We start from the raw sequence: 144,179 nt of genomic DNA, 5'->3' as shown, positions 1-144,179 counted from the left end.
TTACCTAGGATCGACGATCTGTTCGACCAACTTCAAGGAGCAAGCTACTTCTCTAAGATCGATCTGAGGTCAGGTTATCACCAATTGAAGGTTAGAGATGAAGATGTGCATAAGACTGCATTTAGGACTCGTTATGGTCATTACGAGTTCCTAGTGATGCCTTTCGGGCTCACTAATGCACCAGCGGCATTCATGGATCTCATGAACCGTGTCTGCAAGCCATACTTGGACAAATTTGTCATCGTCTTCATAGACGACATTCTCATCTACTCAAAGAACCAAGCTGATCATGAAGAGCATCTTCGATGTATTCTTTCACTACTTCAACAGGAGAAGCTTTACGCCAAATTTTCGAAGTGTGAATTTTGGCTTCGAGAAGTCCAATTCCTTGGACATATGGTTAGTGAGTGTGGTATCCAAGTGGATCCCGCTAAGGTGGAAGCTGTCATGAATTGGCAAGAGCTGAAGACGCCAACAGAAATTCGCAGCTTCTTGGGATTGGCAGGATATTACAGGCGTTTTATTGAAAACTTTTCAAGGATTGCTGCACCCCTAACTTCTCTAACTAGAAAGAGTATTAAGTTTAATTAGGGCCCTAAGCAGCAAGAAGCTTTTGATATTCTTAAGCATAAGCTAAGCAATGCACCTGTGTTGACATTGCCTAAAGGAATAGAAGAGTTTGTAGTATACTGTGATGCATCACACACCGGGATGGGTTGTGTGCTTATGCAGAAAGGCAAGGTTATTGCCTATGCTTCACGTCAGTTGAAAGTGCATGAAAAGAATTACACCACCCATGACTTGGAGTTGGGTGCCGTTGTATTTGCACTAAAGCTCTGGAGGCACTATTTATATGGCATTAAATTCGTGATCTATTCTGATCACAAGAGCCTCCAGCACCTGTTCAATCAAAAGGATTTGAACATGAGGCAACGACAGTGGATGGAGACTTTGAACGATTATGATTGTGAGATAAGATATCATCCTGGCAAGGCGAATGTAGTCACCGATGCCTTAAGCCGGAAGGAAAGAGTAAAGCCAATTAGAATCAATGCCAAGAGCATTGAGATAAAGAATAGTTTGAATGAAAGGTTGTTAGCTGCACAGAAGGAAGCTGTGCTGGAAGCTAACTATCCTAATGAAAAGCTAGGAGTAACTGAAGAATAGTTATCCTACGGAAAGGACGGAATTCTAAGGTTAAATGGACGAATATGGGTTCCAGTTTATGGGGGACTACGAGATGTTATCCTCCAGGAAGCCCACAGTTCCGAATACTCCGTTCATCCTGGAGCTAACAAGATGTACCAGGATTTGAAGGCAAACTTTTGGTGGATAGGCTTGAAGAAGTCCATAGCTACCTATGTGGCTAAATGTTTGACTTGTGCGCAAGTAAAAGCTGAACATCAAAAGCCGTCAGGTTTGCTACAACAACCTGAACTTCCCGAGTGGAAATGGGAAATGGTGACGATGGATTTCATCACCAAGCTGCCAAAGACAAGGAAAGGAAATGATACGATATGGGTAATAGTTGATAGGTTGACTAAGTCAGCACATTTCCTACCCATTAAGGAGACTTATAGCTCCGACATGTTAGCCCAATTCTCTACATGGCGTGCCTGTGTCTATTATCTCTGACAGAGATACCAGATACACGTCACATTTTTGGAAAAGTTTCCAACAATCTTTGGGCACGCGCTTAAACTTCAGTACGGCTTACCATTCTCAGACGGACGGACAGAGTGAGCGTACAATCCAAACTTTGGAAGACATGCTACGTGCATGTGTGATTGACTTAGGTGGTAGTTGGGATAACCACCTACCATTTGTCGAGTTCTCATATAACAATAGCTACCATACGAGCATTAAAGCTGCTCCTTTCGAAGCCTTGTATGGTAGAAAGTGTAGAACGCCCGTTTGTTGGGCGGAAGTTGGAGATGTCCAGATGACAGGACCTGAAATAATATTTGAAACGACGGACAAGACTGTCCAAATTCGTGAGCGTTTGAAAGCTGCCTGAGATAGGCAGAAAAGCTACACAGATTTGAAGAGAAACCTTTTAACTTCGAAGTAGGTGATAAGGTATTGCTTAAAGTATCACCCTGGAAGGGAGTGATGCGATTCGGAAGGAAAGGCAAGTTAAACCCGAGATACATTGGACCCTTCAAGATAATCGAACGTGTCGGATCGGTTGCCTATAAGTTAAACTTACCGGAAGAGCTCAGTGGTATTCATAATGTTTTCCACATCTGTAATCTGAAGAAGTGTTCCGCTGATGAATCACTGGTTATACCGCATACAAATGTACACATCGATGAGAGCTTAAAATTTATTGAAAAACCTGTGTCGATCGAGGATCGACAGGTTAAGAAGCTTCGAAGGAAGTATAAACCGATTGTAAAGGTTAAATGGGATGCTCGTAGAGGTCCCGAGTACACGTGGGAGGTAGAGTCCGCGATGAAAGAAAAGTACCCTCATTTGTTTCAGTAAATCTCGAGGTCTAGATTTCTTTTTAAAGGGGTGAGGATGTAACACCTCGAAAATTTGTGTCCTATAAAGTAATGACACGTGTCATAAGTTTGCACGTGGTAATAAATCCTACAGAGGGACTAAAGTTGACAAACATAGAAAGTATGTGAATTCAAGGGTTCAAAATGTCAACAAGGGATAAATATACTTTACAGTAACCCTACATGATGCTCGTACCTTCAAACGAATGAATCATGGATCATACGGAACGAAATGTGGAAGAAAGTGAGAGATCACAAGCTATAGGGGTTAAATGTGTCAACATGTTTAAGTTGTACCTCTGAGTGATCCTTTAACAAACCCGAGGCTTTGTAACAGTAAAATATGCTCACTAGAATGCACGATATAAATTCCATCAGGTTCCGTAATAAAATGAGAAAGTTATGATCGAATTCGTACGTGAGGGGTTAAAAGCGTCAACATTGGAAGTTATGACTTTGCAGGTAGTAACAAACTAATCGAGGATTTATAAGTTGGGTAAAAGTCACGAGGCCCTTATACGTAAATAAGAAAGGCCCAAAGTGCAAAGTTACCCCTTCGAAACGCCAAGAGCCAGCTGCAATAATGCAAAAAGATTTGAAAAATCTTACAGCAGGTCTCAGGCGGGCCGCGTAAGAGTTACATTGAGCTTATGCGGGCCGCGTGGACAGTAGAAAGATTTGGTTCTGTCAGAGAGATTCAGGCGGGCCGCGTAAAGGTTGAAGGACCTTTGACGCGGGCCGCGTGAGATGGCCAGATACAGAAAATGCGGACAGAAGCACTGTTTGGTGTTTTAACCGACTTAGAGCCATTATTAAGCAGCATGGGCGCCCCCTAAACGACCCCTAGGCTCTAGGGACAACTGTTGATGATCTGGGATCCATTATAGACTTGTGTGGCAATGATCTAAGGTGTCTAAGTTACTATAAAAGGCCATGAGATGCAACCATTGTAACCACACCTTCATTCAACACTTCTGATCATTTCTGGAGCTCAAGTGTCTTCACTACTCATCTCTGGTCGTGCATAGGACTTCAGTAAGTGTGCTTAACCCTTCTTAGTTAAGTTTTTGCTTAGTTTTAGCTTAAAAGTCAATCCGTCGTAATTAACGATTGACTTAACGATTAATCACAAATGGTCCAGTGATTAGTCGAATCAAAGATAGTTATATGTTGGTAATTATATGTAACCTGTTTTATCGCTCATATAACTTGATAATAAGTATTATAACTGGTCTAAGCTTGTTTGATCCGACCATTTACTGTTTTGACCCGGTTCGGAACCGAAAGTCGCAAAACTTTGACTTTTGCTTTGACTTCAGTTCTGACCCGATTTGGTATGACTTAGATATGTCTTAGGACTCTCTTAGGACCAGGTTACATGATGGTATAACCCTCTGTGGCTGGTTCGTTGTTTGTCCGAGTCGTTTGCACATTTTCCGTTATATGCTTAAAGTTGACCATAATGCCCTTTTGACCTTAAAACGAGAATTTTGGATATGTGAAAGGACAATAACCTTAGTTACTGAATTCTAAGCATGTCCCTAAAATTTCATGTCAATCCGAGGTCTAGAATAGGAGTTATGCTAAATAGCGCAATTAAGAAATCTTTTGTAATTAAACGGCGCAATTAGCATAAAGCCTATCTAAACCCAAAATTCGACACCAAACCTTTTACACACTGATGTAAAATAATATTTTGGGATTTTAAAGATTTTTAATTATTTTTAACCTGCTCATAACCTACGGTTATGACCTTGATTCGGTGAATACCGAATATACCCTTTTCGGACATAAAATGAGTTCTACATGGTATTTTGACCCGAATCCAATCGCTACTGATTCCATATAATAAATAAAGTATTTTGAACTTTATAACCCGGTCAGAAAACTCAGATTTCCTGTATAACCCGGAAATCTCTTTTATAATCTTTAAAATGACCAAAATACCCCTACGGGGCGTATATTGGGATTAAACTCGTTATGGGCATAATGGAAGGTATCCTACTAATATCACAACCTCTTTAGAGAATATTAACTTAGGAAACCTGTGTAGGACTCTTACGGTTACCCGTTACGCCATTTACGCGTTCGGTTCGGTTTATGTAACTAGTTTACATAAATTAGCCGAAACGGGTCAACCCTTGTCGTTTTTATCTCAAAATCCAGAATGTGGTTGGATTACCCATATTAAACAAGCCTTCAAACTTGTCGGGTCTAAATCACATTTTATTCCGGTCTTCGCTTAATCGTGCGTTCGAACCGTATCTTTCTTTAATACTAACCGGTCTAAGTTTAAGCTTAATCAAAGACCTGTTAGGATTCTAATAGGTTATTATAAACCTTCGTTCCAGAATAGGAGACCCGGTAAAAGCTACTTGCATTAGCTGTTAGTGAATTATACTTGCAAAGGTAAATACTTTTAACTTATTTCCTTATACGGGCTTGGGGTACGGTATATAAAATACCGCTTGGTCGGGCATTTGATCTTAATCGATTAGTGGTTAAGTATTATCAAGATGACCTGTTAAAAATTTGATTTGTTTGCTTAAAGCCTTTGGGGGGTTAATGACCATGTCCCGGATATCCCTGGCATCATCTTACGAGATGGCCACGACCTAAGCACGGGGTGTAGGCGTACACCTGACAGCTGCATATGAAAAATGGTATCTCACTTAAGGATTAACCTTGTGGGTATTATACCTGTGGTGTGTCTATTAGTCTTTAACCCGGTCTACGGAACGGGCTACTGAACGCAAAGAAACATGTAATTCGTTTACAAGTATTATATTAAAAATAATTATCCCAAGTTATAAAAGTTTGTGCCACGTGCATTCAAATCAATTTTATTAAACCTTTTTCAAAAGTGTCGGTTGAATGTATTTACCAGTGTAAACTGACGTATTTTCCCAAAAAGGTTAAGTGCAGGTACTAAGCGCAATAGGCTGGCTTCCTCCTAGCGTCCACAATAAGTCTCGCAAGCTTGGACGTCAAACTGTTGAACATTATTTCCTATTTTATTTGATCCCCCTGTGGATTATTTCAGCTACTTGTGATACACGATATTACAATTATATTCAGTTGAAAAATATCTATCTTTTCTTCCGCTGTGCATTTAAATATTGTGTTGTTTGACTGTATTGTTGCCAACTACGTCAAGGTAATCCCCCACCGGGCCCACCGGTGAAACGTGTGGAAATCGGGGTGTGACACTCGACAAACCAAACAGGTCAAAATAAATAGTTGGTTAGATATGCTTAATGTTGTTATAGCGAAAATTGTAATCGTTTGGAAAGTCTAAGAAGTGATGGAATTCACTCAACAAACCAAACCGGTCAAAATAAATAATTGGTTAGATATGTTTATTGATAATGTTGGTTAAATTAGTCATGTTTAAAATGTATATTAAGTGATGTAATTCACTAGATATAGAACGGGTTAAAATAATGGTCGAAATGGTAGTGTTCGAAGTGACTTGAACGTCACTCGTTAAATTTGAGTTATAAAAAGCCTAAACCATGGAATGGAAATGATACGCTAAGATGGACAAGCCCGGGAATGGGTAATTATTGTTAGAAATCAATGACGATGAATTATGCAAGTATGTAACATGTTCCGTTACATCATGTAAATTTGATATTTTAGATAATTGAAATGTGTTTTAGTATAAGGAATTGTATTAGTTGAAATGATGGCGATCATTACTTAATTGAACGAAATAAAATAGCTTAGGAAACATTTGGAAGTCATTAGAAATGGAGAATTCCATAAATGAGCCAAACGGGTCAAATAAGTGTGTATTAAGTAGTAAAGATTTGATTTTTGTTAGTTTTTGGCAATAATGGATCATAAATGCATGAAGCCATAGATTTGGTAAAGAAATGCCGATGATCGAAAGCCCCGGATGTTGGGCGAATGCGCCATGAAGTTATTATAGTATCGATAGTTGAATTAGTATAAACTATGTGGGTCGATTAAGCTAAAATTGTAAATTTTAGACATTCGGTCCGTAACTTGAAATTGTGGTATAATAAATGTAATAGGCACATCGGTAATTAAATTGCAGATGTATAGGAAAAAGAATCACCTAAAACGGACCTTCGGATCAAAAGTTATGAGCATTTGAAGTTAGAATGGTAAAATTCGGAGCTGGGCAGGAAATGCAGGTCAAAAACCTGCACTTGCTGGAAAACCGTATCCCCCGCGCCACGCGACAGGATCATCTAGACCCGGCCCGACACGCGAGAGCCGTCGCTATACGCGACAGAATAAACGATGTCTGGCGCGACACGCGACAGACTAAGTTTTGAGATTTTATTTTATTTTTGATGGTTTGATGCTAGAACTTGTTGATGCTTATTTAAACAATGTCAAAACTAACTTTTAAAGTGGTTTTGACTCTAGGTGATGATGGGGTCATTCCGGATGGCGATCAAGCATGTTTTGAAGAACCGAACACGAACTTTTGAAGCTTCCGCGTTATATTAACTTTGTTTAGACAATGTTTATGATGTAAACAAGTAACTAATCATGTTTTGAAAGTTTAAACTAGTTAGTAGTTAACTAGTATGTGATCACTTTAAAACTTCGATTTTGTACTTGTGTCGAATTGAAGTACTCTTTATATAAGATCATGCATACTTTTATTAAATTCTAATAGAAATTAAGTGGTTGTTACACATATTTCAGTAATCTCTTTCCATGACCCATATTACACTAGAATAATACTCAAAACCCTAGTGTTTATCTATTTCTCACAAAACCCATGAATCGCCTTCAATGTGTTCATGAAATTTCCAGAATTTAGACTTGATTTCACATGTTGTTGTCTAGGTTTTACTCCTAGATACTATATCATCCCTATCTTAACCAAATAACAAACATGCATCATCAAATTTCAGATTTCCCAAATTCATGAGAATTTCAAGTAGAGAATTTTCATCAATTTTACATACCTTATAACCCCCTTGCAATGAGGATCACTAATCTCAGCTCGGATTTCGTTTTGGATCAGATTTGAACCTTCAATTTAGGTGTTTTGTGGAATTTAGGGTTTTGAAAAGCTTGGTCGCCCCCTCCTTCTTGTTTGGTCGATCTTACACACACAAGTGTGTCTGAGATTTTTAATTTAGTTTCAATTTAGGCACTTTTGGCCCCTCCACTTTCGTTTTTATTTTGTTTTAACTACTTACCTACACATAAGTCATCATCTAACTAGGTTAGTGTCATTCCTAGTTAGTTTATTTTACTAATTTATTTGCAATCTAATTGCAAATTTAAGAATTTATATTTTTAGGATGTTACACTGAGGTTTGTTCGTTTTTCTCATTTTAGTTCAAAACTTAAACTTTTTAAATCTGGATCCCCGTAGTTTCACTTTTATTGCCATTTTGGTCCAAAAATCAAATCACCTGATATTTGGCTAATAAAATCGGGTTATTTTGTCTTTTTCCTCAGGGGCAAAATGGTCAATCTGAATTTATTATAACATATTATTAATTAAATTATGATTTCCTATGAATTTATACAAATGTTACCCTGTCAGCTTCTTCAATTAGAAAACCCAGCCCCATCGGAACCCTAACCCCTTTTTGCTCCAAATTTAATTAGCACAGTTACTGATCAACACATTATACTTAGGGGTTTTAATATAGGACACACAACGAGTAGATTGCTTATAAAGATTCGTACCAAATGCGAGTTCTTGAACGGTCCACGGCTTCCAACGTTAAATTGAAACTCTGGTGAGGTTCCGGCAATCACGAAACAGAGGTTTGGGATGAGTTCTATGATGTAATGAGAACGGGCAAACTTATGAGGCTCGAATATACGATCTTTATACGAAATTCAGTCAAAAAACAATTTGCTTGAGATTTTGATTTGATGCCAAACATATAGTTTCTTTCCAAACTAACAGATTTGGTACGTGACTCGGGTTTGTTTTGAGGTCCCGGTACACGCTCAACCAAGAAGGAAACATGATTTTGATAGCATAACAGGTAAGGAAATTGAATCTTCAAGAAAATATGAAGATTCGCAGGATCTGTTAAGCAGTTTGATGAAATGGGTTTCTTTATAATTGCGGGTTTGCAACTAGGTTGAGTTTAGATTGGTGGAAAGTTTGACATTTGAAGAGCTTTTGCTGTTAGGGTTTGCGTTGGGATTAGGGTTTCTGCAGGTTATAACAGAGCAATGGTACTGGGAAACTGCAGTGTGTTTTGGGTGAGAGTTGAAGGCGAAGAATGTTGGTGAGAATTCTGCAGAAATCATTGTTTGATTTGGGTTCAAGATTTTTCAAGTTCATGGATTTCTCATTGTGCAGAGCAATCAAATTGTTGATTAGGTGGTGGTGTTAGAGAGAAAGAGAAGAGAGAGACAGAGGGGTGTTTAGAGAGAGAGAGAGTGCCGAGTTTTGTGGTTATTTATATATATATATATGTGTGTGAGAAGGGTAAGAAAGAATCTAAACCATTAGATCTGTAATCTAATGGTTGAGATCTTGATGACAATCTTGTAAATAGTATAACAATTAAAATAATTAATTTTCTAGATTAAGGGTATAAAGGTAAAATTAACATTTTTAATTTTAGAAAGTCACATGCAATCCACATGCAAGTTCCCTCTTTATTTTTTAAAAGCCAATAACTTTTTACACGTAACTCGTTTTTTTTAAAAAAAATTACACCATAATAACGAGTGTTTTTTAATCTTTAATATGAGTACCATATTAGTATACTTATATAGAGAAAAAAAATTACGTTCAATCGAATGTTTCAGTTAATGGTTTTTTTGTTTCAGTTCATGGTGTTATATAATTATTGTGTTATATACTTATTGAATGGTGTTATATATGTGTTGAATGGTGTTATATACTTATTGAATGGTGTTATATAATTACTGAATGGTTTTATATATGCGCTGAATGGTTGTTGCAGTGTTATTCGTAGTGTTTTTATAGAGATCTTTAAAATAGTGTTATATACTTATTGAATGGTGTTATATACTTATTGAAGGGTGTTGTATAATTATTGAATGGTGTTATATACGTGCTGAATGGTGTTTGCAGTGTTATTCGGTATTCCTATAAATTAGGGTGGCGGTTTATGGAAGGTTTTGAATTAATTAAATCAATGATAAAATTACTTGATTACCCTTTTCAATTAATTTAGATCTAATGGCTGAGATTCTTTCTTACCTTTCTCACACTTTTGGTCTTTTTTACAATAACCTTACCCTATATATATATATATATATATATATATATATATATATAGAGTAGGAGTTAGGTGGAAAGTGTGTTTTTCTTAGAAAGTCTAGGAAGCAATAAGAACGCGACATGTGGCATTGAAGGATTTTATCTAAAAGGGCATTTATGTACTTTCACAATCTATTTTTATTTTAGGAAATTATCTTCAATAACTAACTATACATAAATTTCGGAATTTTTTGTTTTCGATTTCTGATCTCACGTAATATCAATCATTCCTTCGTTTTCTAGCTGGAATCTATCAGCATGTTCTTGGTACTGTGTTTTAACAGTTTGTTCTTGGTGATGTGTTTTAATAGCAAGCAGATTCATACAGTTGTGTTTTATTATTCAGATTCATACAGTTGTGTTTTAACAGCAAGCAGATTCATACAGTTGTGTTTTAGTATTCAGATTCATACAGCTGTGTTTTAACAGCAAGCAGATTCATACAGTTGTGTTTTAGCATTCAGATTCAAACAGTTGTGTTTTAACAGCAAGCAGATGCATACAGTTGTGTTTTAGCATTCATATTCATACAGTTGTGTTTTAACAGCAAGCATATTCATACAGTTGTGTTTTAGCATTCAGATTCATACATGTGTGTTTTAACAGCAAGCAGATTCATACAAATGTGTTTTAACAGCAAGCAGATTCATACAGTTGTGTTTTAGCATTTAGATTCATACAACTGTGTTTTAACAGCAAGCAGATTCATACAAATGTGTTTTATCATTCAGATTCATACAGCTGTGTTTTAACAGCAAGCAGATTCATACAAATGTGTTTTATCATTCAGATTCATACAGCTGTGTTTTAACAGCAATTCAGATTCATACAGCTGTGTTTTAACAGCAAGCAGATTCATACAAATGTGTTTTACATTAGCAGATTTCGCCCCAGCTTTCGATCGGCTTCCGGTAACTGTTCCGCTTCAATTACAAACAGAATCACCCATAATCGCTTTGTAAAACACGCAGTACAATGAAAGCTTGATCTTACGTATATGGAACAAGGAAAATCTCTTATCTTCATCCATGATTTTAGGTATTTTTGGTATGATTTTGGGGGTTTCCGAATTTGGGTTTAGAGAGAGAAAGAGAGAGAGAGGGGGGGGGGGGAAATTGGCGTGTATTAAGGAGATGTGATATCTCTGACGGTTATTTTTGATTGGTTTAAAACACACATAAGGACGAAATTGCCCCTACTCATTTTAAACAATCTATTAAATATAGTTAATTATTACAAGATTGCCATTGATTTAATCTCAACTCTTAAACACACCAATCGGATGGACAAGATCGCTTCCTAGACTTTCTAGGAAAAACACACTTTCCGTAGGAACCCTACTCTCTATATATATATAGGGCTATTGAATTTATCACCCCCAACTATTGGCTATTGGTCGCTGTCACCCCCAACTATCACTTTAACACCTGTCACCCCCAACTTAACACTTAGTGTGTTCTGTCACCACGTCGTTAACTGATCACTAACTTTTGATTATGTTACTATACTTTTGGGGGTGTCATAGGGATCTTAGGAATGTTTTAGGGATCTTAGGACACCCCTAAAAGTATAGTAACAGGATCAAAAGTTAGTGATCAGTTAACGACATGGTGACAGAACACACTAAGCGTTAAGTTGGAGGTGGCAGGCGTTAAAGTGATAGTTGGGGGTGGCAGCGGCGAATAGCCAATATTTAGAGGTGATAAAATCCAATAACCCTATATATATTAATGCTTAAAATGACCATTTTGCCCTGAAGAAAAGGACAAAATAGCAGATTTTATGAGACAAATATGACTTGATTTCATTTTTGGACCAAAATGGCAATAAAACTGAAACCGCAGAGACTCAGATGCACAAGGTTTGAGTTTTAGACTAAAATGACAAAAGTGATCAAAACTCAGGGATCAAAATGGCAGTTTACTCTACCGATAATTAACAAATATATACTTAGAATTTAAATTAATTTTTATGTAACTATTAAACTAATTTTTTAATTGATGGTTGTAATACAAGATCGAGAACTTTATGTAATTATTAAACTAATTTTTTAATTGATGGTTGTAATACAAGTTCGAGAACTTATTTCCCATTAATGAATTGTGATCTCCACCAGTATCATAATATAATAATAATAATAATAATAATAATAATAATAATAATAATAATAATAATAATAATAATAATAATAATTAATATATGTTTTTATTAGAACATAAATAAGTTTCTATGTAATTATTAAACTATATTATAATTGATGGTTGTAATTTAAGATTCATAAGTTTCTATGAATTATTAAACTATATTATAATTTGGTTGTAATTTAAGATTCATAATTAAGTTATATCTCATTATGAATCTTGATCATCTTCTATTATTATTATTATTATTATTATTATTATTATTATTATTATTATTATTATTATTATTATTACAACAAAAAACAATTAATATATATCTTTATTAAGTTTGAAAACTAGTTCCCATATAATTAAATGTCATGAAAAGATTAGTCTATGGGTCATTTCACACCACATGCTAAATGAAAACATGACTATTTGGGCCGGGAGTTTGGACCAAGTGATTGAATGGGCCACATAAGTTTCAATGCAATAATATCTTAATAACCTGATTCGAACATTCGAGCATCTTAACACGTCAATCATTGTAACTTTCTGTTATCTGATAAGGTTAAAGTTTCGTGAAGAACAAGTCTTTTCACGAATGATAGGGTTAAATTTACTTATAACATAAGTCAATTCAAGATTGGTAACCATGCTTTTCGAAATAAATAAATGCAAGTGTCACCTGTCTTGTATCATGAAAGCTTTCTTTGTCAATATTGATTTATAAGCCACGTTGATATGGTATTTAGCTTTAGATTTTGAACGGTTATCTATAGTCAAGATTTATATAGCCACGTTTAAACGGTATTTAGCTTTAGATCTTGAACCGTTATCTATAGTCAAACTTTAGATTTATAAATTTTACTCGAACATATGTTTTATATCTCTTCCACCCCACCTACCATCACCATGCATGTCTTTTTAGAAAAGTGCCCATCAATGATCGGTCCATCACTATACATATTTCCATCTCCCCAGGGGCCATTTCTGCCCCACAGTGGCGGATCTAGGATTCACGCCAAGCCGTAATGTTTTATAAATAAGCCGTAACGAAATCGAAAAAACATCAAATTTTTCCAAAATTTACACTAAAAACGTCAAATTTTTCCAAGCCAAGCCGTAGCGGAGGTTACCCCCGGTAACCTCTAGGTCCGCCCCTGCTGCCCCACCACCTCTACGTAGCCGCCTGGCTCCACCATCTATTTGTGCTCGTTGACAGCGTCACAATGGTTGTGGTAGCGAAGATGGGAGTAATGGTAGATGGCGGTGAAGGGGGAGCTAGTGGTGTCGATAGGTGGCAACGACACGACTGGTAGTTGGTGAGACAGTGGAGGTGGTGGCGGCGGTGGTGGCCCCCCTTGGTTGGTGGTGAGGACAGTGATAGATTTCAATTTCCTTTGAAAAAAATTATTTTCAAATCTAACTAGTTCAAATTTTAGTTCATTATACATATTATTAATATGTCAACTTTCTGTCATAAGTATGGGATAATCCAATATATATTAATGCTACTATCAACTTAATCTAACTTTATTACTTCAAAGGAACCAATTACATCTCAATAAGAAACCTAAGAAAATTTGGTTGAATGTGTGCTCTTGGTTTGACTTCTTAACCCTCTTTACATTAACTTAATAACTTGCCTATGAAATATACATCATAACTCTCTCTTTTTTTTCTCTAATGGGCCATCAAAGAAGAAAATGTGAAAGTCTTAAATCTTAAATTAAATTGCCTTCTTAAATACTTGTAGAATATTTCATTACCATGGTGCACACTCCATGCATCAACACTTGTACCTCTAGCCTTTATGGGTTGTACAATTTAGATTAGTCATCACCGGTCAATTTATTATTTTATGAAAACCCACGATTCTCTTATCATTTATAGGTTGATGCCCACGATTTTAAAATGCCTATAGGTTTCTTTAATAAAATTTTCAACGTCTTTAAGGTGAATAAAGTCATCTTTGATGACATTCATTGTTTTGCTTCTACCAAGAAATTTGGTTGTTACTTTATATACAGATTTTAAACAAAAGTTAAATAATTAAAAGGAACCGAGAGAGGATTTTAGTGGAGATAAGACCACTTCTTTCGTTTGCATTAAAAATAGGGTGAATTGGAAAAAAAAAATTTAACATCCAACAAAGCGCGGTCACTCGGGTTCATCCATAGCCAAAAGGCCACCCATGCTCGCAATCGCAGACGACGCTGGTAACCCGGCCTGTCACCAAATTCCAGGAGAAACCCACCGCCCGAAGGCCTACTGTGGTAAGCCCGAACGCCCACTGTGGTAAACCCTTGGCTCATGCATGATGTTTTGTCACAAACGAGACTCCAACTGACAATCTCCCCTAGAGAAAGTCATTTGGATACCGCTAAAGCATTGCCTCTAACAAGTGGACAAACCCCTACCACATTTGCTTCATAGTCTACTTTTAATGTATGCTCTTAAAGCTTTAGAATTGTTTTTTAATCAAGTCGTACGAGGAGAAAACTTCTTATACCGTTCTAGAGGGGTTCTTTTTTTATCTACATCTATCCTGATGAGCTGTCTATCGAATCATTGCAATTGATGTTCGATCTCGAAGAGAAGGAAGAGATATTCGGAAAGTGGGGTTTTATGATCCCTCATCCACCTCCTTGCTAGATTTGGTATCTTAAATGTTATAAACTTACTTTGCTGTTCAATTAGGTATGATCATGCCTATCATATAAAATTTATGACAAACCTTGAGGGCCCTTTTTATTTTTTATTTTTTCCGAGTGAAGGGATGATCCCCACAAATCTTATCACGGTTTAATTAAACGAGTCTACTTTAAACTCATCTAATCTCAACCCTGGCTTGTTTAATTTAACACAGGTCAAGATCGGCTCGTGAAGGGGTCACCCCGTTTGTTATTTTTTAGTTATTTAATTACATATGATAATTTTTAAGCTCGAACTTTGTTTGAACAAGTCTAGCAATGCTGCTTGTGCAAATAAAGTCGAGGAAAATAATGAACTAGATGTTTAGTCATTGAAGCATTGTTGCCAAGCTCTACTACCGCGAAATAGAGTTTTGTAGCAACCGCGATATAGCAATCAAGATCCGGAAATTACAAAACTATGTCCTACTTTTTATAATGAATTCTCGCAAATTACGAATCTATTTTAGGTTTTTTATTTCTAGAAAAATGTATTAATGTCTATAGGAGTTATTATAATTTACAAAGATATAAGGGTGATTGTTAAATTGTAATTCATCCCTAGACAAGTTATGGTGTTATATACTTGATTTCACTTTTAATTTTAGATCTAACTTTAGAGACTTAAAAATAGGCTTTCTTGATGGACTTACTACACCTACTCATGAAAAGCCTAGACGTATTATTGTTAAGTCATTCATCCTGCATGAAAATAGTCCATTTCAATTGACAATTACAAGAGAAAAGGCCTTTCCTCAGTTGTTATATTCACACACATGTGTATAAATAGGGCGTTCCTTATATAAAGTTTATTTCCTTGCAAAACGCAATAAGCAATCAAAATGCAACACGTGTATTTTAGGCGATGAGCTTCCATATACAATTATCATGTTTTATAATCATGTATCATGTTATATAATCAAAATGCAACACACGTGTAGTTTAATCTAAGTTGGCCTTTTGAGTTCAAAATGTTGGCTCTCATAAATATATATATATATATATATATATATATATATATATATATATATATATATATATATATATATATATATAGGGGAGGGTTATCTTGAGAACGCTAAATATTGCGAGAACCGTGAGATCGAATGAAAAAAACAATCAAAACCAATTTTTTTTATACAAACCTCATTGTAATTAAGATACAACATCAAAACAAGAATTTATAACATCAAATAATTCATTTCTCACTTCAAAATCATTCTTTTTAGATTTTTTACACATGTGTAAATATAGCAGATTTACACATGTGTAAATTTTCTTTATTTATGAATTCACGTAAATTTAAACGTGTAAATTGAATTTCTAACATTGTATTCGAATAATAATGATAAGTGTAGAAAAAAATTTTGAATTTGAATTGTTTTTGACCAAGTTCTCATGGTTTTTTCATTTGTTCTCACGATTCTCACAAATATTTAGCGTTCTCATTTAAACCCTCCCCTATATATATATATATATATATATATATATATATATATATATATATATATATATATATATATATATAGGGATATGGTAAAAAGTGTTTAAAATGTGAGAAGGGTAAGAAGTGTTTTAAACCATTGGATATTTGATCTAATGGTTGAGATCAATAGGGTATAAAATGTAAATTGTGTTTTAATTAGAAGGGCCTTATGTAAAATTGAAGGGCAATAGTGTCTTTTCAAATGTTTCAAATATGGTAACCGTCTCCTACACAACCAAAACCCCATTATTCTCCTAAAAATCAGCAACTTTCCCCAATAAAAAATGGTAACCGTATCCTACACTATATGAAGATATAACACTATGAACCTTTGATAAAACACTATATGAAGATATAACACTATGAACCAGAAAAATTAAGATGTCTGTACAGAATATAACACTATTGATTGGGGATAAAACACTATGAACCAGAAAATCAAGATGTCTGTACAGAATATAACACTATTGATTAGAGATAAAACACTATAAACCAGAAAATTAAGATGTCTCTAGATTTTAAAACACCATGACTATGATTCAAGTCATGGTGTTTTATCTGGAATCCAAAAAACATTGTAAATCATCAAACAAACAGACGATTCAAGTCATGGTGTTTTATCTGGAATTCGAGTCAGATAAAACACCATGACTTGAATCATAGTCAATGTCTCCAGATGTTTAAAACACCACGCCATGAACAATGTCTCCAGATGTTTAAAACACCACGCCATGAACAATGTTTCCTGATAAAACACCATGACTTGAATCATAGTCAGTGTCTCCAGATGTTTAAAACACCACGCCATGAACAATGTATCTAGATGTTTAAAACACCACGTCATGAACAATATATGATTAAAAGATGTTGCGATTAAAAGATGATGAAGAATATAAAAGAATCAGATGTATAATGTTTCCTAAAATTTCTCCTAATTCAAAATTCGATTCATCCCTATAAAAACTCATCGCAAGTTTTTTTTTTTTTGGCAGTTATCTTTGAAATCAATTAAATGATAAGAAAGTCAAATTACTAATATACCCTTTTGAATTAATTAGGATAAAGGACACTTGTCACTCCTAAATTATTTCTCACACTTCTTACAAAAGTCCCACTTTGTACAGGATCCTCTACCTATATATATATATATATATATATATATATATATATATATATATATATATATATATATATATATATATATATATATATATATATATATATATATATATATATATATATATATATTTTTAACGGCCAGTAGGCCAACTGGTTGGGCTTTCGCACCAAATTCAGTGGTACACGAGAGACCCGGATTCGAAATCAGGAGACCCGGGTTCGAAACCAGGAGACCGGGTTCAAAATGTTGGCTCTCATAAATAATTGTTTTACAATCCACAATCAAATATGTACGGTTCATAAATCAAACAACTCCATAAAAGAAAAAAAAGTGTCAAACAAAAGATATCAAACATGGGCCCGGCCCATTGGTAAGATTATGGAATACCCATTTATTAAGCCTCACTGTGGAGCCCGGCCCATTTGTGCTTCGGGTCCGGGTGGGCCTGGTTGCTTCATTTCTTCCCCAACTGGCAAAACCACACCTGGAGCCGGATAGCTTGGAACTCCAATATATCTTGGCCCGTAATAAACGGGCTGGACTGGCTCGCCACCGCTTCGACCCAACACGTCATATGACTCCCCACCTGAAACGGGCCTCATTCCCGAGAACACTTGGCCCATATTTGATACTTGAGGCTGAAGCAATTGACCCGAAGGCCCAATAAATTGTGGAGCATATTGAGCCCGAATCGGCACAGCTTGAACTTGAACATTCTCCCGAGGGATCAAACCCGGTGGTTGCATGTAATAAACCGGCATCTCTGGCACCGGGGCCGGTGAGGAAGTCTGTTGTATATAATACACTGGTTGACTTGTATAATCCGCTTGCTTCATAATAACTGGATCATTAGCCTCGGCAAAATGCTCGATAACCGTTTCTTTCGGCTCACTAACAAGTGGAGCCGCGTTATCGAGTTTAGTTTTGACGGGCCGAAGGTTTTGGGCCAGGGGAGCCATCGTGGGCCCCAATGTCGACGAAGTTGAACAATAAGGAGAAGATATCCGAGGAGCTGGTGATCCTGGATCCGACACTGAAACATTATCATTAACAAAGTATCGGGTTTTGGGTTTCGAGTCATCCGGGTTATCCAACCCGAATAAATAATCCGGTACTTCCGAGACTATGGACGAGACTTCGGATCTTCCACGCTCCAGACTTGGGCCTCCGTTAAGCGCGTCTAGGAACCAGTGTTCGCGCTTAACGGAGCCGTTCAGCAGTGAGCTGATGCTGCTGGCTCGTGAGAGTGATGTGTCGGTAGGAAAAAGGAAGATCCTGAGCCGAGCTGTTTTGTGATTGTGAGCCAAGCGGTCGTACTCATCCATCATGTTTTCCACGTCTTCATCACTTGTGACTGTGATTAATGCGTCCAAGTCTTCATTTGGTAATTGGTACTTTACGCATATATCGGTTGTACCTGTCGAATATTCCTCGTGTTATAAATTTATAATTAATTAATTAATAATAATCCTAACGAACTAATAAGTCAAATACTGTATCTGTAAAATTTAAACAGCTTGCACACGAAAATATATTAAGAACAATAACAAACAAGATTAATATTAATATTATCTAGTAAATTAAAACTTAAGGGTTTTTTACCTTGTTGTTGGAACATGGTATTCCTCCCTGAGAAGGGTTGTGAAAAAAATTCGCGGTTCGGAGCTCGCTCGGATTTAGCTTGGAAAAAGCTCGCACGATATGGATTGATTTGAAACTAAGCCGAGCCGACTCGGATCGGTTAGGAAGTGAGCCTAACTCGGCTCGGCTTGTAACGAGTTGATTTGGCTCACTTGGTAGCTCGGCTCAGCTTAGCTCGGATTATTTTTTTTAATATATTTATTTTTATATACATTATGATATATTATAAAAAAACTGATTATTATTTACATGTGTTTAAGACTGCAGGGAGTGGGGCGTTGATTAGGGCAGGGCATGGCGTTGCACCTTTAGCGTGGGTATTCAAACTGGCGTGGGGCGAGGGGGCAGGGTGACTTGGCTAGCTTTGGTTGGCTGCTTCAATGGCTTTGGTTGGCTACTTTAATTAAAAAAAACCAACATGGCTGGCCGCGCCAAGCTAAGCCACGCCACACCACACCTCTCATTTTTCATCATAAGCTTGTGGATCCCACCCTCGTCACGTGTCGAACAATGCATCAAACCCAAGCCGCTCCACTCCCCGCAGTCTAAGAGTGTAATTTGATAAGTATAGCATTTTTCAAGGTTGATTACCATGCTAATGAACTTATATTGTATTTAGTTAAAATTTAGAACTTATTTTGTGTTGTCAAACTTGATTTTGCTTGTAATGTATTAGATTGAGTTTATTTTTTATATGTTCTTTTGAACTATAATATAATATCCTAGACTACTAAATTTTCAGAGTTATGTATTAACTTTTCCTTTCAAAATCGAGCCAAATCAAGCTGACTGGAGCTAGCTCGATTTAGAACCAAGTCGAGCCCAAGCTAAGATTTCTAGTTGGGTTTCAAATCCGAGCCAAGCCAATCAGCTCGGTTTATAATCTAGCCTTGCCGAGATTGCCCTGGCTCGGTTTGGCGCTTGATCAGCCCTATCCCCGAGGTGTTTGAAAAAACTTTATATTTTTAGAAGTAGAATTTCAGTGAGTATGTTAGTTAGTTCTAAAAGAAAATATTAAAATTAAAATTTGTACATGAATCTTTATAGAGCTATAATTTCATGTTGGGTTCCAATATACTACTTCTTGGTTATCCTTATTGGGTTTTTCGATTGTAACTACCTTATCCATTTTCTAAATAAAACTCTTTGGATGGAGGGTGTGGGATAAAGCCTTTAGGGGCTTTAAAACGCCACGTCAGTGTCACGACACGACACGACACGACACGTCATGTCCACGTCAGATATGGGGCTTTAAGGCCCCTTCCCTTAACTTGCATAGTGTGGGATAAAGCCCCCCCTATTAAACAAAATTAAAAAAAAAAAGATTTCATCGGTTGAAAAGAGGTGGGCCCCACCTGCACCCCCTTTTTCTTCGGTTAACACAATGGCGAGAGACCCATGGCGCCCCCCGTTAACATGCTCGGTAAGGGTGGTGGCGCCCCATGGGCGCTATCGATGGTGAGGTGGCAGGGGTGGTGGCGTGGTGCCTCCATACCCTTCGGCCTTAGAGTAGTTATTTCTTAATATGATACCCTACTAATAGCTTTGTTACGAGTGAAATTATACTAGGTAAGTTTGCTTGTTTGTTTACTGGACAAAGGAAAGTAAGTTTACCGGAAAGCTTGGATAGTTTGTTGAGTAGGGAGGAGAAGGTGGTGTTGTGGCGGAGAACGGAGACTATGCGGGTGTCGCCACCAACATACCGGAGTTGGTTGTCATGAGGTCGTGGTAATATCTTTCCTCCAAAACTACACATGAACCGGACACGCGCTTGTGTGGTGGTGTCATGATGCACACGGTTGTTGTCCGCCAACAGATGATCAGAGCGCGGCGATGACACTTCCGAGTCAACGGCCGCGGAGACTTGCTCGGCAGTGTAGCTCGTGGTGGTCATTGTGGTGAACAAACACAGAATGTGGTCGTCTAAAGATTATATGGTTTATATAAGTTTAAGGTGGTTGGGGGCATCAGGACCTACCTCACAACTTGCTAAAGTGGTTAAACTCAACCAATATGATTAAAGTATATATTACTATTGATTATAAAATTATAAAAATATTTTAATATTAATAAACTACTTTGATTTATGAAAGTTTCTTTATTAATCTTTTGTCTTAAAGGAATTTTTTTATTATAACAAGAATTATTAATTTATTATTGTTTCACTATTTGCCACGCTAAATAAATTACAAATACAATAGAAAAAGTTTTTTTATTTTTTGCAAATTAGTGGAAGATATCGTCAACGGCTTTGAGGCTTCGACAACCATTAGTTTTTACAAGTTGGCACCGTCCAAACACAGGCAATAGGCCCCATATGTACATGGTGGTCATAGATAACAACGTCTTGATTTTGTTGTTTGGTTAGAGACGATTTTAAGAATGCGTCTCCACGCATTCGAATTATGTGTTAGTGAATTGAGTTGTTGGTACGCTACTTAAGATTAACACGTCCAAAGTTTAAATTAAGTTGAGCGTGAACACGAGCCTAGATTGAAGCTTACTCGAATAAATGATTCTTAGCTCGAGTTGTATATACCGAGTCTAAACAGACATATACCTGATAAATAAGGCTACTAGGTATGGGGGTCGTCCCCACACCGTCCTGCATCGGCGTCGGAGGGAACACCGTGCCGCCCCCCCCCCCCCCCCCCCCGGTCCCGTCCTCAACGGCCATATACCGACGTTCTCGACGGGCATAAAAGACAAAAAATGTGGGGACCAATTCTGCACTTGACCGTTTGAAAAAAAAAATTAATTTCAGAATTTATATTAATTAAAAAACGGTCATAATTCAAAAAACACCCCAATTCACTTCCATTTTTATAAATACTCACCTCTTTAACCATTCTTTTCATAACTTTTCACCCTCTTCCAACCCATTCTCTCTCACATTTTATTACCACTCTTCCCTTTTTATAAAAACTCATCATATTTTGTACCATTTTTTACCCGCTACCACCCCATTTCTCGCTAAAAAATTATCATGGCTTCACCCATTTCTTCCATTTCTTCAATTTCTTCTATGTCTTCATCGTCTTCGTCTGCGTGGTATTCATCATCTTCGGAAGAGGATGGTATTATGCACAACATGATTATGAACGCGGCTCAGGTGTTCATGGCGGCTGATGAAGGGTCGTCACAACGGCTAACTAGACGAGCAAAATATAACCGAGATCAAGAAGGTATTTTACTTTTTTTTCCTTATGTTTTATATAGATTTGAAAATGTATTTTATAATTAATTTCATTTATGTTTCGTTTTAAATTTATAGTCGGCCATGATAAACTAGTAGCCGATTATTTTGCCGACGAACCCGTGTACCCAGCCGAGATTTTTCGACGTCGGTTCCGCATGAGTCCTCCACTGTTTTTACGTATTGCAGGCGACATGGCCCAGTCTGATCCGTTTTTTACATTGCGAAACGACGCTAGGGGGCAAAGGGGTTTCAGTAATTTACAAAAATGTACGTCGGCCATTCGCCAACTTGCGTACGGTTACGCACCCGATGCATTAGACGAGTATATTAGGATGTCTGAAAGAACCGCACGTCGATGTTTGCACAAGTTTTGTGAATGGGTTGTCAAATTGTATAGCAAGCGATACCTGCGGAAACCGAACGCAAACGACGTTCAAAAATTATATCAAGCATACGAACAGAGACATGGTTTCCCAGGAATGCTCGGGAGCATTGATTGCATGCACTGGCCGTGGCAGAACTGCCTAGTTGCATGGCAAGGTCAGTATACTAGGGGAGATCATGGACATCCGACTATTATTCTAGAGGCTGTTGCGTCACAAGATCTCTGGATATGGCATGCTTTTTTTTGTCTACCTGGTTCGCTCAATAACCTTAACATCATATACCAGTCACAGACATTTGAGGATGTAGTGGCGGGTACAGGTCCAGACACAAGCTTTACGGTTTCAGGGGTGGAATACAGGCGAGGTTACTACCTAGCCGAAGGGATATACCCAACGTACTCGACAATCGTTAAAACTATCCCGCACCCGACAGACGACAAAAGAAAAAAGTTTGCGAAGTTTCAAGAGGGTGCGAGAAAAGATATTGAACGGGCTTTTGGTGTTCTACAAAAAAATGGCACATCATTGAACATCCAGCACGTTCGCAAACACCAAAGAGGTTACGACACATTATGTACGCTTGTATCATCCTTCATAACATGATCATTGAAGACGAAGGGAGAGCGATATGCGAGTACGACGAAAACGCGTCTACTGGAAATTCCGTTCCAGTTAGTGGGGAACAACAAGATTTGAACATGCTCGCTTTACGTAACGAGTACACACATCATAACCTACAAGCGGACTTGGTGGAGTACATTTGGAACAACGCTCAAAACGAACCCGGCCACGACATGGAAGACGAAGACTAGTAGCTTATTTTAATATGTTAGGATATTTTGAAGTTTATTTTTTTAACTTTATTCTTTTTAAGTTTATGTTTTTTTTTAAATTTATTTCTTTAAGTTTAATTTTTTTTAAGTTTATGTAATGTTTTTTAATATAAATGAAAATATTTTTTTACTTTATTTGGTAAATGTTAAATAAAAGTTGAAGATTAAAAAAAAATAAAAAAACATAAAAGTGGTGAAGGACTATGACTAGGACCATCCTCCCATGACCTCTAGTTTTGGAGGATGATCCATCCTTGGGAGGACTATGACTTGTCGCCTACGTGGCGGATCATCCTCCAAGGATGGACCATCACCATACCTTGTAGCCTAAGTAACTAGTTGTGACAAGTGTCATGAGTTTGCGAGCCTAATATTCTTTTTTTTTCACTTCCTTTATTTTTATCTGTTCGTGTTTTATTTCTTAATTATAAAATGTGAATTAAAAAAGCAATAGTAATATAACAAAATATATTAAATTATTAGTTGATAAGTTATGTGAGAAATTCAAGATATGTAATATACGACTTTTTAATTTAGTTAGTGTGTGTATATATATATGTGAAATTATAACTATAAATCTTATTAATATAATAGAGTTAATTACATAAACGGGTTCTGTGGTTTATACCTAGTTTCGTCTTTAGGTATTAATTTTTTTAACATGTTTAGGTTTTATGGTTTTAATTTTGTAACACATTTGGATACTAACATCAAAATTATCAATATAATGACTAAAATACCCTTCCATTCTTTTTAATTTTATCAATGTAACACCTTTGTGTACTAACACCTAATTTTATTTAAGTTTAAATCAATTTTACAAAATATATTTTTTTTTATTTTTATCTTTTTGTTATATCTCTTAATTAACATAAAATCTATTTATTTTTTTATAAGTAAATATTTATATATATATTTTTTTAAGAAATGATGAATAATTTAGCACGATAGAAGTTGCTCAAAATCATAAATAATTAAAAATTCAATAGGTATAATAATAGTTGGTAATGTGCAAATAAATTATTATTATTAAGATATTAGGTTAAAACTCAGTGTATTACACTTGTTTAATGTATAAAACTTAGTTTTAATTTTTGTAATTTTAAATGTATGGGATTAAATAATATAAAACCAATAACAATAATAATAAAAGACTGTATCTCATCGGAACTAAAGTGTTTCCTAAGCACATAGATACACAAAATGTGCCAAGTAATTGATCGTGACAAACAAATCAGATTAGATTATAAATTTTTACGATTTTACAACAAAATATATTAAATTAGTTGTAGTTATTTTTAAACAGTTTTTCTCGATTATGCTACATATCTTGATATATTAATTTAACTAATTTTCAGATATTATATTCGTGTGTTTTCAAGATTGCTATGGATTTTAATAGATACCTATTATATCATTTGTTTCATTATTTAATTTATATTTTAAAGATTTTTTATATATTCATAATATTAGCCAGATATTTATCTAGTATTATTTAGTAATATTATTAATAAATAAAAAATGGAGCGGACGTTTTCTGACTTTTTTAATTTATATTTATAAATAAAAGATAAATAGATTTTATGTTAATTAAGAGATATAATAAAAATATGAAAATAAAAAAATAGATTTTGTAAAATTTGTTTAAACTTAAATAAAATTAGGTGTTAGTACCCAAAGGTGTTACATTGATAAAATTAAAAAGAAGGGAAGGGTATTTTAGTCATTATATTGATAATTTTCGTGTTAGTACCCAAAGGTGTTGTTAGGATCTGAGTTTGGATTGATTGTGTTTTATGTTTGATTTAAGATGAAAGATGAACAAGTAATGCAGCGGAATATAAATGGAAACAAACTTTGCACACAATCAAACAGGAGAATTGCTTTCAACACACATTTTCAACAAAGAACCGAATGATTGAATTTATTTCAATAACGATTACAATGCATGCATGTAACAAACTCCCCCTCAACCTGAGCTCACAGTGATTTTTCGTACAGGAAGAAAAGTGGTGAAGAGCTACTAGAACAGTACAGGGTACTATTCTATTTATAGGCACGCCCAAACCACTGAAGCATCTTGGCTGACGTCACCATGAAAGTGACATCTAACCTCCTAATAAACTCTAACAATTGATCTAATACTAACACTGCTTGTGCTAACTACTGATTACAATGCATTACATAAAACAACCTAAACTACTGCTTTATCCTTCCACTGTTGTGACTCCAGCATTACTTGGTAACTTCAGCAGTGCTTGACCCATAGCAGTAGATTGATCAACAGAGCTTTAATCTTCACTAGTCTTTGACTTGATCAGCAGTTGTAGGTCAGTACTTGTAAAGATCAGTGGATTGGAGGTCATCAGATGTTGAAACCACTTTCAAGGGGAGAGACTTGTATACATACCTTCTGCTTATATTGGATCCACTGCTCTGATCCAGTTTTGGCTTTAATTATCTGTTCCTCTGATAGGGTTCAATCCCAACAATCTCCCCCTGGAACAGATAATGCCAAAACCCTTTATTATTGTGGAACTTTATTGCCTCATCAACAGTTCCCTTATTTGCCCTTTGAGTTGTAACTCAAAGTCTAAGGCATCTGTGTCATCTTCATCCCTGCACAGTGGTAGATCAAGTAGATCCTGCAGATCTTCAACACTTAGGCCAAGTGCTTGTTCCCTTGAAATCTTTTTCACTTCTCCACTAGACTTGATCACAGTCAGTACATGGGTCTGTTTATAAGTTTTCCACTTTAGTACTTTTGAGTCTGGTGGGTTTCTTGGGAGATCTTTATTAGATGAGGAGTTTAGAGATGCTGGCCTGGTGATGACTAACTGAGTAGTGCTTTGAGCTTGAGCAAGTTCAGGAATATCAGCCATCATCTGTTTGTAAACCATCTTTATCACTTCATTTCCAACAGCTATTTCTTCTGTTATTTCTGCATCCATCTGTTTTTGCCTTCTTCTTTGATAAAGAAAGGCACCAGCTGGAGCAGTGGCTTTTCTGATTTGCAACTTTGGTGGTCTTGTTGAAACCTCTACTTCAGGATAGTCAGGTTTTTGAGGAATTTTTGGATTTTTCTTTCTTAATTCCTCCAACTTTTTGTAAGTGACCCTGACTTTGTCTTCTTTGCACCTCATCACTTGATTCTTTGACCCAAATTCAGCAGTGATCAATTCCTCTTTCATTCTCCTCAGCTCCAATGCCTTATCAGGTACATTCTTCTTATACTTTGCCCAATCAGGAGGAGTGTGTTTGACCTTGTTTTTAATCATTTCTTGAATCCTGGCTGCTTCACTTTCAAGCTCAGGAATGGTCCATTCTTTGTACATGTATTTTTCTCCCTTGTATTTCTTGTAAGACATAATGTTATCAATGTAGTCTTTTCTCAGGGATTCATCTGCTCTTTCTGATATTTGCTGACAAACATTCTTTGCAAATTGTTCCAAGGATCTGACTTGTGTGAGCAGGAATTGATAATGCCTTTGAATTTCTTTGTCAGATTTCCCTTGTGAACTCCTTTTAGAGATATCCTCTGCTTGTAGAGCCTTGATTTTCAAATATTCTTCAATATTGTTAGGCCTGGGATATCCTCCAACTGATGGAAAACTCCTTTTAGCAGGGTCATCCTCAAAGTAGAAGGATTTGATCTCTTCTCTGACTGCTGCAAGCTCTAGAGGATATTGGACACATGCAGGAGTAATGTCAGTGATTGGCTTTTGAACTTGGGCTGAAGAGAGAGGAACAGGGTCAGGTATAGTAACAAGTGACAAAGATTGTGAAGATGTTGGTGGTGGTGAAGGATCATCATCTTTCAGAATTAACCTTGTCCTTTTAGGTTGAGGAGAGGCTGATGATGTTTTGGATGGTTCAGTGGTGGTGATTTGAGTGGTGGTTATTGTAGTGGAAGTGATTGAAGTGAGAGGTTGCTGACTAACAGTTGTTGAAACAACTGGTGTTTCAACCACTGTTGCCATTACAACTGGTGATGTGTCATCAGCTGTCTTCTGCTTTTTGACAGGAGGTGAAGGTGGTGAGATTGTTTTTGGTGGTGATGGTTGTTTTGGTGGGGCAATGGTTGTAGTGGGAGCAGTTGTTGTGGTTGAGGTGGTGGTTTTTGGTTTAACAACTACTGAAACCACTGAGGTACCAACAGTTGTTGATACATCAGGTGTTACAACAGTTGTTTGGGTGAAAGATTGATGTTTGGAGCTGTTGGAAGGTGGTTTGGAAGCAAGCTTTGTGGGTCTGGATGGTGTATGTTTGGGTTCACTCACTTTTCTAGTGGGATTCTTTCTTTTTGGCTCAGGATTTTTATCATCCTTTGGCTCAGAAGTACCCTGCTCATTCAGCTCCATAAAAGCTCTTTTCTCCTAATTCCACTTGGATTTATCCTTAGCCTCTCTATCCCTTTTTACACTTTCTTTTGCTTCAGCAAGTGCATTTGTGGTAACATCAATCTTTTTACTACCATCTGGCAAGGGAATGTTTTTAGTCATGCTATCTTTTTGTGGCTCAATGTACATGCCATCTTCATATCCCTTCTTCTTCCACTGTTTGATTTTTTCCCCCTTTTTAGCATTATCTGGTGGTGGTTTATCCACAAAGATAACAGTGGGAGGAGCAGTGCCAGTGGGGTTCAGGATGTGAGCCTTTATAGCCTTGAAATCAGCTTGGGTATCTTTAAACCTTGACTCCATGAGATTTCTGAACTTTTGGATTTGAATCTCATGCTGTTGATCAGCTAATTCTCTTTGTTGTTGGAGCAATGGTTGAAACAAACTCCACAGCTCATTTGCTGAAGGAGCAGATGATGGGGCAGCTGTTGGAGTTGGTGCAGCAGTGGGTGGTACCTTTTGAACTTTCAACACCTGTTGCAGCATGTCTTTGATTTCTGCAACAGATGTATCCAGTTTGTCAATTCTATCCGTCAATTCTCGGTACATTAAACCATCACCCAACTTAATGGGATCATCTGATTTCCCACTTACAGTGGTTGTAACAATGGTTAACTCAGGGAGTGTACTCCAGAAATCATCCACTGATGCCCCTTTGTCTGAGAACTGAGGACTTCCTTCAAAAAGAGAAACACTTTTTAGTGAACCAGTGAAAACTGGATACACAGGTGTTCCCAGAGAAGAAATTGCCTCCAAGGAAGTCTTATTGATGTAACCACTATCCAAATGCAAACCAGTGGGTTCAGCACTTGTAGTGGCTGCTTCACGTGGACTACCACCAAGAGTTACTTGTAACTCAAGGGGTGTAACCTCCTTAGGTGTTGTTGGCGGGTTAGAAATGACTGATACATCAAACCCAGTCACTTGTTGAGGTATGTTCTCATTGACAGGTGAGTGAGAAGGACTGGTTTATGCCTAGTTCAAATCAAGAGCATCCAACAATATTTTTGTTTGTGGGGGAATTGTGGAGGTGAGGTTGGTTGTAGAAAGAGAATTGGCCCCGGGCATTGGGTTGTGGATGATGGAAGCAAGTGATTCCAGAGCATCATATTGTGGTGTCCCTATATGTACAACCTATTCTTGTTGAGAAGAAGCAGGAGGAGTTTCAGGCATGGGTTGAGATCTTTCTACCATCTGCTGTGAGGAAGTAGCAGCAGTTGTTTCTTGTGACTTTTGTGTTGTCAATGTCACTGGCAGTTGCTCTGGGATCTCATTTTCCAGAATTGCCTTTTTTTGTAGGTTTGGGGGGTTTTTGAGTTTTCTTTTGTCTTGGCTTTTTGGTGATTTTAGGTATGGGTTTCACAACAGTTGTTTTGCTGCTGTGATCACCTGGAGCAGTGGGCTCAGCAGCAGATACCTGAGGAGCAGTGGCAGCTGCTAAATTCTGCTCAGGCACCTCTGCTTGTGTTTTGCAAGGTGTTGAAAGTCTTGTAAAAGTTTCAGCTGTTAAGTTGTTTATTTGAAAATAGTCACCTTGTTGGATCACATGAGCATCATCCTTACCAAATTTCTTTTGAAAATAATAACTTAGAAATAATAGGAAGGATTTTGGAGAAACATTTTTGACCAAGTCATCAAAGATTTCCTGGGAATAGTTAAAATTTTCATTTTGTAAAATGGCATATCCCAGGTATTGAATCTTTAATGGTATCTTATTAAAAGCAGTTGTTTTGTTTGAAACACACATAAGCAGGGTATGGAATAAAAATCTTGTTGCAGGAGGGAAATTACCTTTTTGTAAGGTATCCCTCTTCATTTGTTCTGCATACCCCTTTCAAGAAAATCAGTTTGATACTCGTTTTTGGGGAAAAAATTTTTACCTTGCTGATCATCAAGTTCAAATACCTCTGAAATGGATTGTGGTGTGATTTTGACTGTTTTACCCATTAGAGAGGAATTAATGGCTATGATATCTTCACCTTGTGTTTCAAGAGTAGCATTTTTCCAAAATTCTCTCTGGGTTTTCAGGTAAATCGGTGTGTCTGCTGTCAACATAGTTTTGTACTTTGAAGACGCCATGGTATCAATGATGGAGTTGTAGGTTTCGATGTTGGTGGGTTTTTTTAGTAGACCCAAGTAATTGTGCGGAGCTTTATATGGGATTTCAATGGGTGTTGTAGCCATTTGACTGGCCTTCTTGGAAGATGATTTTGAAGTGGATTTCACAGATGACTTTGATTTTGTCATTTTGAAGAAGAAGATCGGTAAAGGATTTGAGAGAAAGAGATGGAAACTGCTTTGAGGAAGGAATTTTTGTGAATTCGATTCGATAGTAAAAACCATGTTTGGGGTTTTGAGAAGGGTTTTACAAAAGAAAAAGTGAATGCTGACGTGGCAGTGGTTACAAAAGATCTGACCGCTATGTACTGTCCATGTGCCAACCACTGATGAAATGAAGTGTCACGGCCCCCGACCCGGTTTGACCCGTTTCAGGAGCCGCGGGACAGGAATCCCGTGGTTTTTAATTTAGGCGACAGCGGAAGTCTTTTTAAAACAGGATCTTTTAATAATTTAAACTGCTCGTTTCATAACTTAGGGATAAATTCCCGAAATTTACAATAATGTGATTTCTCAGGGAAATCTTTATTTTCAAAACATGTTCATTTATTTATTTACATTGAGCCACTTTTCTAAGCTGGGAGTGCTCCACGGCACTTTTCTTTGCTCATACCAGATCACCTGAAATATGTTTAAAAAATGTTTTGTTAACGGGGAAATACTGAGTGAATCATTCAGTTTACTGAAAACGACACATTTGTTATAATCTACAGTATTAAGGGGAATTACAATGTTTCTTATATCAAACCAACTACCCACAGTATTTGTCACTCGACCATCCATTGGCTAGCCCATTTGTCCAATGGTGTCTGTGACTGTGGTCAGATCACCCCTTGGCCACCCGTTTGTCCAAGTGTGACGGGAATAAGTAATGTATACAAAACCCCACATACCGGCTGTAACTTGGTGATTACATAGACTTAATCACTGAACTATAACTTTAAAAATAACTTGGAGTTTTGTAAAACAGTTGATAAAAAGAGAATGACTCACAAACTGTGAGAAAAGAGTTTATAAAAGGGGAATGACTCACATGGCAGATTTACGAGCAGAGTATAAGCTTTACTGATTAGCCTTTTAACCTAATTTAAATAACAATGCACACACAAACGGGATTAGTAACTAATTCAGCAGTTACGTCAATTCACGAGATTAAACCCTCACAACTATTATCAAGCGCGATACTTAATAATTCAATGGATTCACAACGAATGACAGAGCATAGTCCGAATTCGAACAGCACTCAAACATTCAAGTTGAAATCACAATGAATAACAAAGTACAAGCTCAATTTGAGCAGCACTCGGACAATCGTTGGATAGTTATAATCGATCGGACGTTGAATCGTAATAGCGATCGAGTTATTACCCTGATTGCGGCAGCACCTCGTGATCGTGTGTGTGTTTATTGTGATATAATGGCCTGATCTCGACGTACACAGAAGCTACTTACGTCGTTTTAACTCCCCTGTGCAAGTCCCAAGGTCGGCTATTTATAGCAAGTTTTGGGACTCCCTTACGGACCGTATGCCCTGACCCTTACGGTCCGTAAGCTAAGCAGTCTAATTATAGGCTGCCTAGGCTCGGGACTAGCCTTGGTGACTCAAGAATTTAACCAATCAGATCAAACCAACGTTTTAATTTAGATAATTATCAGCTAGGGTTTGCCCCCCTTGAGTTTTAGGGGCCCTGATCCTGATTCCGATCATTCTGAAAATTTTAGGGCTAGTGCAGAATTAATTGGGTGTCTCAATTAGGGTTTTCTTATTGACTAATTATTGTCCTAATTATTGATTTTAGTGGCAGTTGTTACATCCTCCCCACCTTAAGAAAAATCTCGTCCTCGAGATTTACTGAAATAGATGAGGGTACTTTCGCTTCATCTCTGATTCCAGTTCCCAAGTATATTCTGGTCCTCTCTTGGATTCCCATTTGACTTTTACTAGCACTAGTCGTTTGTGTTTGAGAAACTTGATTTTCCGGTCTTCTATTTGTAAGGGTTTCTCTACGAATTTCAGCTTTTCATTTACCTCTATATCTTGAAGAGGTACTACCAGGGATTCGTCTGATAGACATTTCTTGAGATTGGATACATGAAACACATCATGTACTCCTGCTAATTCTTCTGGTAGTTGTAAACGATAAGCTACTGGTCCTATTCGTTGGATCACTGGGAATGGTCCAACATATCTGGGACTCAGTTTTCCTTTCTTACCGAATCGTACTACTCCTTTCCAAGGAGATACTTTTAATAGTACTTTGTCTCCGACTTGGAATTCTAACGGCTTGCGGCGATTGTCTGCATAGCTCTTCTGACGATCTCTAGCAGTCTTCAGTCTTTCCTTGATTTGTGATATCTTGTCAGTAGTTTCTTGCACAATCTCTGGTCCTGATAATTGACTTTCTCCTATTTCTGCCCAACATACGGAAGTTCTGCACTTGCGTCCATACAGTACTTCGAATGGAGCAGCTTCGATGCTCGAATGATAACTATTGTTATAGGAGAATTCAATTAATGGTAAATGGCTATCCCAATTACCACCAAAGTCAATTACACATGCTCGGAGCATGTCTTCCAGGGTTTGTATTGTCCTTTCACTTTGTCCGTCTGTTTGAGGATGATATGCGGTACTTAAATTAAGTCGAGTTCCCATTGCTTCTTGGAAACTTGTCCAGAAACGGGAAGTAAAACGACTATCTCTATCCGATACAATGGAGAGTGGGACTCCATGTAAGGATACTACTTCATCTACATACAACTTGGCTAACCTTTCCATGCTAAAGGTTTCCTTCATTGGTAGAAAATGAGCTGATTTGGTTAATCGATCCACAATTACCCAAATAGCATCGTTACCTTTTCTGGTTTTGGGTAACTTAGTAACAAAATCCATTGTTATGAGTTCCCATTTCCATACAGGCATTTCTAACTGTTGTAGTAGTCCTGAAGGTTTCTGATGTTCGGCTTTAACTTGTGAACAGGTTAGACATATAGATACGTATTCAGCTATATCCTTTTTCATTCCTATCCACCAAAAATTATTTCTTAAATCTTGGTACATCTTATTGTTTCCTGGATGTACAGTATACCTAGATTTATGAGATTCTTCTAAAATCTTATTTCTTAATTCTCCCTCTTAGGTACCCAAATTCGTTTCTTGTGGAATCTCCAAATTCCATCCTTTCCTTGTTCTAGCTCCTTTAGGTAACCTTTCATTCCTTCGGCATCATCCTTGATGGCCGTTTCTTGAATTTTCTTTATTTGTTCCATTAAATCTAATTGTAGATTTAACCTAAGAGCACGGACTCGCTTTTGCTTTTCATGATATTTACGACTTAAGGCGTCTGCGACTACGTTTGCCTTTCCTTCGTGATACTGAATATCACAGTCGTAATCACTTAGGATTTCCATCCACCTTCTTTGCCTCATGTTTAACTCTTTTTGCCCAAATATATACCTTAAACTCTTATGGTCCGTATAGATAGTAAACTTACTTCCATACAGATAATGTCTCCAAATTTTAAGGGCGAAAATTATGGCTCCTAATTCTAGGTCATGAGTCGTATAATTTTCTTCGTGCTTTTTCAATTGCCTAGAGGCATACGCAATTACCTTTTTGCGTTGCATCAACACACATCCATATTCTAATTTTGAAGCATCACAGTATACTTCAAAATCCTCGGTTCCTTCGGGTAAAGCTAAAATTGGAGCATTCGTTAATTTGTGCTTTAGAATCCTAAAGGCTTCTTCTTGTTTAGTTCCCCATTCGAACTTAACTGCCTTACAAGTTAGCTTAGTCAAAGGTACAGCTATCTTAGAGAAATCTTTAATAAATCGTCTATAGTATCCAGCTAAGCCTAGAAAACTTCTAATTTCCATAACTGTTTGCGGAACCTTCCAATTTGTGATTGCTTCTATTTTAGAAGGATCTACGTGAATTCCTTCGTGATTCACCATATGACCTAAAAATTGCACTTCTTGTAGCCAGAATTCACACTTCGAGAATTTGGCATAAAGCTTTTCCTTTCTTAACAAAATTAAGAGTGTATGCAAGTGCTCACAATGTTCCTCCTGACTTTTGGAATAAATGAGTATATCGTCAATGAAAACGATCACAAATTTATCCAAGTATGGTTTACAGATCCTATTCATCATGTCCATAAATGCGGCTGGAGCATTTGTTAATCCAAAGGGCATGACTGTAAACTCATAATGACCATACCTAGTTCTGAAAGCAGTTTTAGGTATGTCATCCTCTTGCACTTTCAGCTGGTGATATCCTGATCTTAAGTCTATCTTAGAGAAATACCTAGCTCCTTGTAATTGATCAAAAAGATCATCAATCCTAGGTAATGGGCATCGGTTCTTAATTGTAACTTTATTCAATTCCCTATAAACGATACACATTCTCATTGATCCATCTTTCTTCTTCACAAACAACACTGGTGCACCCCTAGGGGATGAACTAGGTTGTATAAATCCTTTGCTTAGTAATTCATCTAATTGCTTTTTCAATTCTAGCATTTCAGTAGGTGCTAATCGATAAGGTGTCTTAGCTATTGGTGTAGTACCTGGAATTAAATGAATTCTAAACTCCACTTCCCTATCCGGTGGTAACCCAGGTAATTCTTCTGGAAAGATATCTGGGTATTCTGAAACTATAGGGATGTCCTGGAGTTCCTTACTTTTAGTGTTAATGATTACAGAAATCATATACACCATTTCTTGTTTCCTTGAATAACTAGCCAATTTTATTACTGAAATGAATTTCAGTGGCTTTCGAGGTCTATCTCCTGTAATTAGGATTACTTCTCCTGTGGGGGTACGGATTTCTACGGAATTCTTATCACACAGGATTCGAGCATGGTTGGCTATTAACCAATCCATTCCTAACACTACATCGAATCCGGCTAAATTCATAGGTAACAGGTTTGCAGAAAACTTATGACCTAACAATTCTATCTTTACTTCTTGCAAAACCTTGTCTATGTTGGCAGAATTTCCATCTGCCGTTTCAACAGTAAAGATCTGCCTAAGGGTATTTAGAGGTAAGTTAAGAGCTTGGCAGAATGCAGTATTAATGAAACTTTGGTTTGTACCAGAATCAAATAATACTTTTGCATAAACGTTATGCACTAAGAACGTACCCGCTATCACGTCTGGAATGAGTTCGGCTTCTTGAGTGGTCAGTTGGAATGCTCGTACATTTTTCTTAGTAGTTCCTTCGGTCGTTTTAGCTCTACTGTCTGCTGGTTTAGCTAACTTAGGACATTCAGACTGGAAATGTCCTGTTTCTCTGCAGTTATAACAAATTCTTGTTTTCCTTCTGCAGTCTTCTTCACGATGTCCTTTCGCCTTGCAGAAGTTGCAAAATATATTGCACTGTCCATAGTGTTTCTTTTTGCAATTTCTGCAGAAAGGAGGAGATGAGGATTGCCCTGTTCCCATCTTTTTGAACTTATTATTACTATTACCCACGCGAAATCCTTGGGTAATCTTCTGAGCCAATTCCTTCTTGCGATCTTCTTCTCTGGTGCGGACTAGTTCATCGGTTAAGGTATTAGCTAATTCCACAGCATCGTTAATCGTGCGTGGTCTCGCAGCTTTAACGATGTTACGGATTTCTCCAATTAATCCCCAAATATAACGGGAAATAAGTACCGGTTCTGGCGAAGCCAGGGAAGGTACCACTCTCGCATATTCGAAGAATGTCGAAGTATATCCTCGACAGTCTACTCCTAACATACGATGACTCAGGAACTTGTTTGCCATTTGTTCCTTCTCGTATTCGGGACAGAATTTTCTTTCGACAAGACTCTTAAATTCTTCCCAATTCATTGCATAGGCCGCCCTTCTTCCTTTTGCTTGTAGCACCGTGTTCCACCATTCTAACGCCCCTTCTTTGAACAAGTTTGATGCATACATCACTTGATCTTCCTCAGCACATTTACTTATTGCAAATACTGCCTCGGTTTTCTCTAACCAACGCAGTGTTGCAGTTGTCCCTTCATTACCTGCAAATTCTGCGGGTTTACAGGCAAGAAATTCCTTGTAAGTGCAACCAGGCGTTGCAGCTTTCATTTTCTTAGGGAGTGGGGCCTGTTGCGGATCATGATCATCATGATTGCCGCCTCCATTTATGCTGTTACTGCCGTTATCTTCCGGAGTACGTTTACTAGGAATTAATTGTGGTTCGGCAGGTTTCTGAACAGCAGCCACAATTTCTGGAATAGCATTGGCTATCCCTTGAGCAATAAAGTGCTCAATATCTTGTCTAGTTATATATTGATCTTCCTGATTTTGCTCAGACTGATTTACTTCATTAACTGGTTAACTATTAGCGTTTTCCATCTGCTAATTAGTATTAATAGGAATTATTAGTGTCTAATTATTGATAACAAAATCACAGATAAATACACAGATCATTATAACATGCAAATACAGCCAAAATTGTCGATGCCTCGACTTCTGTTTTGTTTTATATGTTATACCTGCTTCAATACACACTTTTTATCTTACATTGTTTTATTGCCCATTTTACAGAATCAGTTTTACTATATTAGTTATAATACAAACAAACTTTTCCAAACCCCTCCTATCTTTTGGTTCACTGGCAGTTTCAGTAACGACGCTCCCTCTCATCGTACTTCCAAGAAATCTGCTCCCCCATTTCCCGAATCCTATTCCCGGTGCCTATCAGTTCTTCACCAAACTGACGCAGTTCAGCTAAATTTTCATAGCTCATTGGCGGATTAGGGATAGGTTCTGGATTAAACTGTGGGAGAAAACTATAGGGACTATTAACTATATTTTGGAATTGCCAGTCATTGGTCCACCATTCCTCCATTTGGCCTAATGGTCGGGTGTGAACTAGTGGGTCTGGAATAGCTGGTCCTAGGTTTATTGGGAATTGGGCTGTAGCAGGATAAGAGAAGAGATTATCGTTGATAGGCTCTAGAACATCACAATTATCCAGTAGGCGGTCTATTTCGTCCTAGAATGTGATTTCCTCAGACTGTTTAGAGCTTTCTCCGATCTCTATTCCCTTTTGCTTTAAGTCTATCCCTATTTCTGCTGGCTTGGAACTTTCTCCGGTTTCTATTTCTTTTCCCATGCTCACACTCACAGGATTTTCTATTTTAGGGAGTCTCCTAGGTTTCCTTCGGCGCACCTTTCGCCACCCTACATATCTTCTCTTCTTTTTAGGTTTTGCTTTTTCCAGCGGTGGAGCTTGGAATTCTAGCGGTTCCTCTATGTCAGCAATGTAACCAGTGAAGTTGTGGGAGACTTTAATTGGCACAAGATACAGGTTGAGGTTCTGAAATGCTTCGGACATCTCATTCATGCTGTACGGCATATATGCAAAATGCACAAAATGCTAAGTTAAAACTTTGGAACAAAGCTTAACAAATAAACATTTTTATTGCACACCAATTTGTACAACATAACAGCAAGCAGAACACACTCAGATTTATTTATTTATTTACTGGGGAGTACTTCTTCCTAGATTTAGAGTTTAAAGATTTGCATTTTCTGCTACAGTAGCGAGCAGATACAGATTTGCCCATTTTTCATCTAAGTTATTTTCCCCTGGTGGATTGTTAATTTCCTGAATTTCCGGGTTAAACCTCACTCTCTTGGTTTGGGGTTTCTTTTTCTCTTGACCCTTCCTAATAATCAAATTCCTTTTTCTCTGGTGTAAGTGGGTTTTCATAATTTGCCTTACGGACAAAGATTCCTTCCTCTAACTTGACGGGAGATTTGAAGGAAGAGGTTCCATGTTCTTTAGGTGTACTATCTAATTTGCGGTAGATAGCAGAAATCTTTTGTTTACCCATACTGTAATTTTAACAATTAATCAGTTAATACACATATATTCACAGAATGACAATTTAAGTTTTCCTATGTACTTAAATTAAAATAGTGAGCTTAATCAGTAAGCTTAAAACAGTGGCTCTGATACCACCTTTTCCTGTCACGGCCCCCGACCTGGTTTGACCCGTTTCAGGAGCCGCGGGACAGGAATCCCGTGGTTTTTAATTTAGGCGACAGCGGAAGTCTTTTTAAAACAGGATCTTTTAATAATTTAAACTCCTCGTTTCATAACTTAGGGATAAATTCCCGGAATTTACAATAATGTGATTTCTCAGGGAAATCTTTATTTTCAAAACATGTTCATTTATTTATTTACATTGAGCCACTTTTCTAAGCTGGGAGTGCTCCACGGCACTTTTCTTTGCTCATGCCAGATCACCTGAAACATGTTTGAAAAAGGTTTTGTCAGCGGGGAAATACTGAGTGAATTATTCAGTTTACTGAAAACGACACATTTGTTATAATCTACAGTATTAAGGGGAATTACAATGTTTCTTATATCAAACCAACTACCCACAGTATTTGTCACTCGACCATCTATTGGCTAGCCCATTTGTCCAATGGTGTCTGTGACTGTGGTCAGATCACCCCTTGGCCACCCGTTTGTCCAAGTGTGGCGGGAATAAGTAATGTATACAAAACCCCACATACCGGCTGTAACTTGGTGATTACATAGACTTAATCACTGTAACTATAACTTTAAAAATAACTTGGAGTTTTGTAAAACAGTTGATAAAAAGAGAATGACTCACAAACTGTGAGAAAAGAGTTTATAAAAGGGGAATGACTCACATGGCAGATTTACGAGCAGAGTATAAGCTTTACTGATTAGCCTTTTAACCTAATTTAAATAACAATGCACACACAAACGGGATTAGTAACTAATTCAGCAGTTACGTCTCACGAGATTAAACCCTCACAACTATTATCAAGCGCGATACTTAATAATTCAATGGATTCACAACGAATGACAGAGCATAGTCCGAATTCGAACAGCACTCAAACATTCAAGTTGAAATCACAATGAATAACAAAGTACAAGCTCAATTTGAGCAGCACTCGGACAATCGTTGGATAGTTATAATCGATCGGACGTTGAATCGTAATAGCGATCGAGTTATTACCCTGATTGCGGCAGCACCTCGTGATCGTGTGTGTGTTTATTGTGATATAATGGCCTGATCTCGACGTACACAGAAGCTACTTACGTCGTTTTAACTCCCCTGTGCAAGTCCCAAGGTCGGATATTTATAGCAAGTTTTGGGACTCCCTTACGGACCGTATGCCCTGACCCTTACGGTCCGTAAGCTAAGCAGTCTAATTATAGGCTGCCTAGGCTCGGGATTAGCCTTGGTGACTCAAGAATTTAACCAATCAGATCAAACCAACGTTTTAATTTAGATAATTATCAGCTAGGGTTTGCCCCCTTGAGTTTTAGGGGCCCTGATCCTGATTCCGATCATTCTGAAAATTTTAGGGCTAGTGCAGAATTAATTGGGTGTCTCAATTAGGGTTTTCTTATTGACTAATTATTGTCCTAATTATTGATTTTAGTGGTAGTTGTTACATGAAGGACAAGTGTTTTATGAAAACCACTGATGGAACAAGATCAGTTATTGTAACGGTAATAATGAAGGCAGTGGGTGATTTTTATATCAGTGGATAAAGACACTGATTTTGACCAACAGTTCTTATCAAGGAAATGAGAGAACAGGGGTTGACTTTCAGCAGTGGACAACATTTTGAGCAGAACAAATGTTTGAACAAAACAGTGGTTATGGCAGACTTTTAAGGATTTAATGAAAAATTAACTTTTAGCTATTTTTAAGGATGGATTTTTGATTTTCTAAAAACATTTTAATGCTTTTATTCATAGAAAAACAGGATTTTGCCAGTTATTCCATGTGTAGCATGCCAATCCTAGAGATCAAGCTTTCAAAGGTGGATGTGTCTAATGCTTTGGTTAGCACATCTGCCAACTGATCTTTAGTTGGAACATGGTGCAGAGAAATCAAAGCTTTTTCATAGCAATCCCTCACAAAGTGATGTCTGATATCAATTTGTTTGGTGATTGAATGGGAAACTAGATTTTTGATGATATTTTCTGCTGCCTGCCTGTCCAACATGAGAGGAGTCTTTAGGGCAGTGATACCTAAATCCAGCAACTGATTTTGAAGCCAAAGCAGTTGGGATGTACAGCTTGCAACAGCTATATACTTTGCCTCAGCAGTGGATGTGGAAACAGCTGCTTGCTTTTTGCTTTGCCAAGACACTAAGCAACTGCCTAGGAATTGGCACCCTCCTGAAGTGGTTTTCCTTGTTTTGTCACATCCAGCAAAGTTACTATCTGAGAAACCTGAAAGCTCAATTTTACCATTAGCTGGATACCAGATACCAAGTGTGGGAGCACCTTTTAGGTATCTGAATATCCTTTTTACAGCAATAAGGTTTGACTTTCTAGGGGCTGACTAGGATCTTGCACAAACACATGTTGCAAACATGATCTCTGGCCTAGATGCAGTTAGGTACAATAAAGACCCAATCATGCTTCTATATAAAGTTTGATCAACCAAATCATCCTTCTCATCAGACATGACTATTTTACTGGTTGCAATGGGTGTACTGCATGACCTACAATCATTCATCTCAAATTTCTTTAGAAGTTCTTTGGCATATTTGCCTTGATGGATAAAAGTGCCATTTTGCAGTTGCCTTACTTGGAGACCAAGAAAGCACTGGAGTTCACCCATTGCACTCATTTCAAACTCAGCTGTCATGAGTTTTCTGAACTCTTCACACATTTTGTTACATGTGCTTCCAAAAATGATGTCATCCACATAAATTTGGACAATCATCAAGTCTTTCCCTCTCCATTTCAAAAACAATGTTTTATCTATTTTACCTCTTGTGAAACCAATGGAGAGTAGAAAGGTGGAAAGAGTTTCTTTCATACCAGGCCCTTGGTGCTTGTTTTAGGCCATACAAAGCTTTATTTAGCTTGTAGACATGATTTGGATTAAATGGATCCTCAAAGCCTGGAGGTTGACAAACATATACCTCCTCTTGAATCTTACCATAGAGGAATGCACATTCGATATCCATTTGATACACCTTGATGTTGTGGTTGACAGCAAAGGCCAGGAATAATGTGATAGCTTCAAGTCTTGCTACAGGGGCAAATTTTTCATCATAATCAATTCCTTCTTCCTGTCTGAACCCTTGAACCACAAGTCTGGCTTTATTCTTGACAACAATACCCCTTTCATCAGTTTTATTTTTGAAGACCCATTTTGTGCCAATAGGACTCACACCCTCTGGCAATGGTACAAGCTCCCAAACTTGTTGTCTTCTAAACTGTTGGAGCTCCTCTTGCATGGCTTCTACCCAACTGTTGTCTTTTAGTGCCTCTTGGTACTTGACTGGCTGATGGAGAGATAGGAAACCAGCAAAAAGACAAATGTTTTAGGATTGACTTCTTGTGAGCACTCCTTCATTGATGTTGCCAATGATTTGGTCAGGTGGATAACATTTCAAGAAGATAAGATCTCCTTGGTATGGAATAATGGCATTAAGTGGGGAAGGCTGCAGATGTGAATCATCTGTGCTAACCACTGCTGGTGACTTTGATGATCCAGCAGTGGCTTCAAAAGGTGGTGGAATATGAGGTAATGGTGTGGACAAATACTGACTTTTATCCACTGTTTGAGGACTTTTTCAACAGTGTTTGATGATGTGGAAGCAGGGGTTGATAGGCTACTTTGGTCAACAATTGTTGAGGTAGCAGTGGTTGAACTTTGACAGCTGTTTTGAACATCTGCTGCTCTTCCACTTGGAGCAGACTTTTGTTGTGAAATGATGATTTCATATCCATAGTCTGATGATGAATTTTCTGATGGACCTGCATTGTTAGACTTGGCAGCAACACTTTCAAATGTGAATTTATCAAAATCAAATAAATCTACAGGATTTGCTGGGATTTTCATTGATGAAAGTTCATTGAACTTTACATTCAAAGTCTCTTCCACTGTCTTAGTCCTTGTGTTAAACACTTTGTAGGCCTTAACAGTGGTTGAGTATCCCAGATGATAACCACAATCAATTTTGGCTGCAAACTTTGAGATAGAGTCTTTTAAATTTAAAATGAAGCACGGGCAGCCAAAAACTTTGAAATATGAAATCAATGGCTTTATTTTATACAGCAATTCATAGGCAGTCTTTTGATGCCTGGAGTTGATTAAAACTCTATTTTGGACATAGCAAACAGTGTTTACTACCTCTGCCCAAAAAGTTAATGGCAGACCTGAATTAGCAAGCATGGTTCTGGCAGCCTCAATCAAGGTCATGTTCTTTCTTTCAACTACCCCATTTTGTTCCAGTGTTCTTGGAATGCTGTATTACCTCACAATTCCTTTTGACACACAGAAATCATCTAACTCCTTGTTTCTGAACTCTGTGCCATTATCACTTCTGAAGGTTTTTACTGGCAAGTCAAACTGCTTTTCAACCTGTTTCACAAAGTCTTGCAGAATGCCTGCAGTCTCATCTTTTGAGTGTAAAAAGTAAGTCCATGTAAACCTAGAAAAGTCATCAACAATAACCAAACAATATCTATTTTTCTTAAGATTCATGACTTTAAGTGGGCCAAACAAATCCATATGAAGCATTTGCAAACATTTGGTTGTTTTGGACTCTTCAATTGATTTGTAAGAGCTTTTATGTTGTTTTCCTTTTAGGCAGGAAACACAATGCTCAGGACAGGTGAACAGTTTTTGAGGTAAACCTCTTACTAACCCCTGTTTTGAGATGGCAGTGATTGTCTTGAGATTTGTGTGCCCCAGTCTCCTGTGCCATAGTTCTGTCTCTTTGTTTGAGGAAGCTGAGAACAGACAGGCATTCGTTCTGCGGTTCTCTTTTGACATATCAACAACGTAAACATTGCCACTTCTTTGAGCAACAAGTTTGGTTTTTCTAGTTTTTATTATTGAATCAGTCTTTTCAACCATTTCTGGTCCAACAATCCTACAACAATACTTTGTGAAGAATGAGCCATAGCCCTTATCACTCATTTGTGAGACACTCAGGAGGTTGAATTTTAGATTGTCTATCAGATTGACATTTTCAAATTTTACATTACCAGACTGTACTGTACCAGACCCCGAACTTTCCCTTTACTATTATTACCAAAGGATATATCACCCCCTCCATGGATTTTGAAATCTTTGAGTAGGGCTTTACATCCTGTCATGTGCCTGGAGCCCCTACTATCTACATACCAAAGGCTATCTAAGCATGCAGAAGCTCCCTACACATGAAGTAAAAAGATTAGTTCATTAGGGTCTCCAAAGCCAATAAGGCTTTGGATGGGATCTCAACAGTGTCTGGGATGAGTTCAGGTGCATAGACAGTGGTTAGTTCAGGGGTTTGAGCATTTTTGGGAATGTTTTTTTCTAACCATTGTTGGGGGTCTTGACCAATCACCTGTTGATAGCCAAAAGGATACCTGTTCACTCTTGGTTTAGAAGGCTTTTTGTAAACCCCATAAACATGTGGGATCCTTTGGTATGATGGTTGTCCCTTACCTCTTCTGTATTGATTGGCAGGGGGCGCATCAGTCACCTGAACATCTCTTTTGACAGATGTTTGGTTCAGCTGTTTTGTAACAGCTATTTCGACTGGCACAAACAGTGGTTGATTCTTGGTGAATTTGACAGATGATGATGATAAACTTAAGGATGTTTTTGCAGTGTACTCATTCTTTTTTACATCAAAGTTTTTGAGATACACACATTCTTGAGTTTTGTGGTTTGTTTTACCACAGATGGTGCAGCTTTCAGCAGATTCAATTACACTTGTTTTGTTGAGATCATATGCTTTTAGATGAAAACAATCTTTTATTAGATGGTTTTTCTTTTCACAGAAATCACAAAACAGGTTTTTGATTTTTTCCCTTTTCTTCCTTTTTTCAGATTCCTTAGCAACAGAGTTTTGAACCACTGTTGGGATATCTTTGAGTGGAATGACTTTTGCCTTGGGAGCTTTTACACCATCAGTGGTTGTGAAATCCATTGGTTTGAAGTTGTCAAGGATGTCACACTCATCAGACCATATGGGTTTAAATTGGTATTTTTCAATTTCCTCAAAAGTTGAGGACCCCACAGATCTTTCCAGAGTTATTTTGTTACCAAGTTTGTCAGTTATTTTAACCTCTTGGCCATCCTTGTTTGTGGGAATAACTTCAACAGTGGATTGAACAGATTCTTTTAAAGCATTGTTTTCAATTTCATCATGTTTTCTAAAACCAATACCAAATTTCACATTGCTTTTGATCTGTTTTTCAAGCATGACCTCATAACCTTTGCATGATTCCACCCATTTTTCACAAGTGATTTGAGTGGATTCCAACTCCTTTTTGCAAACCTGGTATTTTTCTACCATTGTTTGGAGTTGGTTCTTGGTTATGCTTTGTTCTTCTCTTAAGCTGCAGATTTCTTTATCTTTTTTCAGCCAATTTGTTTTTAAGTTCTTATAAATACCTTTCAAATTTGACCTCATCATTCAGCACTCTATCCCTAAGGTTTTCATTCACCTCTTTAAAGTTAGCAAATGCTATGATGCATTTGTCTGAACACAGATTTTCAAGAACCTAAGATGATACCTTAGTTGCAGCCATCATTGCACAATCACATTGATGATCATTTTCTTCATCAGCTCTCTCTTCTTTCTCACCTACTTTCTTCTGTTCCTTTTCTTCTTCTTTGGACCAGGGGTCAACCAATGGTTCAATCAGGGTTTCTGAATTTTCTCCCAGCAGTAGTTCACCAGCAACTTCATCCACCGTTTCAGCACTTGTTTGCCCCTTTTTAGCATCCAGCTTTTCTGGTATTGACTCTAATGCCATAAGACAAAATTCATCATTTGAAGCTTCATTAGTAGCATAGAGTGCAAAATTTTCATCTCCTAGTTCATCAGGTAAGCTACTCCAGTCAACAAAGCCTTGGGTGAAAAAGCTTTACTGGTCTGGTTGAACCACTGCTGGTGGTGAAGCTTGTTGTGGTGCAACTGGTTGCACTTGTACCTGAGGTACAAGAGCCTGAACATACTGAATTTGAGGAACAGTGGTTTGAACATAATGCACAGGATCAGGGTTTGTATAATGAGCAGTGTTTACATGGAAGCAGGGGTATAATGGGAATAGTGCACAGTGCTTTGATTTTGTGGCCTAGGGTTTGAGATGGGATGAGTAACAATTGGACCAGTGGTTTGACTCCTACATTCCCTAGCAAAGTGCCCTAGCCTATTGCACTTATAGCACTTGATCTTAGATTTATCTAACCCCACTTTTAAATTCCCATGTAACCCTGGGAATTTTCTCCCTGTCCTTTTATAGAATTTTCTTGTTCTTACACTAAGCAAAGCCAATTGATGCAAAATGTCCATTTCTTCAAGATCAGTTAGATCAAAGTGTTGTAAGTCATTTAGTTCAAAGCTTAAGTTATCTGACATCTGGTTTTCACAATTAGCAGTAAAAGAATAATTTGCAGAGTGAGAATCAGAGTTATTAAAGTTTCCACCAGCAGTTATATTAATAAAATGATCTTAACTCTGATCCTTACTACTGCTACCAGATTCTTCCTGACCAAAAAGAGCTGTGCTGCCAAATGAATAATCATCAGCAACTTTACCAGACTCTTGCAACTTCTTTTTCTGGTTTAACTCCCTTTCATAGGTCAGGAGTCTACCATGGAGTTGGGTTAGGGCCAGATCTTTGAACTCAGCAGAATTCCTAGTTACAAAAGCAATTGTATCCCATTTTTCAGGTAGTGATCTAAGAAACCAGCTATTTTGTGTAGAATTAGCAAATGTAACTTTAACAAGTCTTAGCTCACTAATGAGACAACTGAATCGCTCAAACTTTTGAGTCAATGATTCACCCTTAATGTGACAAAAGGTTTCATACTGCTGATTCAGAATTTCCCTATTATTTTCAATAACTTCTTCAGTTCCACCAAACTGTTCCTTAAGTGCATCCCATAATTCCTTGGCACTATTACAGTGTAACAACCCAGCATAAATTTCATTGGGTAATGCAGATGCAATGATGCTAAATGCTTTGGCATCGAGTTCGAACTTTTGAAAATCAGTTTCAGTATAGTTTTCAGGTTTTTTCGGTTCGAACTTCTTTGTATCCTCAGCACTTGGCACCATAGGAACATGTGGTCCAAAAACAACAGATCTCCAACATCCAGTATTCTATTGAGCAAGGATGTGACCCATCCTTCTCTCCCAGATGTTGTATTCATTTCGTTTAAGCATGGGTGGTTTGAAAAGTGAGCCAATGTTATTCTTATCATCTTGTGATTGTAACGTCATCCTGGTTGTTTTACAGGCACTGATTAATCAACTTTGATGGTGATTAAACCTTGCTCTGTTTTTCAACAAAATAAACAACTATCAGTATCAACGATTTTGAGCTGAACTATTTATGTCAAAATGATTATTAAATCAAATTTGACTGTCCGCGCTCTGACACCAATTGTTAGGATCTGAGTTTGGATTGATTGTGTTTTATGTTTGATTTAAGATGAAAGATGAACAAGTAATGCAGCGAAATATAAATGGAAACAAACTTTGCACACAATCAAACAGGAGAATTGCTTTCAACACACATTTTCAACAAAGAACCAAATGATTGAATTTATTTCAATAACTATTACAATGCATGCATGTAACAAACTCCCCCTCAGCCTGAGCTCACAGTGATTGTTCGTACAGGAAGAAAAGTGGTGAAGAGCTACTAGAACAGTACAGGGTACTGTTCTATTTATAGGCACGCCCAAACCACTAAAGCATCTTGGCTGACGTCACCATGAAAGTGACATCTAACCTCCTAACAAACTCTAACAACTGATCTAATACTAACACTGCTTGTGCTAACTACTGATTACAATGCATTACATAAAACAACCTAAACTACTGCTTTATCCTTCCACTGTTGTGACTCCAGCAGTACTTGGTAACTTCAGCAATGCTTGACCCATAGCAGTAGATTGACCAACAGAGCTTTAGTCTTCATTAGTCTTTGACTTGATCAGCAGTTGTAGGTCAGTAGTTGTAAAGATCAGTGGATTGGAGGTCATCAGATGTTGAAACCACTTTCAAGGGGAGAGACTTGTATAAATACCTTCTGCTTATATTGGATCCACTGCTCTGATCCAGTTTTGTCTTTAATTATCTGTTCCTCTGATAGGATTCAATCCCTACAGGTGTTACAAAATTTAAACCATAAAACCTAAACTTGTTAAAAAAAGTTAGTACCTAAAGGCGAAACTAGGTATAAATCACATGACCCATTTGTGTAATTAACTCAATATAATAAATAAAACTAAATGTGAACACATGTCGTTCTCACATCCAACCTTAACCTGTCCTTATTTTTTTCCCTCTAATCCATATACCGGTTTACATCCACACACGGATCTTTAAACCCGACCGTTCTAAGCCGAGCCCGCCTTCTAACCCTAAATCTATCGCCACACTTCTAAATTCTAGAAGGATCATGATATTCACACACGCATCCTTATTTCCACACCCCCAAAGCTCGATGTTTAGGGTTCTTTTCTAGACAAAAGGTGATGTGACCTTGATACGAGGTTTGATTCTGTACGAGGTTATCAACCGGGTCACGAGGAACCCTAAGCGTTGCGCTTTAGCCAAAGCGCGACTCTTCGACCCCAAATTCTGGTGCTTCAAGTAGGCAGATGATGCATTCGACATTTTATTCAAAATTCGAAATCGCAAAGGTGTTTCAAACAAACACGTGTTTTGTTGTTTTTAGCAGTGTTGTAAAAGTCGCTAGGCGGTCCCTAGTCGGCCGACTGGGGAGTTGGGAGTAATCGGAGTACTCGGAGAGTACTCGGGGAGTACGCGGACATGGTAAATATAAATAAAATTAATTGTTATATATTATTTATGTGTTAAAATAAGCATAATTCATGTCAACTGGGTATAATTTAAAATGAAACATGTTTAAAGTTCAAATATTCTGAATACAAGTCCGACTAGTCTGAGTACAAGGCCGAGTAGTCCGAGTACAAGGCCGAGTAGGCCGATTTTGACCGAGTTTGACCGATTAAAAGTCAACAAACCACGTTGACCGCCTAGACCGACTAGGCCGACTAGGCCGACTAGGACCGAGTACTCCCGAGGCCGACTAGTTGAGACCGCCTAGGAGGAAGTCGCCAAGGTGGAGGTCCGAGGACCGAGTACTCGCCGAGTACTCGGCCGAGGAATCCGACTTTTGCAACACTGGTTTTTAGTAACGTTTCTTGAAAATACGATGTTGTGGTTTTGCAACTACCTTTTCGGTGAATACTCTGACGAGTCTGTTGTTCCAGATTCTTATGAAGGAACCGCTATTTCTGACTCGTACGATAAACCGATCTCGTCCAACATGAGGGAAGAGGAGGTTGTATCTGGCATTCGTTATCGTGACAATATGGTGCAGTTGGAATTGAATATCCATGTGGAAGACTCCTACGCACAACATGGCTATTCAGATTACGGATACGGAGGTGAACCATATCCTTAGGCTGAATATCCGTATGGTCAGCCAAACTATCCCGACCACGGTTACGATGGTGAGCAGAGCTATGTACAAAAGACTATCCCGACCATGATTACGGTGGTGAGCAGAGCTGTGTACAGCAAGACTATCCCGTCCAGGGAGAGGGTGGTGAGCAGAAGGATCTGTTAGTCGATGAGGAATGCTCTTACCCAATTATATTTTCGTTTGATACAAACCAGACCTTTTCGTCACGTGTTGAGGTGGGGGATTGGGTACAGAAGACGGGAAAGGACAATAGTTATGTCATTGTGATTAAAAGATCGAATAAAAGAGGAAGTAAGTTCAAGGTTTGGTTTCAATGCAGTCTTGGTGGGAAGTACAAGAGTGTAGCTACAATGAGGAAAACAGGTAGCAAGAAAATAGGTTGCCCGTTTGAGTTGATAGGGTTCACGGAATCAAAGGAAAGTGTCTGGAGGATAGAGGTGATGAACCCGAGGCACAACCACACTCCTATTGAAAACTTGGAGGGTCAAGCGTATGCGAGAAGGCTTTCTTCGGAGGATAAAAGCCTGATTGTTCTTTAAAATATGTTATAAAATTGTTTTCAAAAATTGTTTTTAAATTTATTATTAAATTGTTTTTAAATTTGTATTTTTATACACACTGATATGGATATGGATATGGATTTCAACATGGATATGGGTTTAGAATCTGAGCAGGATCAGGAGCAGATCGCGGTCGATCCACTAGACGGTCACGCGTATCTGACGTTCCCGTTGCCGTCAGATAGGCATGATAGGTGCGCGAAGTTGCGCACCATGGAGGTAGGGGTATATGTGGGGATTGATTGGGGGCTTTTAGAGACCATGGACGAGGCCGCGAGGGTGAGGGAGATAGTTGGGTTGGATACTCCTTTTGCGCGTTTATTCCAGACTGCGATGGAGGACTCGTATCGTGAGATTACGATTGAGTTTCTTTCGTCATTTATATACACGCCGCATCCGGACGATTATGTGGAGGTCCCGGATCGTGTCGTGAATGAGATTACTTTTCGTCTGGCCGGCCAGGAGTTTGGGATGAGTCTGCGGGACTTTGCCGTCCATTCTGGTTTGTACACACAGGCCGAGCTTGATACATATATTTACACACAGGGGGTTAGAGCCTTACACAGGCAAACCCTTATTAGTTTTTGGATGGCTATTGCGAGGGTTCCCTTTGGGAAATCCTCGCAAAAGGCCACCGCCATCAGAGACCCCCTGTACCGATACCTTCACCGCATCATTGGGTCATCGATCGTGCCCCGGTTTCATAGCCGGGACAAGGTTAACATGGGTGACCTTTTCTTTCTGTACTGCTTGTTGCGGCCCCAGCCAGCCGTGCGCGCTCGCTGCGTGCCTGGCGGAGTACTTTGTCACCGCTTATCATGGGCATAAGTGTGGTAGGCTCCACGACGGGTCCTACGTTACCACGATCACGCGCTCTTTAGGGATCGTGCTCGAGAGTGACCCGCTGCTCTCCCCGGCCATTCCGTCGACTACATTAGGCCAAGCGTCAGTATCGAGCATGCGTTTGACACACATGTTTGACGGGATTGGCCTGCGGTTTCGGATGCATGATTACTTGGTTTGGGAGCCCCAGGTGTTGGCGGAGGTGATCCCAGTTGTTATTGAGCTGAGGGACGGAGTACTAGTGCCTCCAGCTGTTCAGGCTGCGGCTTAGAAAGCTCAACGTGAGACTTTGGGTCTGGATCAGCCTGAGGATCAGGATTAGGCTCAGCCTCTGCCTCCGCCGCATTCGTCTCTGACTAATCACGTCGTTGACAACGAGATCCCACCACCGTCGCCGCCACCTCCACACCCGTTGTAGTACCCACAACACGTCTATGCAGACCTGTCTCCTGCTGCATACGCGGTGGCTAGGGACTTTGATCAGCGCCTCCGATGTTCTGAGCGATACCAGATGTGGATTATAGAGACACTAAGGAGCTCCGGGCTCATGTGGGATTGCCGCCCCATCCACTGCTACTGTCCCCCATCGCCAGAGGATCAATAGCTTTAGTTTTTATTTTGTATTAGAGATTCAGTTGTACTTTTGTGTTAGACATTCAGTGTCACACCCCAACCGATGGCGGAAACATCGGAGTGAGACGAAAACGAGATTGCAAGAGACTTCATAACACTAATGTGACAAGTATTTAATAATAAATTTCATTTTATTGCTAAAAGAATCAAATACATTGCTTGAAATAGAATACAACAAGTTGAATCAAATAAATTACATTACAACAAGTATATAAATTCTAAAATGTGTTTCTAGGCATCCTACTAAGTTCCGTGCAATCCTCAACATCATCATAACCTGCAACATGTTTTAAAATACAAAAGTATTGGCGAGTATACAAGTTTAGTGTACTAGCATATAAGTATAAAAAGAACAACCCACATGGCAAACCTAGTTATCAAGATTAACGTGTAAACTGGCATGCGATTTACAAGTCAACCCTCTGATTACCGCAAGTATAAAGACTTAACATGACCTCTCGTTCATGGACAGTGCGTTACTCCTATAGCGTTGTACATGTTAAAGGGAGGCTCGTACGAAGTTAATGACAAGTTTATCACATAAGAATCACCCAGAAGCACGAATCAAAACATATTAGTATGCATGTATTGGATTGTTTGTGTGATTGCATAAAAGTATGAATGTTTGTGTAAGTTGAACAAGTAAACATATTGCACCCAAAAGTGTAAAATGAAAAAGGGTGTTCGAGTATACTCATGGTTTGCGAAGAAATTTCCACTTAGGGAGTTTGATGAGTCTTGAGTTGTTGGAACACCGAAGTCACCAATTTTGGTTCTTGAACCTTTTGCCCAAAGTTGGAAATCTTGAAGATTTGAGAGAGTTTGGAAGTAATTTGGAGTTGGTGCAAGTGTTTGGAAGGTATTAGAGTTGGTATTTATAAGAGGGTTAAGTGGTTGGGGTTTAAATGAAGGTGGTTGGGAGTTAGGAGGGGTACTAAATAAGTTGGTTGGAGGTTAGAAGGTGGGTTTGGGGTATTAAATGAGTTGGTTGGAGATTAGAACATTAGAAAACTGGTTGGGGAGATGAAAATTTTCCTTTTTAGTCCTTGCACTTGTATTGTTGGTTATTTTATGCTATAACTTGTATTATTTACATAAAATTAAGTATAAATCATGTATATAAGTGTAACTCAAGTAAAGTGAATGTATAAATAAGTATTTTAATGCATAAAGAATCCTAAAACGCGTATTTGTTCGTGAAATAAGTATGTGTTTACGAGAATGCTGAGCAAGTATCAAGTATGTGAATAAGTCGAATGTAAAACAAGTACGAATAATCAAGGTATAGTAGGTATAAAATGCTCAAGTTTTATTACGATCAATGTTTCGAATTACGAAGCTCAAAGTGAAATACGAATACGATACGTATATAAGTTTCCAAAAATAGGAAAGTAAACGATCTTCCTAATTAAGGTAAGTTTCAAAAGCGAGGCGTTACATTCAGTTGTACTTTTGTTTTGTATGTACAAACTGATTTTATATATATTTATGCAGTTGATCTTTTATTTACACGATGTCTGTTTGAATTGTTTGCGTTTCTTTCATACGTCTCTTTCGCAACTTGTTGTACGGTGTTTTAGTTAGACATGTTCGTGTAATTTAACAAAATAAAATCGGTTAACATTTATAAAAGTAATGGCATAATGAAACGTATCTTATACACGACTGTTGCCCCAACACTAAACCCAATTCACTACGAACTTCATTTTCTCCTTTTCTAGTCTCGAAGAATCTCGTTCCGTATTTCTGTTTCTCTAGTTTTTCTACAAAATAATAATAAAAAAAGTTGGTGAAATTGAATAACAAAGCAAAGTTAGTGATCGCATACCGATGACGCGATGGTTGGAAAAGTGCGTGTGCTGCTGCTGGTGCTTATAAATTGTTCGGAAAGTGAAGTCCATTGGGTTTAAAAGTGGTGAAGCAGAATAGGGTTCCGGCAGTAGGGTAATGTGATCGATGAGTTTGATTTGAATTTTGAAAGGAGGAAGAAGTAAGGAAGAAGAAGATAAATGGTGGTGATACAGTGATTTTCAATAATGTAGTTGGGCACTCATGTTAAACACCCGTTACAAATCAACTTTAAATTATATATGGTATAAAAAATAAAACACAAATGTACAACTTTTCAACAAAAAACCACAACCAAATACAACCAAAACCCCACTTTTTCCACCCAAACCCCACTAATTTCCACCAAAAAACAAACAGAACCTAAGCGTCGCGCTTTTGCCAAAGCACAGCGCTTAGGTACAAGGTCAACATACAAGGTCTGACACGTTTAGACCTTGTCTGTTGACTTTACATCTAAGCGCTACGCTTTGGCTAAAGCGTAGTGCTTCGGTGTGTGTGAATAGACAAGGGGCGTGTGTGAATAGCCTAAGTGTAACGTCCTAAGTCCATTTTAATCATTTATCCAATAAATTTCGATTAATTATAGTGTAATAATATTAAACATACACTTAAAATTACGAGTTTGTTAAAACATTTCACTAAATAAAACATCCCAACATATTGTAATTTAATTCGCCGTTTGAAACGTGACGACGAAACTATTCGCGGAAGCTTTGATCTCGTGTGTTCAGTTCTTCGTTGGGTTTGATCATCATCCGACACTTCAAAAGTAAACCTACACTTCACGAAACACGAAATGAGTTAGTCTCACATGATCTAATAGTGTTATTCAAGTCCGAATACAAGATTGGACAAGATGAATAGTTTTATTTTGTCAGATAATAAGCCCCTCACTGGGCGCAATAGACATCTTCTTTGTCTTTTATAATCGGCCACCATAAACATTATTTATGATGGTTACTTGATTCATATAAACAATTTCGCTATGCCAATTTATTAACCAACACCACCCAATAGCGAAGGGTGTATTAGGATCCTTAGAAAAAGGCAGAATTAAAAAGAATAAACGGAAACTGTTCCGAATGGATACAAATATGAAAAGTAACAGAACCTAAGCGTCGCGCTTTTGCCAAAGCACAGCGCTTAGGTACAAGGTCAACATACAAGGTCTGACACGTTTAGACCTTGTCTGTTGACTTTACATCTAAGCGCTACGCTTTGGCTAAAGCGTAGTGCTTCGGTGTGTGTGAATAGACAAGGGGCGTGTGTGAATAGCCTAAGTGTAACGTCCTAAGTCCATTTTAATCATTTATCCAATAAATTTCGATTAATTATAGTGTAATAATATTAAACATACACTTAAAAATACGAGTTTGTTAAAACATTTCACTAAATAAAACATCCCAACATATTGTAATTTAATTCGCCGTTTGAAACGTGACGACGAAACTATTCGCGGAAGCTTTGATCTCGTGTGTTCAGTTCTTCGTTGGGTTTGATCATCATCCGACACTTCAAAAGTAAACCTACATTTCACGAAACACGAAATGAGTTAGTCTCACATGATCTAGTAGTGTTATTCAAGTCCGAATACAAGATTGGACAAGATGAATAGTTTTATTTTGTCAGATAATAAGCCCCTCACTGGGCGCAATAGACATCTTCTTTGTCTTTTATAATCGGCCACCATAAACATTATTTATGATGGTTACTTGATTCATATAAACAATTTCGCTATGCCAATTTATTAACCAACACCACCCAATAGCGAAGGGTGTATTAGGATCCTTAGAAAAAGGCAGAATTAAAAAGAATAAACGAAAACTGTTCCGAATGGCTACAAATATGAAAAGTTTGTCAATTAATCTGGGCTCTACCGTAGCTTACGGTAGCTACCGTAAGCTACGGTAGCCTCTGAGCATAAGGGGGGGCTGCCGTAAGGCAGTACAGAATCACCGTAACAACTTCAGTCTCTACCGTAAGTTACGGTGGCTACCGTAACTTACGGTAGCTCACTGGGCAGAATATTTTGCAGCTGTTGCTGCATTTTCCAGCTCCGATTCTTTTTACGAAAACGTGCATAACTTTAAATCTACATATCCGTTTTACGTCATTCTTTTTCCTACGCGCCCGTAATTTAATTCTCCATCTTATGGAGTTAATATCCAATATCTGGTTTAACAAAATTTCAGACTTTTAAGTTTTCGGTTTATTACCCTTTTTACCAAATTTTGACCCGTTTGTGATTTTATCAAACAAACATGTTGGTTTGATCTTTAAACTCGTGAACTTCATAATTTCAATATCTCCTATCATATTAATCTCAAATCACGGGTTTCTTACACAATAAAAACCCGTTTACGCTCAAGTGCTTATTTTGACCCATTAAGTGTATTTAAGCACTTTAAAGCTTCGAATCACTTTCATTTTATTTTACATCCTATCTCCAATTTTTTTATACATATCATAAGGACTTAATTTAATAAAACGTATATCTCTAAACAACTCTTAAGGTTGTTTGCCCTATTTACCCTTCAAGGGCTTTTTGGTCAAATTTAATCCTTCATTTTGCGACAAAGGACTTTCGCTAATAATTGACCAAAATATTTGCTTCTAACTACAATACAAAACATGCGTACCTGGCTCGGGTCAAGTATTGACCCGTTTAATACCTCACATTAATGATTTCGCTAATTTATAGCGGTGTAAATTTCCATAAGTCGTTTTTATCCTATGTGCACTAGACTCAACAATACTCATTAGTTGTTATTTGTCAAATGGCGCTAAAAATCACCCTTTGACTCGTTTGGTCTGAACGACCAAACATTTTGCATTTGTATTTGAAATGGTATATATATATTCCATTTCGTTATTTAACCCATTTCGGCTTACACCGTAGGGTGTCTTATAACTTTAACTTTTGTTTGTCGACACGCGACTAAGTTACCATTTTATCCCTATCCTTATTACGAGTTACCCCATACGGTAACATCTCAAGATTCATTATATGTTTGCCATTCACAGCTATATTACCTTTTACTCATGTTTACTATTCATCATGGTTTTTATCAATTTTGTATCTGTTCCGACTCGTATTGATTGCGTCGGAATCCATATTTCCAATATTATCCCTATCGAGTTTATAACTTATAGAATAATTAAGTATTCTACAACAAGGTGTAAGTTTCACTTACCTCGCATCCAAGCAACGTTTTCTTTTCGTACTCGCTCCGTTTGACCCGCTTCCTCCCAAGCCTCCATCCAGCTTGTCAAAAGTCAAACTATCATCATAATTCGTAAGAAGGTTAGTTTAGTCATTGTCAATCATGACTATTCCACCTTACGTATTTTCTCTCAAAATTTTCATTCGATTTTATTAATGGTCAGTTTGACTTTTTAAAAGTCAAATGCCCATTAGTACATGAATTGCACATTTAAGTTCATCAACTACTTTTGGTCATTTTCAAATGACCCGGTAGGCATTCTTTTAAGCCATCGTTTTTAACTAATCTTTTAACCGAGTTATTACATTTCCAACACCTTATCTTGTTCAAGCGATTATCAAGACTAATTTATTCATTCGTTTCGCAAGAACTAAGGGTTTCTCATATACGAGTGAAACCCGTTTTATCATATCACTAGTGTTCACCCGAACACCTAATATAATCAAGTTCTATCTACAAACTAGTAGGTACCCAATTTCACTTAGGCATTTTATCGAACACCTTATGTGCGAAACTCGTATATTTCTTTTATCAAGTTCATGGTTATTGTTTTAACCAAGTTTTTAACATCAAATTCAACCCTCTATGTCTAGTGTATATAGACATCATCCAGAACTATTTTTTACAGCAACAATTTCACATATTTATCATCACTTTTCAAGTGATCATCATAGTACCATAAACCCACTTATCACCTACAAGGTCATTAGTTAAATCTCTAGTTTTATGGCACTATTTTACTAAATTTACATCTAGGGTTCGTTCCTAAATTCATAGAAATCACAATTTCACTATAACATTCATATTTCATACAAGAATTCATTCATGCATGACTATCAAATTTCACAAGTATCATCAAACATCGAAATTCAACATACCTTGTGATCCCCTAAGCTTGGTGATCACGACTTTATTAAAAGCCCCAATTTCCCGGCTCGATTTCTCTTTGATTTTGGCAATTTTCGTGAGTTAGGGTTCTTGGAAGGGAACCCCCTTTTTGCTCTTGATGTTGTTCGACCAAACACACACACAATGTGTGTGTTTTGGTTTTTATTTCATTTAACTTAAAACATTTTCATGTTTGCCTCTTTTTAGTCCCTCAAGTTTTGTTAATTAGTAAGTAGGCTACAACCTACTTATTTTTAACAATGTTTTGTCTTGTTAACTAGGTTAAACTTTTCTAGTTTAACTTAGTGAGTTCGGGGTAGTCATAATCCGTTTCATTTTTAAGTCCCGTTAACTCGGAGCTTTCATAAACTTTATTTCCTCAAAACTTTTATTCTCTTTTTTTTTTAATATTAGGTTTAGTTATTTAAATCCTAATATTTACCGGGTTAATTTACCATTAACAATATTTTACCCGTTTTTTTTAGTATTTATGGGGTTTGATTATCAAACTCGTTTTCAGTGTGTTACAAGTCTACCCCCCTTAAAGAGGTTTCGTCCTCGAAACCTTTTCTTACATAATTCATTGAGTTTAAACTCAATGCATTTGATCTGAGAAATCTTTTAAACATTACTTATACTTTAACCAATTGTTAATATTACCGGAAAAGTATGGTAATATCTTTTTGGTTACTAATCGTCTACGTATCTCATACGACATAGTGCAACTTGAAATAACGTAATCTCGTTATTTCCACTAGTTTAGTTAACTTAGCGATATCCAGCGTTTTCATATACGAACTTTATCTCCCAGTATTGTTTTACGCGGGAAGTTACAATCAGCTTCCTTGTTTTATACAATTGACCCGTAGGTTCTTTCACTTAGCCTCGTAGGCTATTACTTTAGATTTTTTTTTCACCTTTTTTACCTTATTAAGGTGAGACCCCAACAATTCGTTTCTTTCTATTTGTGACCCGAAGGTCTTCTTTTTTTGGTCCCGTAGACCTTAGCATCATTTATAATCTCATAGGTTATGCTAATCCCGTAGATCATCTTTTATTCAAGTCCTTATTCAAAGGTATACACATTTATATATGTATATGGCGTTAAGGCACCCTTTTTATGTTCAAAGTCATTTATTTTCTCTTTTGTATTTCCTTTGACCGTGACCGTAGTCTAAGGCTATATTTGTTTTCTTTCGAACAAATTTTCCGACTTTATGACTTCTCACGTCATTTATGCGTCGGTTCATCTTATGCTCACTCTTATCCAGTTTACATATATTCGTATTTGATTATGTCCCATTACCGGGCTCATTATTCTTTTGCTTTTAACGTTACCGTTATTCCGCTTGCGCTTACTCATGCCATCCGGCATTATATTATATTCAAACCCGTTTGACTTATTCATGTGAAATTTCATCATTTATGGATGTCAAACTTCACTCTTTGTTCGACCCGTTCAACTTTAAAATAGTTGAACATAATTTATCAAAATTTCTATTTACATCATCTTGTCGTCTTTTAGTCATGACTCGAAACCCGAGTCTTTTAACTTCCATCCGAGTTCCCGTTTCTTGGTTTACTCATGTGTTTAACTCCTTACCCATCAACCGGGTGTTTTACCGAAGTCGTTATTATTGCAACCCTTCCGGTATGCATTAAGACTTCGTTTCACTTTTATATTCCGACCTTGTCCTCAAGTTTGGCGTTTTACAATAAAATGGCCCATTAAGAGTCATAATTGCATTCTCCGGGTTCGAGCGTAAGCACACCCCCTCCCAATACATATCTTTGTCATTTATATGTTTGCATTCTCCGGGTTCGAGTGTAAGTACACCCCTCCCAATGCATATCTTAATTGTTTTACATATTTGCATTTTCCGGGTTCGAGTGTAAGTACACCCCCTCCCAATACATATATTAGTCTTTTTACATTAATCTTTGTCCCTTCACTCGGGCTCATTATCCTAATGTAATACGGTTCCGTCACCCGGCTGTGCGTTTACATTATTATCAAATATTTTGGTCATTTGATTCATTTGGGTACTTTTAACTTGTCCCATTTACCCTGTCCTTACTACATCGGATGTAAGTATGTCCATCAAAAAAGTTCATGGTACCACGTGTTCACTACTTACTTGGCCAGAGTAAGCGATCAACACCTGATATACATGACCTTTTATAATTTTCACATTACACCCCATGTAAGTAACGCCTCTATTTAGTTTTCTTGGAAGTAATATCCTGGATAGGTATTCTATTCAGGTTTTCCAAGTTTTTAATTTACATATGCAACGGTCAATCTCTACGTATTTGTTGCATATTACTATTTGTGCAATTAAAATTAAAAACGTGCACCTGGTAATGCTTGCCCCGACGGGCGTTCCTTGCCATTAACCTTGTTCGCGGTCGTTACGCGATTTAGTCCTTGGTGAGCATGCTCCACTTGTCATACTTCAGACCGTTCCTCTATCATATCTGTAATTTGTTTAACCCCTGTCATCTTTAAATGCAAGTGTCCTTCAATTAAGACATTCACAAAAGTTAGTCATGTCAACTTTACTAAACGCCCGTATCATAATACAAGGCTTTTCTACTATATGTGTCAGCGCACGAAATTTTGTTAGCTATATCTATCATTTAATTGGGGTAACGTGTACTACACAATAACCCTATGTGTTGTTTACAACACTTTAATACGCTAAACCATTAACATACATGCAGTTACTGGATTTGCGATCAAGCCTCGAACCGAACACCAATCTTCATCAAGAGCATAAGGTTTAAGTCCAAGCATAGTTTTCCCCACCATACTTGAATCTCTTAAACTAAGGCTCTGATACCAACTTGTAACGTCCTAAGTCCATTTTAACCATTTATCCAATAAATTTTGATTAATTATAGTGTAATAATATTAAACATACACTTAAAAATACGAGTTTGTTAAAACATTTCACTAAATAAAACATTCCAACATTTTGTAATTTAATTCGCTGTTTGAGACGTGACGACGAAACTATTCGCGGAAGCTTTGATCTCGTGTGTTCGGTTCTTCGTCGGGTTTGATCATCATCCGACACTTCAAAAGTAAACCTACATTTCACGAAACATGAAATGAGTTAGTCTCACATGATCTAATAGTGTTAATCAAGTCCGAATACAAGATTGGACAAGATGAATAGTTTTATTTTGCCAGATAATAAGCCCCTCACTGGGCGCAATAGACATCTTCTTTGTCTTTTATAATCGGCCACCATAAACATTATTTATGATGGTTACTTGATTCATATAAACAATTTCGCTATGCCAATTTATTAACCAACACCACCCAATAGCGAAGGGTGTATTAGGATCCTTAGAAAAAGGCAGAATTAAAAACAATAAACGGAAACTGTTCCAAATGGCTACAAATATGAAAAGTTTGTCAATTAATCTGGGCTCTATCGTAGCTTACGTAGCTACCGTAAGCTACGGTAGCCTCTGAGCATAGGGGGGCTGCCGTAAGGCAAGAATGAATAACCGTAACAACTTCAGTCTCTACCGCAAGTTACGGTAGCCACCGTAACTTACGGTAGCTCACTGGGCAGAATATTTTGCAGCTATTGCTGCATTTTCCAGCTCCGATTCTTTTTACGAAAACGTGCATAACTTTAAATCTACATATCTGTTTTACGTGATTCTTTTTCCTACGCGCCCGTAATTTAATTCTCCATCTTATGGAGTTAATATCCAATATCTGGTTTAACAAAATTTCAGACTTTTAAGTCTTCGGTTTATTACCCTTTTTACCAAATTTTGACCCGTTTGTGATTTTATCAAACAAACATGTTGGTTTGATCTTTAAACTCGTGAACTTCTCAATTTCAATATCTCCTATCATATTAATCTCAAATCACGGGTTTCTTACACAATAAAAACCCGTTTACGCTCAAGTGCTTATTTTGACACATTAATGGTATTTAAGCACTTTAAAGCTTAGAATCGCTTTCATTTTAGTTTACATCCTATCTCCAATATTTTTATACATATTATAAGGACTTAATTTAATAAAACGTTTATCTCTAAACAACTCTTAAGCTTGTTTGCCCTATTTACCCCTCAAAGGCTTTTTGGTCAAATTTAATCCTTCATTTTGCGAGAAAGGACTTTCGCTAATAATTGACCAAAATATCGCTTCTAACTACAATACAAAACATGCGTACCTGGCTCGGGTCAAGTATTGACCCGTTTAATACCTCGCATTAATGATTTCGCTAATTTATAGCGGCGTAAATTTCCATAAGTTGTTTTTATCCTGTGTGCACTAGACTCAACAATACTCATTAGTTGTTATTTGTCAAATGGCGCTAAAAATCACCCTTTGACTCGTTTGGTCTAAACGACCAAACATTTTGCATTTGTATTTGGAATGGTATATATATATATATATATTCCATTTCGTTATTTAACCCATTTCGGCTTACATCGTAGGGTGTCTTATAACTTTAACTTTTGTTTGTCGACACGCGACTAAGTTACCATTTTATCCCTATCCTTATTACGAGTTACCCCATACGGTAACATCTCAAGATTCATTATATGTTTGCCATTCACGGCTATATTACCTTTTACTCATGTTTACCATTCATAATGGTTTTTATCAATTTTGTATATGTTCCGACTCGTATTGATCGCGTCGGAATCGATATTTCCAATATTATCCCTATCGAGTTTATAACTTATAGAATAATTAAGTATTCTACAACAAGGTGTAAGTTTCACTTACCTCGCATCCAAGCAACGTTTTCTTTTCGTACTCGCTCTGTTTGACCCGCTTCCTCCCAAGCCTCCATCCAGCTTGTCAAGAGTCAAACTATTATCATAATTCGTAAGACGGTTAGTTTAGTCATTGTCAATCATGACTATTCCACCTTACGTATTTTCTCTCAAAATTATCATTCGATTTTATTAATGGTCAGTTTGACTTTTTAAAAGTCAAATGCCAATTAGTACATGAATTGCACATTTAAGTTCATCAACTAGTTTTGGTCATTTTCAAATGACCCGGTAGGCATTCTTTTAAGCCATCGTTTTTAACTAATCTTTTAACCGAGTTATTACATTTCCAACACCTTATCTTGTTCAAGCTATTATCAAGACTAATTTATTCATTCGTTTCGCAAGAACTAAGGGTTTCTCATATACGAGTGAAACCCGTTTTATCATATCACTAGTGTTCACCCGAACACCTAATATAATCAAGTTCTATCTACAAACTAGTAGGTACCCAATTTCACTTAGGCATTTTATCGAACACCTTATGTGCGAAACTCGTATATTTCTTTTATCAAGTTCATGGTTATTGTTTTAACCAAGTTTTTAACATCAAATTCAACCCTCTATGTCTAGTGTATATAGATATCATCCAGAACTATTTTTTACAACAACAATTTCACATATTTATCATCACTTTTCAAGTGATCATCATAGTACCATAAACCCACTTATCACCTACAAGGTCATTAGTTAAATCTCTAGTTTTTTGGCACTATTTTACTAAATTTACATCTAGGGTTCGTTCCTAGATTCATAGAAATCACAATTTCACTATAACATTCATATTTCATACAAGAATTCATTCATGCATGACTATCAAATTTCACAAGTATCATCAAACATCAAAATTCAACATACCTTGTGATCCCCTAAGCTTGGTGATCACGACTTTTTTAAAAGCCCCAATTTCCCGGCTCGATTTCTCTTTGATTTTGGCAATTTTCGTGAGTTAGGGTTCTTGGAAGGGAACCCCCTTTTTGCTCCTGATGTTGTTCGACCAAACACACACACAATGTGTGTGTTTTGGTTTTTATTTCATTTAACTTAAAACATTTTCATGTTTGCCTCTTTTTAGTCCCTCAAGTTTTGTTAATTAGTAAGTAGGCTACAACCTACTTATTTTTAACAATGTTTTGTCTTGTTAACTTGGTTAAACTTTTCTAGTTTAACTTAGTGAGTTCGGGGTAGTCATAACCCGTTTCATTTTTAAGTCCCGTTAACTCGGAGCTTTCATAAACTTTATTTCCTCAAAACTTTTATTCTCTTTTTATTTAATATTAGGTTTAGTTATTTAAATCCTAATATTTACCGGGTTAATTTTACCATTAACAGTATTTTACCCGTTTTTTTTAGTATTTATGGGGTTTGATTATCAAACCCGTTTTCAGGGTGTTACACGAAGCCTACTAGAATTATCTCCTCAATAATCTATTCATCATTGTCTTCAACGAGAAGCAGTGAAGCACTAATCTTTTTCCTTTATTCTCTATTCCACAGATTCCCTCATCTCGCCTGAGATAGCTTATCTCGTGTCGTTACGATCTCTTCGCCGTTCGTGGTGGCTGATTCCGTTTCGGTGTCTGGAATCGAAGAATCAGGGAGTTTCAACTCCTGATGGTGTCGTTTTACAAATTTGCTGATTTGCGTAAACCATTGAAAAGCTGGTAAGTGTTCTCTACATACATGTTGCTTAATTAGGTTTAATCGACGTACATATAGCTATTGTGATCTTTTCATATAAACGTCAACTTTAAAATCGGTAAAAATGCTTTTTTTTCCGTTTTGTTTTTGTTTTTCTTGATTACAATTGGTTCGTTGTAGTTTTTTTTTTCTTTGGTTATGCTTGTGGTGGAACTCAATTTCTTGTAATCTTAAAATAATAATAGTATATTTGGAAAATCTACGGGTAAAAGATGTTGAGATTATGTTTTTGCTGTATCTAGATGTAGGTCTCTATTTATGAGACTTGTTCACTAATAACTTATTGTTTTTGAATGAAGCTAGGATCAACTCATGACATGATGGTGAGCATCCATAGACAAAGACTCGTCAAACTTTATGGACCATAATGGTATCTGTGTAACAATATATTTTCATGTCTAGGAATTACTATAGGTGTTTATAGATGAAAATTAACGAATAATAGATGAATCGACCTCGAGTTGAAATCATTCTCGTGAACCAAGCTCAAGCTTTGAATATATGACTCGAAAAGAGCCCCCCCTCCCCCCCAAATTCAAATATAGTCGAAGAAACCAAGTCAAGTTGGTCTTACCAGTTATAATAATTGGAAATAAAGGGTCTGTTTGGTATGGGGTAATGGAATGGACGGGGGAATGGAATGGACGAGGTAATGGAATGGATGTGGTAATGGAATTGAACATTACCATTGCATGTCTTGTTTGGTTACCAAGTGAGAATGGAATGAGCGGTGGCAGGTGGTGGCGATGGGTGGTGGTGGTTAATAGCGATGGCGGAGGTGGATGGCGACGGCGGTGATCGAAGGTGGCAGTGGTGATGGTAGCACCGATGATCGAAGGTGGGTGGTAGTGGTGATCAGAGGTGGCAACGGCGATGGTGGATGGCGGCGATGGCGGTGGCAGGGATGGAGGTGGGTGGCGGCAACAACGGTGGCGGATGACGGCGGTGGTGGGTGGCGGGTGGCGGCAAAGGTGGGTGACGGTGGCGGATGACAGTGGTGGTTGGTGGTGGCAACGGTAGTGGCTTGTGGTGTTGTCAATGAAGGGTGAAGAGGGAATGGAATGGAAAAAAAAACAGGGGGGGGGGGGGATGGAATGATTTTGAGGGAATGGAATGCATTTTGGAATGGGCGGTTCCATTCCATCGACCAACCAAACACTCTTTTCTTCATTACCTCTCAATGGTCCATTCCATTCCATCTCTCATTCCTTCATACCAAACGCTACATATCTGATCTACAGAAAGATTGACAACAAACATGTATAATACTTTGGGTTATATACAATATACCTTTATAGTGTGGTAGTAGTAAAGTGTTCTACAACCTTTACCTCATCAAGGTGTTATGACCATTCACAGAGGCGAATGATTGTTATTTGGTAACCGTTTAGACAAAATTTCGTAAAAAGTTCTTAGTGAGCTTTTAAAATACTTGGTGTCTACTTCAATAAACTTTGTCTAGCTATGGAGCTTATATGAGTTATTAGGGCTCTAAACAAACAGAACAGACATGAACGAGAAGTTCATGTTCGTTCGTTAAGGAAATGCAGATGTTCGTGAATACATGTCGAACAGAAGTTTATGTTCGTATTCGTTTTTTAAGAAATTTTAATTGTCCGCGAACAGTTCGTGAACACTGGTCTAGAACACAAATATACACAAACGAATATTAAACTTAAAATTAAAAAAAAACATCATTAACCTTAAACATCTGACACAAGTAATCAAATACAACCATTAGATGATAAATCAAGAATATAAGATACAAGAAGTCTACTACAAACACCATATGATAAATCGAGTTTAGCTAACTTAAGAAATAATTATCTAAAGTTACTCAGACATATCTCATATAAAATGCATTTGGTGTCTAACTTCTTCATATGTTTAGATAAGGGATTATGCTTTACTATTTTTAATATAATTATTAACTAACGTTTAGGGGTAGGGGAGGGATAAAACTTAAGAGGGAAAGTTAAATATTAAAAAACTTTTAACAAATTAACATAAATAAATGAACACAAACGAACGTAAACGAACATATTGCCGAACGTCTACGAACGTAGTCGAACGAACGAGACCTGTGTTCCTGTTCGTTCATTTAGTTAATCGAACGGAATATCTTGTTCGCCTTCGTTCATTAACTAAACGAACAAACATAAACAAACTTCATGTTGAACGGTTCACGATTCGCTGAACGTTTGATACATTTAGAGCCGTATGAGTTATCATATAGATTCACTAGATTTTTTGTATCTTTTAAGAAAGCTCACCGGAGTTCACTAGATTTTTTATAACCATTTTTTTTTTATAAATTATGAGTTTGATCACTTTTATCTGTAATCGGGAAAGAAGAGAACGTTATCATCACCCCGACACCCCTATTAAAAATTTATATTTCCTCTACTGAATTAAACCGATTAAAAACTCTTATCTACAAGAACAAGCATATGGGAAAAAGTTGTTTCCAACTTATTTTTATAATTATAGTCGACTTCATACCTATTCTATGAGTGCTATGTTACAAAATACGTTTGTTTGTTTCTTTATAGTTATAGAAAAAGTCATAGTTATAGTTAAGTGGAATACAATACTTTCTAAAAATAATTAAATACATTAATAATTAGAATTTGAATTCGTCACTTGATGTGAAAGTACTTGCTAATTATTATATTTAAGCTAAAATGATGATGTGATTACAACTTTATTAACATTTTTTTTATTAAAGGGCGGCACAAATATAGCAAAACATATCGTTATCAAGATGACTAATTTCATTTAATAATGAAACCAATCAATTTTCCAAATCATCTTTCAAAGTATTTTTTTTTTTTGGCAAATTAGTTGGTATATTCGTTAAAACTTAAAAGTATAGTTAACTCAAGCAACTTTTGGTAATTTTCAACTCCAAGTTTTAAAGAAAACAATAAATACAATATCTTAAATCAAATGATGTATATTGTTAAAATAATCGTGTTTTTGTAACTTTTATATGATTAGCTATGTGAAACTTTTTGTAATTCAACTTGAGCTAACTTAAATCATATAATAATATAAACATTCGAGACGGGTTCGAGTTAGTTTTTCATCCTTGATTTTTCATATATATTAGTAGTTTAGTTTTGATCGTATTTTTTGGACTAACACAATTTAGTGTTGTCTTGTTTTATAAGAATCATATAAAACAACATAAAAACATCAAAATTGAAAATAAATTAATAAAATAATAATAATAATAATAATAATAATAATAATAATAATAATAATAATTCGAGCCATGAGCTAGCTAGACTTGAATACGATCTCAATTTTAACTCCGATTGAAGTTTACAAATCGAGTCAGCTCGACACGTGTTGAAATAATTGCATGTAATTAATGTACCGCTTCGTAATTACTCGACGCCAGAACTAGGTGGCCGACGGTGGCCGGTATCCCATACTTTGTTGTTCTTGTTTTAATCGCCGGTTAAAGTAGATGAAAAAGATAAGTGTAGTTATTAACCAATTTCATGGCACATTTATATGTAATTTTTAGAGAATCACATTGCAGCTTTAATGGTGGCTTTAAAACTTGGCCATTAAGTTAATCCAAAAACACTATCCCATAAAAGTAAAGTGATTCATCTTTATTTAAATATTCATGTAAAGTAATTGGATATATGTAGTATTAATACAAATATTCAAAAGTAATTTCCAAGTCTTTGGATAATATAAAATATGATTTATTTCCAAACACAAACCATCAAACTTGACCACATATATTATAAACTAGTATTAAGCCCATGCGTTGCAGCGGTTGTCGTAAAACTGTGTCAAGTAGTATCAGTGCTATACCATTATCAGCGATCACCAACACCGGAAAACTCGTAAAAACAAAATAAATAAAAACGGAAAAAAATAAAGCCGAGCGAAAAGCAGACGTAAAATCTTTGAATTACGCACACTCGTTGTAGAGAAATTAAATCGAAACGTAATACATAGAAAAAAATAACTATGTTAATCCAAGACCCGTGCGTTGCGACGAACGTGTCAAACGAAGAAAAATAGATGTGTTTTGACGGGCCAAACGGGAAAAAATATACGAAAAATGTTGAACTCCACACGCACGTTGCGGTGCGTTAACTCACAAAATTTAGAACGAAACGAAAAGCTTGGGAATGATGAAAAGTATGGTGGAACAAAATTGAAAATTAAAAAGAGTTGGGGTTAAATTGGAAAAGATGAAAAGCTTTAGATTAATAAGTAAAAAACAAAGGGTCTAAATTGCAAAATTATAAAAGTTTTGGGTAATATTATTAATAAGTAAAAAAACAAAGGGGCTAAAACAAAGGATATTAATATTTTATTAGATATTAGATTTAGATATTTATAATATTATTAATTGGATTTATTAATATTAAAATAAATATAAGGATAAAGATAAAGATAAGTGATATTTATATATATTGGTTATTAGTATTAAAAGAAATATATTAATTAAATAAATATAAATAAAATTCATGTAGTTGAAGGAGAGAATGGCATGTGGCATTATTTGTAATCTTTTATTAATATTTATTTATTATTTATTTATTATTATTTATTATACTCTAGATGTTTTTAAGATAATCAAACAATAAGCCAATAAGGTGTTGCTCAATAAAATGCACCCGTAGGAGTCATTAATGTCGTTTTAAGCTTTTTTTCACAGTAAACAAAGGTTGTTTACATGGTATAAAGGCATGTGAAAATATAAGGATGAACAAAAGTAAAGATTTAAGGTTTACAATCGTTTGTCATAAAGGCAACAAACTGGATTGAAACACTGCTTATTTAAAATCAAGAAAATCATGGGCTTTGTAACACAGTTTCGTGCGTGTAGTGAAAACTTATATTTGCGAAATGAAATTTTGGGAGGCTTTTTCCTTTTTTGCTTTTTATAAACATACTCATTTATCCGTGTTTAATACAACTATAACACAGAGTGGCTTGCTTATATAAGAAATCAAACAAATCTAAATCACTAAAAATTTGCACTAATATTAATAGTTAGCATATAAATTTTCTTTTAACTGGAGACCCTAGGCCCAAACCTGAGTTACTTATAATTATAGTCCGGCCCTGATTTTTGTAACCGTATTGATTGATACATAAATATTATTTGTTAGGGAAAAATTAGATACGATCATAATGAACCAAGTTAAAGAAAACAACAAAATGATTATAAAATAACATCCAATGACTAGGGTGATAACTCATAAGTGCTTCAGATTGACTTTCACTTGCATACATTTTGTAAACTTATAATGTTATAGCTTCTAATACAAAAATAATAACAAATAAATAATTAACATAAACAAAAAACTTTGGTTTGAGACACTATCTTAATTTTTTCTTATCTTTCATCATAATCATGTGTTCCTCCAATGATCCAATAAACATGTGGTTTGAGCCACTATAATTTTTTTCCAGAAAAATGTTGTATGTCCTAGGAAGGCCTTCCCTCTTTGTCCTCAAACATCATATAGTAGAGACCTAAGAAGAAATCGATAAGAGAAAAGCAACACATCAAACATATACACAATATGTGTAATAAAAATTCAAGAACATACAACGTGCTGCAAATACATGACTTCGATGTATAAGGACCGCTTTGCAAAGACCGACCGAAATGGTATGAACCTTGTGCTTCTCTTTCCCACTTTGACCCACTAGAGTTGGCTCAAACAAAGTCCTAAAGTCGGAACACTCACTGGTAAACGCAATGAAAAGCGAAACATAAGTCAAAGTGTCTTCATGGTTTTTTTCATCATAGTAGAAGTATATAACCCATTGGTTTCAATTGTCATTCATTGAAAATATAGTATGTCGATTAATATTAAATTAATAGAAAGTATTCATGTTTTACTAAGTATAATTGTAGTTTAAAACAAAACCTCTTAAAGTTATTACTCATATGTTCAAATGCATTAAAACATTGTATAATTTAGGGTTCAAATACTAACTTTCGTTAAAGTTCTTGTTAAATTATTATGCAATGAGAAAAATACCATATAGGGGGTGTTTGGGATTGAGTTTGGAAATGACTTATTAACTTATTGGAGCCAATAAGTCATTTGGAAAAAGCGAGTAAGTCAATAAGTCAAAATGACTTATTGACTAATCGGTTTTTTTCAAACTCAATCCCATACTTAAAAAGTGAATTGCAAGAATAATCAACTTCAGCTCGTCAGGTTGTGTGCGATGTGATGATTAAGCGACAGATGATCATATTCAAAATTGGTATGGGATCACAGCTTCAATTGGCAACTCGGTGTTGGAAATTCTTGATCTCCCAGAGTGTCTAAACTAGTAAATGTAGCTGAACAGTTAAAGAAGTTAATACAAACGATTTTTGTGGTGACTCTTTGGTTTATTTGGAAGGCTCAAAACAATAAATTTAAAACAATGGTTGGCACTTGGCGCCCATCCAAAGTGCTGTAGGAGATAAAAGTGAACACGGATGTATGGTTTAAGAACAGGACGAAAGCGCATAATTTATATTGGTTTATTTGGTGTATACCACAACAAAGAAAATACTTCATAATTGCCATTTGTTGTCGTCCCGTATACCACAACAAAGAAAATACTTCATGTGTGGCTCTTAATAAATCATAAATGTCACATAACTAGTAGATGCCTCGCCCGCGTTGCGGGGCAAGGACCGAATAATTCTCAACCAATTAAAAAAAGACTACTATAATTTTCCTAGGGAAAAAAAAAAACAAAAACGATGATAAGACCATAGTAAACCAATTAAAACAAAAAACCTTTATAGTTTTCGTAAAAAAAAAAAAAAAAAACTAAAACGATGGGAAAAACGTAACTTTTAACTGAGGGCCAAATCATAAATTTAATTCGGGGATAAATTGTAAACTAAATGGACCAACGGGGGAGTGCCAGGAAGTTGCCGGCACGACTGTAATTTTACACTGGGGGCAAAATTGTAATGTCACCAGGAAAACAAACAAAAACGATTGGGAAAATGTAAAGTTAAGTTGAGGGTAAAATCATAACTTGGCTGTAAGAAAAAAAAAACTAATGGCAAAACTATAAATTTATACGGGGCAAAATCGTAATTTTGAACCAAGTGCAAAATCAAAATTTTTAGCTGGGAGTAAAAGGGAATTTTTTTTTAAGTGGGGGTAAGAACATAATTTTAAACTGATGGCAAAATCGTAATTTTAAGGGGAAAAACTAATGGCAAAAGTGTAAAATTAAACGGGGCAAAATCATAATTTTTAACCGAGGGCGAAATCGAAATTTTTAGCTAAGAGTAAAAGGCAAAATCGTAATTTTAAGGAGAAAAAACTAATGGCAAAAGTGTAAAATTAAACGGGGCAAAATCGTAATTTTTAACCGAGGGCGAAATCGAAATTTTTAGCTAAGAGTAAAAGCGCAAATTTATTTTTAAGTGGGGGCAAAAACATAATTTTATACTGATGGTAAAATCGTAATTTTAAAACGGGACAAAATCGTAAATTTACTTGGCCAATAAGGAAGTGCCAGGTTGAGCCTGCCGCCTATTTCACCCAATTGGGTGGCGGACCTATTACTCAATTACATCATCATCTTGAAATTGCATGTATTGAAAATGAAAATGAAAATGCTTCATACTTGTATGGTAGTAGCATATGTGGTGGAATTGTACCGCCACCAACACAATGCATCATGAGTCAATATATCAATTTTATACATTTAATGCTATACCTTTTAATTCTTTGTTTGTATTTTCTTTTTCTTTATCGTTATCCGTTGTTTAATCATTGGGGTCCTTTAATCCTTAACATACACGTGCCCTACATATAGATGGTATAGACTCTAGCGTCAACTAGGTTAATTCATAGGCCCATTCTATACACACCCCCCCTCCTTCCTGATTACACTCCCCCTTGTGAGAGGAAAACTGTCGGTCCCACGCAGGCCCCACCTGTAAGTATGTGAGAGAAGGGGGGTGAAAAAAGTAAATAGGGGGGGTGTAGAAAGTAGCACCCAATTCATATGGCACATAAATCATATAATCATTACACCATAGGGTATGGTTTGGGTAGTCCCTTTGGGGACTATCCGCCATATAGGCGTCACGTCACATTCGATGAATGATCATTCAAAGAAGACTATCCAAGGGTGTAGGGACTACCCAATAATAAAAAATTAATATATAAAATAAAGGCTAAATTGCACTTTTCGTCCTTTATGTTTCAGGGTTTCTGCAGGCGCTGTCCTTTAAGTTTAAAAATTACACTCTATGTCCTTTATGTTTGCAACCTATAACAGGCGGTGTCCTTTCTCATAAACCCAGTTAACTTTTGATGTTAAAACCCCTTTTTGTAAAGCTTCTTAACAACAAGGACCATATCTGTAATTTTACCCTCTTCCCCAACCTCAAACCATTCATCTAAATCTCTGTAATCTGTATCTATATATTACAATACACCCACATAAAACTTCATCATCCTCCCTAAACACCCACTAACCTTATATCTTCACACTCCTTCTATCTCGATTCCACTTACAAACATGGATACACAGACACTTACACTCACCTGCCACACCCCTCATCCCCACAGCCACTCGATTGAACACCGGCAGCCAAGGAGGAGCCGACTGCCGGTCATCTGGTGCTCCGGCGGTTCATCTCGTCGACAAAGCACATTCCCCTCTCTATCCTCGATTCCGGCGACCGCAAGAACCGACGAGGGTTCCGGTGCCGGTGACGGCACACAGCGGCAGCAGCAGGACCCCACAGCTGGCGGTGCTTCGTTTTTCAGGCAATAGACACCGATATCAACGACAGCTGCACATCGGGCAATCAGGGGTGTCTCAGAGGTGGTTGTGGTAGGGTGAAGATGGACATGGGTGGGTGGTGTCGACCACCATCTCCGACGGCAAGCACAGCCAGTGACGCCGCTCACGGCGACGGCAGTGGAGACGATGACATGATTTCCGGTAAGAACCACCCCCTATTTTCTTCATTTTTTTAAGAATGATGGCTGATGATGTTTGGATCGGGTTTTTCAAGCGCGTTATGTTCGGTTCAGATTCGACTCGGGTTCGATTTGTTGTTCGAAGAAAGAAGAAGTAGAGTTTGTTGTATTACGGTGGGCTGTGAATTCGATTTGTTGGTGTGTCTTCATCGTAGAAGAAGATGTTGTTGCAGGTTTTTCATTACGAGATTTGAGAACGCTTTGTTGTTGTGATATATTTCTCGCACAGAAAAGAAAAATATTTGGATTGAAACACAAATTATTCAAGCATTACATACAATTCAAATCTGGATCGTTGTTTGGTTGATTGAGAATGGAGATGAAGGTGGGGTTTAAATTCGGTCCAATAGAATTTCAGTATTGCACATGTGGTCCCTGTTGTTATATAGTTTTACAAAGTTACAATTTGGGTTGTTTTAACATAAAAAGTTAACTGGGTTTATGAGAAAGGACACCGCCTGTTATAGGTTGCAAACATAAAGGACATAGAGTGTAATTTTTATACTTAAAGGACAGCGCCTGCAGAAACCTTGAAACATAAAGGACGAAAAGTGCAATTTTGCCTAAAATAAAAGAGAGAGAGAGAGAGAGAGAGAAGAAATGATGGGGGCCCCAGCACTGCAGCTCGTCGCTGCCGTCTTGAGGGGGACGTGACGGACCGCCAGGGGCGGTGTGGGACGGGGGGGGGGGGGGGGGGGTTGGGGGAGCCGAGCCCCATACCCTTTGGTCTTATACAAAACAATAGCAATATGGTATAAAAGGATACGACTTTAAAGAACATGTTTAGTTGTAACCCTTCTACTTATTATATATTCTATAGACGGCGTAAAACGTAACTGCTGTCAAGATGAATGATGACCGTCAGATCTTCATCATAACCCTTTAAACTCAGAAAAATAACCATAAATCTGGCGGTTATCGGAAGTTCTGAGCCTCTCTCCGAAATAGCAGTTTACAAAGACGTGGGTTATAATTCCACCTAAAAATTCCCTGAATTTAGGAGTCTCTTTCAACCAACCTCCACCACCGGCTGGCTATAAACCTACCAACACTGTCTGTCTCTGTCAATTATTGTAATCCGCAAGAAACATCATTCCCGTCCGTTCTATGTTGTTTGGAGTATTTACGACTGGAGATTTGGACAAAGGTGATTTAAACCCTTAATCATTTTTTTCTATGCTTTCATACCGCTCTGTCTAAACCGGTAGATGAAGACCCCTGATTGTTGTGTACCACCATTAGGGCTGCATACGAACCAAACGTTAGGCAAACAGTTCGTGAACCGTTCGGCGGGAAGTTCGTTTGTGTTCGTTCGCTTATTAAACAAACGAACACGAACAAAAAATTTCGTTCGTTTAGTTAAATGAACAAACATGAACAGAGGTCATGTTCGTTTGTTCGTTTATGTTCGTGAACGTTCGGTAACGCGTTCGTCGATACTTCATTAATGTTTTTAGTTTTTATATTTATTTAAATACTTCAAAATTCCAACAAATTAAATAGAGTAAATTACAAGTTTTGTCCTTTATGTATGTCCCAAATTGCAGGCGTTGTCCTTTGTCTTTAAAATTGATGAGTTTTGTCCTTAATGTTTGCAAATCTTGCACGTTATGTCCTTTAGGCCAAACCCAGTTAGATTTTTTGGTTAAATCTGCTCACCAAAGGGTATTTTTGTCTTTTTACCTATATATTTAGTATTATTATTTAAAAAATTAAAACAAAATATATTTAAAAAAATACTATTATTATTACTATTATTTATATACATATATATATATATACACACACACAGATCAAGATCAGATTTTCACTCTGATCAACCACCTCTACACCTCTCTCTCTCTACACCTCCCTCTCTCTCTCTACCACCATCAACCACCGTAACCACCATCCCCACCCCTGCAACCATCATCCCCACCCCTGCAACCACCGCCCCCACCCCACCTACCACCACCGCCCCTATCGTTCAGGACCGGGACCGCCACCGGAATCAAGCGAATCAAACCGGCCAGACATACGGCCGTCACGTTGAGCACCGGCGGAGGTGAAGATGCGTCTACGTCAACGGCGGCGTCTTCGTACGGCGGAGGTGGGAGTTTCTTCCTTCGATTTTGCAGCCTGGAGATATAGAGAGAGAGAGAGAGAGAGAGAGAGAGAGAGTAAACGAAGAGTGAAGATCGGAGAGGGTAAACGGTGGTTGGAGTCAAAAGAGGGGAAGTGGTTGCTGATTTGGGTTGTGATACACAGAGAGGGTTGTTTAGCAATACACGTTGTTTAGTCAGCGGGCAAGACATAGACCAATTAGTGAACAATCACTTAAAGATCCAGCGGTTATCCATCCGGTTTAGCGTTTCGAAGAACATAATTCCCAAATGAAGGTGTACTAAATATGCATATCATTTTACACTGAATGTATACATCTCTTATCACTGATTTGATTTACAGAGAGGGTTGTGATGGTGGATGGGGTAGTGGTTGCTGATTTGGGTTGATTACAAGGTTAGGGTTCCGGTGGGGATGGGGTAGTGGTTGCAGATTAGGGTTAGTTATTGATGAATGTTAATGTTGAATCTGGTTAAACAATTGTGTAATTTATGCCGGTTTTTAGTAATTGAAGAATGTTTTTAGTTTTTGGTGATGGTGGATCGAGGGGGGTGAATGTTGATGGTGATGTTGGAGACAGTGGAGTGAGTGGTGATGGTCGGTCAGGCGATGGTGGAGATGGTGGGTGGTCGGTGGCAGGTGAGGGTGGGAGCTGGTGGTGGTCGGCGGCAGGTGAGGGTGGAAGGTGGTGGCGACAGGTGATTGGTTATGTTTTATTTGTTTTCTAAAAATCATTTATAAATTAGGATGTGAAAAGACAATGCTACCCTCATGTGCCTTGCACATGACCAAATTTAACCAAAAAATCTAACTGAGTTTGCCATAAAGGACGTAACGTGCAAGATTTGCAAACATTAAGGACAAAACTCATCAATTTTAAAGACAAAGGACAGCGCCTGCAATTTGGGACATACATAAAGGACAAAACTTGTAATTTACTCAATTAAATATCTAATAAGTGTCGGTGTATTATATATTTTGTTCATGACCGATTGTTTGTGTTTGTTTGTTTCCATTTGTGTCCATGAACATTAGTTTGTGCTCATTTGTGTTTGTCAACGTTTGTTGCCTAAAATTAACAAACAACACAAACGAAGACGAACAAGTTCATTTCCTTAACAAACGAACACGAACATAAAATCTCGTTGGATAAGTGTTCGTGAACGGTTCACGAACACATATATTTCTTAGCAAACGACCACGAACAAGGTCTTGTTCGTATTCGTTCGGTTTGTTTATAGCCCTAACCACCATCACACCACCACATCAAATCAGCCTGCCTTTGCATCACCGGCTCCGACCAGCATGATACAAATCAACGTTTACTATCCGACACGTTTCAAACTTCCGATTTCGTTTATGAATCACAATCAGGTACAAAATTACTTTACCCTCCTTCTCCTTTGAATAGTGTTTATATGGAGTTATCATCCTTTTTCCATATAGATATATTTTATAATTATGACTGCAAACTTTTCAGTCAGTCTGTATGTAGATCTATCCAAAGACATAGATAGTCCAATTTAAGGGGTCCTCATCCAGCATGTTCTTTTGATGTTCATTGTTCTTTTGCTCTTTTCATGGAAATAACATCCTCTTATGGTCATGCGAAAGAGGTAAATGCAACTGCATTTTGGAATGGTTTGAGATGTTAAAAGATGAAGAAGTTAGCTGTTATAGTCTTGTAGAAGCAACGGTTTGAATCAAATTTGCTTCCAATTATGCGCCGAATGCTTACAACTGATAGTTAAGGTAACCTTTTTTCGGTTTTTAGTGTTTTATTTTCTTGTAGCTTATTTACAAAATTTTCTTGAATATGTATTTGAAGAAGTTCTGGAAGTTGTATCGTACATGACTTTTTTCTCACCAACAATATTCATGCATATGTGGACGTCTTTATCATTGCTAATGGAAGACATTGATGAATGAGCTTTTGATTTTTTTTAGGTATGTTGATATTCGCATTTTAATATTCTCAAGTTGTTTCTTTTTTTTGTTTTATCTAACTAACTAGGTTATAGACCCGCGTATTACACGTATTTATATAATATAAATGATATAATTATATAATCTTTAAAAATAACTTTATATATTTAACGGCCTATGTTAAATAGTAATGATACTTTATATAAACGAATCTTCATTACCATATGACAATTCACACAACTAACTTAAATTTATCACAAAGACCAACATATGTCAATTAGCAACACAACACTGAAATACCATGATAGCACGTGTATTACATAGGTTGAATATTGAAAAAGATGTACTACACAAATATATATATATATATATACTAGGTTATAACCCGGGAACCTCCCGGGCAAGGAAAATTAAATTTTAAATAATCTACTTGTGTTGTTATATAATAAATAAATATACATAACTCTTAAGACCTTTTTTTCTTGACATACGTGAAAATCCATCGAGAGAAACCGTGTTACATCTTGTTGTGAGGACACCGGTGATGACTTGTCGTTATAGAACACAAACAGATGGAACGCATTACAGGAGATGGTGTGTCGCTAGTGTACGGAAATTGTTGCGTGAAGTACCATCAGTTTATTTTGTTACACTATTGTACGAAAATGATTCGGTACATTAAATGATTTGTCCGCCAATTATCATGTCTGAAAATGTTGAATGCGGTAATACAAAATACGATAAACCAACTTATTGCACTATATCAAGTAAACAAACAAAAGGCGAAAACGGATGAGACAATATTGCTAATGTTTGATAAGTCATGGCATGTAAACATTAGTTAGTTTGTGAATAACAATAAAGAGACTAAAAATGAAATATTATAATTTTATACAATGATAATCGATTATATTAAAAGAAAATGAGAAGTAACTAATAACTGTAACAGATTTGTGGTGTCCTTTATTTGGAAAGAGAAGAAAGAAAATGGCAACACTTGTTTCCTTTTGTGCATTAGGCTCTGTTAGATTTAATCTTGACTTATGGTTTATTATTTGTTTTAATTAGTATCTTTAGTTTGTTTTATTAAAAGTCACGTTATGAGGAGCTTGAGAAGTGGTCGAAGTTTGACCGAGATATGTGGGGGAATGTGAACGTTCAAGTCAAAGCTGGTAGAATAATTCTCCTCATTTATGTGGCTGTAGTTTGTTTACGTTAGGTAGCATGTGGGTTATTGTAAGGCTATAAATAGCCTAGTCTTTTGTTGAATAAAGTGTTCATTTTTCCTTTTACAAAAGTCTCTTATTATTTTCTCTGCATATTTTTTCCACCACAAACACCAACAGTTCGAAAACCTCAGATTCATATTCGAATAAGAAGGGGCCTGAATACCAACATTTGGTATCAGAGCACCCAGGTTAGGGGTCGATTAGAAGAAGATAGGAAGCAGCGATTTCATGTGAATCGCAAAGGAAGAAAGAAGACCGAGAGAGAGACCGACATTGGCGAGAAGAACAAAGCCATAACTGACCGGTGGCTTGAAAATCAGACCGAAGAACTCTCGCCAGAAAGACCGTAGGTGTGAGCCAGAGACCGAAAGCTTACATCAGATAAGACCGAAGACCGTGACCGCTGCCGGAAAGTGAACTCCGGCGGAAGACCGAGAAGACCGACGAGCCGCAAGAGGCCCGCGACAACTAGACCGAGACCGCAGAGAAGACCGTGACCGGCGGTTCGACCGAAAAGGAAAGCTCAAGACCGAAAAAGAAGTGAAGCATGGCAATGGTACCTGTTAAAGAGGCTGGTTCGATGTCGTTTCAAGTTCCGGTTTTGACCCCAACAAACTATCCGGTGTGGGCAGTCAAGGTTAAGGCCATTATGGATGCAAATGGTGTATGGGAGACTGTTGAACCGAGGGCGTTAGGTGCTGAACCGGATGAAAAGAAAGCAAAACAAGCTTTAGCCTTTTTGTTTCAAGCTATTCCCGAAGAGATGGTGCTGCAAATGGCTAGCTACACCGATCCCAAGCAAGTGTGGGACGGACTGAAGACCCGGTACTTGGGTGTAGATCGGGTAAGAGCGGCTCGACTTGCAACATTAAGAAGGGAGCTTGAAACTATGCGCATGAAAGAGGGTGAAGCGGTTGATGATTTCGTGGTGAAATTGAACGGCATAGCATCGAAGGTAAGGTCTCTAGGTTATGAACTTGAAGAAGTTGATTTAGTGAAAAGGTTACTTGATTCGATGCCAAAGCCATTCTTTCAACTTGTGGCTTCAATCGAACAATGTTTTGATTTGGAAACAATGTTATTCGACGAAGCCGTTGGAAGATTAAAGGCGTATGAAGAGCGTATGAAAAGCCATGAGGAAAAGGAGGGAGAGCAAGGCCAACTCTTGATGGCTAGTGAGCAAAAGAATGGTGATGGTGATAGGCGATACGGTCGAGGAAGAGGTCGTGGAAGAAGCAGTGATAGAGGCGGAAGAGGCCGTGGAAGAGGCTCGGGTCGAGGTGACAAAAGTGGAATTAGGTGTTATGATTGTGGAGTTTTTGGGCATTTTAGCTACGAGTGCACGAAATGGAACGACAAAGACAAAGAAGCCAACTTGATCGAAGAAGACGAAGAGCCGACACTTCTTTGATGAAGAAACGGGTCAAGATTAAGGGGGAGAATGTTAGATTTAATCTTGACTTATGGTTTATTATTTGTTTTAATTAGTATCTTTAGTTTGTTTTATTAAAAGTCACGTTATGAGGAGCTTGAGAAGTGGTCGAAGTTTGACCGAGATATGTGGGGGAATGTGAACGTTCAAGTCAAAGCTGGTAGAATAATTCTCCTCATTTATGTGGCTGTAGTTTGTTTACGTTAGGTAGCATGTGGGTTATTGTAAGGCTATAAATAGCCTAGTCTTTTGTTGAATAAAGTGTTCATTTTTCCTTTTACAAAAGTCTCTTATTATTTTCTCTGCATATTTTTTCCACCACAAACACCAACAGTTCGAAAACCTCAGATTCATATTCGAATAAGAAGGGGCCTGAATACCAACAGGCTCACACTTTGTTCTTTCGTTGTTGATGCATCATGATCTGCTTCCACTTATTATTTGGAGATTTCCTTCATATTGATAGAAAGTTCATGATTAAAAAAATAAAAAACAAAAACTATAAGCACTTTAAAAAGTAAATAGTTAACAGGTATTAGACATGGGCTCTACCAAACTTATTTTTTTATAGTTTATTTCAACCGCAATAAGCGATATCTCAAATATCAGTCCTTGACCAATATCCGATATTTTACCGCGTTAACTACTTAGCCTATAAATAATTTTCAAAGGGAAACGTACCACTTAGGTTAGTGAGTTTAGGGCTATGTACGGGGCGGTTCGGTTTTGAGCCATAACCAAAACCAAATTCGTGATGCAACGGAAAACACGACACTTGTTAGTAATTCTAAGGGTGTGCATCAGAAGGTTCACATTTCTTCTATACATTCCGAAATAACTTTTGGGCTACATTCGACTCATACATGAAAGGCCTTATTTCCGATTTAGCTTCAACAAAACCAGTTATATTCAATTCTTTTTAAAATATATTTACTTATCCAACCTTCAAAAAAACGCAATTCTCATTCCACAAATTCTTTTTTACTGCAACTCTAGTGACCCTTATGAATCCAACACACATTTGGAGTTTGGAACCCTCAAAATTTGCTTTGTTCCAATGCAACTTCACTTGAATAATAGTTGCAGCTGGGGAAAACATATAATTCCTAAGTTGCCTTTTTTCTATATATATAAATGAGGAAGAAATTACATATTATAAAGTAAATTTCTATAAATCGTAAGCTCGGGGGTCCAGTCAACCAAGTTAAACTCGAAACCTGCTTCAAGCATTTGGACATCAGATAGGTAATGGTTCTGGGAAAGAGTTAAACTAAAGGCCATCTTTTGCAACTTTCAGCAACTGGCAAAGAGTGATAATTGGGAGTTGAGGTGTTCACAATCTGGTTTTGACGTTTTTTAGGTTAAATCGTGAACCAAACTGTTAGTAACAGTTTTTTATTATTGAAAACCACAACCAAACCGTGAAATTTTAACACCAAACTGAACCAAACCATTACATATGGTTTGAATGTTGTTCAGTTTCTCGGTTTAGGCTTTATTCAGCGTTTATATAAACAGAATAATATATAAAATAAAAAGGATGTCCAAAATATTGTAATATAGTAAAACATAAGCACTTCGTGCAAAAATGGGAACAACTATCATCTACAGTTTCATTGGATACAATATATAATTAGGTGAAATTTACAACTAACATATAAAATAAAAATGTTGTCGACTTCATAGAAGCACCAGGTTGGACCAGTCAAAGATAACAAATTCAGTCATTATCGAATAAACACTGGCCAGCCCTCCAATATGCATATGTTTTTTCTATGAAGTCGACAAATATTTAAAAAAATGCAATATGAATTCTCCGAGTCCCAACACCCAAACACGAAACTGCAACAAGGGTATTAATAGTACTATAAAATTCATTAGTGTTTTCTCTAAAGTGAGAATATTGTTTTACTAAACTGATGGCTTCATACCTCATGCGAAACATGTCACACCTGAATATTTATCTTGATATAGCACGTTTAGAACCGGTTGATTTTCCCCTTCTGTAATGAAGCTGTTTTCCCGTTAGGGCAAATTGCTTTCCCAGTAACCTTATCAGATGGCAGACACTCACGAACAGTTACAGTAAATTTCATGGTCATGCCAGCAACATCATGACATGACATTTTGCTCGGGAGAAGATCACAAAGAGAATTCAGCATGATCACTTCCATTCCACATGCAGCTTGTGGATTTCCGACAGAAACCGGAGTTGCAATTCTCTATTCAAGCAAGGAAGTCATGTCCGTCGACAATGAACCTCCAGCAAAGGCAGTCAAAGCTTCAGCACCAAACGAACCAGAAAAATGGGTTCTGAATGATGAGTACCCAGAGCAAACCATTCTGCTAGGACACGCCATGTCACCAACAATACGTGTACAGCTGAAAAGGTTGTTGTCTAACAACAAAGATATATTTGCCTGGTGCCCAGCAGACATGACTGGAGTTCCACGCGATATCGCGCAACATTGCTTAAACATCAAACCATCAGTAGATCCGGTTGTTCAGGGAAGGCGCAGTTTCAGCGAAGAAAAAGCAAAAGCGATGGACGAGCAAGTAACAGAGTTGCTCAACGCGGGAATCTTGCGCAAAGTAAAATATCATACATGGGTTGCCAATCCAGTCATGGTACAAAAACATAACGGCGGGTGGAGAATGTGTGTCGACTTCAAAGACCTCAACAAAGCGTGCCCCAGAGATAGACAAGAAAGTAGATTCTTTAGCATCATTCAGGTGGAAATGCTTTCTCGACTGCTATAAGGGTTATCACCAGGTCCAGATGAAAGAAGAAGACGAAGAAAAAACTGCATTCCGCACCGACAAAGGCATCTACTGCTACACAAAAATGCCGTTTGGGTTGCGCAACGCAGGCGCAACGTATCAACGCCTAATGGACACAATTTTCAGCGAGGATATTGGCAAAACTGTCGAAGTATACATGGATGACCTCGTCATCATGAGCCATGAGGAGGAGACAATGCTCAACAATATCCAGCGCACGTTCGATTCATTACGAAGCGTAAACTTAAAATTGAACCCGACAAAGTGCTCCTTCGGCATGGAAGAAGGAAAGTTTTTGGGTTTCATAGTCACAAAAGACGGTTTTAAGGTTAATCCAGAGAAGGTGCAGACCATTCAGCTAATGCCATCACCGGCAACAGTCAAGGAAATGCAAAGACTCGCCGGACGATTAGCAGCTCTGAATAGATTTTTGGCCAACCATGCGGCAAAATCTTATCCATTTATCAGTACACTGCGAAACTGCGGAAAGAAAACTCCCTTTCAATGGACACCTGAAGCGGAAGCAACATTCAAGCAAATGAAAGAGTATTTAATCCAATTACCAACGCTGACTGCGCCAAAAGAAAAAGAACCATTAATCTTATATCTGTCAGCCGCGGAGGTAGCAGTAGGCGCGGTACTAATGGTAGAACGGGAAAATATCCAGACTCCAATCTACTACATCAGCAAAATGCTCACCGGCCCTGAAACTCGTTACTCAGTGATAGAAAAACTAGTTCTAGCACTAGTACACGCATCCAGGCGTTTGCGCAGGTATTTTTCAGGCCATATCAACACAGTACTGACAAATTATCATTTGGGCCAAATCTTGTCAAAACCCGACATAGCGGGGAGATTAGCTAAATGGGCCATTGAGCTAGGAGGCTACAACATTTTTTACAAACCAAGACCTGCAATCAAAGGGCAGGTTCTAGCAGACTTCGCCACCGAAGTTCCCATTGATAAAGTACAAGAATGTGAGGCAATCCAGAACCCGACGCCTGTTTTTGACGACAGAATCTGGACCTTACACACTGATGGTGCTTCCAATGACGACGGAGCAGGAGCAGGTCTCCGATTAGTCAGCCCGGATAATCACGAACTCACATATGCTATCCGCTTAGATTTTCAAAGTACCAACAACGAAGCGGAATACGAAGCATTTTTAGCAGGTCTTCGTCTAGCACTCAAAATGGGAGCAAAAAAACTTGAAGCTAACGTCGACTCAAAACTAGTAGCTGAACAAGTTAACGGTCGTTATGACGCGAAGGGCGAGGCTATGGAGTTGTACCTTGAACAAGCACGGATGCTAATCAATCAATTTCAGACATTCAAAGTCAATCACATAAACAGAAGCGAGAACAAGCATGCTGACGCACTAAGCAAATTAGCTGCTACTAGCTTTAAACACTTAGCAAAAGAAGTGCGCATAGAGGTACTATCCAACCCTTCCATTCACCTGAAACAAGTATGTGTCATAGAGATGGGAAATCCGTCCTGGATGTCTCCAATTATTTTGTATCTTCAACACGGGAGGCTCCCGGAAGGAAAGGCAGAAGCCCGAAAAATACAACACAAAGCAATAAACTACGAGATGGCGGATGGCGTCCTTTATCGGAAATCATTCATGGGTCCATTACTACGTTGTGTTGATAAAACAGATGCTCAGTATCTGGTTAGAGAGATCCACGAGGGATTATGCGGGATACACGCAGGACCGCGCATGGTCGTGGCAAAAATAATGAGCGCCAGATACTACTGGCCAGGAATGCACATGGACGCAGTTGATCTATTGCGAAGGTGCGAGGCATGCCAACGCCATGCACCAAAGACACTTAGACCCAAAAATCCGCTAATTCCAGTTACTTCCGCCTGGCCATTCCAACAGTGGGGCATTGATCTTGTTGGCCCATTTCCTGATGCGCCGGGTGCAGTAAAATTCATCATCGTTGCGGTGGATTACTTCACAAAATGGGTGGAAGCTAAAGCTTTGGCCTCAACAACAGCAATGGTAATCCGCAAATTCATATGGGAACATATCATTTGCAGATTTGGGTTGCCATTGCGCATTATTTCTGACAATGGTACAAACTTTGCCGCGGAAGACCTTCAAAAATGGTTCAAAGAAATGAACATTGAGCACAACTTCGCTTCCGTCGCGCATCCTCAAGCGAATGGCCAAGTGGAAAGCATAAACAAACAAATCGTTGACGGTATAAAAGCGCGACTTGGGACAGCGCGCAGAGGGTGGGTTGACGAACTTCCCAACATCCTCTGGGCACATCGAACAATGCCAAAGACTAGCACTGGAGAAACCCCGTTCAGTCTAGTCTATGGGTCAGAGGCTGTCATTCCAGCTGAAATAGGCCTCCTTCACCGCACATGTTGGCTATGGAGAAGCAGAATAACGAACAAGAACGGAGGCTGGATTTAGATCTTCTGGAAGAAAGGCGCGAGAACGCGGCCATAGCAGAAGCAAGTTACAAATCCAAGCTAGAAAAATACTACAACGCGCGTGTGCGCATTTGCACCTTTGTCCCCAGAGATTTTGTCTTGCGCGACAACGAGGCTTCAAACGCCGAAAAACCCGGCAAATTAGCGCCAAGGTGGGAAGGACCGTATGTCATTAACGAAGTCTTAGGCAAAGGAGCATATACCCTAAAAAGGGTCGATGGGACTCCAGTTCCCCGCACCTGGAACGCGCAACAGTTGCGCAGGTGTTACATGTGAACCAAGCCTACAAAGCGAAAAGAACATACAGGCAATGTATTTCCTTATCTTATCTTGTATCACGAGCCATGCGCTCTTATCAATACAAATATCACTTTTACTTACGTCACTGTTTATTACAAATTGCATGAAATTTCTTTGGTTCGCGCGAAAACGATATGGTCAAACATTGTACACCTCATGAACAGTCTCAAAACAGGCAAGCTGTTGACAAACGTTCACACATGAGCACAATACCATTCCTCATTCGCCTTACCTATTCAAAAATTATACACATGCAACATATTGTAATCCACACATATACGAATCATAGCAATGATCTTCAAAAAAGTATATCATAATATACATTATCAAAAGAAAAGTGTAACATGAACACTTAACAAGATCATAACAACGATCTTCAAAAAAATCCTGTCCAGTACCCAAAACTTACAACAAGAAAAGCATTAACAAAAGACAGAGACAAGCCCCAGGCTTGAATATTTAATCAGCACCAGAACCATCATCAACAGTGGACACCTGCATATTCCGACGAATCCTCCGACGTCGGTACACCAACCGACATTCCCCCCTCCGAAGCATCGGAAACCGGGTCGTCAACCCATCAACATCCAATACGATACCAGCACCAGCAGTAACGTTAGTATAATGAGGGACCTTGCAGTCAGAATCAGCGATTGCAGGGGCAGCAGGCTCGATCAGATTCTTCACCGGTGCAATGATGAGAGGTGGTGAACGAGAAAGAAGAACGAGACCTTAGGCAGCATCGTACACTCTAAGAGCATCTAGCAGGAGACGAGTGCGGTAAGAACGTTTCATCTTCTTTGATAAGAATCAATTAAGAAGATCAAGTGTTTCAAACGTACATACATATAAAGAGAACTCAAAACTTCGAGAAAAGAGAAATCCATCATTAACTGTCAGAACTGTCACATCCAAACGGCGCTACAGGAACTTGGGTCACTTCTTCATTAATGAAGCCTGACAAAGCGCCATTACAAATCTCAAGGCCAATAAGGAAAATACCCACTCTTACTGACAGGTGACGTCATTACCTAACAGAGCATGATTACAATCCACATTTTTTTTCTTCTTTTTTAAAAGAAAAAAAAAGAGAAAATATATATCATTACAAAATTCAATCTTCTAACAAAAGATTTCTCATTTTTCCGCGCCCAAAAAGACATTTCTCTCTCCTAAGTCCAGTGCTCCAGTTATTCGCATAAGTACAACACTAGACTGGGGGGACTTGAAGGGGTAAGGTCCCAAAAACCTCATAAAAAGGATGTGAGACCATACCACCAACTGACCTTTCAACCTTTTTAACCATTGCGCGGCCGCGCATTAGTCTTACAAAAGGAAGGAAGAAACCAACAAGCAATAGTCGCGCGCCCAAAGGGAAGCCTAAACCCTTGCGCCGGTTTCCTTTTAACAAAGGGCTAAAACCCTGAGATCAATATGTCCGCCCAAATATCCAAACTTGGATATTATTTTACCTAGACTTGGGATCTATTCAGCTGTGTGCACACCGTAAGGTGTCACACTAGATTACAGCAGTAACCTTCTAGAAGAAATATGATCGTGCACCACCCAGACGGTTGTAACCGTCTGGACACGTGTCATCATCACAAACATTCCTGAAATCACCACGATAGCATGTAATTGGGGAAAGATCTCCACTCAAACCACTTTCCACGTGGCAATTCCCCAACCGTAGATCAAGTCGTGATCCGTGTGCATTCACATCAGGATCAAAACAATGTAACGAAGATCAAAAGGACGTAACGGAAGGAAAAATAACCGCTACGGCGTCAGCATCTTCCGTTATCTTTTCAATAACAGATTTTCCCTCCCAAAACTCCCGGTTATAAATAGGAGAACTCTTCAGGTATGAACTCAGATCACATTTCACTACTCAAACACTTTTATCTTCTCCGTTACAAATACTTATTCTCACACCAGAGTCGGGTCAAGGAGAGAACCCTCTTCTCCCCTTGACGAGGCTAACGGTGCTCTGTTTTGCAGAAATCATCGGAGAAAGAATTTGGCTGCAACTGAATCAATCGAGAGAGAACTAACCTTTTATGCGGATTCAAACCCCCTAGATATCTCGGTTCCGACCATTTATCTAGTGTTTCTTTACCTATCATTACCAAACTTTTGAAGATAATTTCGGCTTTCTGTGATAAGACCATTAATCAGTCAATTTGCTAGAACTAGACATATAATAAACTAAAGCTTCTAAACCAGCACTTTCTTTATTATCAGCTACACTTAGAGCAAATTTGTGTTGTATGCTCATTTCTCTCAAAGTTAATCATCTATATATATTGATGCGGAAACCGAAGCAATCAAATGGCCATGTTACTCATTCAAAAGCTTAAAAACCTCAGAGATATTAGAGAATAATAATTCAATAACTCATAAAAACTTTCAAAACAAAAGAAATCCTAGAGTAGTTAACCAAGTTCAACAACCTAGAGATAATGCTAAACAAAATAAAAAAGATAACACAAACAACAAAAGGTAATTCAAACAAATAAAAAGACAAAAGAAATAAATTTTAAAATCAAATTAAGAGACAATATGATCCTGATTTTCATTCTAAACAACAGATAATAATAGTAATGGTATAATTTGGAGCAAGTTTCGAGGACGGACGGCAGTGAAGTGGCTAGCGACAGCTGGAGGACTGATGACGGTCGTGCATGTGTTGGTGTTGCTGGTGGCTGGAGAGTGGAGACGTGTGGTGGTGTTGCGTGTGTTTAGTGTTCTTTTTGTGTTTGGGTCTGAGAGTAAATAACATGAAAGGGGCAAAGGGCGACAAGAAACCCTAATTCTAATTTGATATTGAGTTAAAAAAAAAACCCTAATTCTAATTCGATATAGAGTTAAAAAGAAAAAGAAAAAAAAAGAAGGCTTAACCCAACTCGAACACAGGACCTCAGCACTCTGTTCCCGAGTCTCATTTAACAGGGGGGGGGGAGGGAAAATGAGGGAAAACAGATGAAAATATGAAAAAAGGAAAAGCTCAAGTGTGAAATTACAGCTATATTGGCATCGACTATGTCTCTCATCGGTTCTCCAGATGCCCCCCGCTACTATCAACAAAAAGATCCATACACTGATACTAGTCGGAAAGTCAAGCCCCGCCAACAAAGGCTAATCATCGGCTACCTATTCTGCTAGGGTGGCTTTTCTTAACTGGGCTCCCCATGTTAAATGAGACTCGGGAACATAATCAGTGCACATACTTACCAGCGGACCATTCTATAAATTTGTTTAAAAGATTCCCCTACAAAATATTAAACGGTTTCTTCAGAATATTGTATATAACCTAACACTATAAATTACGAACCGAACGGGTTCCTAGGAGCCCCCTAAATGGCTCTAAATCTGCCCGTGGTTTTCAAATAATCCTTGAGTCCACCCAACAGGACACTCTTGCGTTTGCTAGAGCCATGGTGTATAAGCCGGCCACGCATGGTTGTCGTTAAGGATTCTGGTTGCTCGTGAATTTCTTTCTGCATATAATGTTCATATTTACCCTACATATTTGTTCAACCTCCATTTCGAGAATGGATAATGCGCGTTGCATAGAAGCGGGACTTGAAAGAGGTTTTCCGTCTTTTTGTTTCCCTTGTTGGAACTTGAGGATAGTCACTCCTCCATCCTGGAACAATTCACAATTATAAGAAATGTAGTTTGTATATTCTCGTAAAATTAGTGTAGGTCCCTCGGAGGTTGAGGTTAAACCTAATCCTTGTTATGTTTAACACTCTAGCAAGTGCGGAATCCAAGCTAGAGTGCAAACCGATAGTTTAGATGAAAGCACAAGTTACAAAGAGAAAGAGTAGACACACAATATATCAAAGTTTTCTCTTGTATTTCAGTGGACACGGTTACAGCCCTTGACCAAACTGAAATGCTCTCTACAAGACCTTGGTTCACTCACATGCACTATGAACACACTTGAAAGACTTTTTGTGAACTGAACCATAACATGGGTATATATACTCGAAACAGACTACATGCTCGAAGGATATGATAATCTGGTCGAAGGATCATCTATCGACCAGAATATCTACCGAAGGATTCCGAAGGATCCATACATACCTCGAAGGATGATATATCCTTCGAGGTCCATATGTATCCATCGAAGGCTATCTTTCGAGGTCATCGAAGGATACAAAACATCCTTCGATGACATCCTTCGAAGCACACATAACTTACCACTAAGTGTTGACTGTTTGGCCAAGTCAAACCAGGAGGATGGTTGACTTGGTCAAACATACAGTCAAACACATATACACACCAAACACAAGACGTAAACAAGACTAACAAAAGACATCGTTTTATACATTACAAAATACAGACAAAGTACAGACACAAGTGCACCAACAAACTCCCCCTTGGCTGTAGCTTTGTCTCGGTCTTCGTGTCTTTAAGTCTCGGACGTTCTTTCCACTGTCAAATGATGCGATGACCATGCACTTCCTGCGTTGACCAGCAAATTGAAGCACTACAAGGCCATCTTCTGAAACTTCATTGCTTGATCCCGATCCCGAACCAAGTAGTTTATCTCATGATCCTTCAGAACAATAATATCCGATCTGGACATGTTAGTAATCCACATCGGATCTATTATTCTAAAGTTCTCCTGACTATCTCTGAATAGGATCACGGCTTCACCAGTATCCGCGTCATAGACCCAGCAACGAAAATTTCCTAGAAAGTCAGTCTTCATCTTCAGCAAAGGTATCTTCTTCATCCCTTTTGGAGGATCATACACCAAACGATAGCGAGCAGTGTTTGTTTCTGGATCAAGTGTAATCTGATCTGCTCGTATCTGGGAAACTGTGGCTTGTATAGAGGATCCTTCCAACCCCTTCTCCTTTCCAACCTGATTTTCTTAGCAAACAGATCCACCATCTTTTCTTCGTCTCGATTGATAACGTCTAGTTGAGCTAACACTGCAACATCATAGTACGGAAGTGAGAGAATACTGAGAAGAGTTCTGAAATACTGAAGACCATTTTCTCGTTTCACGACCATGCAGTGAAGGTCCTTAACGAACATCCAACTAATAATGTGACCTCGAGCCCGATTCTTTTCCAGACTCATATAGTTAACCTGATCCAACGGAGCGAGCGGAGGAGGATTCCTAGCAAGGAAATCCGCTCGCCATTCATTCACTGTCTTCTCACGGTTTTCTTGAGCTGTCGGAGAATCTGAAGAGAGATTGGTAAACTCTGCAGTCTTTTCTGCCACAAAATCATCATCAAGAGCATTAACCTCCGCATTGTCTTTCCCAACATATACAGGACGTTCAGGATCCGAACCGATGAAGATTTCATCAATGGAAGAGAAATCGGTTTGGTCCTGTTCCAACGGAGTAGCATCAATCATACTCACAGCAACATCATCTAATTCTGTCAGAGCCAGTATCTGTTCATCAGTCATTTCAGTAACATGTTCTCCCTCTTCTAACAGTTCACCCGTGACTGGATGATACTGAAGAACACCTGAGGATTCAGGAAGATCTGCAAACATTTCTGCTTCCAGACTAACATGCTCAAGCCCTGTAGAAGTTCCCAGAGTTTCTGTCTGCTCAGATGGGCCAGTAGTAGCTGTGGAAGGAGCAGTAGGAGCATCTTGAGATGTACCAGACCCACCTGCAGCCCCGGATGCAGTTGCACCGGAACCTGAGGCAGCTGGTTGATCCGGATTAGCTGCATCAGCATCCTTGTCATCCTCACGCCTTGAGGGAACAATGCCTAAGGCATTGCACCTTTCACTCCACAGTGTACCCACTTTCTGGTTAACCTTCTTGAAGTTTGCGAACACTGGCTTGAAGCTTTCTATTAATCGATCATCGCGATTTTTATAACGCTCTGACAGCTCTTCATGCTTCTGCCTGAGTGCTTTAGCCTCATTCTCCAACACAGTACTATGCCTTTTCATTATTTCAACCTCCCTGTCTCGATCCCTGTTCGCTTCCTTTAACCTTTCAATTTCCTCGGCCTGTTCCTTAATCTTAATATTCTGAGCATTAACAATTGAACACAACGTGTTGTGTGCCACCACATCCTGTTTTCGCTGCACACGATACTCTTCAATTGTTCTTGTATGCCGGCCAACTATGGAACCCAATTCACTCATTTGTTCAATCAGGAATTGAATCTTTTCAGATTCAGATAAACCAGACAAAGTCTCTGCCAGAGTCGGTCGCGAAGGCTCAGGTCCTGAGGAGCCAGACTGACCAGCCTGACCAGAAGCACCTGTAGGACCAGTAATAACAAGAGTAGGTCGGGCATGTGTACCTGAGGCGGGAGTTGCAGGCGGCTGTTGATCAACAGTCACCGTGCGTGTCCCAGAAGACCTCTGAGGAGAAGACATAAGCTCCAGCGTCTCTGATGCAGTCAGTTGATCACTAACAGGAGGAAGCTGTTGCTCAGGAGCAGATGAAGGCTGAATAGAAACTGGAATAGAGGAATCACCAGCAGTTTTCTTTGATGAACGAACACCCTGTCTTTTTGCTTTCCTCTTTCTAACAAAACCCGGAGAAGTAAGAATATAATCCTCATCCTTGTCAGATTCTCCAGTTCTAACCGTCTTCTCTATTCGCTCGAAACGAGGATTCCCGCGACTATCATAGACCTTTTTCATCCCTGGAGGAGGAGGATTATCATCCTCAGAAGACGAACCATCGTCACCAGAACCTCCTTCCTCTTCAGAAGACGAGCTACTTTCATCAATTAGCTTCCTCGCTTCATCCACCTTGCCTTTACCCTTGTCAGCCGCAACATTACCAGACTGACTAGCAACACCACCTGCACTACCGCCTGTTTCAACAACTACAGCACCACCAGTACCAACATGAGCATCAGGGTCGACAAACTCTCCCTGAACTTCTTCAGCAGCAACATTAACGTCAACCTCAACACGTGCTGCAGCACTAGAACTGCCAGCAGACTTCCTTGTTGCTTTGATTCCATGTTTAGCCCCGAGCTGCGTATCAGCCAAAGCGATTAACTTTGGCTCTTCATTATCAGAATCGCTCGCGTCTCGACGCCATCTGTTGTTCTGCGGTGCCTCGTAATCGGGAATATCAAGATGACCAATAAGTTTCCTAATTGGGTCCGATTCCTTATAGGCGGACATAGACTTGAATATCAGCAGAGTACGCTCATTCATTGGATTAACAGGTAGAACATCTGCTTCAGCCTTTGGAAGATCAGGAATCTGATCATCAATTATCATCTGCAGAAATCTGGGATATAGCCAGAATTTGGTAGATGTTCGCTGTGTTGCTGATGGGAGTGGCCTTCGAGCGTTTTCCTTTAGATTGTCGAAGATATAGCGAGATATGTTGAACGGCTTGTTCAGAATCAGAGCCGTAAACAATCCAGTCAATTCGATCGGTGACAGATCATATCCAGAACGCTTGTTGCTCAGGCAATGAATAAGGATATGCAACAAGAGCTTGTATCGAAGCGGCATATACTTCTTGTTGATCTGATTGGCAAGAACGTCGTCGCTGTACCGCAGCCTCATCAGTAACCCCCGCTGACATTGTAAATCTATAGAAGTAGGATCTTCTGGTTGATCTCCAAGCTGTAGACGTTCTCTGATAGTGTTTTCTGTAATAACCACGGGTTTTTCAGCAACTGATGCCCTGATCACTTCCTTATTCTCCACCGTTTCAATCACAGCTGAACTCCAAAACTCCTTGATGTGCGACTGATAGGCAATGTGCTGTGTTGTGATAGCATAATTGATACGAGCACGATGAAGGTACTCCATAATTCCAGTAAACTCCGGACTGATCTTGCCTTCCGGTTGTAAATAAGCAGCCATGTTATGTCTAGATTCAGACATAGATTCAACCTCAGTTTTCTCCTTCTTTATTGGCTTTGCCCGTTCCTTTTTCACTTTCGGTGCCATTTCTGTTCATCAAACATAGACACGTAATAAGAAAAAGTCAAAAATTCCACACTTAGAAAAATTTCAATTTCTTGGAAAAAATCTAAGTGTTGAACCTTCGAAGGATACCAATCACCCATCGAAGGATTGAAACATGGCTCGAAGGATGACAGATGGTTCGAAAGATGTCACTTTCCTCGAAGGATGACAACCTTATCGAAAGATCATCTTTCGAAGAATCAAGAATTTGAAAGATGTCTTGATCATTCGAAGGTTTGATCAAATCGAAGGATGATCCTTCGTGAAATCTAACATCTTTCGAGTCTCAGATCGAAAGATGTTGTGCATCACATCTATCGAGGTGAGAGTCAACATCCTTCGTGTTGACCTCCGGCATCACTGTTCAACGGCGATATTCTCCGGTGGGTTCTAAGTGATTTCCGGTGATGGTTTCAAATGGTTTTCAGGTGTATTTTATACCCGGAACAATTACATCAAAACACTTAAAACTATTACCGTTTTGGAATCAACACGAACACTAAAAACAACACACATGCCACTGATTTAGATCAAAAACACACCAAGTATTGTTTGACAAAGACCAAAACCCTAACATTACTCTGTTTTACCCAACCCAAACACTTGTCATCAAGATTCAAATCAACCATGTTTCATCTAAATGAGACTGATGATCAACAACCTAACACTAATCATTTTACCAACATTTTGCCATTCATTCACATGCATCATCCAACTTTATCAGTTTACCAAAAATGAAAAACAAACATAATAAGAAAAACACATGATCAATGAATGTTACAAGTTGTTGTTTGTAAAAAGCATTAAGGTTATCCTACCAAGTGTTGTTTACAAATCCTGATACTTAAACTTGTTAAAAATTTCGGCAGAGTTTCGAGAAGATGAGAGGGTTTTTGAGAGATGAATTTGAAACTGTTAAGTGAGCAAATGAAGAAGATGACCTTTTATACTATGACCTCGAAAGTCCAACCGTCTCGAAGGACCCAAAACCATTCGAAAGATGTAAAGGTGTCTCGAAGGATGACCTTGGGTTCGAAGGATCCCTATTTGGCTCGAAGGATCCAGATATTTGAAAGATCTGGATCGAAGGATACCAGATATTTTTGGAATCCTTCGAAAGATATCTTTCGATCTAAACCATCTTTCAAAAGGATCTGATCAGCTCGAAGGATTAATTTGGTCAAATCCTTCGTTGACCAAATCATCTTTCGACTGAGATGATTGACTTTCGTTGACTTTCATTGACCATATGATCTTTCGAGGGCCATTGCTTCCTCGAAGGATCAGATTTCCACCAACACTTTGGATTTTTGGGATTTTTCAATTCAAACCCTTCTAATTTTGGAGATTTTTCAGAAATGACCATTTTGAAAAGTTGTCCGTTATGAAGTTCTGCAAAGGTTAGTTTTATGATGTATCTCGGCTTGTCAGGTATCGGATCGAGCACCAACATCAGTTAATCAAAAATAACATTAAATTGAAAATCTTTTTGTATTTTGAGGTTTGATAAAATAAAAAGGCAACAATTTTAATATCCTTTGAATGTTATCAAACGACATCACCGCTAATGTCGTGCTGATATGCACCAAACGACAAAACTGTTTAAAATAAAGCAGTAAATAGATATGTACAACACAACAATATTTTTGCGAGTTTCTGGCGAAGAGAATCATATCAGCTTGCGGTCTTTTGTCAAAACACATTTCCTTTTAAAATTCTTTTACAGAAGTTGATAAGTATTCTACCACAATTACCGATATTGTTATCCACTTAAACTCAACAATCAAGTGTAATCATAATACAATGAGATACGTTTAAGGTATGATTTATACTTACCGACCGGTGTTCATCCACTCACGACACATTCCCGTATCAAGGTATGCACGAGAGTTCATCTTACTGGGGAGTATACCATTTATCATCCGTTTTTAACGTATATATATACAATGTGAACAAGTCACTTATTTGAGTTTGAAAACAAGCCCTATGTGATAGAATCACTTATTGATGAGGAACTTGATTTTCGATGCATGAGGGCACAGGAGCAAGTCCGTGAACAGGTCAGTACTTCCGTACAGCAGAGAGACGAACTTGACTCCCGGATAAATGTGATATTTTATCACTTATTTTGTATGGACATGTGATTGTTTATCACTTATTGAGGTCGAATGCAGTATGAATATGTACACGTATGTATGGTATCATGGAAGAACTTAGACTTTGTCTTTTATAGAAACAACCATGATACCCAGATGATAAACAGCATAAACCCCGAATATCTCAGAACCTCGGCAATCTATCAAACGAAATTTTGGTACCAAGACCATATGCCAATGAGCGGTTCCCACGCGGTTTTCAGTTCGTTATGTTTATATCTCCTGCATACTTTAAAATGATCGTGAGTCTACCGGTACATCATTAGTAGAGCTACTTATCATTTTCTTTTCCTTTTGATTTTTAGAAACATGTTTCAACCGACCTCTGATGTAATATCACTTTCCCTTATATTACCAAGAAACTCATTTTTGTTTTTCTACTGTTTTTGTGTTTTTCTGAATTTTCTCCCCCTTAAATGCAGAAAGTAAATAAATTAAAGACATATTTTTGTGTTTTTGTGGTTTTTCAATGTTTTTGTATTTTTCTTGAAACTTTCTCCCCCTAAAATTCAAAAATAAAGAAAATGAAAAATATTTTTGGATTTTTGGTTTTTAGAAAAATATTTACAAAAACGATTTCCTGATGTCGGTTACTCTTGCTTCACCTTAATGCCGTTTACCAAAAGTAAATAATTAAATCTTGATTTATCAAACGCTTTGGTAAAAAGGTCGGCACGTTGGTGGTCGGTATGAATATGAACCACATCGATAAGTCTCTTTTCAAAACAATCACGTATGAAGTGATATTTAATATCGATGTGCTTCGTTTTCGAGTGCTGTACAGGATTTCTAGTGATCTGTAAGGCAGCCTCATTATCAACATAAATAGGAGTAGTTAGGAATTCAAAACCGTAGTCCCGCATCTGTTGTTGGATCCATAGAACCTGGGAGCAGCAACTAGACGCAACAATGTATTCTGCTTCACATGTAGACGTAGCCACACATGTCTGCTTCTTGCATTGCCAAGTGACTAGGCGATTGCCTAAGAACTGACATCCTGCTGTAGTTGATTTTCCATCTTTCTTGCAGCCGCCGAAATCAGAATCACTGAAAGCTTTGAGATCGAAGTTATCATCCTTAGGGTACCATAACCCGGTGTCAGGGTAACCCTTCAGATAACGAAAAATCCTTTTGACAGCAGCATAGTGAGAGACCTTCGAATTCGCTTGGTACCTAGCGAGAAGACAAGTTGGATACATAATGTCGGGTCTTGATGCGGTGAGATACATTAAGGATCCAATCATAGCACGATAAAGTGAAGAATCCACAGCATCCCCTTCTTCATCCGGAGTAATCCCGTGATTCTGCGGAAGAGGAGTAGAAATTGGCTTCGAATCGGACATCTGGAACCGGCTCAAGATATCTCCGACGTACTTGGTTTGATGAATAAAATTCCAGATTCGGACTGATTAACTTGCAAACCCAAGAAGAACGTCATTTCACCCATCGCACTCATCTCGAATCGATCTTGCATCACCTTTTCAAATTCCTTGCACAGCTTATCATCGGTAGAACCAAAGATAATATCATCGACATACACTTGTACCAACAGAAGATCTTCACCTTTTTCTTTGATGAAGAGGGTACAATCGATCAAACCCCGTCTAAACCCATTGCTCAGCAGGTAGGTAGACAGTGTTTCATACCAGGCCCGAGGAGCTTGATGAAGACCATATAACGCCTTGTTAAGCAGCAAAACCCTGTCAGGATGTAATGGATCTTCAAACCCCGGTGGTTGCTCGACATATACTTCCTCTTCGACTACTCCGTGTAGAAAAGCACTTTTAACATCCATCTGGTACACCTTGAATTTCTTAAAGGATGCGTAGGCTAGAAAGATTCTAATAGCCTCCAGACGAGCAACAGGTGCATACACTTCATTGTAGTCAATACCTTCGATCTGACTGAAGCCTTGAACAACTAACCTTGCTTTGTTTCGGACAACAATCCCACGGTCGTCCTTTTTGCACTTAAACACCCAGCGAGTTCCGATCTTCTTGTAGTTGTCGGGCCTATCAACCAATTTCCATACGCCCAACTTCTCGAACTGCTGAAGTTCTTCTTGCATGGCTTCTACCCAGGAATCATCTTTCAATGCCTCCTTCCAAGATCTAGGCTCTTCTTGGCTAACATAGCAGGCGAAAGACCAATCATTTTGTTGTCCCGATTCTCGTATCTCAGCATACAAGCCAGCATTTTCGTTATTTCTGATTTGATTCCTTGTCCTTACACCACTGAGAACATCACCTATAATATTCTGCTGAGGATGAATGTTATGAATTCGGGTTTCAGAAACTGGAGGAATTTCAACATTTGACCTCAAGTTATTGATATTTAAATTCCCGATATCATTCTGAAGCTGGTGAGTTGTAGAAGATGATGCATTTTCTTCTTGGATAATTGGCGCAGACACTGGATCCGTTGCTTCTGAAGTACCTTGAACCGGACGCAGTGCTTCACCATCATTTGCATCAACATACTCCTCATCTTCCGATGACAAATTGTAATCGACAGCATCATTAAACACCTCATTTGAAACGAGATTGTTGACAGAAGAAGATGCTTGTGAGTCAACAATGATTGGACGAGCTAACTGAGAGCCAGTCGCATTCTCGCTTTCAGACAACATTTGAGCAATTGCATTGTCATCATCAAATGTCGGCAGATTAAATGAGTCGAAAAGACCATCATAATCGAACATCCATGGGTCTCCAGAAGGCTTCGGAGGATTATAATATCTTTGAACTCTTACTTCACCCCATTCTTCAATCCTTTTGGTAGTCAGGTTCCATACTCGCAGATTAGGAGTAGCATACCCAAGGAAGTAACCTTCGATAGCTTTGGCACCAAACTTCCCGTCAGGCTCAATCATGGTACATGGTGCACCAAAAGGTTCTAGATATTCCAAGTCAGGAGTCTTCTTGTGTAGGAGTTCGAAGCACGTTTTGCCATGTCTTTTCACTGTGAGAACCCTGTTTAACGTGTAGCAAGCCGAGGCAACAGCTTCAGTCCAGAATCGAACTGGAAGCTGAGACTCAACCAACATGGTTCTTGCAGTCTCAATTAAGGTTCTGTTCTTTCTTTCAGCGACTCCATTGTCACACCCCCAAAATCCACCTGCGGAGTATCCCCGCTTGGGAGCGTGACTGACCAGGATCAAGCCACCAATCATATAGAACAATATATATAATAAAAGTAATTGCCATTAAACCACACCAAATCCATATGAATGGTGTTCCAACACATAAGTAAGTTATCGTTGTTTAGCGGAAGCGTATAATCAAAACCCATCGTATTATAGTATCAATTGTTATAAGTGTTTAAAGAAACAATCACAATCCAAGCCCACAACGACCAGCTCCTCCATGTGCAAGCTCCATGTACCTAACGACCTGCAAGGCATGTAACAGAGGATCAACAACTAGTTGAGCGAGTTCACAGAAAGTAAATGCGTAATGGTAAGTTCGTATGTAACAGGTGGCTCTACTGGGCCGTTAATACGTTCTATTGGTGGGGGCTTCCCATGTTGTATAACCACTAGACTATTCGTAACTATAAGTATCCTTCACAACCGAGGATAGTGATCAGTATAAGTATCCTGCACATCCGAGGATAGTGATCAGTATAAGTATCCTTCACAACCGAGGATAGTGATCAGTATAAGTATCCTGCACATCCGAGGATAGTGATCAGTATAAGTATCCTGCACATCCGAGGATAGTGATCAGTATAAGTATCCTTCACAACCGAGGATAGTGATCAGTATAAGTATCCTTCACAACCGAGGATAGTGATCAGTAAAAGTATCCTTCACAACCGAGGATAGTGATCAGTAAAAGTATCCTTCACATCCGAGGATAGTAATATGGTAGTCTAGTCATAGTGTCAGTAGTGTATCTATTCAACCATATCCTTTCAATCCCATTCCCAGCACCCCGGGAATCCCATGCCTTGGTAAGAGTGTGAACTCACCTTGGTTTGCTCGGTATGTTATTGCTTCTAGGGTTTATAAATCTCTAAGTCTGTTACCCAAGACCTAGGATATATTGCACACGATTCATTCAATTAGGGCTTACAAATCCTCGATATTTAAGCATCGGTGCTTTGTGTGTTTATTGTGTACACGATAATATTACATAAAATGTTCGCACATGCAGGATCATACTGTTGCATTCAATATCATACAATCATTCACATATAATCATACATCATGTAAGCAGTCAATCCTATTCACGTAACTCATGCGTAGCGTCCCTGATTTCACGGTTTAATCTTACTTGTATATTAATCCAGTGGCCAGTATTAACACACTTTATGCATTTAACAGTGTAAATAACTTCACACGTTTAACGAAGTCAGGGAATCAAAGTATCATACACAGCTTAACAGGATTAGCATAATATATCATGCAGTTCGTTGTTTCAACTGATCATTACACAACATCAGGCAAAGTTCGCATCATCAGGCAATCATGCAACATCAGACAATTTTCGCATCATCAGGCAATCATACAAGATCAGACAGTTTTCGCATCATCAGGCAATCATGCAAGATCAGACAGTTGTACAACATCAGACAAGTGTGTGTGGGGTAAAAGTCGGATAGGGCCACCCCCCTCTACAAACTCGGACTCCCTTGTCCATTCAACAAAGTCGGACCAAGGGTCCCCCCCCCTTTTAAACTCGGGCAGCCCCTACCCCTAATTAAAATGATCGGACCCCCTTCATTCTCAAATAACTCGGACATATGATGTCCATTAAACTCGGACATGTGATGTCCATTAAACTCGGTCATGTGATGTCCATTAAACTCGGACATGTGAGTTAATCAATAAACTCGGACCATGTTTTAATCAATAAACTCGGTCCAAACACATACATCGGACCATTTGATTTTCATTAGCTCGGGCCATTTGATTTAACAAACTCAGATCAAACACTATCTCACAAGGTCGGACCCTACTTGCATAAAATAAACTCGGACATAAGGTACCTCGGACATTCACGAATTATCATTCAAACTCTGGCATACATGAACTGTCATTTAAACTCGGGCATACAAATTAACATAAAACTCAGACAATCAAATGGCGATTGAAACAGTTACACGTGAACATTCAACAGTTACGCATACGAACAAACCCTAGTTCTATTCATATTGACGGCATCATCATAATAATCCACCTATGATCATCAATTAATCATTACAAGAACAATATAATCGAGCATACAACTATTCATATTCGTTTCTCAACAATCGGAGATCCTTAAACGCAGAAACATCACATGTGAAGCTAGGGTTTTTCATGCATACATAATCAAGAATCAAGAATTGATATCAATCCAATAACCAACAAACAATCATTAACAATTACCTTGTGTGGATTCTAGAGAAAGAGAGTAATCAAACTTGTGATGCCTTGCAAATGATTTGGTGATGATTGCTAGGAGGATTAGAGAGTTACAAGTACGTGTTTTGATTTTAGAGAGAGTGATTAGTGAAAAGGGGATTAGGGTTAAGTATAATCAAGTTCACTAATGGCCCTCTACACCCCTAACTAATATATTTTACAATAGTACACCATTTCAAATAGTTTCACAGTTTCACCACCAAGTTTATCACAATTAACACATAGTCATGCACAATCACAATTAACATATACAATTCCATAACAACTAATTGTGAAATCAATCGACTAAATAATACAAGAACGTGCAATAAATGCGAAATAGAAATCTTGGAATTTCGAGTTGTCACATTATCCCCAACTTAAAAGAAATTTCGTCCCGAAATTTGGTACGCCCTCACTGAGGAAGCTAGGTAAGTTATATCGTTCACTGGTTTTCCTGGGGTGTCACATCATCCCCCCGTTGATTTGGAATTTCGTCCCGAAATTCAGTAGTAGTAGCTTCAGCCTCAGTAGTGGTTGAATTGGTTTCGAAATAACTGGGGTACTTTTCTGTCATCTCATCTTCGCGTTCCCAGGTGTACTCTGGGTCACGTCGGGAGTTCCAACGAACTCGAACAAGAGGGATTCTCTTGTGTTTGAGGACCTTAACATCCCGGTCCGTGATTTCAACTGGCTCCTCGACGAACTGCAACTGCTCGTCGATAGTGAGTTCCTTAAAAGGAACTGTGAGGGTCTCATCTGACAAGCACTTCTTCGGATTCGACACGTGAAATACATTGTGAACTGCACCGAGTTCAGCTGGTAGGTTCAGTCTGTAGGCTACTGGGCCTATTCTTTCAGTGATTTCAAACGGTCCAACATACCGTGGATTGAATTTGCCTCGTTTACCAAATCGAACCACACCCTTCCAGGGTGAGACTTTAAGTAAAACCCGGTCCCCGACCTGAAGTTCCAATGGCCTCTTACGCTTATCCGCGTAGGCTTTCTGACGGTCGCGTGCTGCCGCCATGCGTTGCCGTATCTGTGCAATCTTTTCCGTGGCGTCCACTACAATCTCTGGACCCGTAATCTGACTATCCCCCACCTCTGCCCAACAGAGAGGTGACCGGCATTTACGTCCGTACAATGCCTCGAATGGAGCGGTTTGAATGCTGGTATGGTAACTGTTATAATACGAAAACTCCACCAAAGGGAGATGTTTTTCCCAGCCGTTGCCGAAATCGATAACACATGCCTGAAGCATGTCTTCAAGAGTCTGGATCGTTCGCTCAGACTGCCCATCCGTCTGAGAATGATATGCTGTGCTCATGTCCAATCGTGAGCCGAAAGATTTGTGCATCGCTTGCCATAGCTCTGTCGTGAATCGTGCATCCCGATCCGATATAATGGAGATGGGCACCCCGTGCCTCGAAACGACTTCTTTAAGATAGATGTATGCGAAAGTGGAGAACTTATCCGTTTCCTTAATAGCCAGGAAGTGTGCAGACTTGGTGAGTCGATCCACGATCACCCATATAGTATCATCCCCACGCTGGGATCTGGGTAGGCCTGTAACAAAATCCATGGTAATCTCTTCCCATTTCCACTGTGGTATCCTGGGTTGCTGGAGTAGGCCTGAGGGTTTCTGGTACTCTGTCTTGACTCTCGCACAAGTCGAACATTTGCCGACGTAAGTTGCAATGCGGGCCTCCATGCTAGGCCACCAATATGTACTTCTGATATCGGGGTACATTTTATCCGAACCTAGATGTACCGAGTAGCGAGACTTATGAGCTTCATCCCTCACAAGTTCTCGTAAGCCGCCCTATAGTGGGACCCAAATACGTCCTGTCACATAGTAGGCGTCGTCTTCCTTTTGTTCCATGCGTTGCCTTGAGCCGCGTAAGGCTTCAGCTGTGACGTTTTCGGGCTTCAATGCTTCCACCTGGGCATCTCGTATCTGTGCAGGAAGACTAGACTGTATGGTGAGCTGTAAAGCTCGTACGCGTCTAGGTAGAGTGTCTTTTCGACTGAGAGCGTCAGCCACAACATTGGCCTTGCCTGGATGGTACTTGATGGCGCATTCGTAATCATTAAGCAGTTCGACCCATCGTCGTTGACGCATATTCAATTCCTTCTGCTTGAAGATATGCTCGAGACTCCTGTGATCGGTGTAAATTGTGCACTTGGTACCGTACAGGTAGTGTCGCCATATCTTAAGCGCAAAAACAACAGCTCCCAGCTCTAAATCGTGCGTCGTGTAGTTCCGTTCATGAACCTTGAGTTGACGAGAGGCGTAGGCAATAACTTTATCCCGCTGCATCAATACACAACCAAGCCCCTGTATCGATGCGTCACAATAAACCACGAAGTCATCCGTGCCCTCTGGCAATGAGAGGATAGGTGCGCTGCATAGTCTATCCTTCAGGTACTGAAAAGCAGTTTCCTGCGTACTACCCCATCTGTAAACAACACCTTTCTGTGTCAGCATAGTGAGCGGCTGCGCGATCTTGGAGAAGTCTTTGATAAACCGCCTGTAGTATCCTGCCAAACCCAAGAATTGGCGTATTTCTGTTGGTGTACGCGGTGCTGGCCAATCCCTGATCGAATCTACCTTGGATGGATCGACATGAATCCCATCCTTGTTCACCACATGGCCTAAGAAGTGGACTTCACGAAGCCAGAAGTCGCATTTTGAAAACTTTGCGTACAGTTGCTCCTTTCGAAGAAATTCCAAGATAAGACGTAAGTGCTGCTCGTGCTCCTCCTGACTCTTGGAGTAGATCAGAATGTCGTCGATGAAGACGATGACGAACTTGTCAAGATAGGGTTTGCATACCCTGTTCGTAAGGTCCATAAATACGGCAGGTGCGTTCAATAATATCAAACCATCCATCATATCAAACATAAAATATAGTAGGTAAAATAATTCATAAAACCCAATACGATTAATGTTCGAGCCAAACTTTGTTTGAGTAGCGTAAACATAATAATGAAAACCCAAGATAAGTTATAAGTTCAAATATCGTTCATTGCGTCTCCCTGACCAACCATGTACACGCTGCCCCGGCGTCATGGTTTCCATTGTTTCCCCCAACGTTTTCCCCGTTGTCGTCCCTGTTTCCATGGTCGTGGTTTTGAGTCTGGTCCTGGTTTAATTGAGGGCAATCGCGTTTAAAATGACCTTCAGCTCCACACTGGAAACATCCCCCGTTCCCACGCTGTGGCTGCTGCTGTGTGTTCTGTGGAGCTGGTAGTTGCAGTTGCTGGTTCTGTGAAGGTTGAGGCGGTCGTTGTTGTTCTTGGGTTACAGGACGTGAGTTTCGACAATCCTTTGCTTCATGACCAATCTTGAGACATCTCTGACATTGTTCCTTGCGACACCATCCACTGTGGTGTCTGTTGCACCTGTTACATAGTGGGTGAATTCCCCGATATCCACCCTGCCCCTGGTTGCCTGAAGAGTGCTGACTGGGACCCTGATAACGGTCAGTCTTTTGCTGCTGAACCGGTGACTGAACTGAAGTTGATCCCTTGCTGGAATCCCCATCCCGTTTTCTTTTGTTGTCTCTGGGAGTAGCAGGAGTAGTGACAGTAGTTGTGGTAGTACTGATGCGTTTTGGCAGCTTGTTCCGATCCACTGCCTGATCTGTGAGACGATGAGCAAGACGAGTGACTTGCTGGATAGTGCCAAGGTTAGCTGCAGACACATGACTCTGAATTTCTGGCACCAGACCCTTGAGATACAGCTCGATACGTTTGGTGGGAGGGTCTACCATAGTAGGACAAAACGTGGCTAGTTCATTCGATCTCCTCGTATAAACTTCAATTTCAGACCCCACCATCTGTAGGTTGAGGAACTCTATCTCTAGTTTGTGGATGTCTTCACGACTACAAAACTCTTCCTTAATCAGGTCCTTGAACTCGTTCCAGGGGGTGGCATTAGCAGCTGCCAGCCCTAACATCTTAATCTGTGCTTCCCACCAGGTTAATGCAGCACCTTCGAGTGTTCTAGAAGCAAACTTTACCCTGCGAAACTCAGGGCAATCATGCACCTCGAAGTCAGTTTCGAGCCTCTCGAACCAATGGAGGAGGCCTACAACTCCCTCAGTTCCACTGAAGGTACTAGGCCGACAATCCTTGAGATTTTTGAAGGTGTAAACAGGTGACTGAGCGTGTTGACCTATCGTGTATAAGAATAGGACAAGGTCAAACACAAAAGTTGGTTTAGGAGTGTAGGATCTAAACACCCTAGTTACGACGGCAGGGTTTACCTCCTGCTTGTATGGCTGCAAGTGCCGCAGCAATTCGTTCGTTAATGAGAGCCGTCAACTGGGCTTGTGTAATGTTGATATATCCGGCCATGACCTTTATAGCAAATGTAACGTAAGTGAGAATGGTTCGCGAGTAGTACGATGACAGAATAGTGTAAGCACATAGGTGTTCTTAAGCAATAACAAGTAGTGAGCAAAGTAACGTAAGCATACTACGAGCAAAGTTCTATGCAATTCTAGCATGTAGGCAATAAACATAAACCTTATTACCTAGGATGTTGAGTCTTGCACGTGGAGCGAAGCGTCGTTGTGGATCGTTGAGAGCACTGTTCTGGTTATAGTCTGGTTTTAATAGAAACGTTTTCCCCATATTAAAACCAAGTTCTCTATAACCAATGGCTCTGATACCAATCTGTCACACCCCCAAAATCCACCTGCGGAGTATCACCGCTTGGGAGCGTGACTGACCAGGATCAAGCCACCAATCATATAGAACAATATATATAATAAAAGTAATTGCCATTAAACCACACCAAATCCATATGAATGGTGTTCCAACACATAAGTAAGTTATCGTTGTTTAGCGGAAGCGTATAATCAAAACCCATCGTATTATAGTATCAATTGTTATAAGTGTTTAAAGAAACAATCACAATCCAAGCCCACAACGACCAGCTCCTCCATGTGCAAGCTCCATGTACCTAACGACCTGCAAGGCATGTAACAGAGGATCAACAACTAGTTGAGCGAGTTCACAGAAAGTAAATGCGTAATGGTAAGTTCGTATGTAACAGGTGGCTCTACTGGGCCGTTAATACGTTCTATTGGTGGGGGCTTCCCATGTTGTATAACCACTAGACTATTCGTAACTATAAGTATCCTTCACAACCGAGGATAGTGATCAGTATAAGTATCCTGCACATCCGAGGATAGTGATCAGTATAAGTATCCTTCACAACCGAGGATAGTGATCAGTATAAGTATCCTGCACATCCGAGGATAGTGATCAGTATAAGTATCCTGCACATCCGAGGATAGTGATCAGTATAAGTATCCTTCACAACCGAGGATAGTGATCAGTATAAGTATCCTTCACAACCGAGGATAGTGATCAGTAAAAGTATCCTTCACAACCGAGGATAGTGATCAGTAAAAGTATCCTTCACATCCGAGGATAGTAATATGGTAGTCTAGTCATAGTGTCAGTAGTGTATCTATTCAACCTTATCCTTTCAATCCCATTCCCAGCACCCCGGGAATCCCATGCCTTGGTAAGAGTGTGAACTCACCTTGGTTTGCTTGGTATGTTATTGCTTCTAGGGTTTATAAATCTCTAAGTCCGTTACCCAAGACCTAGGATATATTGCGCACGATTCATTCAATTAGGGCTTACAAATCCTCGATATTTAAGCATCGGTGCTTTGTGTGTTTATTGTGTACACGATAATATTACATAAAATGTTCGCACATGCAGGATCATACTGTTGCATTCAATATCATACAATCATTCACATATAACCATACATCATGTAAGCAGTCAATCCTATTCACGTAACTCATGCGTAGCGTCCCTGATTTCACGGTTTAATCTTACTTGTATATTAATCCAGTGGCCACTATTAACACACTTTATGCATTTAACAGTGTAAATAACTTCACACGTTTAACGAAGTCAGGGAATCAAAGTATCATACACAGCTTAACAGGATTAGCATAATATATCATGCAGTTCGTTGTTTCAACTGATCATTACACAACATCAGGCAAAGTTCGCATCATCAGGCAATCATGCAACATCAGACAATTTTCGCATCATCAGGCAATCATACAAGATCAGACAGTTTTCGCATCATCAGGCAATCATGCAAGATCAGACAGTTGTACAACATCAGACAAGTGTGTGTGGGGTAAAAGTCGGATAGGGCCACCCCCTCTACAAACTCGGACTCCCTTGTCCATTCAACAAAGTCGGACCAAGGGTCCCCCCCCCTTTTAAACTCGGGCAGCCCCTACCCCTAATTAAAAGGATCGGACCCCCTTCATTCTCAAATAACTCGGACATATGATGTCCATTAAACTCGGACATGTGATGTCCATTAAACTCGGTCATGTGATGTCCATTAAACTCGGACATGTGAGTTAATCAATAAACTCGGACCATGTTTTAATCAATAAACTCGGTCCAAACACATACATCGGACCATTTGATTTTCATTAGCTCGGGCCATTTGATTTAACAAACTCAGATCAAACACTATCTCACAAGGTCGGACCCTACTTGCATAAAATAAACTCGGACATAAGGTACCTCGGACATTCACGAATTATCATTCAAACTCTGGCATACATGAACTGTCATTTAAACTCGGGCATACAAATTAACATAAAACTCAGACAATCAAATGGCGATTGAAACAGTTACACGTGAACATTCAACAGTTACGCATACGAACAAACCCTAGTTCTATTCATATTGACGGCATCATCATAATAATCCACCTATGATCATCAATTAATCATTACAAGAACAATATAATCGAGCATACAACTATTCATATTCGTTTCTCAACAATCGGAGATCCTTAAACGCAGAAACATCACATGTGAAGCTAGGGTTTTTCATGCATACATAATCAAGAATCAAGAATTGATATCAATCCAATAACCAACAAACAATCATTAACAATTACCTTGTGTGGATTCTAGAGAAAGAGAGTAATCAAACTTGTGATGCCTTGCAAATGATTTGGTGATGATTGCTAGGAGGATTAGAGAGTTACAAGTACGTGTTTTGATTTTAGAGAGAGTGATTAGTGAAAAGGGGATTAGGGTTAAGTATAATCAAGTTCACTAATGGCCCTCTACACCCCTAACTAATATATTTTACAATAGTACACCATTTCAAATAGTTTCACAGTTTCACCACCAAGTTTATCACAATTAACACATAGTCATGCACAATCACAATTAACATATACAATTCCATAACAACTAATTGTGAAATCAATCGACTAAATAATACAAGAACGTGCAATAAATGCGAAATAGAAATCTTGGAATTTCGAGTTGTCACATCCATTTTGTTGTGGCGTGTACCGAGAGCTGTATTCATGAAGGATTCCTTTTGTAGTGCAAAACTCATCCATAACCCTGTTTTTGAACTCGGTACCGTTGTCGCTTCGAATTCGCCTCACCTTTAGATTATATAGATTTTCCAACAAAGTGATCAAATTCTTTAGAATTTCTGGAGTCTCACTCTTGTGAACCATGAAGTCAACCCATGAAAATCTTGAATAGTCATCAGTAACTACCAAGCAGAAAACTTCCCCATGCACACTCTTGTGTTTGACAGGGCCAAAAAGGTCCATATGCAGACGCTCAAGTGGCATGTTGACAGTGTTAACCTTCTTCAATGGATGTGATTTCTTGATCTGCTTCCCTTTCTGACACGGCACACAGACATCTTGAAGTTGAAAGTTCTTCACATTGACACCTCTCACCAAATTGTTTTTGACAAGGTGATTCATTTTTCTGGGGTGAATATGACCCATCCGTCTGTGCCAAGAGATCGTCTCCTTTTCAGTGGCTTTTGAAATAAAGCAAGTAACTTGTTTTGACTGAGTTATTGCTTGGCTCATATCAAGGACATACAAATCATTAACTCTTGGTGCTGATAAGAGAATCCATTCAGGGGGAATCTTGAATCCTGGCTTCAGCACATAGCAACCGGCATCATCAAAATGCACGGTGAACTTATTGTCGCAGATCTGAGAAACACTCAGGAGATTGTGATCCAACTGTTGCACATAATTGATTTTGTCGAAACTCACAATTCCATTTGAGTTCATTCCCTCGCCGGTGATTTACCCTCCTTTGTCTCCAGCAAACGCAACATATCCTCCTCTTATACTTCGCACATCGAAAAGAAGACGATAGTCGCCCGTCATGTGCCTGGAAGCCCCACTATCAACAATCCAAAGACTATTAATAGTTCCTCCTGTAGCCGCCTGCACATACAACTAACATATCAGTTTGAGAGGGGGACCCAAGCCTTTGTGGACTTGGGTCGTCCTTGATCATCAAGGAAAGTGATTTCAATCACTTGATGATTAGGAAATAGAACCTCTGGTGCTCCCCCTGACTGAATTACCTGTTTTTGTTTCCAAGCTTGTTGTCCCTTACCAGTATTTGAATTAATTATTTTTGCATTTACTGGTTTTACAGTTGTGGATTTAGCTTGTACAGGTTTTTCTTCTTTGACCTCTAATTTTAAGGCCTTCTCAATTACCTTTTGGTTCTTTTGTTTTAACTTCTTTTCCCTTTCTTTCAAGACACGTGGGTCTTGTTTCGGGGAAACCGGTTGTTTTTGGTAATTGGTTTCTTGGGGAGCACTCGTTTTTCCTTTCAACTTTTGTAGGTATGGGCAGTATCTTACAATGTGCCCAACTGTGCCACATTCAAAACACATTCTCCGCTCTACAAACCTCGGAGAAACATGTTGATGACCAGACGGAGAACCAGACACTGAACTTTGTGATCTAGATGTGCTTGGACCTAAGTCACATCCATTGGTGTGTTGGGTATAATTGTTCTGATCATTTCGTTTTAAAATTCTAACTTGTTTTACAAAATCAATGTTAGATTTATTTTGAAATGTTTCAAGTTTGTCCGTACCCTTGGATCCAACAAAGTTCACTTTCTGTTCTCTTTTCTTAACAGAAGCTCTTTTGTTTTGCACCTTTTGATGTTGAACCTTAGGTTGCTCAACCTTAGATTGTTGAATTTTAGGTTGTGCAGCCTTAGGTTGAGTAGCCTTAGACTGTTCAGCTTTAGGTTGTTGAACCTTTGGTTATTCAGTCTTAGGCTGCTGAACTTTAGGTGCTTGAACATTCTTGTTCTGAGCCTTCTTTCCCTGTACCTTACCCTTTCCGGAGTTGACTTGTTGTTTTCGCTCAATTGGTAGTTTTTGGTTTCCGTATTGTTTTCTAATTTGTTCACACGGAATTGGATCACATTGAGTGACTGTTACTTTTCCACCTTTGTTCCCCAAAAACTTATCAGTGCATCCTTCAAAAATTTGCTCAATTAAATCTTGATTTACATTTTTAATTGGAAAATCTTTGTTAGAATAAATTTTGCTATCTCCTTTGAGCGTATACAACAAGTTATTCCCTTCAGAGCTAACTACAAGGGATTCCATTGTTTTTGACATTTCAGTCTTACTCGGTTTCACTGGTGGATCACACAGAATGTGATTCTCGATAGGAATATCTGTTGTAACCGAGTCAGACTGTTGTTTCACAATTTCTTCAGATTCATCGTCCGAAGAATCAGCATCCTCAATAATGGGAGGACTCTGTTCCTTAACACATGATGAATCTGTCACATTCTCAGATTCTGATTGACCTGAGGATGATGTACCAGTTGTGAACCCGAGGCCTGCTGCAAAGTCATCTAGACCGAGTGGCACAGTAGGTTCAAAACGGGGCATATCCTCGTCATTAGGCAATTTGGAGTAATTGTGATTCATTGGGGGAGGGCATGATTTGTAACCAATACATTTTGCATCCCCCTTTTTCCTTTGAACATCAATAATGTGATCCAAAACATAGCGGGAATTGGAATAGCTTTCCAATTTCTGCTTAATTGTCTCACATTCACATCTAGCTGTTGCTAACTCTACCATTTGCTTTTCAATTGTGTCAATTAGATTATTGTTAGCATGTTGTTTTCTCAAAACAGCCTTTTGTAATTCAGAAACATCATGTTTTAATGACGCAATTGTTGCTTTAAACTCCTTTTCATTTCTGGTTAAAAACAAGTTAGCTTCAGTTGCTTTAGAAAGATCAACAATCAATTCTTGATTGTGTTTGTGTGTGATTTCAAACTGAATTTCCTTTTCTGCATATTCTAAACATTTAGCACATTCAACAGACGCAGAAATAGAGTCAGAGTTAGAATCACATACCTGAGAGGTTTGACCTTCTACATGAGCCATAAAGGCTGTATGAAAAGAAAAAGATCCGTCTTCAGAGAAAAATTGAGAAAGCTTCTCGGAAGTTCCAGCAGATTTCTGGCAAAGAATAGATCTCCTCTTGCATAATGCTTCAGCGTCAGCCAAGAGCTCATCAACCTCCAAATCTAAAGCGTCACTTGATAAATCACCAGCATCAAGTGATTCCCCATCCATGCTCCCACTATAACCCGAGCTATCTTCATCTTCTGAAGATTCACCAGCAGACACGGGTTCTACAACTTTCTCAACCACTTTAGCATAACATGCTGTTCCACCATTTCCTCCTTCACCAAGCTGAAGATTCCAGTTGCAAATCTCATCAGCTTGAACCACTAACCCTCTGTGGGGATTAGTGTTTGTGGATCCAGATGTATTTCCTCCCACGGGAACTATTTGTCTGTCAGAATTGTTGTTCTGTTGTTGTTGAGGCTGTCTTTGATTCCTGAAAGGATTCTGATTGCCTTGCTTAGATGGCTTCTGACATTCCCGCTTGAAATGACCCTTTTCACCACAGTTGAAGCAGGTGACAGCATTCTTATCAAAACCATACTTGGTGTTATTGTTGCTTTCCAAGTTGGTTCTCCCCGTCCTTTCCATGAACTCTTTTGCTCTTCGAATAGCACTAGCAAGAGCCCATTTGATATCCATCATCTCAAACTCTTCTTTATCCACTTGCTGATAATCTTCATTGGTTAGATTGATATTCCCAATCTGACCTGCAACTAATCCACAATAAGCACTAACCAAGGTATTCAACATCTCCATCTGCTCCTTGGCTATTTCAACAGTGACTTTGGAAAAGTTGGAAGTGTCTAATCTGACTGTGTTTGGATTGGAAGTGGCTTGAAAGTTTGAAGAATTTCCATAAAACCCTTGTTGTTGCGGTTGTTGCTGCTGAGCTCTGCTTGGGTCTAAGAAAGGCGGTGGTGTGAATTGTTGAGCTGTCTGTTGTTGTTGTTGTTGAGAAGAAGAAGAATCTGGTCTTGAATACATCATCGTGTATGCTGAAGGATCAAACTGATTCGTTGTGGAAGGTCCGGTGTTAGAGATGAAAGCTGTTTGAAGCTTAGCATGCTGAGAGACTGGCTTTTCTCCACTAATGCCACCTGCAATCCCAAAATACATCTCTGGATTCTGAGGAGTTATTGTTCTTTTTGCCTTTAGCTTTTCTTCTACATCTTTGTTCTCCAATTTCTGAATTAGCTCATAAACGGTGATTGTGTCCAAAACACCGTTTTCTTTGAGAATCTCAAGATAACCGCTCCATTTTGCTGGTAAGCCATCAGCAAATCTCTTCACCATTTCTTGTGGAGTGGCAGTGACTCTGAAGGCAAACATTTCACTCAACAGATGATGGAATCTTGTAGATAATTCTGCCAAACCCTCGTTCTCCATACACGTGAAACCTTCAAACTCTTTCTTCAGCAGCTCTTGCTTGATCTTCCTCGATTGAGCGTTTCCTTCACACCGTAACGTGAGCATATCCCACAAGCTTTTAGTAGTTGTACAGTAAACGAACTGGTGATATATGTCTCTATGAAGAGCCTGCGTGAGAATCATGAATGCTTTCTTTTCCAACTCAAATTTCTTCTTATCATCATCAGACATTGTGCTGTAAGTTTCTGGATTCGATCCTGCAACTTCCAACTCGTTTTCAAATGGAATGAAGAAACACATCCATAGATCTTGACCTTGCCCCTGAACATAAGTTCTCAGCCTTTCTTTCCACCATCCCCAATCATTGATGTGATTAAGCTTTGGCGGTTTTGTGCTTGTACCAGTTTCACTGTCGTTCTGCATCATTGCTTGAATGCTGCTGCTTTGATTTGTGACCAATGCCCATTGATTTGCAGTTATCATTGCAGCTTGAGGTGGGGCAATAGCCTGCATCCATGCAGTTTTGTTGAACTCTGGCGCAGATTGTGTAGCTGATGATTGCGTAGATGATGACTGTGGAGTCAAAGTTGTTGTAGTCCACGCAGATGGATCCCACTGACCGTTTGTTCCCATTTTATAAAAATTAATATATTAAGTGAAAATTGATTTAAAAATTTGAAAAACAAGTTTTTCTTTTTGAAAATACAATGTTCACAACTATGTTAAATTGTGGAAATGAACAAACAGTCGAAGGATACTGGATCGAAAGACCTGAAAATCACAACTTGTTAAACTTAAACAAATAGGACTCGAAAGATAACACTGGCCGAAAGATAACACTTGTTCGAAGGATCAACAGTGTTCGAAAGATCACTGTTGAGTTTCGAACAGTAACTTCGAAAGATTCTCCTACACGAAGGATCCTTATCTTTCGAAATGTAACAGTAGCTCGAACGATGTATCTTTCGAAAAGATTCCTTGGCTCGAAAGATTACTCACTGACTTCGAAAGATGTTCGAAGGATGGGTATCTATCGAACTTCCTTGATCGAAAGATGATCTTTCGACTTCGAAAGGTATCTTTCGATGAGCTCTGACACACTGACAAAGGTTGACAGGTTGGTGAAAAGGTGATGTGGTTGGTGAACCAACTTTCGGCAGAAGGGATGTTCTGAAACCAACTTTTCACCAACTCAGATTTGACTTTCAAAATTGCCCAAAAAGGAAGCTTCTTATCTAGAAACCAGTACCGGAGTTTAGCCGGAATATTGGCCGGAATATAACAAACCTTTTAGAACAAGATTTTTAAGTTACCCAAACCTTCCCTTAACACACCCGGTTAGTTTAGAACACGTTTTTAAGGCTAAAAATGCAAGAAACACACTAAAAACGGGTGCTAAACCAAGTGAGTTTTGTCCAAACACTTCCAAAGTCTTGTACAAACCCGGTTTTTAACAAGGAAAAGAGCCACGGCTCTGATACCACTTGTAGGTCCCTCGGAGGTTGAGGTTAAACCTAATCCTTGTTATGTTTAACACTCTAGCAAGTGCGGAATCCAAGCTAGAGTGCAAACCGATAGTTTAGATGAAAGCACAAGTTACAAAGAGAAAGAGTAGACACACAATATATCAAAGTTTTCTCTTGTATTTCAGTGGACACGGTTACAGCCCTTGACCAAACTGAAATGCTCTCTACAAGACCTTGGTTCACTCACATGCACTATGAACACACTTGAAAGACTTTTTGTGAACTGAACCATAACATGGGTATATATACCCGAAACAGACTACATGCTCGAAGGATATGATAATCTGGTCGAAGGATCATCTATCGACCAGAATATCTACCGAAGGATTCCGAAGGATCCATACATACCTCGAAGGATGATATATCCTTCGAGGTCCATATGTATCCATCGAAGGCTATCTTTCGAGGTCATCGAAGGATACAAAACATCCTTCGATGACATCCTTCGAAGCACACATAACTTACCACTAAGTGTTGACTGTTTGGCCAAGTCAAACCAGGAGGATGGTTGACTTGGTCAAACATACAGTCAAACACATATACACACCAAACACAAGACGTAAACAAGACTAACAAAAGACATCGTTTTATACATTACAAAATACAGACAAAGTACAGACACAAGTGCACCAACAATTAGAGACCAAAAATCTATCATGCCTGTATGATAAAAGAAGAAGAATGCACCATTTATACAAGAAACTTGTATTACACGATTATTAATATATAATACAAACCGACACGCATTTGAAGTAAAACCTCATAAGCAAAGCAGGTAGGGATGCAAGAGAAAACAATGAGAAGTTTTCCAATATACAAAAGAAAATAGGATACAAACCAACCAACTAAAGACATATTTAACTGAACAAACCCATTTCGGATACCGAAAAACATATGATAGCTAGTTAACGCGAATTACCTTAATATCAACAACTTCATTCTCCTCAATCATCAACACATTTTTTGTGTGTTCAACAAGGGCATGTGAATCACTAGATAGAAAAAAAATCTTTAGGGTGACTAGTTTTTGATATAAATTCCATATTATTATAGGATGTTCCATTGTTCTGTTATTCAGCATATTCCTGCAACATAAATTCCTTTTTCAATACAAGTGCAAAAGTATATTGAAAATGAAACTGTATTAACAAAAAAATGTGGAACCTACTTTCACACCAAGAAGCAATGGACAGCCTCGTCTGCTTTTAAATATGATTCCATAGGCTCCTTCAAGATTCCTCATAACCTCAAGCACCACTTCACTAAACGTGACAGTTTGATCACCTGAACCAAAAAACATGATTAGATTCTCAGAACCAGCAGAAGTAATGTTTGTGTCAAACAAATTGTAGTTTTTAAAGGATTAATACCTCCTTCAATTTCTTTGTCAAACACAAATTTTTCTAGCTTTGGGATCACTTCTGTATCGGTATCAGATTCGAAAGTAAATCCTTGCTCAAGAAGAGATTGTTGCAACACCTGCGTTATTTTGAAGAAAAGTTAATACATAATTACATTATTTTGATATCAACAATACGTCATACTTTAGAAAACATGCAATAGGGAATATGAAAATTGAAGTTCCATATAAGCAAACCTTGTAATTGTTGATAATAGGGGTGTTCAAAACTATCCGATCCGAAATATCCAATATCTGAATCCAAAATATTCAAAATTCGGATATCCGAATATTTTGGATTCGGATTTGGATATTGATTTTAAATGTTTTTGGATATTTCGGATATTCGAAATTTAATTTTTATTTTTTTCGGATATCCAAATATTCGAAAATATCCGAAGTATCTGAAAATATCCGAAGCATCCAAAAAATATCCGAAAATATCCGAAAACTTATATTCGGATATCCGAAATATCCGGTTCCGAATATGATAAAATAATAAAAAAAATTAAATAAAAAGTTGGGTTTTCGGATATCCGATTCACTATCCGATCAGATATCCGAATTCAGATATCCAAATTTCGGATATCCGGAATTTTGGATACGGATTTGGATAGTTAAATCTGGTATCCGAAAATTTCGGATATCCGGTTTTGAACACCCCTAGTTGATAACTCCATTGTGAACAACCAATAAATCGTTTCCAGCACTAGATGATTGAGGATGACTATTCCTTGTAGCTGGATCTCCATGGGTCGCCCACCGGGTGTGTGCAATTACAGCATGAACAGAAATACAATCTGCCAAAAAAGCACTTCTACTAAAATTTAAAAGACAAGTGATTGAAGCAAGCATCAAATTGATGCATCCATCATAAGCACTCTGAGTAAGTCTTCTATGATACAAATTTAAAATTTATAGTTATCTAGAGATGGTAAGTCTACTATAATACTGAAAGGTGAAATACATTAACTTAACATATTTAACACCTTAAAAAGCCCTCTCTTTATCACTACACTTAATATCCAAAACTATTAATCAACAATTACATTAAATTCCTAACACAGTAGCCACGATACCTCAAATTTCACAAATATTTAGTATCATAATTCATAACAGGTCAAGCTACTACAATCATACTCAATAAACAATCACACAACATTATGAACCAAAAAAAAAAAAAAAAAAACACAATCACACACACCTTGATACACAGACTTAACCAGCGATTCAATGTTTCCTTCTTGACGAAACACAAGAGGCGAATCTGATGCATACCCGACACCCCTAAAGGTCTATTCGAGATGCAAGAAGGGAGCAGGTGGGCCTAAGTCTAACATCAATTCCATGGAGCTGCTTTAGGTCATTTTCGGATATGGTTTTGACCCATTTAATGCGAGAGAAGGGGAATAGTTGTGGTTGAAGGGAAGCTAAATGGATGGAAGTTAAAAGGATTAAAGTTACTGCTATTTGAGTCTTTTCGCATTATATATTTGATCATTCATTTGCTGTTTTTCTTTGTCTTGTTAATTTTCTAATAAACCTCATGTATTGGAGATTGCCTATCTCGAATCAGGGCTTTACCTTTTGAATTCATAGCAGATTTCACCCTAAAAACTCTTAGTATCTATCAGAATCACACGGCCGAAGACCGACACCGGAATCAATGGATATTTCGGCGGAATTATAACCTCTATATTCCAATCGTCTTAAACCGTTAAAGAGAACTTGGATAATGTAGCCTCTGTCTCTGCTCACACCGTAGTTGAGGTATGCGAAAATTCCACACATTTTGGGGGAATTTGGTTACTGGTTTGGAAGTGAATATAGAGCAAAACTCAAAACAAAATATAGAGACTCTTAGGAAGATCATCACATGATCCCCTTATTTTATGGGGGAGACATGCCATGCAGCTATTTTTCTACACTACTTGACAGTTTTTTCCATTTACGTTAAAATTTGTCAATTTTCTTGTTATTTTTAATATTCTATTTCATAATTGTATTATATATATATATATATATATATATATATATATATATATGGGACCGCTAAAATGAAAACTATTCCCAGTTGCGAGAACCGCGAGAACTCCCCTCCACCAATTAGACTATGACACATATGCACTATTATTTTAAAACATAAAGGGTAATATAGTAATTTACTCAATATGTCAAATCTCTGTTAAAGTCTTCACTCTTTCTCTCTCCATCACATCAACAACATCAATCAGTTTCTCTCTCTTCTCTCATAATTTGTTTTTTTTTGTCTTATTATATTTATTGTTTTTATTACCTTTTTGTCTCATTACATTAATTGTTTTTTATTAAAAATCAAAATTTTTTTAGACAAAATTTTAAAATCTGATTTTTTCAAGATTTTATTACAAAAAATCGTTTTTACGAGCCTTTTTTTACGCCCCGATTTTACGCGCGGTTTTTTACGAGTTGTATTACGCCTCGTTTTTTGCGTGCCGTTTTTTGCCCGTTTTTTACGCGCCGTTTTTACGCCCCGTATTTACGCGCCGTTTTATCCCCTGGTTTTTTTACGAGCCTTTTTTACGCCCCGTTTTTTTGATGCGCCGTTTTTTACGCCTCTTTTTTACTTTCGTAAAAAAAGTCTTTCGTAAAAGTAAAACTTTTCAGAAAAAAAGTTTTTTCGTAAAAAAAAGTTGTTCGTAAAAAAACACGGCGCGAAAAAAAAACGGCGAGTAAAAAAACACGGGGTGTAAAAAAACACGGCCCGTAAAAAAACGGCGAGTAAAAACGGGGCGTAAAAAACGCTGCGTAAAAAAACGGCGCGTAAAAAACGGGGCGTAAAAAAAGGCGTGTAAAAAGGGGCGTAAAAAACGGCACGTAAAAACGGGGCGTAAAAAAGGGCGCGTAAAAAAACCGGGCCTAAAAATGGCGCGTAAAAAAGGAGCGTAAAACGGCGCGTGAAAAACAGCTCGCAAAAACGTTTTTTTTTGTAAAAAATCTTTAAAAAATTGTTTTTTTTTAAATTTGATTTTAAAATGTTTTTTTAATAAAAAAAATCTGTTTTTAACAAAAAAACAATTAATATAATGAGGCAAAAAAGTAATAAAAAACATTAAATACAAATAAGACAAAAAAAACAAATTTACTAAACTACCATTTTCACATTAAAATATTAAAAACATAATAAGACAAAAAAGATTTATTATTAGTTTTAGTTACTTTTAATCTCATCCATCCATCTCCAAGATCCAATGGTTGAAAAGTGGTTCTCACGGTTTTCACAACTGAATGTGGTTTTCATTTTAGCAGTCCCCTATATATATATATATTCTCCCCCGTGGTGTAAAACTGCTAATATCGTATATTGGTTGTAGTCTATCTAGCATGGGAACGGGTACGGGTATGGGAAACGGTGTCACACCCCGAAATTATCAGAGCTGGCGTGACTGGACTGGTATATTCATTGCACAGCGGAAGCAAATAACCTAAGACTTTTAGAATACGAACGCCCACTAAGTACTCGACTCTTCATGGTTCTCCTATTCCAACCGTGCCATAGTTTCTGAAAAGTAACCTGAGGAAAAAACATGCGAAAAAGTCAACATAAAGCTGAGCGAGTTCATAGTTTGTTTGTAAAAGATTTGAAATAAATCTTTTGAATAACCGGTTTATGAAATAATATTGAGAAAACAAATTTAAAATCATTTTCTTGCCCATTTATATGGAAACTTTGTATTTGTAACGATTTATGTTCGTAAAACCATGTATTTGTAAACTCTTGTATTTGTAAAATTTGTATAACCGTCAATGCCCACCATGACTTTGACTTCATGCCCGCACAATCCCTATGCTTTGAATTTGTATAAAACATGGTATTTAATTTGTATAAATCAAGTATTTCTGTAAATATGTATGTCCCTGGTATGTAGCAATAAGGAAAAAGAGATCACCAATGGGTTGCAAAGCCACTGGTATGTGTAAAGTGATGCAGGAAAACTCAAACCTAGCAAATTTGTTACCGGGCCTCGGCTGGAAGACATAGTCACCACATGGCCCATTCTGCGGACTCATGGATAGGGCTCGCTACAACCAAATATATCTATCACTCATGTCCCTCGGTCCTACGACGAGGATTAATGGCCTTAAGTGTTGTACCCACCACTCACATGATCTAAGTAGTAAACCCTCCTTAAGCTAATCATACCATGTATAAAATGTCTGAAATAATTGTAACATATATTTTACCCCAGCCTCTAAGGCTGAACCTCCCCAGTCTCTAAGACTGAACCTCTCAAGCCTCTAAGGCTGAACCTCCCCAGCTTCTAAGGCCAACTCCCCAGTCTCCCTATATTATTACCCGACGAACCATCCCTAGTCATGAAAATCACTCACATTTCGATAATACACTTTTGATTTGTAAAACCCGTATATTTAGTATAATCCATTCGTAATATGATTTAGAAATATGAGTTTTCGTTCGTTCAAAAGTTTTGTATGTTCTTGCAAAACGTGCATGTCTTTCCACCCCCGAAAACATTTATAAAAATGTAAAACAGTAAAAAGTGGGGGTTATGAACTCACCTGAATTGCCTTGTGCCAAGCTAGCTAATTACAACTTCGTGATGTCGTTTCCAAGATGAGACTTGCTAGCGTGCATTCTACAATATTCCTATCACGGGATATCTTATAAGTTTCTAATAAAAGCGGTAACTAAGCTACGTGTCACCGAGCTCTACCGAATCGCTAACCAAACTATTCGAGGGTAAGTTGTTAAGTTAATGGAAACGATTAAGTCCCATTTGTTAAGTATCGTTTAATGTCGTTAAGGATTAACAAGTCTTAGGAAGACTTAGTTTTCATGAGATTTAAAATGTATAAATATTTATATATAAAATTATATAAATATAACAATAAAATCTCATTAGTCGACTCGAGAAATCGTACGAGTATGTAAATAATATTTACATGAAAGTATACATAACAAACTCGTGTTGTGTATCGCGTCTCGTATGATAAGTATCAAAATACGTGTATATGCCGTTTAGGCGTTTTGAAATAAATATGAAAAGTTATATTTATTCTATAAAAATTTCATCGAGTCGTTGTATAAATATATACTATATTTATTTTATAAAAGCGAATCCGTGTTATTGGAAATAGATAAGCTATATCTATTTTTATAAAAGGAATACGAATCGTTTGATATTTAAAATAAATATATATAAACTATATTTATTTTAATGAAAGAATCATCGTGTTGTTTGATATCCGAAATAAATATATAACGCTATATTTATTTATAAAAGAAGTCGTATTGTTTGTTATAAATATATCAACTATATTGATTTTTCTAAATCAAAGTCATGTCGTTTCGTGTTTGACATAAATATAAACTATATTTATTTTTATGAAACAGTTTCGTACTGTTCGACATTTGAAATGAATATAAACTATATTTATCTTTACGAAAAGATTTCGTATTGTTTGATGTTTTGAAATAAATACATAAACTAGATGTATTCTTATAAACGAATTCATGTTGTTTGATATTTGAAATAAATATAAACAACATTCATTTTATAAAAGATCCGTATAGTGTTAAGTGTTTGAAAATAAATATAAAAGTGATTATATTTATTTTAATAGTTCGCGTTATTGACGTTCCTTGTAGGCTATAAAATTTTGTCGAAGATAATACGCATTTGTATCTTGCTTAAAAAAAAGTAACATCCGAATGGTTTTGTTTTATTTTAAAAGCGATTTGTCTAACGGATTTTCTCGAAAAACGGGCAGAGTTTCCTCTGTTTTTGAACGGCCCCGACAACTAGAGTGTCGTTATACTTCAAAATTCAATCAATATTCAAACAATATAATCAATATTTATATAAATTTTGTCAAATATTTTGAGATGTGAACTACTATATAATCGATTCGAGCTCGTTGTCACTTAATCAAATTTTAAAATTATAAAACGACAAAAATAATCGTGCCATTAAACTCTTTACCAATTCTTTTGCGTCGAAAAGCAGAGTTGATCGAGTCAACCGGTTCAGCTGAGTTGACTCGCTGAGTCGACTGGGCTGACTCAGTTTGACCGAGTCGACCCGACCCGCTTCATAAGCTGACCCGAACCGTTGACCAGCTCGGCCCGTTTGACCTGAACCGTTGACCGACCCGAAATTTCTGTTGACCAAACCCGAGACTCCAAACGACTTGAATCTGTCTCGAGCACTTGCCAAATGTGACCTGAATCTGATACGCGTCCCAAATCTGAGCAAAAGAAACTCACTGAACTTTATATAACCCAAATCCAAACATCATTATTTACCGCAGAAATCATCATCACCGTCATCCGAATGAGAAGAAACAGTTTGAGAATGAGTTCTTACCGGAACACCCGTCAGCTCGACAAAAACATCACCACCGCTCAACCACCACTTCAGCCGTACAACTTCCGACGCGACTCCGGTAGCCGTCGGGTCTCACCGTCGTTCTCTCACGGCGGTTCTTCCATCGTCGCCGTCTGGTGGTCGGAAAACCACCACCATCTTCAACACCGAGAGCAGCCTCTTCATCATCATTATTGAACAGACTTGGAGAATAAAACCAATCTCCGACCGGAAACTCGTCGGACAATATCATGGACCGCCGGATAATTGAACTGACCGGTGGTCCGAGTCTCCGACCGTCGGGTTCTTTCTCTCTCTCTGTGGTTCTTTCACGGTCTCTCTCTCCATCTCTCACTGTCGCACCGCCGCACCACCACCGAACGGTGGTGGTGGTGCTTCGTTATGTAGATCGAATAAAAGGGGGAGGGGCTGTCGCCGGAACCGAAACAGAGGAGGAAATAGGGGTGTCGGTCGGAGTATCTCCGGTCACCGGAGAAGGAAAGGAACAATCGGGGGAGGGGGTGTCGGATCGAGAGAAACAGTTGCCGGAAAACGGCACCACCACCGCCGCAGGCGGCGGCGCCGCCACCACCTCCGCCGTCGCTGGTCATAGCCGGCTAGAACTGCTTGCCGGAGAGAGAGAGCGATACGTGGGTGTGTATTGGTTTGTTATGTCTGCACAAAATGAGAAAGGTTAAGGGTAATAGGCCCTTTATAAGCAGGATGTTTGTTAATGGGCTTTGGGCTTGGGCCCAAGGCCCACAAGCCCAACTCTCGCGTTTTAGTGGCCTGTTACTTCTATAAGACCCGTTTTTATAACCTAACTATCATAAAAAAAATATCGTGAATCATAATTTTTGGTTTAAAAAAAATATAAAAATAGTATCGGTATTCGATGTTGGACGCCCTCGTTAGTCGGTTGTGGTAAAAATCGCGAAGAATTACCTCGTTGACGTTTTTAATTCGTTTCCCGTTCCGGTTTCGACTGTAATTACTAAAATTTCATTACGGAGCTAAATATAGCGTAAACTGTAGGTTCTGAAGGTGACAGGCGTCTCCGTCACTTTCGTTTTGTTGTCGATGCGTTTCCTGCTATGGCGTTTTTAGTTCACATTTGCGTTTGTGTCGCACGGAAGCCTAATAAATTCACCAAATTATTTTCATAGACATAAAATATTCGTGTAACATTCATACTTGTCGGCGTTGTCAGTATCTTGTACGGCATCAGTTCGTTGTCGCTTAATATTCATCGGATCTTTCCGTAAATCACCGTTCGCGCACTGTAAAGTCGTATAGACTTTCCTAGGCACTCCAAAGGCCTAATTAGGTTAATCTACGTCTTAAACACTGTTAATCGCCTGTTAATCACGTAATTAAGAGCCGTAAATCACCGGTTGTCACATTCTCCCCCTGTTACAGAAATTTCGTCCTCGAAATTTAGACTACGTTAACTCCCTAGAGTTACGTTATGTGTAGGTAAATACGAATAGTATCAAAGTGGATGACCACGAAATTGGATCAAGACTTATTTGAATCATGTGAGTTCAAGGACATTCCTCAACAATAAGAACCCAACGGTTTAAAAGAAACGTGTTTCAAAATTTGATGTCAAAAGAAACAAGACGTATAGGTACTGTCACTAATGTGATTAAGTTGACAGGGATCCAACAATGAACAGGAACTTCGACCAATCGAATTCCATATGAACGTTCTTAATAAGTAAATGAGTTCTAGAAGCAATAACATCCACTGGATGAACTTAGAATCAACAATCTCAAATGTATTAGTTTGCATGAAACGCTCGATAGTGATCAGCACAAGCTGCAAGTCAATCGAAAGTACAATGAGGCAAATTTGAAAATTTGATTCAAACGACATCATAAGATTTTCAATTGAGGATGGAACATCAAAGAATTAATGTTTCCGATCGAAGATGAGAAACAATAAATATCGTAAAATATTCGATCGATGTTGAAAGAACCATTAGTAGGTACACCGGAATATCTAATGAATTTTGTGTACCATCGTCTTAACACACGATTTTGTTAAGACTGCTTTAATATGGTAATTCAAAGCGGATTTAAAACAAATCAATAAATAAATCATTAAATCCGTGCATAAGATATGTAAACGAGTTTAGCGCAAAGTTCAAATAAGTGAAAATACCACCACAAGGTGTCGAAATCAATAAACAATTTAATGGAGTCGAATGCCAAACAAGTTTACTTCGACTCGGAACAAATGAAACACTTGTTAAAACAAATTTTGAATATGATGCTCCCAATACATCATATGATGATTTGAATCGAATATGTGCAATGAACAAGTTCAAACAAACGAACTTGGTTTCGACGCAATCCGACAATAAATACACGCATCGACAAGAAAACTTTCGGCATGGTCACAACAAAAAACCATGTATGTAACTTGAAAAGAAAAGAAATTTCAAGAAATTGTGTTGACTTGATAACAAGGAGCCAACAATTACAATAATGCGAGTTATTCGAATCACAAATCAATAATTAGGTTTAGCGAAACAATACTTGAACTTTGATAAAATGCTTATTCGAAACGAAACCACATGCGTAAAAAACGATGTATGTGTGACATATGAATTTTCAAGAAATGAAGCAAATGAATATTCGCTATGCTGAAGGAAATGATCGTGATACAATGACCATTAAGAGGAGTAGAGATACGAAAATCTACTCAGTAAGTGTGAAAGTCGAAATTTCAACAAAAGAAATTTGAGGACTTTACCTGGGGTTTCGTGTGACGACCAGTTGTTAGGTGACATTACCATGGAATGTCGAACATAGCGTATTCGTCATTAACTGAAATAGGGGGATGCGGAGACATAAGTCTTCTCCTTGGAGTGATTCGTTTCGTTGCAGGATCGCGTGACATGTTGTCGTTTCCTGATCGTTAGTTCTCCTGCTGACAGGAATCTAGCGTCGTCGTTGAGTTGCGCCATCGTGTCTTTTCAAAGGCCTCGCCTCGATAGTCGTACGAGTCGTACTTCAACCTCCGTTGATGTATAGCTTAAGTTTCACGTATACCTGTGCACTAGCGTTTCATTCCACGTAGAATGTGATGTACTCCGCCATCCGTTGACGTAAAATTTGAGTTCCATATATTCTCGTGCACCAGCGTTTCGTTATGCGTAGGCTGCCTGCTCGGGAAGTTAAAATATCATAGACAATATGGATAATAGTGTGTGCCCGAGTTAATCTTCGCGGTTCCTACATGAACTTTAACATAAGTTTCCGAAGGTCTTAAATGCATGTTTCCTAAACTCTCAGAGTGTTGTGTACCGTATGCGACTGTTTTTGTGTACCATGTGTAAAACACAACTTTAGTGTATGTTTAAAAATCAAAATTCTGACCTTTTTGTTTTCGGCAATGGTTGGAGACCATATTCGAGTACTAGGCGTTCTGTACGTATTCAAGGTCTTAAAAATCGATGTCCCAGATAAAGGTGAGGTTAGAGCCTAGGTATTCCTATAGAAAACCTTATTCGCTGTAACCTATAGCTCTGATACCAATCTGTCACACCCCGAAATTATCAGAGCTGGCGTAACTGAACTGGTATCTTCATTGCACAGCGGAAGCAAATAAGCTAAGACTTTTAGAATGCGAACGCCCACTAAGTACTCGACTCTTCATGGTTCTCCTATTCCAACCGTGCCATAGTTTCTGAAAAGTAACCTGAGAAAGAAACATGTGAAAAAGTCAACATAAAGCTGAGCGAGTTCATAGTTTGTTTGTAAAAGATTTGAAATAAATCTTTTGAATAACCGGTTTATGAAATAATATTGAGAAAACAAATTTAAAATCATTTTCTTGCCCATTTATATGGAAACTTTGTATTTGTAACGATTTATGTTCGTAAAACCATGTATTTGTAAACTCTTGTATTTGTAAAATTTGTATAACCGTCAATGCCCACCCTGACTTTGACTTCATGCCCGCACAATCCCTATGCTTTGAATTTGTATAAAACATGGTATTTAATTTGTATAAATCAAGTATTTTTGTAAGTATGTATGTCCCTGGTATGTAGCAATAAGGAAAAAGAGATCACCAATGGGTTGCAAAGCCACTAGTATGTGTGAAGTGATGCAGGAAAACTCAAACCTAGCAAATTTGTTACCGGGCCTCGGCTGGAAGACATAGTCACCACATGGCCCATTCTGCGGACTCATGGATGGGGCTCACTACACCCAAATAGATCTATCACTCATGTCCCTCGGTCCTACGACGAGGATTAATGGCCTTAAGTGTTGTACCCACCACTCACATTGTCACACCCCAACCGATGGCGGAATAATCGGGGCATGACACTGAGCGAAACAGATTGTCCAGAAGTTTCCATAATAACTATCATTACTATTCAGTTTAAATAATACGTCCCATACCGTATCCCAAATAGTAAACAAATTATTACAGATAACAACTAGTCAAATGTTCTGTTCCGACAACTCAGATTCAAATATAAATATAAAAATTGTTCAAATGCTTCTAGAGACTCGATCTGCAAGATCTACAGACAACTATGCTCTAGACGCTTATTCTAAGCTTGCCTTCCTAGCAGATAAGCATCCTAATTGCCTGTCACATACGTTAAAATAAAGTCAGTACATAAAATGTAAAGGTGAGTATACAAGTTTGATATAGCATATAGAGTTCGAAATAGTTTACGCATAACCAGCACGTACACAGAGGAAAACGAAGAATGTTAATTATCGACATTGAACTATCGATACCAATGACTGCGGGTTGACTGCCCGAGGCAGTTCGCAATACATGATTACCACCATAATCCATGCAAGTAATTGTCCTTAACAACCCCCGTGTGAACGGGTGCTGAGTCCAAACTATAGTACTATTGTCGTTAAGGCAGGTAGACATCATTCCACGTGTAAATATAACAACAAGCATTCATTTAGTCACGTAATACATGCAGAACGGTTGGCGTTCAAAGTAATTGAGTAGTGTGTTCGATTGTGATTTAGATAAGTAACGTATGTAACACCCAAAAGTGCTAAAAGCAAAAAGGGATCGAGTATACTCACAGCGATTGATGGATTGAAGGGAGCGCTTGAGAGTAGGGTTAGCCTGAATAGTTCGATAGCATAACGATGAGTAACGCGTAAAACGATTACAAGTGTTGATGGGTCGAACAGCCTGGTCGATCGAACGGTAGGTTCGATCGGACGGGTTGTTCGTTCGGTTTGACAGTCCGTTCGGACAGCCTGTTCGGTCGGCCGGTAGGCTCGATCGGTTGGGCTGTTTGAGTGGATTGTGTAACACCCCGAAAACGGGTTTGGTAATCGAACCCCGTTAATACTAAAAGACGGGTAAAGTACCGTTAATGGTAGAATTTACCCGGTGAATATTAGGATTTTAATTAAATAAACCTAATATTAAATCAAAAGTGAATAAATGCGTGAGATAATAAAGTTATGAAAGGCCCGAGTTAACGGGACTTAAAATATAACGGGTTATAACTTCCCGAACCTATTAAGTTAACTAGGGATAATTAACCTAGTTACTAGTATGAGGCTAAGTGATAAATGGTGAGTTGTAGCTTCAAATGATCAAAATAAAACATGGGGGACTAAGGTTACCTAGTGAAGAAACTTGTTTTAATTAAATCAAGAAATAAATCACAACACACACTAAGAGTGTGTGTGTGCGTACGACCAGGAGGGGCTCCAAGGAGCCAAACCCCAGCTTGATCAATACCTTCAAATTGGAGGATCTATTCAAGACCAAATCAATGCATGAACGCGTATAAACGATCACCGAGTCAAGAGGATCGAAAGGTATGTCAAATTTTGTAATTTGGTGATACCTTAATATTTTGATGAACAATCAAAATCGAAAATCTGGAATGAATGTTGATGTATATAAGTGTTATTATGATGAAATCTTCGTTTAGAAACAAACCCTAGTTGAAAACTTGATGAATTGAGGCCCAAACTAGGGATTTGATAATTACCCTATCATGTGTTAAATGGGTTTTGTAGAAATATGGTGAACACTCGAATTAGGGTGCTAAATGGATGAACCTTGATGTTGTGATGCTAGTTCTAGGTGTAGTTCATGTACACTAGACATAGAGGCATGATTTTGATACTAAAACTTGGTTAAAATGATGAACATGATTAGAGAAAATACGCTTGTAAATCTCGCCTACAAGGTGTTTGTTAAAATGCCCAAATGAATGTTGAAAAGAGGATTTTATGAAAGAAATGCGTAATTGGCTAGTTTGACTAATTACGTGAAATATGGGTTAAAACGGATTCTAATCATAACGATGATTTAACTTAATTATGCCTATTGGATAATTAAGGGTAGTTGACTCCTAAAAGTCAAATTTACCAATGATAAAATCGAATAGTAGTTTTGGCATGAAATCCGTAAAATGAAATAGTCATAAGTAATGATGACTAAACTAATCATCTTATGGATTATAATAATAGTTTGACACTCTACAAGCTAGGTGGAGGCTTGGGAAAGAAGCGGTCAAACAAATCAAGCACGAGAAGAAAAAGCGCATTCGGATGCGAGGTAAGTATAGCTTACACTAGTCTTATATTTTAGAATATTCTCTTATCGTATTAGTTACGAAAAGATAAATACAAAATCGACGTATGATGTTCCAGTGTGTAGACGTACGGAACAAGTTAGATGAGCATGACAAGAAACCATGTTGATGGTTTAAAAGAGTTAAAATCAGTAATTCGATTATTTTATGACAAATGGAAAATGAAACTTTGGAATGGTTGCCTTATAGGGTAAATCAAAACAAACAATAAGAGTAAAACGGTAAATTGGTCACGCGTTGACCATAACTATTGGTTTTGAAAGGCACCGTATGATGTAAGCTATGATAGGCTAAAAAGCGTTAAGAAACGATCAATAGGTGAAATGACCGCACGATGTAAACCGGAGCGAGTCGTATAGATGAGTTGGTAATAAATATCATCTCGCCAACAAAATCGGTCACTTAGACCAAATGGGTCAAAAGGTGAAGGTATCACCTTTTGACAATAACGACTAATGATTATTGTCGAGTTATATTATTTCAGGAGTAAATGTCAAATGGATATTCGCAACGCTAAGAATTTGCAATTATAAAAGCAAGGTATTAAAAACAGGTCAATATATTGGTCCGCGCCAGGTACGTGAAATAGTGTAACACTCATATAGAACATGTGGTTCAAGGAGTGTTAAAAGTAGTCAACATAGACATTTGGTTACTTGATAAGTAAACCGAATGTTTTGTTATAATGAACATTGCGTTTGGAAAGCTTAATGACTTTTCAAACAATATCATAAGTTAAAAGAGGGTTTATGGGTCAAATATACTTTCAAAAGTCCTTCATCGTAAATGATTGGCTAAATGGACTAAAACGCCCTTATAAGCTAATTTCGACAAATGACCTTTAAAGGTAGTTTTGAAACGAGTTTTATGATCAAATAAATAATTGGAATAAGTGTAAGAAGCGAAAGATGTAAAACTTCGGTCAAATGACTCTATATGAATCTTTGTCGTAAATTAGCAATCCGACGAGAAAAACTCGGATTATATAGATCACCTCATTAAGTCCACCACAAATATAGTTGTGGTGGAAGATTACTTGATAAGAAATGTTGTATAATAACGCTAGAAACGAATGAAAGCGTTTCATGCTCAAAATATGTCTAAATACCCTTAACGGGTCAAAATACGCAAATGAGCATAAACGGGTTTATGATACGTAAGAGACCCGTGACTTAAACCTAATATGATAGGAATTATTGAAATTTATGAATATCATGAGAATAAGGATTAAATAAACATGTTTGTTTGATAAAATCGCGAACGGGTCAAAATTTGGTAAAAATGGTAATAAGCCGAAGACTTAAAAGTCTTAAATTTTGTTAATCCGGATGTTGGATTTTGACTCCATATAATGAAGGGTCAAACTACAATCATGTAGGAAGAAACGGTGGGTCAAACAGATAAGCGGATTGAAAGATACGAAAGATTTCGTGTCAATAAACGGCAAAATGGAAAGCTGGAATGCAGAGGCCACCGTAACTTACGGTGCCACCGTAAGTTACGGTGGACCTGAAAAGTTTTACGGCAGCCCCCTACTGGGTTACGGTAGGGGCATGTCAAACTAGGGGCCACCGTAACTTACGGTGCCACCGTAAGTTACGGTGGAGGCCAGTTGGAAATTTTTGTTTTTTTTAGATCAAGAGTTTAACGTTGGGATTCTTTTTCCTTCCACTATCATTACCGGATTTGTTTAGACACATTTTAAATCCCCGTATGACTAAAGCATTTCATGATTATGAAATGTAGGTACACTTCGGCATGCCGGAAAACGATCAAGCTCAACGAAGAACCGAACACGATATAGATACATGCTTCCGTAACTTGCATCGTCGAAATTTTTAAACGGTGGATTCGATCACGTTATGTTGAACAACTTATTATTTGTAAAAATTTCAATAAACTCGTATTCCCGATGTATATGTAACCTTAATCACATGATTGTTTTACATAAATTATACGTTAAACCTTAAATTATAAGAACGAGTGTTACAATTGTTTCTTCCTTTGAGTAGGATGTGTTTGTGTATGATGGCTTGACCTTTTGAAGTTTTCGTTGTAGTATTTGAGAACATTGAAGTGTCCTTACCTTTCAGGTTGATCGATCGAACGGGCCATTCGATCGGCTGGCTTAACCGATCGGTTAGGTACTTCAGTAATAAGTCCTCAGCAGGATGTCACCTGATCGAACAGCATGTTCGATCGGGTGGCACTCCAATACGTCGAACGAGTTGAAAATCGATTAAGTGTTGAAGCATAGTATCTCATGATCCGAAGAGTAATTCAACCCAAACCGTAGTTCGATCGAACAACACTTCGTTCAATACTAGACTTCATGAAATTGTTAAAGTGTAGGGCCATGTGCTAGCCGATCGGCTGGCCTGGTGAACAGCCTGTCCGTTTGGTCAGCATCCTGACCTGGTCGGCGTGTTCGTCTAACAATTGGCTGTTCTGATGGTTTGATGTTATATCGAAGTATTTTGACAACGAGTTGAACCATGGAACCTTCGTTCTTACTTGTTTCCCCTACTCGGACAGGAATCACCCAAGTCCGGCCGGTGAACGGTTCGGAACGGAGTTTATAGTTTAACCCGAAATCGGTGAACCTCGTAGATAGAATTCGAATCTTGAACCACACAACTATTAGAATGACTAGTGAGTTGGCTCAAGCTCCGTTTCTCCTGGTTTGAAGGCATTGAGTGTAAAAGAGTTGAAAGAAAGTTGGAAAATCCATCTTTCAATCCCTTACATTGTGTAAATGTCTAGATCTAGGATAGATCTTTGTTTGTTTATGTGGAAATCAGTTAGATCTAAGCTATTCTTGGTGGATTGAGGCCAAAACATGAAGTTCTTCAAGAACACCATGATGACATCATCCTAGAATGCTTGAATCTTGATGATTTCACGGTTAAAAGTTAAGATTTGAAAGATAGAAAGGTGTAGGAGTTTGTATTGATCAAGAAAGTACAAGATTTAGGATGAAATCTTACAGGGATTGAGAGAAATCTAAGAAAAGAAGAGGAGCACGAGCTGGTCGGTCAGAGAGTTTCCAAAAGTGGAAAGAATGACAGTGACAGGGCTATTTATAGGCTTCCCAAAGAGGAAAGGGCTGGTCGATCGGCCAGGTATCCTGATCGGACAGCCTGCTCGATCGGACAGTCCATCCGATCGGCTGGGCTGTTGGATGGGCTAGGAGACTGATCGATCAACAACCTGTTTCGAGCGTTCGGTGCGACGATTTCTGATATTTCGATTTCGATTGAAGGCGATATGAATACGATAGAATTTCCTATTCAAATTACTTTTAATCCCAACCACTATATCTACATACAACATCTTGCACTGTCTCTTCTCCACCAATTATCATGATTCGATTTCGATTGAGTTCGATTGAGTTCGAGTTTCGATTCGATTGAGCACCACACATAACATAAAGTAAACATGCACAAGTAACACATAAGGCACACACACACACGTATAACAACACCAAAGTTTGCACAATTCGAGTTTCGAGTTTGATGATGATTCGATTAGCTTGATTATTGATTGATTGACTTTATCGCATTGTTACTTCCTATTATTCACAGTCGTTTAGCGGTTGCGTCGATAAACATTTGATTCATTCGATTACTTACTCCACATAATACAACTAATAGATATACCACATAGAATAGACTAACTATAGTCAAAGAAGTCAATCTTGACTTTGACTTTGACATTCGGTAACACGGGGTGTTACAGCCTCCCCTTGTTTAGAGAATTTCGTCCCAAAATTAGGCTGAAAGCCGCACAGCACCGGGATTCACGTTAAATTGTGCGTTCTTGTGTTCGGTCTCGTACGTTCACGGATTCCGCATGTCGCATGGTCGTTTCGCAATCGCTTCGAAGTTGAAAATCGGTCCTAACAAAACTTTCATTTGAACAACTGCGGGTACTTCGCCTTCATGTCGCTTTCGAGTTCCCAAGTGAACTCTGCGCCTCGTTTGCCTTCCCATCGGACTTTCACAATAGGAATGCGCGAGCGCCTGAGTTGCTTGGTTTGGCGGTCCATGATTTCGACAGGCTTCTCCACGAAGTGTAGCGTTTCGTTTACTTGAAGGTCATCGAGAGGTACAATCAGATCATGGTCAGCTAGACACTTTCGGAGGTTCGACACATGGAAAGTTGGGTGGACGTTTCTAAGTTCCTCCGGTAGTTCGAGTCTGTAGGCGACTTTTCCGATCCTTTCCAGAATCTTAAAAGGTCTAACATATTGAGGCGCTAGTTTCCCTTTCTTGCCGAATCTGACCACACCCTTCCAAGGTGACACCTTTAAGAGTACGTAGTCGCCAACGTCAAATTCATGGGGCTTGCGTCTTCTATCAGCGTAACTTTTCTGTCTATCCCTGGCTTTCGACAAGTTGTCTCGAATCTGGAGGATTTTGTCAGTCGTTTCTTATAATAGCTCCGGACCGGTTAATTACGAGTGATCGATCTCGTGCCATACAATAGGCGATCGACATCTTCTTCCATATAGGGCCTCGAATGGTGCCATTTGTATGCTTGCATGATAGCTGTTGTTATACGAGAATTCGACTAACGACAAGTATTTGTTCCAACTACCACCAAAGTCTATGACACACGCACGGAGCATGTCTTCAAGAGTACAGATTGTTCTTTCAGTCTGTCCATCGGTTTGAGGATGGAATGCGGTACTTAGGTTAAGCGACGTACTGAGAGCTGCTTGAAATGTTTCCCACAATCGCGACGTAAATCGAGCATCACGGTCAGAGATGATGTCACGAGGCGTACCATGATTACAAATGATCTCGTCGGTGTAGATTCGGGCTAGTCGTTCTACCTTGTAGTCTTCTCGTAGGGGCAAAAAGTGGGCTGATTTGGTCAAACGATCAACTATAACCCAAATGCTGTCGTGACCTGATGGTGTGGGCGGAAGTTTGGTTATGAAATCCATAGCTATACTCTCCCATTTCCATATCGGAATCGGCGGTTGTTCGAGTAAGCCAGAAGGTCGTTGATGTTCAGCCTTAACTCTTGCACAAGTCAGGCAACTTCCAACATAGAGTGCGATATCCCATTTCATGCCCGGCCACCAGTACTTGTAGCGAAGGTCCTGGTACATTTTTTCGGCACCGGGATGAATAGAATACCGAGATTTGTGGGCTTCGTCTATTAGAATCTTTCTCAAATCGGTCCGCTTAGGGATCCAAATTCGGTCTAGATAATAGAAGATCCCATCTGATTTGCTCACAAGCTGAGCTCCATCGTGATAGATTCTCTCCTTCTTCAGGGTTCGTTCATTAAAGCAGGCATGTTGGGCTTCGCGGATGAGGGTTTCGAGGTCATGCTGGGCTTGAGTATTGCGAATACTGAGCAAATAACTCCATCTGCTGAGCGCGTCGGCAACAACATTTGCCTTGCCTGGGTGATAACGAATCTCACAGTCGTAATCGTTAAGAAGTTCTACCCATCGGTGTTGATGCATGTTAAGTTCTTTCTGATTAAAGATGTGTTGTAAACTCCTGTGATCGGTGAAGATCGTACACTTGGTACCATATAGGTAGTGTCGCCAAATCTTCAATGCAAAAACAACTGCGCCTAGCTCGAGATCATGGGTTGTATAGTTCTTCTCGTGGATTTTGAGCTGACGAGATGCGTAAGCTATAACCTTGTCCCGCTGCATGAGAACGCAACCAAGATCAAGGTTGGAAGCATCTCAATAGACAATGAAATCATTGTTTCAGTTGGGCAACGTGAGAACAGGAGCATTGCAAAGCATATGCTTGAGGGTTTGAAAGGCAGACTCTTGTTCAGTTCCCCAAACAAAAGGCTTGTCTTTATGTGTAAGGGTGGTAAGCGGCACAGCGATTTTAGAGAATCTTTCGATAAATCGTCGATAATAGCCCGCTAGTCCGAGAAAAGAACGGACTTCAGATGGGTTCTTAGGCGTAATCCAACTCTTAACTGCTTCAATCTTCGCGGGATAGACATGAATACCTTGACTATTAACGATGTGACCCAGAAACTGAACCTCCTCCAGCCAGAATTCACACTTGGTGAACTTGGCACAGAGTTGATTTCCCTGGAGTAGCTCGAGAACCAAACGTAGATGTTGCGCGTGTTCGAATTTCGACTTGGAATAAATCAAGACATCGTCGATGAACACGATGACGAAACGGTCTAGAAATGGCTTACATACGCGATTCATCAGAGCCATGAAAACCGCGGGTGCGTTGGTTAAACCAAAAGGCATAACAACGAATTCATAATGGCCATATCGAGTTCGAAATGCGGTTTTGGGAATGTCCTCTTCTTGAATGCGCAATTGATGATAGTCTGAACTTAGGTCGATCTTCGAGAAACACTTAGCACCTTGTAGCTGATCAAATAAGTCATCGATGCGAGGTAGAGGGTAACGGTTCTTGATGGTCAACTTATTCAATTCCCGATAGTCGATGCACATCCTGAACGACCCATCCTTCTTTTTAATGAAAAGGACCGGCGCGCCCCAAGGAGAGGTGCTCGGGCGAATAAAGCCTTTTTCAAGTAATTCCTGGAGTTGGTTCGAGAGTTCCCGCATTTCAGATGGAGCAAGTCGGTAAGGAGCTTTGGCAACCGGGTTAGCTCCAGGAATGAGGTCGATACGAAAGTCGATATCACGACTGGGCTGTAATCCGGGAAGATCATCAGGGAACACCTGAGGAAATTCACGGACCACTGGAACGTCTCTGACTTCGACCTTCTTTTTCTTTTCCTTCTCCGCTACTATAATGTTGGCCAAGAAAGCTCTGTATTCCTTGCGGAGATACTTGCTAGCTTGGACACACGACATGAGCTTGAGACCTTTCGAAGCGGTTTCACCGTACACACATAATAAATCACCATTTGCGAGCGAGAATCGAATCATTTTATCGAAGCACACAACTTCAGCATGGTTTTCACATAGAAAGTCCATGCCTACTATGATGTTGACACTTCCGAGCTGCATTGGAATAAGGTCGATTGGGAAGACGTGATTGTTGAGCTTGAGAGTACAATCACGAAGAACAGAATTTACGGCGACAGTTCTTCCCGTAGCGACTTCAACTTCGAATGACGAGGGGAGATAAGAGCGCTTACGACTAAGAAGCTTCTCGAATTCAAATGACACAAAGCTGTTATCGGCTCCAGTATCAAACAAACATGATACATAAATACCATTCACAAGGAATGTACCATTAACCACGTTGTTGTCAGCCTGCGCTTGACGAGCATTGATGTTGAAGGTTCTGGCACGGGCTGCTTGTTGCTGTTGCTGCTGCTGGGGTTCTTGCTTCACAACCCTGTTTGGGCACATGTTTGCAAAGTGGTTAGGGTCACCACATGCAAAGCAGACTCGAGCATTAACCGCGGGCGCTTGAGTTGCGTGTTGGCCTTAAGGGGCTGAACTGGGGCTTGACGAGGACCATAGCAACAATTGACAGTGAAATGACCATAAAGATTGCAATGAGCGCAGAAATAACAGGCAAGTCCCACCGGATGATGATATGAGCATGTCGGGCAGAGCGGGTGGGGACCTGTGTAAGCACGCTTTGCTGGCGGTGCCATTGGTCACTGGTGCTGGTCGATGATGAGACTGCTGCTGAGCCGGTACGGCTTGCAGAGGAGCAGTAGTTGTAGTGACATCACAGTTCTTGTTGCTGGAGCTGTTGTTGTTGTGCTTCTTCTTGCGGCGTGATGACTTGGATGGTTGAGCAGTGGTGGTGTCAGCGGTTGGTGCAGTAGTAGCTTGATGCAGAGACTTGGATGGCTTATCCTAGAAACCAGCTTTTACTCGCTTGTCATTGATCTCGGCGGCAAGCAAGTAAGTTTCCTCGATCGATGAGGTTTTCGCGGCGTGAACAAAATCGACAACACAATCGGGTAGAGCTCGAATGTACTTCTTGATGGCCATGTCTGACGTCTTGACTTGATCGGGACAGATAATTCTAAGCTGCTTGAAGCGAGCAGTCAAGGCAGCGTTGTCTCCGTCCTTCTGCTTGATGTTCCAAAACTCGTCCTCCAGCTTTTGGCGTTCATGGGGACGGCAGAATTCGTCCATCATGATAGCTTTCAGCTCTTTCTAAGTCAGCTCATAAGCTGCATCATTCCCGCGTTTGTTTCGTTCGACCGTCCACCAGTCTAGAGCTCGGGACTGGAAGACGTCGGTTGCGTTTAGGGTACGGAGATTTGCAGGACAGCCGCTTTGGCGCAGAGTGACTTCGATAGAATCAAACCATTGAAACATAGCCGTTGGGCCATCTTCTCCGGTGAATTCTTTTGGTCCGCATTCCTTGAACTGATTGAAGCTAAAAACAGTCTTGCTGGCATCTTTAGGAGCTTTAGTTCGCGACTCCTCAGAAGATTTGCTGACATTTTCATACACGTCGCTCATAGCCTTTGCCACTTGCTTGGTGATGATAGCAGCAAGATGACGGTCTCTCTTTTCTTGGCGGGTAAGAGGGGTTCGATGTCCTGATGACGACATGGTCTACAACAGACATCGTCGCAGGTCTCAGACACAACAAATCGAATCTCACCTCGCACGTCTACTACTTACTAAAGCTTAGGAATACGTCGAAACATGTATCACATAAACACATAAGCACATAGTCACAGATTCACGTAGTCACAGAAGCACATAAGCACGTAGAGCACAGAGACACATAAACATAGAAGCACATTCCAAATTTGATCACAGAGGTACTAAGTACATGGTTCTCCTATAAGCACATAGAGCATTCTGACTACCTCAAGATCCTATCATTCAAAGTTCGCATGTCGTTTGTGTATAGTGATCGCGTTTAGCATATCGGGTGGCATAGTATAGTCGTATAGTGTGTCGAGTATAGCATAATGTCGTTTAGATTTGTAGCGACTTGTTAGCATATTGAGATAGAATAGCAATGCGAGTCGTGTGTGTCGATCGAAGTGATAGCAAAATCGAATAATTCTCCAAAAATTTAAACACATAAACATATAAAACATATAAAATCGACGAATGATCAGAGTCGGCAGTTGCGAGCTCAGAATCGAAACACATAAAATCGAGAGATAGATTGTCTACGGCTATTAGACATCGACTACCCAAAGCGGTTCAACTATTTGCAGTAGACTTGTCGTCACTTTTCGACTTTCGGGATCGCGTTGCTGCCTTGATTCTTGGGCATTCAGCACGCATTCCCTAGGTCATACTCATGAGTTCAGGTCGTTGGAGTCCGTCGAGGCCTTGGTGAGATAGAATAAAAATCGGAACGAGTTGTCAAGGTTAGGGTTTCACCCCTAGCTTAGCAACTTCTTCCTTGTTTTAGCAAAATTTGAGGAGATTATTCATCAAAATATGGATTTCACTCCTGATTTGGTATAATTCTCCTCGTTCGTTATTAAAAATAATGAGGAAATCATTGATAAATTGATAAAATCAGCATTGACCAAGCAATTCAGTCGAGAGTTTGCGACTTTCACACCTATTCTCGACTAAATCGCTTGACTCTTTTTGAAAATTTGAGTGCAGTGATAGCGAAGAATAATAGAATATAGCACATAAGCTTGGTCTGTTGGTTCCTAACTATAGTCTAGGTCTCTAAGACAGCGACCCGGACTAGGTCGTGTCTAGCCTAATTCCCTATAGTTATGGCTCTGATACCAATCTGTCACACCCCAACCGATGGCGGAATCATCAGGGCATGGCACTGAGCGAAACAGATTGTCCAGAAGTTTCCACAACAACTATCATTACTATTCAGTTTAAATAATATGTCCCATACCGTATCCCAAATAGTAAACAAATTATTACAGATAACAACTAGTCAAATGTTCTGTTCCGACAACTCAGATTCAAATATAAATATAAAAATTGTTCAAATACTTCTAGAGACTCGATCTGCAAGATCTACAGACAACTATGCTCTAGACGCTTATTCTAAGCTCGCCTTCCTAGCAGATAAGCATCGTAATTGCCTGTCACATACGTTAAAATAAAGTCAGTACATAATATGTAAAGGTGAGCATACAAGTTTGATATAGCATATAGAGTTCGAAATAGTTTACGCATAACCAGCACGTACACAGAGGAAAACGAAGCATGTTAATTATCGACATGGAACTATCGATACCAATGACTGCAGGTTGACTGCCCGAGGCAGTTCGCAATACATGATTACCACCGTAATCCATGCAAGTAATTGTCCTTAACAACCCCGTGTAAACGGGTGTTGAGTCCAAACTATAGTACTATCGTCGTTAAGGCAGGTAGACAACATTCCACGTGTAAACATAACAACAAGCATTCATTTAGTCACGTAATACATGCAGAACGGTTAGAGTTCAAAGTAATTGAGTAGTGTGTTCGATTGTGATTTAGATAAGTAACGTATGTAACACCCAAAAGTGCTAAAAGCAAAAAGGGATCGAGTATACTCACAGCGATTGATGGATTGAAGGGAGCGCTTGAGAGTAGGGTTAGCCTGAATAGTTCGATAGCATAATGATGAGTAACGCATAAACGATTACAAGTGTTGATGGGTCGAACAGCCTGGTCGATCGAACGGTAGGTTTGATCGGACGGGTTGTTCGTTCGGTTTGACAGTCCGTTCGGACAGCCTGTTCGGTCGGCCGGTAGGCTCGATCGGTTGGGCTGTTCGAGTGGATTGTTTCTTCCTTTGAGTAGGATGTGTTTGTGTATGATGGCTTGACCTTTTGAAGTTTTCATTGTAGTATTTGAGAACATTGAAGTGTCCTTACCTTTCAGGTTGATCGATCGAACGGGCCGTTCGATCGGCCGGCTTAACCGATCGGTTAGGTACTTCAGTAATAAGTCCTCAGCAGGATGTCACCTGATCGGACAACATGTTCGATCGGGTGGCACTCCAATATGTCGAACGAGTTGAAAATCGATTAAGTGTTGAAGCATAGTATCTCATGATCCGAAGAGTAATTCAACCCAAACCGTAGTTCGATCGAACAGCACTTCGTTCAATACTAGACTTCATGAAATTGTTAAAGTGTGGGGCCATGTGCTAGCCGATCGGCTGGCATGTCCGATCGGTTAGGCTGTTCGTTCGAATAGCCTGTCCGATCGGTCAGCATCCTGACCTGGTCGGCCTGTTCGTCGAACACTTGGCTGTTCTGATGGTTTGACGTTATATCGAAGTATTTTGACAACGAGTTGAACCATGGAACCTTCATTCTTACTTGTTTCCCTTGCTCGGACAGGAATCACCCAAGTCCGGCCGGTGAACTGTTCGGAACGGAGTTTATAGTTTAATCCGAAATCGGTGAACCTCGTAGATAGAATCCAAATCTTGAACCACACAACTATTAGAATGACTAGTGAGTTGGCTCAAGCTCCGTTTCTACCGGTTTGAAGGCATTGAGTGTAAAAGAGTTGAAAGAAAGTTGGAAAATCCATCTTTCAATCCTTTACATCGTGTAAATGTTTAGATCTAGGATAGATCTTTGTTTGTTTATGTGGAAATCAGTTAGATCTAAGCTATTCTTGGTGGATTGAGGCCAAAACATGAAGTTCTTCAAGAACACCATGATGACATCATCCTAGAATGCTTGAATCTTGATGATTTCACGGTTAAAAGTTAAGATTTGAAAGATAAAAATGTGGAACCTACTTTCACACCAAGAAGCAGTGGACAGCCTCGTCTGCTTTTAAATATGATTCCATAGGCTCCTTCAAGATTCCTCATAACCTCAAGCACCACTTCACTAAACGTGACAGTTTGATCACCTGAACCAAAAAACATGATTAGATTCTCAGAACCAGCAGAAGTAATGTTTGTGTCAAACAATTTGTAGTTTTTAAAGGATTAATACCTCCTTCAATTTCTTTGTCAAACACAAATTTTTCTAGCTTTGGGATCACTTCTATATCGGTATCAGATTCGAAAGTAAATCCTTGCTCAAGAAGAGATTGTTGCAACACCTGCATTATTTTGAAGAAAAGTTAATACATAAATACATTATTTTGATATCAACAATACATCATAGTTTAAAAAACATGCAATAGGGAATATGAAAATTGAAGTTCCATATAAGCAAACCTTGTAATTGTTGATAATACGGGTGTTCAAAACTATCTGATCCGAAATATCCAATATCCGAATCCAAAATATCCGAAAATTCAGAGATCCGAATATTTTGGATTCGGATTTGGATAGTGATTTTAAATGTTTTCGGATATTTCGGATATTCGAAAATTTAATTTTTATTTTTTTCGGATATTCGAAAATTTAATTTTTATTTTTTTCAGATATCCGAATATTTGAAAATATCCGAAGGATCCAAAAAATATCCGAAAATATCCGAAAACTTATTTTCGGATATCCGAAATATCCGGTTCCGAATATGAAAAAAAATAATAAAAAAAATTAAATAAAAGTTAGATTTTCGGATATCCGATTCACTATCCGATTAGATATCCGAATTCGGATATCCAAATTTCAGATATCCGGAATTTTGGATACGGATTTGGATAGTGAAATCTGGTATCCGAAAATTTCGGATATCCGGTTTTGAACACCCCTAGTTGATAACTCCATTGTGAACAACCAATAAATCGTTTCCAGCACTAGATGATTGAGGATGACTGTTCCTTGTAGCTGGATCTCCATGGGTCGCCCACCGGGTGTGTGCAATTACAGCATGAACAGAAATACAATTTGCCAAAAAAGCACTTCTACTAAAATTTAAAAGACAAGTGACTGAAGCAAGCATCAAATTGATGCATCCATCATAAGCACTCTAAGTAAGTCTTCTATGATACAAATTTGAAATTTATAGTTACCTAGAGATGGTAAGTCTACTATGATACTGAAAGGTGAAATACATTAACTTAACATATTTAACACCTTAAAAAGCCCTCTCTTTATCTCTACACTTAATATCCAAAACTATTAATCAACAATTACATTAAATTCCTAACACAGTAGCCACGATACCTCAAATTTCACAAATGTTTAGTATCATAATTCATAACAGGTCAAGCTACTACAATCATACTCAATAAACAATCACACAACATTATGAACCAAAAAAAAACACAATCACACACACCTTGATACACAGACTTAACCAGCGATTCAATGTTTCCTTCTTGACGAAACACAAGAGGCGAATCCGATGCATACCCGACACCCCTAAAGGTCTATTCGAGACGCAAGAAGGGAGCAGGTGGGCCCAAGTCTAACATCAATTCCATGGAGTTGCTTTAGGTCATTTTCGGATATGGTTTTGACCCATTTAATGCGAGAGAAGGGGAATAGTTGTGGTTGAAGGGAAGCTAAATGGATGGAAGTTAAAAGGATTAAAGTTTCTGCTATTTGAGTCTTTTCGCATTATATATTTGATCAGTCATTTGCTGTTTTTCTTTGTCTTGTTAATTTTCTAATAAACCTCATGTATTGGAGATTGCCTATCTCGAATCAGGGCTTTACCTTTTGAATTCATAGCAGATTTCACCCTAAAAACTCTTAGTATCTATCAGAATCACACGGCCGGAGACCGGCACCGGAATCAATGTATATTTCGGCGGAATCATAACCTCTATATTCCAATCGTCTTAAACCGTTAAAGAGAACTTGGAGAATGTAGCCTCTGTCTCTGCTCACACCGTAGTTGAGGTATGCGAAAATTCAACACATTTTGGGGGAATTTGGTTACTGGTTTGGAAGTGAATATAGAGCAAAACTCAAAACAAATTATAGAGACTCTTAGGAAGATCATCACATGATCCCTTTATTTTATGGGGGAGACATGCCATGCAGCTGTTTTTCTACACTACTTGACAGTTTTTTCCATTTACGTTAAAATTTGTCAATTTTCTTATTATTTTTAATATTCTATTTCATAATTGTATTATATATATATATATATATATATATATGGGACCGCTAAAATGAAAACTATTCCCAGTTGCGAGAACCGCGAGAACTCCCCTCCACCAATTAGACTATGACACATATGCACTATTATTTTAAAACATAAAGGGTAATATAGTAATTTACTCAATATGTCAAATCTCTGTTAAAGTCTTCACTCTTTCTCTCTCCATCACATCAACAACATCAATCAGTTTCTCTCTCTTCTCTCATAATTTGCTTTTTTTGTCTTCTTATATTTATTGTTTTTATTACCTTTTTTGTCTCATTACATTAATTGTTTTTTATTAAAAATAAAATTTTTTTATTAAACAAAATTTTAAAATCTGATTTTTTTCAAGATTTTTTTTACAAAAAAACGTTTTTACGAGCCTTTTTTTACGCCCCGTTTTTACACCCCGTTTTTACGCGCGGTTTTTTACGAGCTGTTTTACGCCTCGTTTTTTGCGTGCCGTTTTTTGCCCGTTTTTTTACGCGCCGTTTTTACGCCCTGTATTTACGCGCCGTTTTATCCCCTGGTTTTTTTACGAGCCTTTTTTACGCCCCGTTTTTTTGATGCGCCGTTTTTACGCCTCTTTTTTACTTTCGTAAAAAAAGTCTTTCATAAAAATAAAACTTTTCAGAAAAAAAGTTCTTCGTAAAAAAAGTTTTTTCGTAAAAAAAAGTTGTCCGTAAAAAAACACGGCGCGTAAAAAAACGGCGAGTAAAAAAAACACGGGGTGTAAAAAAACACGGCCCGTAAAAAAACGGCGAGTAAAAACGGGGCGTAAAAAACGCTGCGTAAAAAAACGGCACGTAAAAAACGGGGTGTAAAAAAACGGCGTGTAAAAAAGGGGCGTAAAAAACGGCACGTAAAAACGGGGCGTAAAAAAGAGCGCGTAAAGAAAACCGGGCCTATAAACGGCGAGTAAAAAAGGAGCGTAAAACGGTGCGTGAAAAACAACTCGCAAAAACGTTTTTTTTGTAAAAAATCTTTAAAAAATTCTTTTTTTTGTAAAAAAAAATTGATTTTAAAATGTTTTTTAATAAAAAAATCTGTTTTTAACAAAAAAACAATTAATATAATGAGGCAAAAAAGTAATAAAAAACATTAAATACAAATAAGACAAAAAAAACAAATTTACTAAACTACCATTTTCACATTAAAATATTAAAAACATAATAAGACAAAAATGATTTAATATTAGTTTTAGTTACTTTTAATCTCATCCATCCATCTCCAAGATCCAATGGTTGAAAAGTGGTTCTCACGGTTTTCACAGCTGAAGGTGGTTTTCATTTTAGCGGTCCCCTATATATATATATATTCTCCCCCGTGGTGTAAAACTGTTAATATCGTATATTGGTTGTAGTCTATCTAGCATGGGAACGGGTACGTGTATGGGAAACGGTGTCACACCCCGAAATTATCAGAGCTGGCGTGACTGGACTTGTATCTTCATTGCACAGCGGAAGCAAATAAGCTAACACTTTTAGAATACGAACGCCCACTAAGTACTCGACTATTCATGGTTCTCCTATTCCAACCGTGCCATAGTTTCTGAAAAGTAACCTGAGAAAGAAACATGCGAAAAAGTCAACATAAAGCTGAGCGAGTTCATAGTTTGTTTGTAAAAGATTTGAAATAAATCTTTTGAATAACCAGTTTATGAAATAATATTGAGAAAACGAATTTAAAATCATTTTCTTGCCCATTTATATGGAAACATTGTATTTGTAACGATTTATGTTCGTAAAACCATGTATTTGTAAACTCTTGTATTTGTAAAATTTGTATAACCGTCAATGCCCACCCTGACTTTGACTTCATGCCCGCACACTCCCTATGCTTTGAATTTGTATAAAACATTGTATTTAATTTGTATAAATCAAGTATTTCTGTAAGTATGTATGTCCCTGGTATGTAGCAATAAGGAAAAAGAGATCACTAATGGGTTGCAAAGCCACTGGTATGTGTGAAGTGATGCAGGAAAACTTAAACCTAGCAAATTTGTTACCGGGCCTCGGCTGGAAGACATAGTCACCACATGGCCCATTCTGCGGACTCATGGATGGGGCTCGCTACACCCAAATAGATCTATCACTCATGTCCCTCGGTCCTACGATGAGGATTAATGGCCATAAGTGTTGTACCCACCACTCACATGATCTAAGTAGTAAACCCTCCTTAAGCTAATCACACCATGTATAAAATGTCTGAAATAATTGTAACATATATTTTACCCCAGCCTCTAAGGCCGAACCTCCCCAGTCTCTAAGACTAAACCACCCCAGCCTCTAAGGCTGAACCTCCCCAGCCTCTAAGGCCAACTCCCCAGTCTCCCTATATTATTACCCGACGAACCATCCCTAGTCATGAAAATCACTCACATTTCGATAATACGCATTTGATTTGTAAAACCGGTATATTTAGTATAATCCATTTGTAATATGATTTAGAAATATGAGTTTTCGTTCGTTCAAAAGTTTTGTATCTTCTTGCAAAACGTGCATGTCTTTCCACCCCCAAAAACATTTATAAAAATGTAAAACAGTAAAAAGTGGAGGTTATGAACTCACCTGAATTGCCTTGTGCCAAGCTAGCTAATTACGACTTCGTGATGTCGTTTCCAAGATGAGACTTGCTAGCGTGCATTCTACAATATTTCTATCACGGAATATCTTATAATTTTCTAATAAAAGCGGTAACTAAGTTACGTGTCACCGAGCTCTACCGAATCGCTAACCAAACTATTCGAGGGTAAGTTGTTAAGTTAATGGAAACGATTAAGTCCCATTTGTTAAGTATCGTTTAATGTCGTTAAGGATTAACAACTCTTGGGAAGACTTAGTTTTCATGAGATTTAAAATGTATAAATATTTATATATAAAATTATGTAAATATAACAATAAAATCTCATTAGTCGACTCGAGAAATCGTACGAGTATGTAAATAATATTTACATGAAAGTATACATAACAAACTCGTGTTGTGTATCGCGTCTCGTATGATAAGTATCAAAATACGTGTATATGCCGTTTAGGCGTTTTGAAATAAATATGAAAAGTTATATTTATTCTAAAAAATTCATCGAGGCGTTGCATAAAAATATACTATATTTATTTTATAAAAGCGAATCCGTGTTGTTGGAAAATAGATAAGCTATATCTATTTTTATAAAAGGAATATGAGTCGTTTGATATTTAAAATAAATATATATAAACTATATTTATTTTAATGAAAGAATCATCG

General features: G+C 38.5%; 2 protein-coding genes, 3 long non-coding RNA genes and 1 pseudogene across 6 annotated transcripts; 1 reads left to right on the top strand and 5 right to left on the bottom strand.

Annotated features, from left to right (window-relative positions):
* Positions 1 to 17,377: 17,377 nt before the first annotated feature.
* Positions 17,378 to 20,751, bottom strand: LOC110911861. 2 transcript variants are annotated; one of them, XM_022156508.2, is made up of 2 exons: positions 20,437 to 20,751; positions 17,378 to 18,598 (listed from the first exon to the last, which is right to left on the bottom strand). In XM_022156508.2, exons 1-2 carry the CDS (start codon positions 20,714 to 20,716, stop codon positions 17,583 to 17,585), a joined length of 1,296 nt encoding a protein of 431 aa, XP_022012200.1. In that variant the 5' UTR covers positions 20,717 to 20,751; the 3' UTR covers positions 17,378 to 17,582. The 2 variants fall into 2 exon arrangements, with proteins under 2 accessions (XP_022012200.1, XP_022012201.1); XM_022156509.2 differs by lacking the exon at positions 20,437 to 20,751 and adding an exon at positions 18,784 to 20,425.
* Positions 20,752 to 53,425: 32,674 nt separating this feature from the next.
* On the bottom strand, positions 53,426 to 56,385 carry LOC110909762. Its single transcript, XR_002575604.2, has 3 exons — positions 56,229 to 56,385; positions 55,321 to 55,407; positions 53,426 to 53,652 (listed from the first exon to the last, which is right to left on the bottom strand). It is a non-coding gene; the product is annotated as an uncharacterized LOC110909762 (long non-coding RNA).
* A 2,719-nt stretch (positions 56,386 to 59,104) lies between these two features.
* Positions 59,105 to 62,073, bottom strand: LOC110909763. Its single transcript, XR_002575605.2, has 3 exons — positions 61,912 to 62,073; positions 61,004 to 61,090; positions 59,105 to 59,331 (listed from the first exon to the last, which is right to left on the bottom strand). It is a non-coding gene; the product is annotated as an uncharacterized LOC110909763 (long non-coding RNA).
* A 5,903-nt stretch (positions 62,074 to 67,976) lies between these two features.
* On the bottom strand, positions 67,977 to 69,267 carry LOC118487236. The gene is made up of 2 exons (XR_004880933.1): positions 68,346 to 69,267; positions 67,977 to 68,268 (listed from the first exon to the last, which is right to left on the bottom strand). It is a non-coding gene; the product is annotated as an uncharacterized LOC118487236 (long non-coding RNA).
* Positions 69,268 to 81,228: 11,961 nt separating this feature from the next.
* On the top strand, positions 81,229 to 83,664 carry LOC110913849. Its single transcript, XM_022158667.1, has one exon. The coding sequence runs from the start codon at positions 81,229 to 81,231 to the stop codon at positions 83,662 to 83,664; it is 2,436 nt and encodes an 811-aa protein (XP_022014359.1).
* Positions 83,665 to 87,340: 3,676 nt separating this feature from the next.
* LOC110909764 lies at positions 87,341 to 115,853 on the bottom strand (annotated as a pseudogene).
* Positions 115,854 to 144,179: the final 28,326 nt, after the last annotated feature.

Source organism: Helianthus annuus, chromosome 15, assembly GCF_002127325.2.
Source record: "Helianthus annuus cultivar XRQ/B chromosome 15, HanXRQr2.0-SUNRISE, whole genome shotgun sequence".
In the NCBI taxonomy this organism is placed as follows: domain Eukaryota; kingdom Viridiplantae; phylum Streptophyta; class Magnoliopsida; order Asterales; family Asteraceae; genus Helianthus; species Helianthus annuus.
This window is presented reverse-complemented; position numbering and strand designations above follow the sequence as displayed.

What these genes read in the sequence shown, in the direction of transcription:
- LOC110913849 (XM_022158667.1), top strand. Translation starts at nt 81,229, where the DNA reads ATGAAAGAAGAAGACGAAGAAAAAACTGCATTCCGCACCGACAAAGGC.
- LOC110911861 (XM_022156508.2), bottom strand. Translation starts at nt 20,716, where the DNA reads ATGACCACCACGAGCTACACTGCCGAGCAAGTCTCCGCGGCCGTTGAC. An exon ending in CAAACTATCCAAGCTTTCCG is followed by an intron (nt 18,599 to 20,436) that starts GTAAACTTACTT and finishes AATATTCGACAG; the next exon opens with GTACAACCGATATATGCGTA.